Source organism: Rhineura floridana, chromosome 6 (genome assembly GCF_030035675.1).
Source record: "Rhineura floridana isolate rRhiFlo1 chromosome 6, rRhiFlo1.hap2, whole genome shotgun sequence".
NCBI lineage: Eukaryota > Metazoa > Chordata > Lepidosauria > Squamata > Rhineuridae > Rhineura > Rhineura floridana.
This window is the reverse complement of record NC_084485.1, coordinates 3,746,728-3,868,623: the sequence shown is the minus strand read 5'-3', so window position 1 is coordinate 3,868,623 and position 121,896 is coordinate 3,746,728. Positions and strand designations below refer to the sequence as shown.

General features: G+C 44.9%; 1 protein-coding gene and 1 pseudogene across 3 annotated transcripts; both read left to right on the top strand.

The window, feature by feature from the left end:
* Nucleotides 1-19,617: 19,617 nt before the first annotated feature.
* On the top strand, nt 19,618-40,749 carry LOC133386490 (WD repeat-containing protein 64-like; annotated as a pseudogene).
* A 4,678-nt stretch (nt 40,750-45,427) lies between these two features.
* On the top strand, nt 45,428-72,024 carry LOC133386526 (WD repeat-containing protein on Y chromosome-like). 3 transcript variants are annotated; one of them, XM_061630187.1, is made up of 12 exons: nt 45,428-45,521; nt 46,154-46,224; nt 49,409-49,616; nt 51,272-51,499; nt 52,614-52,745; nt 55,023-55,244; nt 56,877-57,035; nt 62,366-62,534; nt 63,442-63,574; nt 66,040-66,244; nt 70,678-70,776; nt 71,735-72,024. In XM_061630187.1, the coding sequence occupies exons 3-12, from the start codon at nt 49,482-49,484 to the stop codon at nt 71,951-71,953; spliced, it is 1,701 nt and encodes a 566-aa protein (XP_061486171.1). In that variant the 5' UTR covers nt 45,428-45,521; nt 46,154-46,224; nt 49,409-49,481; the 3' UTR covers nt 71,954-72,024. The 3 variants fall into 3 exon arrangements, with proteins under 3 accessions (XP_061486171.1, XP_061486173.1, XP_061486172.1); XM_061630188.1 differs by lacking the exon at nt 45,428-45,521 and adding an exon at nt 45,900-45,958; XM_061630189.1 differs by lacking the exon at nt 70,678-70,776.
* The last annotated feature ends 49,872 nt before the right edge of the window (nt 72,025-121,896 follow it).

The following is a 121,896-nucleotide window of genomic DNA, read 5'->3' as shown; positions in this document are numbered from 1 at the left end:
GGCCCGGATGGCATCCACCCGAGAGTTCTCAAAGAACTCAAAGGTGAAATTGCTGATCTGCTAACTAAAATATGTAACTTGTCCCTCGGGTCCTCCTCCGTGCCTGAGGACTGGAAAGTGGCAAATGTAACGCCAATCTTCAAAAAGGGATCCAGAGGGGATCCCGGAAATTACAGGCCAGTTAGCTTAACTTCTGTCCCTGGAAAACTGGTAGAAAGTATTATTAAAGCTAGATTAACTAAGCACATAGAAGAACAAGCCTTGCTGAAGCAGAGCCAGCATGGCTTCTGCAAGGGAAAGTCCTGTCTCAGTAACCTATTAGAATTCTTTGAGAGTATCAACAAGCATATAGATAGAGGTGATCCAGTGGACATAGTGTACTTAGACTTTCAAAAAGCGTTTGACAAGGTACCTCACCAAAGGCTTCTGAGGAAGCTTAGCAGTCATGGAATAAGAGGAGAGGTCCTCTTGTGGATAAGGAATTGGTTAAGAAGGAGAAAGCAGAGAGTAGGAATAAATGGACAGTTCTCCCAATGGAGGGCTGTAGAAAGTGGAGTCCCTCAGGGATCGGTATTGGGACCTGTACTTTTCAACTTGTTCATTAATGACCTAGAATTAGGAGTGAGCAGTGAAGTGGCCAAGTTTGCTGATGACACTAAATTGTTCAGGGTTGTTAAAACAAAAAGGGATTGCGAAGAGCTCCAAAAAGACCTCTCCAAACTGAGTGAATGGGCGGAAAAATGGCAAATGCAATTCAATATAAACAAGTGTAAAATTATGCATATTGGAGCAAAAAATCTTAATTTCACATATACGCTCATGGGGTCTGAACTGGCGGTGACCGACCAGGAGAGAGACCTCGGGGTTGTAGTGGACAGCACGATGAAAATGTCGACCCAGTGTGCGGCAGCTGTGAAAAAGGCAAATTCCATGCTAGGGATAATTAGGAAAGGGATTGAAAATAAAACAGCCGATATCATAATGCCATTGTATAAATCTATGGTGCGGCCGCATTTGGAATACTGTGTGCAGTTCTGGTCGCCTCAGCTCAAAAAGGATATTATAGAGTTGGAAAAGGTTCAGAAGAGGGCAACCAGAATGATCAAGGGGATGGAGCAACTCCCTTACGAGGAAAGGTTGCAGCATTTGGGGCTTTTTAGTTTAGAGAAAAGGCGGGTCAGAGGAGACATGATAGAAGTGTATAAAATTATGCATGGCATTGAGAGGGTGGATAGAGAAAGGTTCTTCTCCCTCTCTCATAATACTAGAACTCGTGGACATTCAAAGAAGCTGAATGTTGGAAGATTCAGGACAGACAAAAGGAAGTACTTCTTTACTCAGCGCATTGTTAAACTATGGAATTTGCTCCCACAAGATGCAGTAATGGCCACCAGCTTGGATGGCTTTAAAAGAAGATTAGACAGGACTTCCGGGAAGGGTGACTTAGCCTGTGCCTGCTTTTGAGACGGGCTCCTGCCTCAAAAGAAGCTTATTCAGATATATCAGTCAGATTTTTTCTTTTTTTGACTGATTAAACTTCTCCCGGGTAGGGAGAAACGAAGAGATTAACCTCAAAGCCTATTTTTGTTGGGACGACCAGATCTCATTAATTTATGGGACGAGGTCCAGCCGACGAAGGTGGGACGGATTTTTAACAACAAGCTCTATCTGGAAAAGCGAACGTTCATCTTATCTTCTAAGAGAGAACGCACTAACAGGCAAGCACCCTTCTTTCTATATTTTTCTTTTACTTGACTTAAATTGTTGCTGTTTAAAAGAGATTTGCCAGATTGATCGGTTTTTGACATCTCACTGGGGAGCCATAACTTCTCTCTGCTACTCACTAATTAATAGCTTATCTCTGTTTTTGTTGCAAAAAGCTGTCCTGGATTTGCATTCTAAAGATATACACTGAAGAGGGATTTCTATTCCAGATTTTTATTTTGAAGAATATTATATTGCCTGAGACTACTCTCTTTTTGGTCTATTTTATTTTGACGAATCTGTTTTCTGACGACCGCCATTAATTGTTTCGATCCTGGGAACTGCATTTTGTTTACTTAAACATGGAGAGATAAGGCTGTCTGCTCTGTTTATACTGTGATGTCACCAAGTTTGGAGTATTAACCCAATTGTTGCTGAAATAAGAAGTGGTTTTCCTATATTTTTCTTTTAAAATGGCAATTAAGAAAGTGGCTGAGAAGCTGGAAATAACTATGTTTCAGAAAATAATGGATGAGATTGAGATAACGAAACAAAACCTGCGACAGGGTTGTAAGGAGCTGAAAATTGAATTGAGTAAAATGAAGCAGGAGATTAAAGATATAGGGGTCCCTGTGAGAGAGGTGACCCTGGAAGGGGTCCCTGTGAGAGAGGAGACCCCGGAGATTGGAACAAACGTGGAACAGGAAAAAGATTTGGAGTCTATGGACTTTAGAAACAAAATTTATTGTTTGGAGACACAGGAGATTAAAGACATAGGGGTTCTTGTGAGAGAGGAGACCCTGGAGACTGGAACAGGGGTCCCTGTGAGAGAGGAGACCCTGGAGACTGGAACAGGGGTCCCTGTGAGAGAGGAGATCCCGGAGATTGGAACAAACGTGGAACAGGAACAAGACTTGGAGTCTATGGACTTTAGAAATAAAATCTATTGTTTGGAACTCAATGTTATCTCTGAAGAAATTAATGAAGATTCTAGAGATAAAGTTATCAATGGCATGGATAATCTTCTGGACTGGAATGATGTGATGGAGCCCAATATAGAGAAAATCTATGGAATTAACTGCAGCCATGTGACAATGGAAAAACTTTCAAGAGATGACCCAGTGTATTTTGAAAAAAAGAACAGAGATATGATTTTACAGCAGTATTTCAGCAACCTATTCAGAATGGATGGCAAGAAAATATTTGGGATAGAGGTAATTCCCATCAGACTCTTACTATATGACTATGGCTTTGACAGCAAGATTATTATGGAATACTGATAATGGAAGATTGGATACTGAAATTACTGGACTTAACAAGACTACTGAAGATGGAAGATGGAAAATGGAACTAATAGGGATAATAGAACAATGGCTACTGAAATTACTGAACTTAACAGATTCTGATGTGATGGATTAATTGAAATGTTTATTTTGACTATGGTTATGACAATAAGATTATCATAATTAGTAATGAGATGGATTAATCGATATGCTTATCTGGAAAAAAAATTGATAGATATATTTCTTAAAGAATTGAAACCTCTCTTTGACTTTTTGTGGAAAGAATAAAGTAATGTTTATGAGATTTGATGATTAAGTAAGATAACTACTGGAGGAAAGTGATTTTATAATATGACTTAAGAGACAGGATTGTTATATATTATAGACTTATAACTGATTTGATCTTTGACAAATGGGAAGTCAATATTTTACTCTTTATTTTTTCTTTTTGTTTTTTTTTTTCTTTTTTTCTTTTTGTTTAACTATTTTTGATTTTGTTTTTTGTCTTTGAATGTCTTATGATTTTGTCTTGTATGTTTTATGAAAATCTGAATAAAAATTATTGAAAAAAAAAAAAAAAAAAAAGAAGATTAGACAAATTCATGGAGGACAGGGCTATCAATGGCTACTAGCCGTGATGGCTGTGCTGTGCCACCCTAGTCAGAGGCAGCATGCTTCTGAAAACCAGTTGCCGGAAGCCTCAGGAGGGGAGAGTGTTCTTGCACTCGGGTCCTGCTTGCAGGCTTCCCCCAGGCACCTGGTTGGCCACTGTGAGAACAGGATGCTGGACTAGATGGGCCACTGGCCTGATCCAGCAGGCTCTTCTTATGTTCTTATGTTCTTATGTAATTATTTCTGTCTTTGCCCTAATTAGAGTCTATGGCTTGCCTAGATTGGTAACTTAGCAGATGCTGGGCTGGCTGAAAGAGATCTAAGGTGAGACTGTAGGTCAGGGGTAAGGACTCTCCTGATGTCACTGGACTCCCATCAGCCCCAGTTAGCATGGCCAAGGTCAGGGATGACGGGAGGCGAAATCCAACGTCACCTGGATGGCTGCAGCCCCCCCATTCCTGTTTTAGGCTGTCACTAGACTGAGGTCAGGTTCAGGTTCTGCTTGGTCCAGTCTCAATGTGTCTGCATTGGTCACCTGGCAGTCTGACCAAGTTTTAGCCTGAACTTTCAAGGAGCCGTCCAATGTGCGAAAGCTGTTCCTTTTTATATATGGGGGATGGCCCAGAGTGAGGGTGGTAGGACTTAAACTGTTTGATACAGGGTAGAGCAGTGATGCATGCCCAATGTTGCATCCAAACTTCAGAAAGTGGGGTGAGGTGGAAGTTGGGCTAGGGATAAAAAATGGAAAGCTTAGTCAGGGGAGTTTTAAGTTCAAGTTTGTTAAGGTTTGGGAGGAGGGGGGAAGGAGTGAGTGAGAGGGTGGTGGTGTAAAACTTTTAATTGATTTGGATACAGTGTTGGAAAAGGGAACGGCGCCACTCATGTAAATATGATTAGCACAATGAGAGTTAACTGTGCTAACTGGGCGGAAGTAACGAGTGGGGTACCACAGGGCTCGGTCCTGGGCCCAGGGCTCTTTAGCATTTTTATTAACGACTTGGATGAGGAGGTACAGAGCATGCTTATCAAATTTGCAGATGATACAAAATTGCGGGGCACAGCTAATACTGTGGAAGACAGAAAGAAAATTCAAAGGGACCTTGATAGGCTGGAGCATTGGGCTGAAAACAACAGAATGAAATTCAACAGGGATAAATGCAAAGTTCTACACTTAGGAAAAAGAAACCAAATGCACAGTTATAAGATGGGGGATACTTGGCTCAGCAGTACGACATGTGAGAAGGATCTTGGAATTGTCGTTGATCACAAGCTGAATATGAGTCAACAGTGTGATGTGGCTGCAAAAAAGGCAAATGCTATTTTAGGCTGCTTTAACAGAAGTATAGTTTCCAAATCACGTGAAGTACTATTTTCCCTCTATTCAGCACTGGTTAGGCTCATCTTGAATACTGCGTTCAGTTCTGGTCTCTGCAATTCAAGAAGGATGCAGACAAACTGGTTCAGAGGAGGGCAACAAGGATGATCAGGGGACTGGAAACAAAGCCCTATGAGGAGAGACTGAAAGAACTGGGCATGTTTAGCCTGGAGGAGAGAAGACTGAGGAGAGAGATGATAGCACTCTTCAAGTACATGAAAGGTTGTCACATAGAGGGGGGCCAGGATCTCTTCTCGATCATCCCAGAGTGCAGGACACGGACTAATGGGCTCAAGTTGCAGGAAGCCAGATTTTGACTGGACATCAGGAAAAACTTCCTAACTGTTAGAGCCATACGACAATGGAAGCAATGACCTAGAGAGGTAGTGGGCTCTCCAACACTGGAGGCATTCAAGAGGCAGCTGGACAGCCATCTGTCGGGAATGCTTTGATTTGGATTCCTGCATTGAGCGGGGGGTTGGACTTGATGGCCTTAAAGGCCCCTTCCAACTCTACTATTCTATGATTCTATAATAAACAATGGACACATAAATACGTAGCGAAGAGGGCTAGCAAGGCCGGAAGAGTGGCATTGCACTTTCATGACAGTCTGGACTTTGCAACACACAAACATTTTCTTGACAAACAGGGAAGATTTATTTTTCTAGAGGGAGTACTGGAGGGGAAACTGCCATAATGTTTGCAATGTTCTATGCACCGAACAAGGGACAACCAGTTCCGTCACAAGCTTCTTAGGAAGCTGTGTAAATTCACAGACGCCCTTGTAATTCTGGGTGGGGATGCCAACTTAAACATGCAGAGGATAGCCTCAAATTATCTGGATTCCGGGCTGCCGAAAAGACAGGGAGGGGTCAGGCAGTGAGGAGGGGAGTGAGGTTTTGCAAAGGAGTCGGGAGTTAAAGCATTTCTTGCTCAGAGTATTTACTGATTTTATTTTCTGCCCTACAATAGGGCACTCTGGGCGGCACACAATAAAATCACAAAAACATTAAAACAGATAAAAATACATAAAATACAATTAAGAAATTACTCCTTACTCCTCCTTACTGGAGAAGTTGACACACAGTCTGAGCCTGGGGGTGGGGGAAGGCTCATTTGAGGTAGACCAGTGGCCATTTATTGTTGTTGTTGTTTATTTCTACCCCGCCTTTTGGCCAAAAGGCCCTCAAGGCAGCTTACAAAAAAACACAAATATAAAAATACATCAATATAAAAATACATCCAGAAAAACAATACAATTTACAATTTACAATATTATTTATTTATTTAATTAATTTGTATCCCGCCCTTCCTCCCAGCAGGAGCCCAGGGCAGCAAACAAAACACTAAGGCCTTCTCGGTGGTGGCCCCTAGGCTTTGGAATTCCCTCCCTAGGGAGATAAGAATGACCTCTTCCCTGCAGTCCTTTCGCCGACAGTTAAAAACTTTCTTATTTCAGCAAGCCTTTGATTCCAAAGACGGCCAAGGATAGGCCCAAAAGGATGTTATATTGTTCTTGCCAGTTTATTTTTTAATTATTCTGATTTTATGGTTATGTTTTTTAATTATTAGAAACAGTTTAATGCTATTTTAAACTAGAGTTCATTTTTAAATTATATTTGTTTATACGTATTCATTTATGTATTATATGCTTTTATTTTTGATAGGTTTTTAATTGTATGTGTCTTTTATCTGGAAGCCGCCGTGAGTTCCAATTTGGAAAAACAGCGGGGTATAAATAAAGTTAATAAATAATAAATAAAATAAATAAAACACTTTAAAACATCATAAAAACAAATCCTAAAATACATTAAGGCAAAACAGCGTTAAAAACATTTAAAAAACTTTTTAAAAAGTGTTAAAACATTATTAAAAAACATATTAAGCAATTCTGACACAGACACAGACTGGGATAGGTCTCAATTTAAAAGGCCTGTTGAAAAAGAAAAGTCTTCAAAAGGCGCCGAAAAGATAGCAGAGATGGTGCCTGCCTAATATTTAAGGGGAGGGAATTCCACAGGGCAGGTGCTGCCACACTAAAGGTCCGTTTCCTATATTGTGCAGAACGAACCTCCTGATAAGATGGTAATGCGTAAATAAATAAATGTGGATGAGAAGAAGGATGGGCACAGGCGAAGTCCAAACGAACGGATCTTGAGGGGAAAGACCTGGAGGAGAGATCCGTTCTCCATGACGACTGAGATGATGGATTAGCAACACCATGCTACTCAGAGTGGATTTTAGTCCAACAATTTATATTGTTTTTGATGGCAGATGACAGAGGTGGTCAAGTGCCATCTCCTTTTGAGCCTTTATGGTTAACCTGTAATGTCCTCTCCGGTTGTTTGAGTCATCAGCACAAAGGTTTTGTGTTGGTGCATGAAGTCTCCGGGGAACAGAAGGGGGGTTGGGGTTAAAGGGGGGACTGAGGGAGGGACTGAGTTTGGGGATTGTGGTCACTTTCTGGTGGTGCTGCTCTACACAATGGCAAAAATGAAACATTAACAATATATAAAAGGCTTGTTGAAAAAGGAAGCTCTTCAGTGGGTACCAAAGGGCACCTGTCCGACAAATAACAGGAGGGGGTTCCAAAGGTAGGTGTCACCTGTGACACTAAAGGCCCAGTTCCTACATTGTATGGAACAGACCATGATGAGATGGTGTCTGCAAGAGGCTCTCTCTCTTGCAGCGTGCAGCGATTGGTTGGGTATACAGGAACGAGAGAGAGTATCTTTTAGGTGTCCTGGTCCTGAGTCTACACCAGTACTAGCACCTGTGAACTTATCCTGGTAGCTTTGGCAGCTGGTGCAACACATTGCTGCTCTTCTGTAAGAAGTGTGCCACAGTCCCCCTCCCACCAGTTGCCTTAACAGGAGGAGCTTTAGCTCAACGTGGGAGGGAGAGGGCATCTTTATGAGCAGAAAGTGTGAGTTCAGCTGCAGGCAGCTCCAGTTAGTAGAACTGGGCAGTTGCTGCTGGCAGCTCCATGTCAGTGAGGCAGAGAAATCCGCTCTGGGTTTTAGTTCAAACTTTCAAGGAGCTGTCCAAGGTGCTGGGGAAAAGTTCTGCATGAAAGATCTTGCCGAAGGAACAGCTGCCGGTCAGAGAGGAGCTTCTTGGATCTCAGATCACCTGACTCAGCCAGGATAAAGCGCCCTTCTATGTACCAGAAAGCACATGTGTGTGCTATCTCTTGTCTCCAGCCTTCACAGCAAAAATGGCTCCTCTGGAAACTTCCTGGCTGTACACCTTCAGATTCTGACAGTAGACCAAGAGGAGGCAACCTACTGCAAAACAGAGCCTGCAAAATCTTTTTACATCACTGGTTTTTTAACATGTGTCGTTGGACTCAAACCACCATCCATCCCAGCGGGCATAGCCCACAGCTGAGGATGCTGAGACTTGGAGTCCAACAGCATCTGGAGGCCACCATCTTGGCTACCCCATTTTCCATTATTTACTGCATGTATAACTTTCTTCCGTCATGGAATTTAAAGGCGGCATATCGGGCGGGGGGTTCCCCAGGCAGGCCCTGACCAGCTTAGCCTCAGCAAGGTTGTTGTATCATAAGTGTTCAGCTAGCCTTTGCCAACCTGCTGTGCACCAGATGTTTTGGACTGCAACTCTGTGCTGGCTGGGACTGACAGGTAGCAGAGTCCAAAGCATCTGGAAAGGCACTAGGGTAAGTCGGACTACGCCTATGTCCTGTGCATCAAGCAAGTTCCAGATGACATGGGGATGTACTGCGTAGTTATCTGGTTATGATTTATTTTACACATTTTACACTATTGCCTGAGGCCATCAAAGTGGTGTACAACAGGATTAAATTAGGATAAATTACCAATACAAATTCTAAAAACAATGAAACCGTTTCCACAAACTCTAGAAACAGTTAAAACCATTCCTACAGATGTCCCATTAGTTAACACCCCCCCCCCCCGAGCAGGGCGAAGGACTGCACTTAGGTGGTGGAGTAATTTGGCATATGATGCTGCGCTTTTATCCTGAGTCAAGCCACTGGAGCCTGGTATTATTTACTACTCTGATTGGCTGCAACTCACCAGAGTTTCAGGTGAGGGGGCTTTTTCTTTCCTGTCACCTGCTTGATCCGTTTAACTGGTGATGCCACTGATTGTGCCTGAGTTTTTTGCATCCAGAGCGTGTACTTGACAGAGCCCGACATAGTTCTTCCTGGGAATTAGGGTTGCAAATTCAGAGATTGACTCCTTGGCAGGGCCTGTGGATCTGGGCCATGGTATGGAAGCTCAAGGGTGGAGCAGGTGGATCTCAGGGGCGGGGCCTGAGGGGGGAGGCGGAACCTGCAGTTTACCGGCTTTTCAGATCCTGGTTGTATGACAGAAAACAGTTTTTACTGGCCAGAGCAGCAAATAATGGTTCTGGTGGCGATCCTACACACTCTTGGGTGGTAGTGAATGCCTCTAGGAAACCAGGTCCAGAGTCTTTACTGGGTGCCCAGCTCCATACCATCTTCCAGTATTTTCGGTTTTGTATGGAGTGTGGCTCACATCCTCAAGGTCTAAAGCTACACAAAAAGGTGCCACCTCTTGCTCCATTCAACACCAGCTATGCACAATTGCTTTATTTTTACGCATCTGATTCTCCCTTCAGTTTGCTTTTACTGGCTTTCTCCTTTCCTCCTCCTCCTGTGGACCAATGTTGAGCTTCTAGGCCTTGCTTTTAGAGGTTGCCATCTGTCTCCGCTGTCCACACTGCTTCAGGAGGATCCAGCCCTTCTATCACCTGTCCGCTTTCTGGCCTCCTGTGATTAGGTTTCCAACTTTATTTCTCAGTCGCTGCTCCTGTGCCTTTAATGGCAGTTTGATCAGCAGGTGTTAACAGGCAACTATGCTTATCTCTCATATTTATTTGTGTATAGTGGGATAATAAACACTGTGAAAAGCACCACTTTCTGATTTCTGCAGATCACACTGCTGTTAAGGGCAGAGGAGGAGGCCAAGCTAGTTCTTTATCGGGTCATTTGGCAACCTTTGCCCTGATGTTTCTCTGCCTGCGACGGCCTCTTCTAAGATGTTGATCTTCTCTCTGTCTGTCTGTCTGTCTCCTTTTTAGCCACAGAGCAGACCCAAGACAAAGAGGACATAGATCTGCAGTACAACTAAATACTGGCTTTAAACCCATTTAGCGGTCATGGCTTCCTCCAAATAATCCTGGGAATTGTAGTCTAAAGAGAGAAATGAGACTTCTCTCTGCTTCTCTTAGTTGTTCTTTTTCATCTGCCACTTAACACCGTAGCCTCTGAGCAGTGTCCGGTACAGGAAGATAACAGAAGACGCATGAAAATTAACCATAAAATCAGAGAGTGACAGCTTCCCTGGCTTTCCTGGAGAGAGGGGAAGGATGGCCACACCAGGGACTAGGGTAGCCAGGCTCAGGGCCTGAGAATGATTCTGTATCTTTAAGAGAAGAGAAAATTCAGCCAAGTGCAGGTTTTCTTGCAACATTTTAATGGGAAAAACCACAAAGTGGAATTCTCCCTCTCCCCTGCACAACTTTTAAAGCTATGGAAGACCTCTTGGTTGCCAGGCCCAGCGTCCAAGAGGTCTTCTTTATGTTTAAAAGATGCTCTACCTTTGAGCTATATCTCTCTTTTTACATGCACATTCGTGAAGTGTTCCAAGAGGATTAGACACATTCATGGAGGATAAGGCTGTTTGTGGCTACTAGCCATTATAGCTATGTTCTAACTCCACTTGTCAGACGCAGTGCGCCTCCAAATCCTGGATGCTGGGAATCGCAAGGGGAAGAGTGCCGTAGTGCTTAGGTCCTGCTAGTGAGTTTGATAGGGGCATTTGGTTGGCCACTGTGGGCGCTATTCAACTTGCATGTCCTGTCTGCAGCTCAAGGATTATCACTAGCACCACAGCACTTTCCCCCCTGTCCTCCTCAAATCTGAGGGGAGATATGATAGCACTCTTCAAGTACATGAAAGGTTGTCGCACAGAAGAGGGCCGGGATCTCTTCTCGATCATCCCAGAGTGCAGGACACAGAATGATGGGCTCAAGTTGCAGGAAGCCAGATTTCGACTGAGCATCAGGAAAAACTTCCTAACTGTTAGAGCCATACGACAATGGAACCAGTTACCTAGAGAGGTAGTGGGCTCTCCGACACTGGAGGCATTCAAGAGGCAGCTGGACAGCCATCTGTCGGGAATGCTTTGATTTGGATTCCTGCATTGAGCAGGGGGTTGGACTTGATGGCCTTATAGACCCCTTCCAACTCTATGATTCTCTGATTTCTCCAGAGGCTTCGGGGAACTCCTAGAACAGATTTAGGTGGCAGGAGGAGATGGAGGGACGGAGAGTCCGCTTGTGCTCGTGGCAATCCTTGCACTGCTACGATGTTTGCTTTTAGCACTGTGTTAGATCCATCCCTGTGAGTCCAGGATGCAGGACTGGGTGGGTCTTTGGCTTGCTCCAGTGGCATGGCTCTTTTTACCATGTTCGGTTCTTATGTTTCAGGGGAGGCATTGAATCTGAGGGAGACCTTCAGCAGCAGCAGCAGCAGCAGCAGCAGCAACTGCCACCCCGGGTAAGTAAGGGTTGGAAAGACATATCGTTGCAGCACGCAGATAGGATTGCGCTGCACAGTGTGTATAAATAGCTGTGAACAGAGTAAGAGGGTCAGGTGGCAATGATTCTGGGTTAACGCAGACTTAAATGGGCTTCATTGTGAATACAGGATATTAGTGCAGAGAGTTTTGTGTGAGAATGGCAAGGGAATATGAGTTGCTGGGGAGGAATAAGGCTTCTTAACCACTTTTAATTTTTCCCTGTAAAAGGCTATAAATACTCCATTTTATTGTGCCAGTTTTGTAGGCCCTTGGTATTTCTTCAGTTCCATAACTCCTGAGGTTAATCACACAGGGGCAGTGAGGGAGAAAAGGGCAAGAGGTGTTTTTTTTGTAAATCTGCTAGAAAATCGACTGTGTCCTATCAGTGTTGTTATGGCTGTGCAAAGTGAAAACTACCTTTTCTCTAGGCTGTCACATCACTAATACCCACACCCCTATTTCTTTAATAGGCATGGCTGACTTAATGAGCATTGATGGCCTTTGTTAGCTGGTGGCTACTAGCTATTAAACCCACTTACCTGGGTGGGGATTGGAGAGATACAGTTTAGCAGTTTGAACATAGCAGGCAAAGAAGACAGGCCCCTGAAGGTGAAGAGAGTTCACAGTCGGGGTGTGTGTGTGAGCATGATTTTTTGTTGCATTGCAACTGAAATGACAGGCGTACATATTAGTGAATTGAACATGGGCTCAGCTGAGTCATGCTCCTCCCTTGATGTTTCAAAATATTTTTAAGTACCATATGAACACATGCTTATCCATTTTCCTTGCCTTATCAATTAAAATAATGAAACTTTTACAAAGTTTAAAATTGCTCCAGAGACTGGGCTGAGATTTCTTGGCAACATCACAGTCGGTACCATGAACAGTTCCTCCCCTCTGCAAATGTGCAGAACCCTCCCCCCCCCCCAGCCTGCGAGCTTGATCCTGGAGAGGAATGAAAAATAAAATGAAATGGACTGCCTTCAAGTTGATCCTGAATTATGGGGACCCTATGAAAAGGGTTTTTCATGGTGAGCGGTATTCAGAGGGGGTTCCCCATTGCCTCCCTCTGAGGCTAGTCCTCCCCAGCTGGCTAGGGCCTGCTCAGCTTGCCACAGCTGCACAAGCCAGCCCCTTCCTTGTCCACAACTGCCAGCTGGGGGGCAACTGGGCTCCGTGGGACTCTGCAGCTTGCCCACGGCTGCACAGGTGGCAGGGCATGTAACCTCTGAGCCACTCACTGGGGGGGGGTGATCTTTAGCTGGCCCTTGACACCCAGGAGACACGAGCGGGGATTTGAACTCACAGACTCTGGACTCCCAGCCAGGCTCTCCTCCCTAGGGGTGTTTAAAGGGTGCAGGGCAGAGCTGCTTCCAACTCATTCTACATAGGCCACAAATGTCTTCTCACTGAGGTCTGCAGGGGTGTGGGTACGAGTCATGCTGCTGCTTGCAGGGAACTGGCATTGCTTGGATGAGAAACCTCAGGCCCAGGCTAGCTTCTCTATCCGGCCCTCAGGACTCTTCCCCCATGCCACACCCTTTACTATCCCTGCTTCACTCTTTCCTTGAGTGCTTTTGCCTGGCTGCAATGTGTCCTTGACCTGTGAGAATGTCTCTCACTTGCCTTGATGGAGGTGTGTCTGCAGAAACCTCTGAATTGTTCATGGCTTTAATCTAGCCTACTGTGCAAAAGCAAGAACCACACCTCTTGCTCCGCCCACATTTTGCCTCTGGCCACGCCCACCACCTGTGGGTGTGCCCTGCAAGGCTGCCCAAATGTTCCGTGATGCTTGTCCTAAAATGACACTGTGCCCCTCCCTCTCCCCCCCCCCCAGCCCAACCTTCCTGGGCTTCTGAGCAAGACAGGTCAAGTGTGCTCTTCGCACAAGCAACTCATGAAGATCGCAGAGCTGTACGACGAGGTTCGCTCCAAGCAAGTGGAGGACCAGATCAACTATGACCACTTACGGAAACTGGAGCGCATGTTCCGGGAAGCGGACATCGACGGGGGAGGAGGTGAGGGGTTGATTCGGTGGTCTGTTTCTGTTCTGCTTGCAGCTACTGCATATAGCAGGAGGCTGGCACCATTCATGGCCTCCATCTTGCCAGTTTGGGGACGTCGTGAACTGGTAGACAGTCATGCGGGAGGAGTGGGAGGTCCTGTCTATGAGGAAGATGTCTTCTACTGAGTCAGTATTGGTCCCTCTAGCTCAGCACTGTTGACACTGGCAGGCAGCAGCTGTCCAGAGTTTCAGGCAGGGGTCTTTTCCCTGGGAAGCAAACTATGGCACCTTCTGCATACAATGCAGATGCTCTACCGCCCTGGGTGCATTCCCTCATGATCCTTGTTCTGTGCCTTCAGGGTTAGAGGAATCCGTTGCGCCTGGGCCCCCCCTTTTTCTTGCTACTTTCTGCCTTTCAGGGTTGGATATGGAAGAGTTCCGGAAGGCGATGAAGAAGATCATGGGGAATATTTCTGACGAAGATATTGATGTCATCTTCATGAAGGTGGACACCAACTGTGATGGCTCCGTGGACTGGGTAATTTTGTGTTTCACAATAAAAAGACATCCCTGTCTGTGGTAAGCAGATAATTTGGATGATAATCAGTTCCGTAGGGTATTATTTGCACTCTTTAAGGCCTGCTAGAGAGGCTTCACTCCTTATTTGCATGAAGTAAAATGGCCTTCACCAACTTGGTGCCTTCCAGAGGTTTCCATCAGCTCCAGCCAGCATGGGCTTTATAGTCCAAAACATTGGGTCACAAGGTTGACGAAGGCTGACGTAAAATCTACTATATCCCCATCCCCCCCAGAGCAAGGCCTTCTCTGTAGTGGCACCACAACTTTGGGATCAGCTTCTCAAGGGAGGCCCCACCAAGCTGCCTACCCCAATATTGATGGTATAGGTGTTATAGCAGTATGACATTGGAACCAATGACCTAGGGAAGTGGTGGGCTGTCCAACACTGGAGGCATTCAAGAGAAGCTGGACAGCCACCTGTCAGGGATGCTTTGGGCCCATCCATACCTAACTGCAAAATTCGCGTTTTCCAATGAGGACACAAAACTATAACATTGCAGATTGTATGCGGTTGTATGGATGGGCCCTTTAACTTGGATTCCTGCATTGAGCATGGGGTTGGACTCGATGGCCTTATAGGCCCCTTCCAACTCTGCTATGATTCTATGACCCAGATTTCCCCCAAGCAAAAAAACTGTTTATGTCCCCGTACCTTTTAATTGGGTTTAATTCTTCTGCTGCTGTCTCCTTTTCTTAAATTAATACTTTACTTTTACTGTTTGAGCTATTTAACTTTATTGATGCTAAATCGCATGACATTGCCTTGACCAGCGAATACCTTCAGCTGGTGTGTTTTCTCCCTTCCTCCACTTGAAGCTGATAGCCATGCTTCAGTCAGGGGGCTCTCTACTCCACCCTTTATAAAGAAAGCAGAAAAATAGACTGACAGTGCAATCCTTTGCAAGTTTTCTTGGAAGTTAGTCCCACAAAGCTCAATGGATCGTACTCCCTCATAAGCATGCTTAGGATGGCAGCCTGGATTCTGCATCCAGCTCATCCACATTCTGTGACATGAACACTTGAATTACCACAGCCTGTATAAACTATGTAGATTGAGCCAATTTGCTTGCATTTATCCAGCACTGTTTTAAAAAGCTGTTTTGCATAATTTATTTTGGTTTTTGTTAGTCAAGGGCGAAGCAAGGAGTTACACAGGACACTGATATTCAACCCGCCCTTAGAAATCCCACTTGGCCACTGTCTTGCTTCTGACTCTTCATGCTGTAAAGCGTATCTTTTCTAACTCTAAGTGCTAGAAACTTGATGTATTTTTAAATGATAGTTCAGATTCTCAGGACACTGAATGACATGCCCAATAGCACATCCTCGGCTTTTTCTGTGCTCCTTCAGGATTTGATGCACAGGCCTGTCTATAATTTGTAACAGAAGGTCATGGCAGAGAAAATAATGTTCTACAACAGCCTTCACCCATCTGGTGCCATCCAGATGTTTTGGACTACAACTCCCACTCCCAGTGGAAGTTGCAGTCCAAACTGTCTGGTGGGCATCACGATGGTGAAGGCTCTTCTAAAATGTTTGGAGCCTGGTTCCACTTGGGTCTGCAACCTTCTACCCCACCTAGCCGTTTTGTCTATAACTGCTCCTCCCTCTCCTGCCTTTGTTGACTCGCCTGTGTTGCATTATAGATTGTAAGCCCTTTGGGGCAGAGACCCATTATCTCGTGTTTTATTTTCAGTTGTACAAATTCATATACTTCTTGATCATTTTAAAAAAAAGACCAACAACAGTGATAAGCAACAAGAAATATCTCCTACGCTATACTTGCCTGAGAATGTCATCACACAGCAGTTCATTTCGCCGCTGACAAGTGGTGCTGAGAACTACAGTGTGACAACAGACTTCTAATAGCTGCTGGGACAGCAGAGGGAGACTGAGATGGAAGCAGACAGGCATTAAAGGGAGTGGGTGGGTGGCTTTGGTGAGTGGTGAAGGAAGGGGGTGGCTGGCTTTGGTAGCCTGTGAAGAGAGGGGTGAGTGGTGAGAAAGGTTGGAGAGTGTGTGTGGGTAGGTGGGGTTGGAGAGTGAAGCGAGCAGGGGTGCAGCCCCTAGCAACTCCATAAAGTATGAAAACCAGAATAAAAATTTGCAGAACAATAAAATAGTTGGCTGGGCCACATATCAGGGCTCAGGACTATCCTTTGAAAAGCACCATGCAGACAGTTGGAGTAAGAATAGCAACCATAGTTTCTCTGCCCCTCGCTGATTGCAGGAGGAGTATCTGAATTACATGCTGCGCGAATACAGAGGGAAGGACGACATGCTGAAGAACAAGATGCTTCCAGAGTTCCAGACGACCATGAAGCCTGTCTCAGTGTAAGGGTCTCTAGTCTCAGTGTAAGGGTCTCTAGTCCCTGTGCTGCAAGCGGGAGGGAAGGGGTTAAGGCCAGGTTGCTGCGGTGTTCTCGTTACATGCACTTGGTTGGCAATACTCCAAAATCCACAGTGGTGGTTGTTTATTGGTGTCCTGGCTCCCGCCCAAAACATGACAGCAGGTGCACCTACGTATAAGTAAGAAAGCAATGCTTTATTATTAGAGCAGATTAATGGTACAGACTTAAGAGGGCACCGTCCAGGAGCTCGGACAAGGTGATGGGTTAGCAGGAGTAACTCCAGTCTAGGCACAAAGGCCGGGGTTCACAAGTCCAAGATCAGTAACAAGAATTCCAAGGCTGCTTGGGAGCTGCGATGTTGTCCCAACAAGTCCCCCTGCCTACCTGCCAAGTGTTTAAGCGGATGTAGAGACAGCTCAGTTACTTGTGAGAATCCTTCTCCCTGAAGGAATTCCTGGCCTGAAGACACGCGTTCCTCCTGTAGGGAGCGACTCTCCTCCCTTCTCTTGACGCGCCGTGTCTCCCTGGGAGACATTGCCGGGTGTGCCCCTCATCTGAACTCTCCTGCTCTCTGGGTCTCTGAGCCCCCTTCACCCTCCACAGACCGGGAAGAGGCAGCACCTGGGCCTCCCATCTTGTTAGGTCTGGTTACATCTGGGGCAGTGTGTGCGTGCGTGTGTGTGTGTGAGGCTTCGTCAAGGGGGCTCTGCTGCATAGTCTCTCCGCCACCCATCCTCCAAGTCCTCCTCCTCAGGGGCTCCCTTTCCTGGTATGAATCAGAAGACTCAGAGGGAAATGTAGCAATTGGGTTTCAGGTGCATCTTTGGCATATGGTGGAGACTATGCAGTAAGGATACCAGAGGTACCACTGTGAGGATGGAATCCCACAATTTAAGGGCTGCCATGGAGAATTCCTGGGCTGTGAGCCCTCAAATTTCCAAGGCTGGTGGGACTACCAAGAGAGTCCCCTCTGCCAGTCTTAACACCTGAGAGGATCTGTAGGGATGGAGGCGGTCTGTCAGATGCTTGGAGCCTAAGTTGTTTAGGGCTTTATACATAATGTGAGCACCTTGAATTGGGCCCAGAAACAAACTGCCTGCCAGCTGGGCAATATGTTTATAGGGACCAACCAAAATGTCACAAAAATGTGCCAAGCTTTCGAGTTCTGCAGAACTCTTCATCAGGCAAGTTGTTGTTGTCATCAACATTTATTAACTGCCCTTCAGTCTGAGGTCCCAAGGTGGGTTACAACAGTTTTAAAGAAGTTCATTAAAAATAATTAAAAACAACTCAAAATCCCAAAATAGGGTGAGTCCTAAAAATATACGTCTCAGGTGTCAAAGGCCAAGGTAAAGAGGTGCACCTTCAGCATTCGGCTAAAACAAGTTTCCAGATGCACCTTGGTGGGGAGGGAGTTCCACAATGTAGGGGCCACTATAGAGAAGGCCCTCTCCCGGGCCACCACCAGGAATGAGTCAGGTGGGGGTTGGGTAGGAAGAAAAATCAGAAAACAAACAGGAGTCTGGATGTTGTAATCCTCCTGAGGTCAGCTTGTAGGCTCAGCTCCAAGACGGAGACTGCTGGCTGAGTAAGCCCCTCCGGGCTGCTACAGATACCAAGTTCCATGCTTGGGATTCTGGGATTGGGAACCAATGGCCGATTCCCATTTCTGAGAAAAACAAGGGTCCAAGACCTTAAATGAAAGGAGAGCAAAAGTTAAGAGAAATGTGGCAGTCTTCAATTTCTTGACAAAGCTTCCCAAACAAGCTTCAGACAGACATTGCCATCCCTTGTCTCCAGGAGCCTCTTGCTGATGCTTACGGGATTTTGCTCTCCACCCTCCAGGGGATTAAAAAAACATATTAAAACCCTGCTGTTGATTACTCAGCAAAAGGCGGTTCTGGGTTTCTTGTGCAAGTCTCCCTGTCACCTCTTACACCCTGTCTTAAGCCTGTCAATAAATGCAGACTCTGTGCAGTCAACAGCAATCCAGCATTAGTATTTTGTCTCCCTGCTGGCTGCTTTGCTTAACATTCAAAAGGAAAAAAAAAAAGGGGGGGGGAACCCAAGATGCTTGAAAAAATGTTTATTGCAACAAAAGCCCAACGCGTTTTGGCCACTCAGTAATTTGGTCTTCGTCAAGGGCTGTGAACAAAATCATAAGAACACACAACATTAATGTACACAAATTTCATACAGCATAAAACCATATATACATAATTAATCTATAAAAATTTGTTTTACTTACATGAACTGGTCTAAAACATTCTTTTCTAGCAAATCTGCTCAAAATGATAAATGACCACGAAGAAGAATTCACTGAGCATGCTCATATGTATACACAACCCCAGGTGCCTAAATGCAGGTGTAACAGAATTCAGCTGAGGAAAAAGAATGTGAAAGGGGTTATGTGAGATTCACAGGAGAGGAAGGAATTCTGATCCCTCTTTGAGACCACTAGGGGTCAGCGTTCTTAGTTCCAAAATCCAAGCTACTTTGCTCCTTAATAAAACATGGCTTTTGTCCACACTTATTTTTTCTAAAACCCCAAATTTAAAGTCAGCAAAGGAATGATGACATCTTGTAAAATGCTCCGCCAAGGGAGCCCCAGATCTCTTGTTTTTGATGTCGCTAATATGTTCCCCTATAAGTTTCTTGACATTTCTTGCTGTTTGGCGTATGTAAAATTTATAGCAACTGCACTGAATTGCATAAATTACATTGGCAGCGTTACACATGGAACATTGATTCAAAGTGTATTTTTTTATTACTGACGGTTAACAAACTCCGTCATCTTACACTTAAACCTACAGTAGGCACAATGTCCATAGGGATGATGACTCTTAGGTGCATTGTGCCCAGTACGGAGTTAAAATTCAGGTGACTGTTGTCCCTAAATTCACTTCTGATCAAAATATCCCTCAAGTTCTTAGTTCTTTTAAAGGAAATCATAGGTTTCTGATGACAACCAGGAATATGACGTATAACATGCCAATGCCTTTTAATGCTACTTTGTAATCTATTAGTAACATGACTAAAGGTCAAACTGGCAATTTAAATGATCAGAAGCCTGATCAGAGCAGATTTTGATGATCAGAGCAGATTTTGAGGGTGTATGAGGTGAGGAGAGAAGGGGGAGTCTCATGTGAGCGGAACAACATGTGCATGATGTTAGATAGAACCCAATGTGTCCAGCCAGCACATGTTGTGATTCAGGCTGCAGGAACTGTTGACTCCTCTTCCCTCCCTGGGAGAGCTTTCCCAGGCTCCATGGGGCTGAGGTCAGGCTTGCCATTTGGGCATAGTTATCTGACTGAAATCTTCAGGAAGGATTTTGTCACGGCACTAGCAAAATGTTCCTGTTTAAGTTGCTCAGTCTTGGAGCTACTGCTTTGAATGCAGAAGGCCTCTGGTCCAGTCCCCCATCATCTCCAGGTAAGGCTGGGAATGTCCTCTCTCTAAGACCCTGGGGAGCTTCTCCCGTCATTGTGTAGGCATAACTGAGCTAGACGGACCAGTGGTCTGACTCGGTATAAGTCCACCTTGCTCTGCTCTGAAGTGAAGTACATGCTGCTGTAGCCATTTCCTCTCTTGCTCCTTCTCCTTTTGCTCCAGGGCTCACGCTGAGGAAATTGTCAAGATCCAGTTTTTCCCAAACCAGAGCAGGGGGATTGTGGAAAAGAGGGAGAAACCAAGGAAAGGGGGCAGCCGGTCCCCCGGCCGATTCCTCACTGTGAGCAGGGATGGGATCTTACAGTACTGGAGCGACACCTTCAAAAAGCTTCGGACTGTTTACGTAGGTGGCCCGATCAGTGCAGGATGGTGGTGTGATGTGGAGGCCTCTTTTCCTCTTGGGTCTTTACAGGAAAGGGGCTCTGAAGGTTCACATCTCCCCATTGTTTACATGATATACAGCCATTGTTAATGCCAGTCTTCCTTCATCCAATTTTGCTCCAAGGTGGGGCTGTTTAAAGGGGAGAGCAAATTGAATCGGATGGTGACATATAGTCCCTCTCAGGACTTCTCCAGGGAATCTACTTATTGAGCATTCACCCTGATTTGCTGTCACAAAGCTTACATAGAGGTTAGATTATGTCTGGTATTTATTGAGCATTGATTCTGATTTGTTTGCACGGAGGTTATCTGATTTACTTCCAGGGTGTATACATGTCTTCTTGTTAGTCATTCATTCATTCACCACTCATTGAATGCATTTTCCCATCACTTTCTAAAATGAAAGAAGTCCCCTTGCTATGCTAGGATGACAGAATGCTTTAATCCACTTTAAATCCACTGACTAACCTAAACTACTGGTATGCGTTTGACTCACTCCCACAAACTACTGACAGTCTGGAGGCACCCTTATTCCAAGAATATAGTGCAGGATGTGTAGATTATTGGGCGCTTCCAGAATGTTGCTGTTTTTGTGGGGGATTTAGTCACCTACCAGCAGATTTAGGTTGCAAAATTACAGTTGATTTGGAGCTTTTATGCAGCAAACCCCTGCTCCCTGACCCCAGCTAGATTCTTTGTGATAAGGAAAGAGAAAACGCACTGGAAAATGTGGCTTGACATTTGATATGATGCAAGGTCATCTTCCTGAAAACAAATCAGAATGAATATTCAGTAATTAGTCAACACCATCTAATCTCCCTACAAACAAATCAAGATGAATGTTCAATAAGCAGGTGAACTGGAAGAGACTATAGTCTACGTTCTAGTCGTTTCTTGAGGAGTGCTCCAAGTCCTAGCCTGACTTGACCTCAATTCAGGGTCTTGAATACATCTTGAAATTTTAGAAAATGTGTACAGATTTGCTTCATGGTTCTGCCTTCCAACAGAAATTCCTATGCAGATGCCTTGGACACCCCACCCTTTGGCCCCTGAGAGTCCCCCTCAGCTCTGGAGGGGGAAGTTTGAAATGGGAACTTGAGCGTGAAACTGCAACAATGGACTGAAGCTCTGGGTAGAAACATGCTTACTGTTCTGCCAGTTCCAGTGTGTCTCCACTTCCCTTTTCTGAAAATGGGGGTACATGACGCTAGTCAAACCCTGCCCCTTTTCCCTGTAAAACCTGGTGGGAGCAGTTCAAGTGAAGTTTTTTTTTTTTAATTCAGCTTCAAAGAAATTTCACCACTGATCAGCCGATCAACCCATTTCCCCTCCAGGGAAATGGAAACGGAAACACTTTGCTGTGGTTGACTAGTGTGTTTACAGCCTGACAAACTGGGTTTTGGTCTGAACAAATCCTAGGAATGGCCACTCCAGGAAGAAATTCTTCCTCTTTGTTTAGTTAGTTATGGACACTGTGGATCTTCCTATGCTTGTACACCACCAATGGCTACTCACCAGAAGTGGGTCACTCTTTCTAGGGCTGGCTCTTGGATGGATTCTATATTCATTTGTGTTAGTTGTAATACTGCTATTTCTTGCATTGCTTGTCCTGTTGGCCTCATTTTGTAAAACATACTTGCTTTTTATGGGGGGGGTGTTCTTATTTTTCTACTTAAGGTATACGACAGACCTCCCTATCTACATGAGCACTTCATGTATCAGTGATGTGGGCTCTGGCCTATGACTTCTTCTGCCATGATATATTTCTTGTTCAGGTGCCACAAGACTCCCTCACTTTTCTGGCACCTGAGTGTTTTTTTTTCACCTGCAAATTTTTCAAGCTTTCCTCTGCATCCACTAGGGCTGCTGGTTAAGTTCTGGTGTGATATGGTCAGAATTTTCAATCCCAGTTAGCAATCTAGCAGCTGAATTTTGAGCTCACTGCAGGTTCTGCACCATCTTTAATGTATAAACAAATGGAAATGGACTGCCTTCAAGTTGATTCTGACTTATGGCGACCCTATGAATAGGGTGTTCATGGTGAGCGATATTCAGAAGGGGTTTACCATCGCCTCCCTCTGAGGCTGAGAGTCAGTGACTGGCCCAAGGTCACCCAGTGTGCTTCATGGCTGTGCGGGGATTCAAACCCTGGTCTCTCAGGTCATAGTCCAACACGATACCAAAGCATGGTAACTGAGACTCGCTTTGCTAGCTCTGTAGCCCTGACTGAACTGCACTGCCCAAAGATTATTAAACCCAGGGAATGTAGATCTTCTCGCTCACTTTCTTCTCTTTCTCTTCAACCCCCTTCACTGTAGTTGGACCAGACCAAGCGACGTCATAGTTTGAAACTCTGGGTGATTGACATGACATGTCTGCCAAATGTCAACTTATTAGCAATTGCAACTACTGACCAGGATATTGGTAAGCATGGAAGGCAAATATGAAAGGGAACTTTTCCTGTTCTAGTGCATTTCCAACTTCTCCAAGTAAAGTGCATGCCTCTCTCTGTAAGGCTATGGTCCTTCCCCTCAAAATATCCTTCATGTGGGCAGTGAGTTCTAGAAGTTAATTCTGTCTTGTGTCCAGAGGCACTAATTTTTTGTGTGTGTTCTCCTGTGGAATTCCCTCCCCTTGAATATTAGACAGGTACCATCTCTGTTATCTTTTCGGCACCTTTTGAGACTTTCCTCTTTCAACAAGCCTTTTGAGACCTATCCCAGTCTGTGTCTGTGTTAGAATTGCTTTTAATATGTTTTCTTTAATAATATGTTTTTAACCTTTTTTTTTTAAAGATGCTTTTAAAGCTTTTTTAAAAAATGTTTTTAACGTTGTTTTGTTTTAATGTATTTTAAGGTCTTTTTATGATGTTTTAAAGTGTTTTTAGTGCTTTTGTTTGCCGCCCTGGGCTCCTGCTGGGAGGAAGGGCGGGATATAAATCAAATAATAAATAAATAAACAAATAAACCTACTTCCTATCAATTTCACTGGTAGACTCCAAGTTGTAGGGTGATGGCAGAGGGAGAAAATGGTTGATTGTTGCATCCAGGGGTGTGTGAATAGAGACTCCAGAAATCAAACTCTGATGGAACTTCCGTTATCTCTTTAAAGCGCTTTTGCTGAGGTGTTTTCATTATTTTATTGTCTATGGCTATTTAAATTTCGTTATAGTTTTGTAATTGTCAGAGTGAATTATGTAATTTCTAAAATGTTGTAAGCTGCCTTGAGCATGGTTTAACTGTGGAAAGATGGCATACAAATAGATGCTGCTGCTGCTGCTGGCAGAGCAATGCTTCTCGGTGGGATCAGTTCACACATGCAAGCTGGGAGATCATGATGCACATGCAACCCTTGAAGAAAGTATTTCATCTTTCCTCTTTTCACCCAGAGTTCTTTGATATCGGTGGCAATAAATGTGACCAGCTCTTTACCCTTGTTGACTTGGATGGATGTGCCACAGCCATGGATTACTGGTAGGTCAACTGAAGCCGCTGGGGATGGACTGTGCATTTCCCTTCCCCTCCTCCTCCTCCTCCTCCTCTCTCTGTTGTCTCCACAGACACACGCTTGACCAACCCAGGTCCCAGCCAACAGACCAAAACCCCCTATCCCAACTACACAACTCCACTTCACAATCAAAATTGCCACTGGTGCAGACAGTGGCGGGGTTTTTTGGGGGAAAAAAAGAGGTGCTGGTACTCATATCTTGATAAAAGTACCGTGGGTGCCAGGACAAAATGGCTGGCACGGGCAGTAGAAAAAGAGGTGCTGGAACTCCATACCAATGAGTACTGTCACAAAAAAGCCCTGGTTACTGATAGACTCCCTCCTAGGTGAGAGATGTATTTATTTATTTATTACTTTAATTTATATGCCACTTTCCATATAAATATGCTCAAAGTGGCTTACAATAACGCAAAAATGCAAATGCAACACAAAAATGCAAATGACGACATGCATAGCAATCAATTCAAAAACGTAACAACTGTTTCAAATCATTTCAAAACATAACAATCCAACAATAACTCCAATTGATTACCTCAACATTATCACATTTAAAGTCGTCATAAAACATCATAAAACAAGAGATTGGAGCAACTGGGGGAAGAGAGGCAATGTGAGTTAACTTTGCTCCTGAGCGAGAGGTGGACTGCCAAGGAGCATCTGTGGCGAGAGCATGAATGCAGCTCATGAGCACATGCCCAGCGTGATGAATTGGTGTTTGGCGATTTTGCTATTTTGTGTTGATGTATTGTATTTATCATTATCTTTGTTTTGTATGTTGCTCACACTTTGGGAGCCTTTGGGCCAAAAAGCAGTATATGAACTAAACCATTAAAAAATCCTACATCATCATCATTAATAACAACAACAACATTTCTTTCCTGCCTTTTATATTATTACATTTATATCCAGAAGGAGTCCAGGGCAGCACTTCCCTCACAGCCAGTCAGTTTGTCCCACAATTTTACTTCCTTTAGCATTCTTACACCCAGTCACTTGAGAGCCTGCTGTGCAGATTCAGATTTTAAAACCGGCATGAAACCAAGCAGTTAATAAAAGGAAGCTGCCAAGCGCTCTAACGCTTGAAGTATCTCAAAGGTCAGATGTGGCGTTTCTATGTTGCTGGGTCTCTGGACCTATGGCCACCAGAACTAGCAGCAAAGGTGCCTGCTTTCTCGACTTCAAAGGACGTCTCTACCTCCCCCCACTCGCTCCCTCCTAGGAACACAGGAATGTGCCTTATTCCGAGACACACCATCATCAGTCCATCTAGTTCAGGATTTCCTATACTGACTGGCAGCAGCTTTCCAGGGTTTTAGGCTGCAATCCAATGCACACTTACTTGGGAGTAAGTCCCACTGAACCCAGTGGAACTTACTTCTTAGTAGACATTATTATTATTATTAATTATTATTATTTATACCCCACCATTTTTCCAAAACTGGAACTCATGGCGGCTTCCAGATAAAAATACATATGATTAAAAACATACAAAGTCTACATTAAAATAAGATTAAACTATTTCCAATATTAAAACCATACACACATATAGCTAAAAGAGTTCAAACTAGTTTAAAAATGATATAGTAGACATTAGCAATGCAGCACCCTTCACGCCCTATCCTTAGCCTTCAATTCCAAAGGCTTGTTGGAATAGGAAGGTCTTTGCTTGTCTGCGGAAGGACTGTAAGGAGGGGGTCATTCTTACCTCCCTAGGAAGGGAATTCCAAAGCCTGGGGGCAGCCACCAAGAAGGCCCTCTCATGCGTCCCCACTAGTCATAATTGAGAAGATGTGGGTATTGAGAGAAGGGCCTCTCCTGAGGATCCCAGACATGTATTGGATTGCAGCCTTAGGCAGGGATCTTTTTAGGCCTACCTGGAGATGGCTTTCAGGGGTGGAGACTGGGTCAAAGCTCCACCAGTGCGCCCACAGCCTTTTGCCGCATCTTTGGCCATCCTCCTGTGTCTGGCATATCCTTTAGTTTAATCCTGAGTGAAGATGAAATAGCGGAAGATTGGGACAAGCTATTCAGGTTTAAAAAGATATAACTGCTACTGGAGAAGAATTTTGGAAGCAGGATTTTAACTCTTTGAGGAGTCCAGTTGTTGAATAGTCTCCCTGGAACAGTCGAAAGGATGAAAAAAGCTCACTGCATCTATGGTAAAATTTAATATCCTTTTGGAAAGACATATTGAATTATTTTTGTTCTGGCCCTTAAGATGTGGGTCCAATGGGCTCAGAAGGGTCCCCCAACTTCCACCCCATGTATGGTTTTGCATCTCCCTCTTGATTTTGATGTTCATAACACTAACAATTGCTTTGGGCATGGATAGGTTTTGCTCATGCTGTGGGTTGTGACTTGCTGGCTCCCTTATTTGGGACCTGGAGGGCGAATCTTTTCCCCCCTTCTCTCCATTCAGATCAGATGGGCTTCAAACTGTTCAGTGTTTACTTGGAATGGAGCTTGACTCATTTGCTTGAGTGATTGCTGTCTGCTAGTAGCAGGTTCTTCACCAACCCGGTGCACTCCAGAGGCTTTGGACTATGACTCCAATCTATCTTGGAAGGCAATCTTACTCGGCCACGAGTGATCGCGAATGAATGAATGAAAGTCCACCATCCCATTTCCTACATTGGCCATCTACTCTCTCACAAGCAGGGCATAAAGCCAATGACCTCCCATTGTCACTCCTTGGCAACTGGCATTCAGAGGTAGACTGCTCTTGAATAGGGAGGTTCCATACCAGCCACTGTGACTGACAGCCATCAGTAGGTCTCGGATGGATGATCCTGCAGAGTGGCCAGGGGAAGTTTTAATCGATGACCGTTTGGGGTTTAATGCAGTGATCTACCACTTGCAGCAAAGAAGCAGGGAATTACAATTTGTTGTAAACTGCCCAGAGAGCTTTGGCTGCGGGGCGGTATATAAATGCAATAAATAATAATCCTCTGTCCAAGGCTGGCCTGCTTCCCAGCTAGGCTAAGTCCCCACCTGTTCAGCACCTGTGCCATGCCTACAGGGTCTGGTTTTCCTCTCTTTCCTTTTCCTACCTGAACCAGGACAGATGGATATAAAGGGGTGTTCTGTGTTGGAGACGTGAAAGGGAACATCCTGATCTTCACCTCGACTGATATCATGATGAACGGACTCTTCAATGTCCGCAGCTACATTGGTGAGCCATGGGCCAGGTGGGTGCAGGGGGCAATGTAGGAAGTGGGCCTGGTGGAGGGAAGCTGCCGTCTCTAGGGCTGGATCCCCATTAAAAGGATGCAAGCTGGCACTTTTTGTTGTTTGGTGCACCCCACTACCCTGAGCAGTGAGATGTTCCAGGGGCAGCACTTTTCTTTTAGATTTGAGAGTGGTGGAGAGTTAAGGTGTATTTATAATATGTGCTTTATTTACAAATATACAAGTGGAGCATCACAGAAGCAAACACCATAACCACTCTTACAAGGCTGCAGATCCATAATCCTAAATCTTGAGAGAGCGAGAGACCAACTTGGTTTGCACATAGTGCTAGGCATTATGTGCAAACCCTGCCCTCAGTGGCTTAACTATGGTTTGTTTACTGCCCACAAACCACCGTCTGAAGCCATAGTTTGTTGTTGACTTAATGAACCTTGGTTTGTTTTAACCATGGCTCGGCATTACATGTAAACCCCACACCCTTCCTTAACCGTGGTTTCTTTCTCCACCCCATCCCAGACATTCACTAAACTGCAAAGGCATGAGCCAAGAGCTGCTGGAAAACAAGCCAAAGTTTGGAGAAGCAAACCACGGTTTGTTTGATTGTCTGTGGGACAACTCATGGCTTGTGAAACAAACCATGGCTTAGTGTGAACTAGGCCACTCTAAACCCCAACTACTGCCTTTAGCTAACTCTCCGCTTTTTCCTTTCTTTGGTGCTCTTCTTGATTCTGTCCATTATGGATTAACTGTTCAGTTACTTAACAAGGGAGAAGAGCCAATACATTGCATTTTGGAGAAGTTGGATTCTGCTTATAGTTTCCCTTGATCTTGCCTTCACAGGTGGCTTGGCGAGGGTCCCTGTGCAAATCCTCATAAAAGGAAAGACGGAACCATACAAGAATTTCTTCGTGTCTGTGAGTTTTTCCATCAGACTGTCAGGTCCAGGATTAGGATTAATTCTGCTTTGAATTATTATTGATTTATTTAAATAGGTTTCTATCCTACCCTTCCTCAGAAAATGAGCATAGGGTGGTTTACATGAAAAATAAACACAAATATAAATGGGCAGCCTTTCCCAACCTTTAGGTCCCCAGATGTTGCTGAACTACAACTCCCATCAGCCCCAGCCAGCATGGCTAATGGTCAGGAATGATGGGGGTTGGAGTCCACCAACATCTGGGGACCCAAAGGTTGGGAAAGGCTGGTATACAGTAAAAATAATAATAAAAACAATTCAGAACTAACAATAAACTAGAATAAGATTAGACAAAACATGAATTTGCTGTTCTTCACTCAAGCTCCCTACAAAAGCTTGGGTGAACAGGTACAAAATCTGTCCAGTGTTGGCACCTGCCACACGTCAGGGGGGCTGAAAGCCTGTCATGTTTTCTGCTAGTGTGCAGGAGATGTTTGGGTTCAGGGTTAATCTGACCTGGGGGGTTGGGATGTTGGAGAATTTGGAGGGAAGCAGAAATGGGAATGGATCTTGCCAGTGTCTGCTACCCATTCCATGTCTGGAACAGAAAGCAATCCAGCAGATTCCATTGATATTTGCTGCCGTTTCTGCTTTCATTCGGCAAACAATACATAATTGATTACGTTTCTTCCCTTCTCCCGCTCCCATTTGCATTGCACATTCTTTGCTTTGAAATGAATGGGGTGGAATAATGTAATGGCAACACAACTTACGTAATGTACATAATTAATTATGCTGCCCTGGGCTCCTGCTGGGCGGAAGGGTGGGGTATCAACGAAATAATAAATAAATATGTGATGTAATTTATGTAACAGTGGGTAGCAGGATGAATAATGTAGTTTTGGGTGGAAGATGAACTGTGGTGGAACGGAAACAGTGCTGCATTATTATTTATTTATTTATTTCATTTGTATCCTGCCCTTCCTCCCAGCAGGAGCCCAGGGCGTCATGAATGCAGGGCCAAATGGAAAAGAATGCCTTCTTCCATCCCTCCCTGGGGGCCATTAGCTGTGCCAGGCACCTGCTTCTAGTCTGGCCACCATAATCTCAGCTGCCAGATTGTGAAAGATCCTGCACGGTTATGGAAATGGAGGACCAGAAAGAAGGTTTTGTTTAGTGTTCTCTCTCATTCAGACTCCCAGTCCCAGTTTTAAAAGATTGACATTTACCTAAATCTTGAGGGTTTTTTTGTGATTCAAGCCAAAATGAATATACCCTGTGCAAGTTCATCAGAACAATAAATGATTAAGATTGGAGATGGATTGATAATCATCTTCCAGGGAGTTTGAAAGTGGAATCTTTGCTCATGTTTTGCATGTTCATCCTGGTTTTGCATCTTCTGGAATTGCTTCAAAACTAGACCTGCCAAACCAATTTGACAAGATGTGACAGTAGAATGGAGGCGGGGACCTTTTTGGCCCCAACCCACAGACCAACTTTGACAGGTGGGCAGAGTAACCCACCTGTCAATCCCACAATATCATTCTGATATCACATGACTGACAGGTGGATTGTCCCACCCACCTGTCAAAATCCTGGGGTGTTGCCAGCCCTACGCTTTGCAACCTCCCCCCTCCCATGCTGCTCCTTTCCATTTCTGATGTTGGAGGTGGAAAGGACTCATGCAAGAGGGGCGACTCCAGAGAGCAGCGCTGGGAGGCGGATGTGGTGTTTGTTGAACGGAAATAGTGTCCCTATCCTTGAGCAAGGTGCGCTCCTGCCACCCATCAGCCTAGGCTTTGCTCCAGCAAAGGAACAATCAGAAGCCCACTTCAAGCTCATGTATGACACTGGGTGTAGCGCAGGTGGGTGTGGCTTCCCCAAAATGGCCTCGTGGGCCAAATGGGGAAGGCCCCACCCCTATTTAAGAGCAAAAGAGTGTGTGCGAACTGTGGAAAGCAAAGCAGGAGTAAACGGGGTGAGTATGCATTTATTTCAGTTGCCGTAAGAAAAACAACTTTTCTCCTTCCTTTTGGGGGAAATTGAGTAGCTCCTGGTCAGGCGAGGTGTGTAATTCTCTTTTTGGACTTCCAGGAGTTGGCAAGCAGGTGGACTGAGCACCTCTATTAGTTAACAGCTCTCTGGTCCTTTGCAAAGTTTCTCCTTCCTCCTTTCTCCTCCTCTTCAGGCTTTGCACGGAGACTGGTGCCAACAGATCATGTACATCCCCCAGCTCAATCTGGTCGCCTCCTGTACACCAGCCGATAAGTCTGCCATGGCACTGACGTCGCTTCCGCTGCATAACATTGGTAAAACCCAGTAAGAGAGGCCTTTTTTCTCTCGGCTCTGTAAATAAGCTCACGGTGGGATGCAAGGGTAATGACTGTCCCCACTGGAAGAGTGGTGGAGGATGGGTTGGAGAGCCATAAAGTGTGGTAATGATCCATCAGGAATATGTGACTGAAGCTGTGAATGCACAAGTGTTTGCAAGGAACCTTTCAAACGGGAAGCCTGAGTCTCAGAAAGGCTTCTGAGAAAACGATTGCCTGCATGGAGGGAAGGTTTTTCTTAAGGGATTTGGGGAAGACATTGAGAAGTGTGCCTCCATCCCTAGGATGTGCAAATAGCTGTGGACAAAAATGAACCTGTGGCCACAGGTCCCTCCCTGCTTGCTCTGTACAATTGTTCTAGTGTCACGTAAGAAGAGCTGCCATGGATCGTCAGTGGTCCACCTAGTTCAGCATCCCGGTTATCTTTGTCAGAGAGCTGATGCCCATCAGGGCATGTTCCACTAGAGAAGGTGAACCAACGGGTCTGACTTTGCGCAAAAGCCCTGAAGTATGCTCTGCCTTGATTGCTGAGGTCTTCTGATGCAGCATTTTTGGTGGCCCCCAAAGCTTGGAGGTTTGGCTGGCCTTGCCTTTACTTTCTTTATTTTGGCAGGCCCTGCCCCGTGGAACTCCTTGCCAACAGAGGTTTAACCGGAGTCGTCCCTGCTCATTTTTAAGACATCTTCTAAAAGCTGTATTATTCAGACACGCCTTTTAAACCTGAGATTCTTTGCCAGTCAGCTGTTACTGACGTGTTTGTATTACTGTGCATTTAGGTTGCATACCGCCTTTTGATATTTTCTATGAAAGTGCAGTTTATAAATATTTAAATAAATAAACATTTAAAAGTATGTTTTCTAGTGGCAGGAGCTGCGCTGCAGGGACTCTGAATGGCGCCCTTCGTTCTCTGCACCACCCAAGACATTTCTTGTCTGTTTTCTTATTTTCCCTGCTTTGAATGGCCCTTTTGTTCCCATTAAGCGTTTCTTTGTCTTTAATCTTCTGTTCCCTCCGTTTCTGTATTCTGTACCCTTCCTAGGTGGTGGTTGTTATTATTATTATTATTATTGTTTGATTTGTATCCTGCCCTTCCTCCCAGCAGGAGCCCAGGGCGGCAAACGGAAACGCTAAAAACACTTTAAAACATCATAAAAACAGACCTTAAAATACATTAAAACAAAACAACATTAAAAACATTAAAGAAAAGCTTTAAAAAATCTTTTAAAAAACGGTTAAAAACATATTATTAAAAAAACCACATTAACAAGCAATTCTAACACCGACACAGACTGGGATAGGTCTCAACTTAAAAGGCTTCTTCTGGGCAGCTATGCATTGGCCCCTCCCGTGAGCCAAAGGGGAGGTGCAGGGAAACATCTTGGCAGGGGGCCAAGCCCAGGCATTTTGCCCCCCCCCCCAGCCAATCTGATGTGGCTTGCAGAGATGCCTGCAGGGAGGCCTGGGGCATGGTGTCGATTGCCATTTGTCCCCCCTCCCCATCTCATCACATGCTGCAGTTATCTCTTCTTTTCTGTTCTGCCAGCCAGTCTTGTCTCACTTATTCAGTCCTGCCATCAGTGCTGCTTGCTCAAGGCCTTAGGCTAACTTAAGTGCCTGTTAGGGATGGAGGAGGAATTTGGTTTGGTTTGCATTTGTCAAATTTGTCAAACTCACACTTTCTGAAACAACATGATAACTGCAGCACAGCCATCCTTCGAAATTCACACTTATCTGAATTTTGTGATGCAGTACTCCAACCGAACAATGTATACGAAACTACATATATTAGGGGGAAATATGCATGAAAATGAATATATTAGTGAAAACAAAATATAAGAATGCGTTAAATTAGGATAAATTGCTTGTAAAAATACATACTTTACTCAAAACTGTATACAAAAGTGTGTTGAGTAGGAGACGTTTGCTCTGAAGAATTTTCATGAGAATTTTTAAAAAACAAAATTCACAAATTGCTGCAGAACCAAATTTAAGATTGGGAAAATGAGAAACAGAAAGAACCGAAATTGACAAATCTTTCCGTCCCACAACCAAGAGCTGCATCCTCTTTGAGGCGCAGGTTCTAAGCTGCTTCCCTGGAACTTCTATATACATGTTTCCCAAGTGTGGACAATCCAGGTGTAGGAATAATAATAATAATAATAATAATAATAATAATAATAATAATGTTTAATTTGTCTGTCGCCTATCTGGCAATTAGCCACTCTAGGCGACGTACATTAAAATGAGATAAAATGCAACAATACAACGATATCAAATGCAGTCATATTAATAACAGTAGTTAAAGATACTGGACAGTCATCAATACATATAAAAGCACTTATATTAGCAGCAGATGATAGATGGTAAAATCATAAAGAAGCAGTTCCTCTGGGGCAGATGTGATTGGGCTGGGCACCTTTTCCAAAAGCATCCTTTTTGTACACCGCCCAGAGAGCCTTCGGGCTTAGGGCGGTATATAAATTAAAATAAATAAATAAATAAATAAAGCCACAACATTTCTTCTCAGCCTGGGACCAAAGCAGAGAAGAAGACCCATGCTGTGACCCTTTCTCCTTCACCTTCAGTGCTTTCAAAAATGGTTTGGAGCCTGTGTGCTTTACCAGAGGCTTCCCTTAGACCTGGCTTTGGAGGAAGCTCAGTTTCTTCTCCCCTATGATTCCAGCCAAGGAAGTGAAATTGACAACGCTGTTTTTTAAAAAAATTATCGCCTTTGTCTTGGCAGACCACACCAAAAGCTTAATACTCAAGTCAAAGCCCAGGCAACTGTGCATCAACTCAGCAAGGAGAACAATTAAGGGGCTTCTTCAGGTTTTAATTTGAGAATGGAGGCAGGCTGACTTCAGAGGTGGAGATCCAAATAACCTGGGATTTAGCAGTTGCTGGAAACTGCAGGAGGGGATTGTGCTGTTGTGCTCAGGTCCTGCTTTGGGGCTTCTCATAAGAGGCACTGGTTGGCCACTGTGAGAACGGGATGCTGGACTGTATGGGCCACTAGGCTGATCCAGTGGGCTCTTCTTATGCCTTTATGTAATCTGGGTCATTTCATTTCATCTTTTGATAGCAGAAGCGAAATTAAAAAAAGAAGAGAGAGGATGAAAATGAATATATGCTTCCCCCATCTTTAAAAGATCTGTGTGAATAACTACCTTCTTTGTCTTTCTCTCCACCCTGCAAAATTAGAAAAAGGTTGCCTCTACCTCCGTCCTCCTACTCCCAGATTTAGTGAACTATGATTTAGTGAACTCTGCTAGGGAGCTTGGTGCTGCAAAGTAGTAGTCATCATCATCATTGGCGATCACTCGTGGCCGAGTAAGATTGCTTTCCAGGGCTCTGGACCATAAAGTCCCTGGTTTGTATCTTACATTGTCCATGTGCTCCACTCGGTCGCCTCAAGCAAGGTCTGTCTCAGAGCCCTCCCCAGTTTGCAGTAGGGGGATAATGACACTGATCTGCTACTTTACAGGGTTGTTGTAAGGGTTACAACAAGATATCATATATGAAATGCAGCCAGCAAGTGCCAAGGATGATTACTGCCAAGAGCTCAAGGTTGCAGTTCAGGGGACTGGCCAGCAGATGGTGGCATTGTGCTTCTTTTTGCTTTCAATGTGGGGTGGTGCGAGATGGAAAGCCGTCAAGGACAGCAAAGTCACCGCGGCTTGGGCTTCCTTAGGCAAGAGCCTATTTATTTTGTCAGATGTGCGATGGTGTTTGGTGAGTGAGCAACTCATAACCTGCAGTCTTTTTGCAGAAATTTGGGTCAAGTACTGTGTTTCTGACCCTTCTGAATCCTAGCCCGATATTTGTGCCACCTGCTCTGCAGTCCACCATACCATTGCGGGATGATTTTCCTGCCCGTTTCTCCAGAAAGCCAGCAATGTATTTATTTTTGTTTAAAAAACAATCACCATGGCCGATATACTTCACTGAGACTTCCTTTCTCCTGCTTCTCCCAGATCAGCTCTGATTGTCCTCAAGAAAGGCATCCTTTGCTTCGACTTCTCCTCCGAAATGAACATTCTTGGTATGTTTCTAGAAATGGCTCCTTAAACCTGCCTCATTCTGGCGTCAATATGTCCTTTTGGGAAAAGGCGGCTGGCTGGGGGCACCTCCAGATATTCTTAGTTGGCACCAATTAGCTGGATTCATTTGAGCCTCATTTATTCTAACCTGTTTTGGCACTGAAGTGGCCTTGGTAGCCCTGGTGGAGGGCCAAGAAGAAAGGCCAGGGGGAGTGTGACCCTGCTCATTCTCCTGGCCTTTTCGGTATCTGTCATGGACCCTGTGGAAGACTATGGGCAGACAGAGGAGGAGGAGGGAGACTGGGATCCAGGAGAGGGGCCCAGTGGTCTGCAAGGGGGAGGGGGTAGAACTGAGGCAGACTTCAGCAGTTTGCCTAGTGACAGCCCCACCCGTGAGGCACAGGCTATGGTAGATGGGACTGAGCCTGAGGGAAGCCCTCCAATCACCCTGCCTTCGGACTCTGTCGTGCCCCCAGAGCTGCCTCCCGCCCTGCCTACGGTGCTGCAGGAGTCACAGATATGGGAGGAGGCGGAGCCTAGGGAGGAACTAGCAGATACATTGCCATTTGCACAGGCGTGAACAGACTGAGCCCGCTGTCCAGCCCATCCGTAGGAGGGCCAGTTTGCTAGCCCAGTCCCAATCTGGGAAACAGTTCCCGCCCAAGTAGTGTGCCCGCCCTGAGATTACTTAAGGGGTCCCAGGGAGAGTGTCCAACTGTTGTGACAGTGTCTACGCTTGAGTAGCCATGCCTAGCCATGCTGTGCAGAGACCTAGAGACCTGTGTAATCTGCAACCTGATCTATGTACTATTCTAGAGTTACGTTTCACAATAAAAATAATGGAGAAAAGCACGTCAGGGACCCCAACTCTGATTCCGAGGGGTTGAGCCGGGACAATGTTCCTCTGGAGTTGCTGGAGGTGTGGATTGGGGGCATCCATGGTTCTGCTCTTACCTGGATTGCAGTGTCTGGGAGGCGGCTTTGGAGGACCATTGCTCTGTTGTCTGAGGTTGAGACCTCCTACCTGCATGATAGCTTTTCTCTTGAAGATGGGAAGCGTTTTCAGCTTCCTAGGCCTAGTTACAGCCACCTTCTCAGATGGGATGACTCAATAAATGAAGAACATTACTTTTTATTATAAAATATATTCTTTCTTGTATATTAATAAAACAAGATGGATGAAAAGGTCAAAAATCCATGTAACTATAATAGACTAATTCTTCTCAATATAGCTCATTTTCTTTCTCTGTTAAAATCCCAACATCTGGCTTGCACGCAAGCAGCTTCCAAGGAAAAGCAAATTGTGAGAAAGGTCTTCCAGCTGAGTTCCTTCAGGTCTTGTTGGACTAGTATGGCTGCACTGCTGCTTGTGTTGGTTTAGCCGGATTCAAGGGGGTCATTCCTCTCTTAAGGTCTGTCGCACCTTCCCGTGCCAGGTTATGCTAGCTGCAGAGCTTGGAAAAGTTACTTTTTTTAAACTACAACTCGCATCAGCCCCAGCCAGCATGGCCACTGGATTGGGCTGATGGGAGTTATAGTTCAAAAAAGTAACTTTTCCAGGCTCTGGCTAGCTGGCAGTACTTAACGGGAGTCTGGGTTCAGTAGCAGACTGGACAGGGTGGGGGCATTTTCCATCAATCAGTCAAGAAATCTACCCTGCAGATTAAAAGCTGCTACAGAAATGAAAAATAAAAAAGGGAGCAGTTCTGCTGTTGTTTTGAGATGTGTTCTGTCCCTCTCTCTTTTATCTTTTTGCCAGTGACGGGGGGATATGAGCCGCTGATCCGCATCTGGAACCCCTATGTCACCACCAGTCCCATCACCCACATGAAAGGCCACACCACTGCCGTCACCCACATCATGATCAATGGGCAGAGGAACACCATTATCAGCATTTCCAAAGACAAAGTAGGGTTCTGGGGTGGGGAAAGGACGGACGAGGCAGGCAGGCAGGGCTGCTGTGGGACCACAGCTAGGAAAAGTTACTTTTTTGAACTATAACTCCCATCAGCCCCATCCAGTGGCCGTGCTGGCTGGGGCTGATGGGAGTTGTAGTTCAAAAAAGTGACTTTTCCAAGCTCTGCGCCCCACACCCAGCTGGTCAGACGGCCCTGCATCCACCTGGAAGTGGGGGGGATCCTTGTCCTCCAGGGAAGTGGGAGAGTGGGGGTTGGAGGTCAAGTGGCTGTTGTTGTTAAGATTTGGTTAAGCTGGAGATCCTCTTAACTAGCTCCAGAGCAGAGTGGATTTTTGCCGTGGCACAATTTGGGCCATGTGATAGCACAGTCACTTTATCGCTGTTCTTCTCTGTTTCTTTTTACAGTAAGCTGCTTTGGAAAATTAATTTGACAAGCAGGATGTAAATAACTTAAATAAACAGATGAGATTGAGCACTCAGTGAATAGCCAACATCATCTCCACTCCTTGCAAACAAATCGAGATGAATGTTCAGTAGACAGATCATCTGGAAGCACACCAACATTAGGGATGAGACAACAAGGGCAGTCAGAAACGGAGCTTTCGCTCCCCTGGACAGATCACAGGGAGGAACAGGCAGCCTGTTCCAATTCCAACCAGTTTTGAGGTCCAGCTGAGCCCTTTTATCCCTCCTGGGCTTGATCAGCCCTCACAAGCTCTGCCCCTTTTCCTGAGTTGCAGAGAGCCTTAAAAGTGCCATTCTAGAGCCATCATCTGTCCATCATCCCTCTGTTGGTTTCCAGCTGGGACGTGGCTGACACTGGGAAGCAGCAGGCAGCGAGGAAAAAGAAGAGACTGGTGTGGAAGGGGGCTGGCCCCTCTGAGGAATCTTGCTCAGCAGTCTCTGGGCTCCTGGCCTCGGCATCCCTACCTCGAGGGGCTCCTGGGCGTTTGCAGCTCTGGAATTGGAGCTTGGGATGACTGCCTATGCAGGCCCATCTGTGGTCCTTCCCGTCCTGTGCCAGGTTCCTGGCTGGAGTCAGGGCAGGTGTTGGCTTCGGAGTTTAAGCAAGCTCTTGAGCCTGATGGCTTACATCTGCAGAGCTTTCCATTTTGGGTCCCATCGATGCTCCAGCCAGTGGAGACTGGTGGCTTCAATGTCAATAGGGCAGAGAATCTGCTCTGGGTTTTGGTACGAACTCTCAACTAAACCCCAGAGCAGATTCACTGCCCTATTGACATCTCCACTGGCTCCAACTCTTTCAAGCTCTTGGCTTCCTCTTTTGCCTGTTTCAGAACATCCGTGTCTGGGATCTCCTGGATCACTTCTGCCTGCAGTCGATCCACGGCAGAAACGTCCCTCTGGGCAACTGTCCCATCTCGGCTACCTACTACCACTGCCCTAGCAATTTTGTCATTTGCGCCACTTACACGGTGAGGAAACTGTGGGAGATGATTGTGGGATGAGAAAGCAAGGAATAGCTCCTCTGTTGGCTCAGCTTCACAGGGCAACAAACTGTCTTTGGTCTTCCTGTCTGTGGAGACGCTTCCCTTTGCCGTAAGCTGTACGTGAGGATCTGCATGGCTCATGGTGGCCTGGGGCTCATGGCCAACTGTTCAGCATTTCCACTGCCTCAGCTGAATGATATGAAAAAGGAGAAACAGAGCCAGGTGACATCAGCCTACCAATGATGCAACACACTGTGGATCTGGAACAAACCACCATGAACACATGTGAAAGTCTGACCCTCAAATGCACATTTGCATTCTGCTGAGAGGCTGACATAAGGACTGATCTAGGGGTGGATTTCTGTAGGTTTCTAGTGTGATTAAATTTGATGCACCAAAGCTTCGTTAATTGTTATAAGGAAACAATCCTAATCTATGCTGCAAAGTTATCATTGGTTTTGTACTAGTTTAACTGTCGTGGCTTCCCCCAAAGTATCACGGGGACAGTAGTTTGATGGGCAATGCTGAGAATTTTCTGTTAGATGTCCCCCTTCTCATTTGTCTCTGGGAGAGGGAGTGACTGCTAAACCAGAATGTGGTGATGACAGAATGAACCAAAATCTAAGAAAAATGGCATTGCATCACATCTTTTGTAAATTGTGACATAAGCATAATTTTGAATTTGGGTGGAAGGTACAGACCCCAGTTCCTGGAACACCCATGTTGCTTGCAGTAGGTATAGCTGAGGAAGTGGCGGGGCGGGCTCTTGTTGGCACTGAATGGCGAAAGGTTCTCTGTCGGCAATTTGTCCAGAATCCTGGCGAAAGCTGCTTTGAGAAATGCTCACCTGTGGCCTCCTGTGCTTTTCCATCTCATTTTGCTACAGCTGGGCTTGTTCTTTGGGGCAGATTTTTCCGAAGCAGATGCCAAGGCCCAGGAGCAGCCAGTGTGCTCTGCACTGTACAACAAGAACTTCAAGCAGGTGAGCACCGGTGAGGGAAGAAGAATGTTGAGGCTGAGAGAAAGCAACTGTGGTGGCCGTGAAGGTCCCCCATCTGATGCCCTGGAGAGCTGATGGCTCTCTGAGTCAGACAATGCTGAGCTAGATGGACCAATGGTGTGTGTTAGGGAAGGCCTATGGCTCAGTGGTAGAGCATTTTGCCTTGCATGCAGAAGTCCACAGAGGTTCAATCCTTGGCATCTCTTGAGAGGGCTGGGAAAAAACCCTGCCTGAAACCCTGGAGAGGCGTTACTAATCAGTGTAGACAATATGGTTTGACTTGGTATAAAGGCAGCTTCCTGTGTCCAGAGCACCAGCCGACTATGTCCTTCTCTAGGTTACTCCACTCCATTCCTCACTGACCCACCCTGTTTTCTATTACCAGCTGACGCTCAACATTCCATGGCTACTGAGCATGCTCAGTCCTCATTGGACTCTCTTTTTCGGGTGTGCTTGAGGGGGTTTGAATTCACAGCTTCATCCCTGAAAGATGGGGAGTTGGGCTTTGGAATCATTATAGGGGGGTTGTGCTCCAAGCCTGAGAGATCAAGGGTAGAGACCCACTTACCATCTGCCGGTTCCAATGATTTCTACCTCTCTTTTCTGAAAATGGGGGCACACGACTCTTGTAAAACCCCATCCCTTATTACTGTGAAACCTGCTGGGCTTAGCTCCAGTGTTGTTGTTTTTAAAATTCGCCTTTAAACAGATTTCGCAACTGAGCAGGTTCATAACCTTGGGTGCTCCTGGATCCATCTTTGACGCTCGAGGCCCAGGTGACCTCAGTGGCTAGGAGTGCCTTTTACCAGCTTCGGCTGGTGAGACAGCTGCGGCTGTTTCTGGACCGGGATAGCCTGACCACTCTTGTCCACGCACTGGTAACCTCCAGGCTGGATTACTGTAATGCGCTCTATGTGGAGCTGCCCTTGAGGTTGGTCCGGAAGCTACAGTGCAACTGCTCACTGGGGCATGGTATCACCAACGCACTACTGCTGAAAGAATTGAACTGGCTGCCCATTAGCCACCAGGCCAAGTTCAAGGTTGTGGTTTTGGTGTACAAAGCCCTATGCAGCTTGGGACCAGGATACTTGAAAGGTCCTCTTTCCCTTTATATATCCAGTCGATCCCTGGTGAGGGCCTCCTGCAGATACCACCTTAACAAGAGGTCCGTTCCGCACAAAATAGGAATCGGGCCTTTAGTGTTGTGGTATCGACCCTGTGGAATTCCCTCCCCTTAAATATTAGACAGGCGCCATCTCCGTTACCTTTTTGGTGCCCACTGAAAACCTTCCTCTTTCAACAAGCCTTTTAAGTAGAGACCTTATCCCAGTCTGTGTCTGTGTTGAAATTGCTTTTTAAGATGTTTTTGAAGATTCTTTTAAATAGATGTTTTTGAAGATGTTTTGTTTTTAAAGATGTTATGTTTTTAGGATGTGTTATATATGTTTTTAGTGTTTTTTCCTTCTGTTTTGCCCCCCTGGGCTCCTTCTGGGAGGAGGGGTGGGATATAAATGTAATAAATAAATTAACAAATAAACACATTGCTTTGTAAACATGCTAAGATGCTCAGGGAGCAGATTGAACTGCTTAGGTTGTATCCAACCTAGTGCCGTCAGGCTCCCATCCGTGCAAGGATTATTGCTACTGCAATGGGACTTTCCCCTGCTCCCCCTGCATGCCCCCTAAATCTGTTCTAGGGCTTCCCCCAACCCTCCAGAGCAGATTTGGGGAGGGTGGGGGGGAGGAGAGGGGTTAAGTCCCATGATGCTAGTGGTAATCCTTGCACTGACAGGATGAGTGAGTTGAATACTGCCCCTTGAATTAATTTCCCCGGGTCCTTTGTCCTGCAGGCGGTGAGTGGCTGTTACAGTGGGCTCATCAGTGTTTGGGATATCATGACTGGGCTGAAGATCATGGAGTTTGGCACCTCACCAGGGCAAACGGTGGAAATCACAGCAATGACGTTTGATACACCAGAGAGGCGACTGATCACAGCCCTGAAAAATGGGACCATCAAACTGTGGAACTTCAACAATGGTGCCTGCCTCATAGAGCTACCATTTGATGACAAGTCTGAGGTCAGCCCTGGGTGGAAGGAAGGGAGGGATTGTGGGATCTTATTTTTCCTGCTTCAGAAGGGTGCAGGAGTTTGTTGCTTAAGTATAACTTAAGAACCTAAGTTTCTCCTCCTTCAAAGGGGTACAGGAATTTGTTGCTTAAGTATAACTTATAAGACAACAACTGGGAGCTTTGGGAATCTGCAGGAAGGGGAAATATGCCGGGGAAATTGGGACACCTTGGCACAAATCTGTTGAATTTATATATTGGTGCCCATTCTAAGCAATTTTAAGTGCTACTAATTGCTGGTTTTAAAAAGATAAGATTAGAAATTGCCCCACAATTTTGGGCAAGTTCTGAACGGGCAAACTGGAGAACATTCTCATCACAAAGCTTGTTTCTTAAAGCTGCCAGCTTGCAAGTAGTGTTTGCTTGCAAGTAGACCCAATGCTTTGGCCTGCTGAGTCAACATTTGCTCTACTTGTCTGTAAGCACTCCTCCAGGCTGCCATGTCAAGCCAGCCTCCTGGGGATCTGTGTACTAGAACATGCAGGGGTGCTTCCGTTTGGGGGGCACAAATGGCTTGTGAAGGTCTGATTCGTCTGTATGTGCAAGTTAGCCAAATGCTTCCATTTTTTTAAAGTCATGGATATTCATTGCTGTCTCACTACTTGCCATCCATGTCATTAGACAGCAACGCATGATGGGATGTATTCAGGCTGTGGGTTCTGTTTTGTCCATCTCCACTGCTTTGTTCTCTTCTCAGCATGCTCACAGGTATTGTTGTACCTCTCTGTGCACACCTTTGTTCCACTTTCTTCTTTCTTCTTCTTCTCTTTCTATTTTTAAATCCCCCAGGAAGCCTCAGGAGGGGAGAGTGTCCTTGCACTCGGGTCCTGCTCGCGGGCTTCCCCCAGGCACCTGGTTGGCCAGTGTGAGAACAGGATGCTGGACTAGATGGGCCACTGGCCTGATCCAGCAGGCTCTTCTTACGTTCTTATGTTCTTATGTACAGTTCTGGTCGCCTCATCTCAAAAAGGATATTATAGAGTGGAAAAGGTTCAGAAGAGGGCAACCAGAATGATCAAGGGGATGGAGCGACTCCCTTACGAGGAAAGGTTGCAGCATTTGGGGCTTTTTAGTTTAGAGAAAAGGCGGGTCAGAGGAGACATGATAGAAGTGTATACAATTATGCATGGCATTGAGAAAGTGGATAGAGAAAAGTTCTTCTCCCTCTCTCATAATACTAGAACTCGTGGACATTCAAAGAAGCTGAATGTTGGAAGATTCAGGACAGACAAAAGGAAGCACTTCTTTACTCAGCGCATAGTTAAACTATGGAATTTGCTCCCACAAGATGCAGTAATGGCCACCAGCTTGGATGGCTTTAAAAGAAGATTAGACAAATTCATGGAGGACAGGGCTATCAATGGCTACTAGCCATGATGGCTGTGCTCTGCCACCCTAGTCAGAGGCAGCATGCTTCTGAAAACCAGTTGCCGGAAGCCTCAGGAGGGGCGAGTGTTCTTGCACTCGGGTCCTGCTTGCGGACTTCCCCCAGGCACCTGCTTGGCCACTGTGAGAACAGGATGCTGGACTAGATGGGCCACTGGCCTGATCCAGCAGGCTCTTCTTATGTTCTTATGTACAGTTCTGGTCGCCTCATCTCAAAAAGGATATGATAGAGTTGGAAAAGGTTCAGAAGAGGGCAACCAGAATGATCAAGGGGATGGAGCGACTCCCTTACGAGGAAAGGTTGCAGCATTTGGGGCTTTTTAGTTTAGAGAAAAGGCGGGTCAGAGGAGACATGATAGAAGTGTATAAAATTATGCATGGCATTGAGAAAGTGGATAGAGAAAAGTTCTTCTCCCTCTCTCATAATACTAGAACTCGTGGACATTCAAAGAAGCTGAATGTTGGAAGATTCAGGACAGACAAAAGGAAGCACTTCTTTACTCAGCGCATAGTTAAACTATGGAATTTGCTCCCACAAGATGCAGTAATGGCCACCAGCTTGGATGGCTTTAAAAGAAGATTAGACAAATTCATGGAGGACAGGGCTATCAATGGCTACTAGCCATGATGGCTGTGCTCTGCCACCCTAGTCAGAGGCAGCATGCTTCTGAAAACCAGTTGCCGGAAGCCTCAGGAGGGGCGAGTGTTCTTGCACTCGGGTCCTGCTTGCGGACTTCCCCCAGGCACCTGGTTGGCCACTGTGAGAACAGGATGCTGGACTAGATGGGCCACTGGCCTGATCCAGCAGGCTCTTCTTATGTTCTTATGTACAGTTCTGGTTGCCTCATCTCAAAAAGGATATGATAGAGTTGGAAAAGGTTCAGAAGAGGGCAACCAGAATGATCAAGGGGATGGAGCGACTCCCTTACGAGGAAAGGTTGCAGCATTTGGGGCTTTTTAGTTTAGAGAAAAGGCGGGTCAGAGGAGACATGATAGAAGTGTATAAAATTATGCATGGCATTGAGAAAGTGGATAGAGAAAAGTTCTTCTCCCTCTCTCATAATACTAGAACTCGTGGACATTCAAAGAAGCTGAATGTTGGAAGATTCAGGACAGACAAAAGGAAGCACTTCTTTACTCAGCGCATAGTTAAACTATGGAATTTGCTCCCACAAGATGCAGTAACGGCCACCAGCTTGGATGGCTTTAAAAGAAGATTAGACAAATTCATGGAGGACAGGGCTATCAATGGCTACTAGCCATGATGGCTGTGCTCTGCCACCCTAGTCAGAGGCAGCATGCTTCTGAAAACCAGTTGCCGGAAGCCTCAGGAGGGGCGAGTGTTCTTGCACTCGGGTCCTGCTTGCGGGCTTCCCCCAGGCACCTGGTTGGCCACTGTGAGAACAGGATGCTGGACTAGATGGGCCACTGGCCTGATCCAGCAGGCTCTTCTTATGTTCTTATGTTCTTATGCACAAAAGGAAACTTAGTTGTCATATTCCACACAGAGCAGAATAGGACGCGCATGTGTGTGGATTTTGTATGAGTTTATTTGAATCTTTGTTTCTTTACATTTTTAATAAGCAGGTCTTGTGCAAGAGGGATGCTTACCTGACTTGTATAAACTTGCACAAGTCTGATAAAGAGATCTTGTGTAAAACCACAGGTTCATTTTAAGCTCAATGTACATACTGTGATGAGTCTCTGAGGCAATCCCTCCTCTATACATTTTTGGATGTGCCTTCAGTGGGAGACAATCAGTGGGAATATTTATTTATTTAAAATATTTCTGTCGCGCCCTTCTACCCTGTAACAGGGACTCATGGCGGCTTACAAAAATAAAATCAAACACGTACATAATAAAATTGTAAACAGTAAAATCACAAAAACTTTAAAATAAATAAAAATACATAAAATACAATTAAAACACATAAAATACTATACACACACACACACACACACATATGCTTATATCTAGGGGGTAGTACTAAAGGGAGTACAAAGGTAAAATTTAACGTAGAAGGCATAAAATAAGCGCACTTGTCTTATTTGGGCTGCTGGAAGCGAAGTGGCTAGGTTCTGCAATGGAAGTAGGGGTGTGCAGCGACACCTGATAACTGCCTCCCCGCAAAGAAATGCCAAGGGGCTTCCACACCAGCAGTGACTGGATGCATAAGAGTTTATTTTCTACTTAGCAGATTTTCCGCATAGAAATTCAGATTAAAAAAAAAAAAGGTGTGAGCTGCTGTTTTGATGCTAAAAATGTGGTGGGACACTGCTCAAAACATGCATGCAAGAGCAGCACTGAATCCACAGTAAACTCCTACCTGGAAGCTGCCTTGTATAAATGGGTCATTACATAAAACCAGATGATGGTTTTGAGAGAGACTTGTGCAGCCTTCCCCAGCTGGTGCCCTCCAGATGTTTTGGGCTGTAACGGCTTTGCTGGCTGGGGCTGATGTGAGTTGTAGTCTGAAATATCTGAAGGCTTTTAATATTCTGGAACAGGAATTTGCAGCACTAGGAAAGATTACTTGGATCCTATAGGTAAGATAAGGGATACTAAAGATGAATAGATTTGAACAAGAATGGAATTTCTTTCAGAATTTTTGGAACAGCAGACATGAATCAGCTGAGTTGGGTAGGAATCCCATTGAAGACATCATTAAGATGGTTATCAATTATGCTTATTTTTAGTGGAATCCTGTCCTTGTTTTGGGGTTTTTCATTTGTATTGATATGTTATTGTTAGTATGTACTTTACTTGTTTGTTAGTTCTTTGGACAAGAGTGGCTGCTTATTTCCTTACTCTGCGGATTCAATTTATGTTGTACAAAGCATGATTATGATGATTAAAAACATCTGAAGGGCGCCAGGTTGAGGAAGATTGTACTAGCTTTAAGTCATGATGCTTGTCTTTGATATTTATCCTACCTGTCCCTTGCTGGCAAACAGTAGAGTAGTAGCAGATTCAGAAGGGCAGGGTCCCTTCCTGATAGTCACACCACACCCCTTCACTCGCTTGCTTGCTCTCCGTCGTCATCTCCACACTCCTCAGTCCTTCCCGCACACGCCTTCTCGCACAACAACAGACATCCCTAGGAGCCAATCAACATGAAAGGGACGAGTGTTTGCTATGGAGAAGAGCCTTCTCTGTGGCTAACTCACCTCCGTTCACTCTGATTGGCTCCAATCAGCAGGAAAGGATAAGGAAGCATGCTAGAAGACTCTTCTCCGTGGCTAACACCCATCAGCTCCAGCCTGCTTTCATGCTGATTTGTTCGTAGGACATAGGGACCTAGATGGGACCCTGCTCCCCAAAAAGTAAGGGTTCTAAGACACTCCCCCCTCCCCAAGACCCAGGGCAGGAGCTGCTCTGTCCTCCTGGCCTGGATATCGTCACCAACTCTGCTCCTGGATCTTACTTATTGGGGGGGGGTAGCTTCTGATGGAGGTGTGGGGATGGGGAAGGAATGCTCTTTATCAACAGCAAGACATCCAGAACTGCCACTGACCCCAGCAAGGAGTTTCTGCTCTTAACTGCGTCATGATACCGCCTCGTTCTACTACTGGGAGGGCTGCAGTGGGCCGTTCCTGCGCTGCCTTGCGCACCTCCCCTGGCCGACTTTACGCTTCAGTTATTCATTTCTTTTCTACACTGCCTTGGCAGAAGGGAGGTATATAAATGCAATTAAGGAATCATACATCAACACCACGTGTAGGGGCACGACGTCAACTACCCTGTGGTGTCAGGGTTACCGGTAAGCAATAGAAGTGGTTGTGTCACGAAGCTGGCTTTGAGTATTTGCAAACCAGCCCATAGCAAATGAGGATATTTCTGATGCTTATAACAACACAGAGCCCACAGAGAGGCTGTGTGTGTGTAACTTAATCATCCACATCAACAGCTTCCTGTTCTTTCCTTCCCCACCTTTCCATTTGTGTCTTTCCAACAGATTGGCTGCGTCTTGTACCTGAACCATAAGATTTTTGTGGCAGGGTGGAGCAAGAGAGTGACGTGGTATCTGTAAGTAGAAAGCAAATGCTGGTGGTGGACATCTGGGCAGAGTGGGGTGTGTGTGTGTGTTTCAGCCCTTCGCCTTACAATCCACTCCCCACTTCGTGGCCAGGCCTTTGCCAGGCACCTAAAGACTTGGGGCACAGGGCCACAATGCAAGTTCGTATAAAATTAACATATGCTGATTTTATATCGATATATACTAATTTAGGTCCTGGAGCGAATTAAGGCGGTGTATAGCTGGGATTAGGGATGGAAAGATCTGTCTGTTTTGGTCTCTCAGGTTCTCATTTTTCCAATGTTAAATTCAGTTCTCTACATTTCTACAGCGAACTGCGATTTTTTAAAAAATTCTCATAAAAATTCTCCACCATTTTAGTGTGAATTTCTGCAAATAAACACATTTTTGTCAGCAGTTTTGACAAAAAGTACACATTTTTGCAAGCCGTTTCTCATCATTTCATGCCTTTTTGCATGTTATTTTCACTCACATATTCATTTTTATGCACACTTTCCCCTCATAGATGCATTTTTGTAAATGTGGTTTAGTTGGCAAACTGCATCCCAAAATTCAAGTAAGTGCGAATTTCGAAGGACGGCTGTGTTTCAGTTCTCATATTGTTTCAGACAGTGCGAATTTGATCAATTCTGCTTGAAATGTGAACTGAATTGAAATTCTCACCTATCCCTAGCTGAGATCTCACCAGTGCTGTGCTTTGCAGCCCTGTAAGTGAAATGATTACAAAGAATAAACAAATAAAAAATGGAAGAAGAAGAGGCAGGAAATCCAGGGTGTAGCCAGAAGAAAAAGAAATGAAAGATCTGGGACTCAGACCCCCCAACCCCCTGAACAATATCCCTGATTCAAGGTGTTAAAACAGCCTAAATTTTAGCGGAGACTCTCATAGCTCAGTGGTGACATCTGTGGTTTGCATGTAGGAAGTTCCAGGTCCAGTGCTTGGTGTCTCCACTTCTAAGGGCTGGAAAAATACCTCTGTGTGGCTAAGATCCTGGAGAGCTGCTGCTAGACTAAGTAGACAATACTGGATTCGAGAGACCATGAGGTGGCCTCTGTGGATGTCCGGCAGAAGTCATTTGCAGCCTGAAGGAGGAGAGGAAAGAGAAGGGAATCCTAACCCTTACTGTTGCAGTCTAGGTACATAAGAAGGGTAAACTGGGAAGCTCTCTAGCCTAGAGGATCCACATGTTCCGCCGTGAGTTTTTCTCCACTCCTTTTCTGCACCAGTCACATTACACTGTGGGCCAAAGTCACCCGACGGGCAGTTCCATGGATCTCCTGGCTATTTTGAAAGTATAAAAGTAGCTGTGGGAAGTTGAAGCTGGAAGCAAGAGAGCAGAGAGGTTGGGGGCAGGGATGGAGGGGAAAAAGTCAATTAAAGGTGAATCTGCCTAATACACACTTTCTGAAACAATATGCAAACTGAAATACAGCCAGTTTCTGAAATTTGCATTTCAAACTTTTTTGCAATATAGTTCTATAACCAATGTATACAAAAATGCACATGGTAGGGTGAAGGGTGCAACAAATGCACGCATTAGTTGCTTATTTTGCCTTCTTTTTGTGTCTTCTGCTCCAGGTATATGAAGGGGGAGGGCTGCCTGAGGCAGTGACTCAGCACACGCCTCAGTGTCGCGCCAAGTGCTACGCTAAGTGCGCACTTAGCGTCGCACTTGGCGTCGTCTTGTGGTGTCTTGGAGAAAGAGGACAATGGAAGAAATGTTTGTAGTCCTACTGGTTACAGAAGATGGTGGTTAGGTGGGGAGAAGCACAACGGGACAGTACAGAACTTTGTTTGAGACATATTTTATAACTGTTAGATTTATTTTACAATTGTTATTCTCTCTTTTTTTTGTTCTGCTTTTGATGAGCTGTATATTGTTTGAGATTTATTGTTTGGTTTATGTTTTATAATGTGATGTATGATTTTCGTCTATTTTTGTCTAGATATTTTTATACTTGTTATATTTTGTTTTTAAGATATTTATTTATTTATTTATTTATTTATTTTATTTATTTTAGCCGAAGCTCTCTGGGCGGTTTACAGTAAATAAAAACATTAAAACAAATATAATTTAAAACAGATCTTATAAAAACAATTTAAAACACAATTTAAAAGATACGTATATTGCTAGCAATTTATTGTTCAGTTATGTTTATTTAAAATGTGATATATTCGTTTTGTTTTACTATCAACTGTATCAAATGTAACAGTATATTGCTTTTATGTTGTAAACCACCCAGAGAGCTTCAACTATGGGGCGGTATAAAAGCATAATAAATAAATAAAATAATATGCAAAAATGCATTTTATTAAGGAAAATTGCTTTGGAAAAAATATGCATATTAGGCAGAGTTGCATAGAAAAATGTGTATATTAGGAGAAAGTTGCATCAAAATGCTGATGAATTTTCGTGAGGACTTAAGTCCCCCCCCAACTGATGTGGAGAACTGAATTTAAGAATAGAAACCACCATTTGCCAACTTGGCACCCTGCAGATGTTTTGGACTACAATTTTCGTGAGCACACTGTGTTGGCAGGGGCGAAGGGGAGCTGTAGTCCAAAATATCTGCAGGGTGCCAGGTTGCTGAAGGTTGTTCCAAACCTTTATCCATCCTTTATTTGGGGGGGGCAAAGTAGATGCAACATGGGGAATCCATGACTGAATGTCTGCCTGCCTGCCTGCCTCTCTCTCTCTCTCTCTCACACACACACACACACACACACACAAACAGACACAGCAGTTGCGGGGAAGGAGGGGGTAGGGCAAGGGTGTTAATTCTCTGATGAACCCCCCCCCTCTCCAAAGAGAGAAGAAAAGACAGGTGCAAGTATGTTTTCTTCTCTGTAGGAACAGGTCCACACCATGTACCTAGAGCACATCCAGGGCACATTTGAAGGACAGGACTTTCTCCCAAGGAATCATGGGAATTGTAGTCAAGGGTGCTGGGAATTTGCAGCTCTGTGAAGGGAAAACTACAGTTCCCAGAATTCTTTGGGGAAAGCCATGTGCTTTCAATGTATAGCTTGGATAGGCTGGGAAAATGGCATGCAAGGAAAGGCAAATGGTTCTTACTGTTTGCTCCTGTGATAACAGTTAGCCACTTAGGCATGTGGGGCTGATTTAAGATCGTAACAACCAGATCTTAACAACCAGATCTTTCCTTCACCAGAGACACTAAAGAACAGCAGAAAGTGATTGAGTGCAAGCATTGGAAGTCCTACCACTCTGCTGACATTTTGTGCATGGACAATCACAACAGTAAGCTCTTGGTGACAGCGTCTTGCAACGGAGACATCGTCCTTTGGAATGTCAACTCTGGGCAGGCGTTCTGCCGGTTCAATGCATCTGAGAGCCCCCTGGGGCTTGCTCCTAAAAGGGTACGCTTGAAGTTGCTCGCCACAAGGGATCTCTTTTGTAGTTGCCATTTCCCCTGGGGCTAGCCCTTCCACTCCTCCAGAAAGCAGTTGCCCTTCTGTCTAGCACTGCCTGTGCTGTGCAGTTAGGTAGAATAGTAGTTTTCTGTGTTGACTGACTGCTTGTATTTTCAACAAATGCCAGTTGAAACATAAAAATTACTCTGTCAGCTACCCTTTCTATATCAGACCTCTTTTCCTCTGGTCTCCATTCTTGCTCCTCAGCTCCCTCACCTCTGTCCAGCACTCGGTTCACCTCTTCTATTTCTCTGATCTCACAATCTTGCCTCCTTCAGTCTCTACACTGGCTTCCTGTCAGATTTAGGATCCCACACAGGCTCCTGGCCCTTCAAGGCCCTCCATGGCCTTCTCTTCCCCTGTTCTCTCTCTGCATTTATAAGCAACTCTGTCCCTGACGTCCATTCTTCCAACTCCACCCCCCCACCATCTGGTCTCTTGTTCCCGAAATGTATTAATTATTGTTTTATTTTTATTCATTAAATTATATCTTGCCAAAATAACTCCTCCCTTTCTTCCTTGCTGCCCCCTGTGCCCCTCTCTGTTTTCACCTTTTTTATTTTACTTCTGCTTCCTCCAAATCCCTCCTCAAGCTCACCTTTTCCTGGCAGCCTTTGGCATCCGTAATCCCTTAATTCCCATACCTTACTCTGTCTAAACCTTAAGGGTGTGCATTGACCACAAGATTCAGTTTGGACCCTGACTGGGTACTTTGGGAATCAGCCTGCATCAATCCAGAGTGCTTCATAGGTTGGCTGATTTGCCTGGAGGGTCAGCAAAACTCCGCTTTGCCCCTCCCATCTCTATTGGGAAGCAGACAAACAAAAACAGCTATAGTTTCTTCCCCTTTTGACAGAAGTAGATTAACTTTGCAGGCATAGTAGACCCTCCTGAGTGGATGAAGCCTACCAAATTACAAGCAAATAGGCTTTTAAAAAAATACGCTGGGCATCTTTCAAATTGATTTGAGGGGAAGAACTATTCACTTTCTGGGTCAGACAGCTTAACCTGTCAGATACAGCAGAGCCCTCCCTCTGTCCTCTTCCATTCCCCTTTTGTGCTCCCTTCCCTCATCACCCCACCCTGGCATTTTCCTTCCATGGTAAATTTAGAAGCATTTAGTGTTGCTTTTGGCAGACGCTTGTCTAGAGCTTTTTTTAAAAAAAATCAGTATTGCTGAGGTGCTCCAGTTTGACTCATACTGCCTTGTGCATGTCCTGCTTCACCTCTGAGAAGTCCCAGATCCCTCTGAGGCACCTGGCTTGGACATTTGGCACTTTGGCATTTGTTTGAATTAAGTACAAGTAACTGCAATTAACACTTCCTCTGTTCTCCCCCCAGTTTCCATTTCTTTCCCTTCCTCTGTTGTCTCTTTAGGGCCGGGCTCTTCTACTCTTCTACTTCAACAAAGAATCCTGTACAGGGATGGTGCTATATAATGAGGCCTGATATATTACCTCTCATGAACTCTAATATACTTTGGATCAATGAATGAGCATGTTCAGCCCCAAAATGAACGTACACTAGTTTGGGGTAAGGGGGCTGGGGTGAGTGATGGTTTGGCTTCTGCCAAAGTAAAAATGGCTTTCCTTTTTAACCAGGAGTTCTCTGTGGGTGAGGGTCCCATCCTGCACAGTGGTCCAAAGAAGACAGGCTGCTCCCATCGTCAGACTTTAAAGAAGTGCTGGGCATGCTCAAGAACAGCTGCCCCCTTAAGGCCTGCCCTCCCTTCCCGACCCAGCAGTGCAAACAACCCTCCAGCCATGTTTTCTGTGCACCACAGGCGTCCAGCATCTGCTGTTTCCGGAAGCCGCATCATGTGGCCCCAGGTATGGCTTGGGGAAGATCCTTGGGACTGAGGCCAAAAGGGAGTGGAAGCCCCTCCTGTGCATTCTGCAGTTGACCATTTCTGAAATGCACAGACTTGGAGAGGCCAATTCATGTGCCTGAAGAGCATATGGTGCGCTGCTTATTTCCTGTCGAGTTTTATCGTTTTCACCAGCCCATTGCAGGCAGGTTTGTGGTGCAGCAAAGTACTAGAGTTTCAGGACCGGGATAGCCTGACCACTGTTGTCCATGCTCTGGCAACTTCCAGGCTGCATTACTGTAATGCGCTCTATGGGGGGCTGCCCTTGAGGCTGGTCCAGAAGCTGCAGCTGGTGCAAAATGCGGCAGCAAAACTGCTCCCTGGGGCAGGGTATCACCAACATGAAAGACTATCTTATTCCTTCTATACCCAGTTGATCACTGCGCTCTGCAGGTGAGGGCCTCCTGCAGATACCAGGAGATCCGTTCCGCACCACATAGGAAATGAACCTTTGGTGTGGCGGCACCTACTCTGTGGAATTCCCTCCCCTTAGATATTAGGCAGACGATGTCTCTGTTATCTTTTCGGCACCTATTGAAGACCTTCCTCTTTCAACAAGCCTTTTAAGTAGAGACCTATATTGCTTTTTAAGATGTTCTTAAACCTTTTTTAAAAATGGCTTTAATCTTAGAAGATGTTTTGAATGCTTTTTTTTAAAGCAATGTTTTTAAAGATGTTTTGTTTTAGTGTGTTTTAAGATTTGCTTTTATTATTTTTAAAGTGTTTTTAGTGCTTTTGTTTGCTGCCCTGGGCTCCTGCTGGGAGGAAGGGCGGGATATAAATCAAATAATAAATAAATAAATAAAATGAATAAAAATGGGCAAGATTTCTCAGAAGGACTACTGGGTCGGGCTGCTGCTTGTTGGGTCAACTGAGGGCAGCGTGACCTACTAGTCACTGCATCCACTGTTGGAGGCACTATGCTTCCAAATACCAGTTGCTGGAAATCACAGGAGGGAAAAGTGCTCTTGTGCTTAAACCCTGCTTGTGGGCTTCCCCCAGGCATCTGGCTGACCACTGTGAGAACCGGATGCTGGACTAGATGGGCCACTGGCATGTTTCTTGTGACTTTGCAGGCAGCCTGGAGCCCTGAAGAAAGTAACAAGAGCGGTAACATTCTCCTCTCCCACCACAGTGCTGCTGAGATTAGGAAAGATGTCCCAACCTGGCAAGAGGAAGTCAGCGCCTCCCAGGTTGCCATAGAGAAGGTTAGTGATCCTGGTTTCTCTGCAACGGGCACAGTAGCTCAGACTTAGAGTTAGGACTAGAGGACCCTTGCACAAATCAGACTCTTGGTGGAATGAGGCTACAATTGCAAAATTGCTTTCCATTTCTTTTTTGAAAAATAGCTGAAAACATTGAAAAAGAATGGATGCTATGTGCAAGGCAATGACGTGACATTGCAACCAATCATTAAAGCATTTTATATATAATGAAGAAGGAGCCAAGCGGGCGGGGAGGTTATCAAGATTCCAAAGAAACATAGCTACCCCCACCATATTGATTTATTTTGTTCAACCTATTTTTATCCTACCCTTTAACAAAATTATTTTTCCAGGTGACTTACAAATTTAAAAGAAACCAAGCGCCACAAAGTTCCAAAGTAAAATCTATAAAATCTATAAATTCCATAAAACCACTACCATCTAGGTGGTTGAAAGAAAATGGACCAATAAAATGCAAATAGGGCTCCTGTTGTCCAATCCAGAATTCCTGCTCCCCTCTGTAGCCTCTGTAGATTTAGGGGGCACATGGAGGGCTGGCGGGGATTGCCAAAAATTGCCTCTCTTACTTCCAGAAAGAATCCATTAGCAGAGGGTGGACACTGCTGGATTCTACTCCTTGTGTCCTCAAGCTTCAAATTGTTAAATGAAAATCTAACCTATTCTCTACATTTCTTAAAAGAGATTGTTTTACATCAAAGAAGAAAATCCATTTATATAGAAATCCCCATCTACAATCTCTGGTAGCCTTTGCCAACCTGGACTGCTTCTCCTCCTGTCAGCTGCAGACAGCAAGCCCAATGGCCAGGGGTGATGGGAATTGCAGACCAGAGCATCTGGGGGCACCAGGTTGGGGAAGACGGGCAAAACAACCAACTGGCAAAACATCTGAAGGCTTGAACTAAGGTTTGGCATTGGAGAACAAACAACATAAATTTTCAAGATCTACACCTGCTTAATATTAGTGGGGAAAAGGTTACAAAGACTTTTATATCTAAATCCTTCTAATGCTTAGTTAATTCACTCATAAATATTTCCTTGTTTAATCTGCTTCTCAGATTCAACACTGCAAGCCTCTTCTGCATTTTTTTCTTCTTCAGCCATCTCACTTTATTCTAACAGCATTCATTTCTGCTGGGCACTTCTTTGGTCAAAGAAATCCATTTTGCAATCACCATGGAATCTATTACAGTAGGGCCATGCTTTGTGGCTCTCCACTTTGCAGCGTTCCACCGATACAGCAGTTGTCAATTGCAGAAAGGCCCTGCTCCTATGGCGCTTGTTCAGGTTTTACGGCATTTTTTGGGCATCGGGCGCTATTTTTGTCAATGTTAGTCAATGCGTTCCGCTTTGTGGCGGATTTTGCTTTGCGGTGGCGGTCCGGAACAGAACCTGCCGTATGAGCGGGGCCCTGCAGTACATTCTCAGCCCTTTAGAAAAATAGTATCATAGTCCGTCACTTTGCCCAGTTATCCACTATGTCATGCGTGTGTGGACCTTTGGCCCTCCAGACATTGCTGAATTATAACTCTTGTCACCTCTGGCCATTGGCTGTACTTGCTGGGGCTGATGGGAGTTGTAGTTCAAGCAACGTCTGGAGGGCCAAAGCTTCTCCATGCCTGCACTAAATGCTTCTTCTTACTCTGAATCAGAGCTTGGAAAAGTTACTTTTTTGAACTACAACTCCCATCAGCCCCAGCCAGCATGGCTCTGAATGCATTTATAATTGGGTTTTGCTCATTAAAGTTTGAGACTCAAGAACAAAGCAGGAAAGCTTTGTTTGAACAATGACGACAGAAGTACAGTTGTCAAATTGGAAACAATTGGAAATGTTGCATGATGGTGATGCAGTGTGGGTGGTCGTCACATGGGAAAGTTGCTCTTCATGTTGATTACTCCTTCTATTGACTCCAAAAGTGGTGTGAAAATTCTACCTGGTGCAGGGTGCAATCCACACATAATGGTTCTCGCTCATTGTAGCCACTGTGTGGCGCTGTATTACCATGCAGAAGTTTTATAGTGGCTTCCGTGGGGTATTGGCCAAGGAAATGGGCTTGCTCCTGAGAGCAGGTACCTAGCCCAGAGGAAGCCAACAGGGTGTTCTCCAAATGGTCTGGACTACAACTCCCATCAGCCACACCCAGCATGGCCAGTGGCCAGGGTTGGTGGGAGTTGTAGTCCACACCATCTGGAAGGCACACATTGGCTACCCATTCTAAAAAGTCTCTTGGGGTGTTGCCCCAATTGCCTTGGCCTTTCTAGGTCCTCTTTCTGAATGCTCGTGAGAGAGAGCCTAACACAGCCATTTTGCTGACCAGCTGTTCGGATGGGTATATCTATGCTTGGGCAGTCGGCACCAATGGTGGGATGATGGGCAAATTTCAAGGAGCCCATGGGAATGCCCGGGACACAGTGGTTAGTGCCATGTCCACAGATGACAAGAACCTGGTCCTCTTTACCGGAGATTCCTTGGGCTACATTAAGGTCAGTATTCCCATTTCTCTTTTGATTAGTTACCAGGAAGTTGTGGTTTGCTGAAGCCCTCAATGCATGAATAGGAGGGTACGGTTGCCAGCCCTTGCTTTTCCTGGTGCTGGCTTGGCTGACCCCTAAGGCTGACTGAATAGACCTGGAATGGATAACCAATATCCTTTTGAAACCTTACCCTTCCATTTTGGGGCTGGAGATAGACTGTTATTGATTAATTCCATGAGGACTAGTCTGTCTGTCATCCTCTTTCCCTTTCCTCCCCCCCCCAAAAAAGACCACTGAAAAGAAGTGTGGTACTTAGGGTTAGGGACAGAAGAATCTGTCAGTTTGGGTCCTCTCACTTTCTCATTTTTCCAATCTTAAATTCAGTTCTCCACATTTGTGAATTTTTAAAAAAAATCTTTATAAATATTGTTCCACATTTCAATGCAAGTTTCTCCTAATAAACACATTTTTGTGCAGTGTTGACTAATGTACACATTTTTGCAAGCATTTTTTCTAATATAGTGCATTTATGTATGTTTTGAATAATATATTCATTTTTATGCACACACTCTCCTAATATGTGCCTTTTTGTAAACATTGGTTGAAGAACTGTATTGCAAAATTCAGGTAAGTGCAAATTTCAGTTCTCAAGTTTCAGAAAATGTGAATTTGATAGATTTGCCTTTAAATGCAAATTGAATTGAATTTCTCCTCCATCCCTACTGAAGACTCAGACAGATCACTAACAAGACTTTTAGGCTCCCCATTGTGGCATCTGGCTGGCCACCGTGAAAACCTCTCTCTGTTCTAGGGGTGGGTGGATCTGTGAGTGAACAAAGGCCCACTGTAGACCTCTGAATGTTAATGGGATTGTTTTACTGTGCATTTTAATCATTGTGTATTTTAATAATGTTGTGTAATTGTAATTTTCTAAACCATTTAGGAGCTTTATTTAGCGGCATGTAAAATATGTTTTAACTTTTAAATAACTGCTGAAAACCTTTCTGTTCTGCCAAGCTTATGCAGGCAGTTAAGATTTGTTTTTATTGTATTTTTAATGTTTTTATTGCATGGTGTTTTTTGTTTTTAACTTGCTGTAAACTGCTTTGATGTTTTTAACGAAATAGTGGTATACAAATATATTTATAAAAATAAATTTGTCCTAGACACCTAACCCCCCCACTACCACTTTATTGAGCATTTATCTTGCACAAAGCTTACATAGAGAGTATTTATGTATTTATTTAATTCCATTTATATCCCACCCTTCCTACTGAAGGGGCCCAGGGTGGCAAACACATCAATGACAAAACAATAATTTATTTCTGTTATATCCTGTCTTTATTGAGCATTTGTTCTGATCTGATTGCGAGTTGTTTACATGCCTTCGTTCGTGCATTCTGCACTTTTCAATGAATCTTCCCATCATTTTCCAAACTGCAAAACGTCCTGTTTCTTCTTTAATTTGGACTGGTTGTGCTTGGGTGACAGAGCCCTAGTAATCCACTTTAGTTGTGCAAACCTAAAGTTCTGGCACGTGCTTGAATCCCTTGGGAAAATGCTGACAGTCTGGAGGCAACCCGAATGTGGAAGGATCCCAAGGCAGATTCCTCCAGCCACTGTTCCACCTGCTTTCTCTAGATCTGGGACATCATGCATTACTGCACACCAGCAGAGGAAGAAGATCCCGAACCAGAAATGAGTGACGAGTTGCCTCCTGAGCCGAATGCTTTTCGGGGCTTAATTCCTGACTACTGTAGATTTCCTTCAAAAGTCCAGAGCTCTGAAGAAACCAAGCAGGTAGGAAGCCTGACTTGGCATCCCTTTTCCAGAGAGGTACCAAACTATATCATCTATGGAAGATGAGAGAGCCAGTGTGGCCTAGTGGTTAGAGTGTTGGACTATGACCTGGGAGACCAGGGCTTGAATCGCCATGTAGCCATGAAGCTCACTGGGTGACCTTGGGCCAGTCACTGCCACTCAGCCTCAGAGGAAAGCAATGGTAAATTACTGCTGAATACTGCTTACCATGAAAACCCTATTCAGAGGGGCGCCATAAGTCAGAGTCGACTTGAAGGCAGTCCATTTCCATTTCCAATGCATATAGTGTGCTGGTATCTTGGCACATGTGGGTAAACCATTCGTGTGGCATCTTGGCAGCCGCTTGGGACTAATAATAGTTGGCACTTGTTCACATTGATGTCTGAATTTGTGGTGGAGAAACCCCTTGGGACAACCTTCTGGGGGGAGTGGTGGGCAGAGATGAAGCATGTACCAGTAGTGTGTGTGACCAGAGGCAAAAAATGGGCAGGGCAATAGATGCAACTCTCACTTTCTGCAAAAACAAGACCAGGAGCAGACTGCGGTAGATATCATGAACTAGTAATATCAAAAATCAGAGTTAAGCTAAAGAAGAACAACTTTTTTATTTTTTTTATTTTAAAATATTTCTATCCCTCCCTTCTACCCTGTAATAGGGCACTCAGGGTGGCTTACAAAAATAAAATCAAACACGTACATAATAAAATTGTAAACAGTAAAATCACAAAAACATTAAAATAAATTAAAATACATAAAATACAATTAAAATACATAAAACATAAAATGCAATTATATATATATGTATGTATAAAGCAATTATAATGCCAAAATACAATCTAAATAACATCCCAGAAGAATATAAAGATCAAATGAGGAACAGTTTGTGGCTTTAAACTTAGTTGACAGAGAACCAGAAGACCTATGGAGTGAAATCAGAGACATTATAAGGGAACAATGCAAAAAGAGAGTACCTCTAATTAAAAAGAGAGAAAGACCTCAATGGATGACTGAAGAAACTCTTAAAATGGTTAAAGAGAGAAAGAAAGCAGCTTCTTTGACACCCTCAAACCTCTCACCACATTAAGGTGTGCATCCTAGAGGAGGCTTGTCACTTGTTGTTGTTATGTGCCTCCAAGTCGACTACGACTTATGGCGACCCTGTGAATCGGTGACCTCCAAGAGCATCTGTCATGAACCACCCTGTTCAGATCTTGTAAGTTCAGGTCTGTGGCTTCCTTGATGGAATCAATCCATCTCTTCTTTGGCCTTCCTCTTTCTCTACTCCCTGCTGTTTTTTCCAGCATTATTGTCTTTTCTAGTGAATCATGACTTCTCATTACGTGTCCAAAGTATGATAACCTCAGTTTCATCATTTTAGCTTCTAGTGATGGGTCTGATTTAATTTGTTCTAACACCCAATTATTTGTCTTTTTCACAGTCCATGGTATGCGCAAAGTTCTTCTCTAACACCACATTTCAAATGCGTTGATTTTTCTCTTATTAGCTTTTTTCACTGTCCAACTTTCACATCCATACATAGAGATCGGAAATACCATGGTCTGAATGATCCTGACTTTGGTGTTCAGTGATACATCTTTACATTTGAGGACCTTTTCTAGTTCTCTCACAGCTGCCCTCCCCAGTCCTAGCCTTCTTCTGATTTCTTGACTATTGTCTCCATTTTGGTTAATGATTGTGCCAAGATATTGATAATCCTTGACAAGTTCAATGTCCTCGTTATCAACTTTAAAGTTACATAAATCTTCTGTTGTCATTACTTTAGTCTTTTTGACGTTCAGCTGTAGTCCTGCTTTTGTTCTTTCTTCGTTAACTTTCATCAGCATTCGTTTCAAATCATTACTAGTTTCTGCTAGTAGTATGGTATCGTCTGCATATCTTAAATTATTGATATTTCTCCCTCCAATTTTCACACCTCCTTCTTCTTGGTCCAAGCCTGCTTTCCGTATGATATGTTCTGCGTACAGATTAAATAAATAGGGTGATAAAATACACCCCTGTCTTACACTCTTTCCGATAGGGAACCAATAGGTTTCTCCATATTCTGTCCTTACAGTAGACTCTTGTCCAGAGTATAGGTTGCGCATCAGGACAATCAGATGCTGTGGCACCCCCATTTCTTTTAAAGCATTCCATAGTTTTTCATGATCTACACAGTCAAAGGCTTTGCTGTAATCTATAAAGCACAGGGTGATTTTCTTCTGAAATTCCTTGCTCCGTTCCATTATCCAATGTATGTTTGCAATATGATCTCTGGTACCTCTTCCCTTTCTAAATCCAGCTTGGACGTCTGGTATTTCTCGCTCCATATATGGCAAGAGCCTTTGTTGTGGAATCTTGAACATTACTTTACTTGCATGGGATATTAAAGCAATAGTTCGATAATTACTGCATTCCCTGGGATCCCTTTTCTTTGGAATTGGGATGTATTTGGAATGCTTCCAGTCTGTGGGCCATTGTTTAGTTTTCCATATTTCTTGACAGATTTTAGTCAAAATTTGGACTGATTCAGTCTCAGTAGCTTGTAGCAACTCTATTGGTATGCCATCTATGCCTGGTGATTTGTTTCTTCCAAGTATTTTAAGAGCAGCTTTCACCTCACATTCTAAAATTCCTGGTTCTTCATATGGTTCCTCCATGAATGAATCTGTCATCCTGGCATCTCTTTTACAGAGTTCTTCAGTGTATTGCTTCCTTTTATTTCATCTTGGTCATTCAATGTGTTCCCCTGTTGATTATTCAACATCCCTACTCTTCATTTAAATTTCCCTTTCATTTCTCTAATCTTTTGGAATAGGGCTCTTGTTCTACCCTTTTTGGTGTCCTCTTCTATTTCTATACAGTAACTATTGTAATAGTTCTCTTTGTCCCTATGTACTAGTCGCTGTATTGTTACATTTAGGGTTCTGACTGTATTTCTATCTCCTTTTGCTTTTGCTTTCCTTCTCTCTTTAACCATTTGAAGAGTGTCTTCAGTCATCCATTGGGGTCTTTCTCTCTTTTTAACTAGAGGTATTGTCTTTTTACATTCTTCTCTGATAACGTCTCTGACTTCATTCCATAGTTCTTCTGGTTCTCTGTCAACTAAGTTTAAAGCCTCAAACCTGTTCCTTATTTGGTCTTTATATGCTTCTGGATGTTATTTAAATTGTATTTTGGCATTATGATTGCTTTGTTGGTCTTCTTTAGTTTTACTCTGATTTTCGATACGACCAGTTCATGATCTGTACCACAGTCTGCTCCTGGTCTTATATTTGCAGAAAGTATGGAACCTTCTACCAATTATATAATCAATTTGATTCCTATATTGACCATTTGGTGATGTCCACATGTATAGTCGTCTTTTCGGTTGTTCAAAAAATGTGCCCTTCTCCTGAAAGGCTTCAAAGGGTCCTTCCTCTGCTCCCAGAAGCACCACACCCCTTACAATCCCTCTAAAATGGAACTGTTCTCTGTGAGTTCTCTGAACTAACATTTGCAGGAAGGGATTCTGAGGAACTAAGACAAATAGTGGTAACGAGAGAGGAAGTTCTAAGGTTAATGGACAATATAAAAACTGACAAATCACCGGGCCCGGATGGCATCCACCCGAGAGTTCTCAAAGAACTCAACGGTGAAATTGCTGATCTGCTAACTAAAATATGTAACTTGTCCCTCGGGTCCTCCTCCGTGCCTGAGGACTGGAAAGTGGCAAATGTAACACCAATCTTCAAAAAGGGATCCAGAGGGGATCCCGGAAATTACAGGCCGGTTAGCTTAACTTCTGTCCCTGGAAAACTGGTAGAAAGTATTATTAAAGCTAGATTAACTAAGCACATAGAAGAACAAGCCTTGCTGAAGCAGAGCCAGCATGGCTTCTGCAAGGGAAAGTCCTGTCTCAGTAACCTATTAGAATTCTTTGAGAGTGTCAACAAGCATATAGATAGAGGTGATCCAGTGGACATAGTGTACTTAGACTTTCAAAAAGCGTTTGACAAGGTACCTCACCAAAGGCTTCTGAGGAAGCTTAGCAGTCATGGAATAAGAGGAGAGGTCCTCTTGTGGATAAGGAATTGGTTAAGAAGCAGAAAGCAGAGAGTAGGAATAAACGGACAGTTCTCCCAATGGAGGGCTGTAGAAAGTGGAGTCCCTCAAGGATCGGTATTGGGACCTGTACTTTTCAACTTGTTCATTAATGACCTAGAATTAGGAGTGAGCAGTGAAGTGGCCAAGTTTGCTGACGACACTAAATTGTTCAGGGTTGTTAAAACAAAAAGGGATTGCGAAGAGCTCCACAAAGACCTCTCCAAACTGAGTGAATGGGCGGAAAAATGGCAAATGCAATTCAATATAAACAAGTGTAAAATTATGCATATTGGAGCAAAAAATCTTAATTTCACATATACGCTCATGGGGTCTGAACTGGTGGTGACCGACCAGGAGAGAGACCTCGGGGTTGTAGTGGACAGCACGATGAAAATGTCGACCCAGTGTGCGGCAGCTGTGAAAAAGGCAAATTCCATGCTAGCGATAATTAGGAAAGGTATTGAAAATAAAACAGCCGATATCATAATGCCATTGTATAAATCTATGGTGCGGCCGCATTTGGAATACTGTGTACAGTTCTGGTCGCCTCATCTCAAAAAGGATATTATAGAGTGGAAAAGGTTCAGAAGAGGGCAACCAGAATGATCAAGGGGATGGAGCGACTCCCTTACGAGGAAAGGTTGTAGCATTTGGGGCTTTTTAGTTTAGAGAAAAGGCGGGTCAGAGGAGACATGATAGAAGTGTATAAAATTATGCATGGCATTGAGAAAGTGGATAGAGAAAAGTTCTTCTCCCTCTCTCATAATACTAGAACTCGTGGACATTCAAAGAAGCTGAATGTTGGAAGATTCAGGACAGACAAAAGGAAGTACTTCTTTACTCAGCGCATAGTTAAACTATGGAATTTGCTCCCACAAGATGCAGTAATGGCCACCAGCTTGGATGGCTTTAAAAGAAGATTAGACAAATTCATGGAGGACAGGGCTATCAATGGCTACTAGCCGTGATGGCTGTGCTGTGCCACCCTAGTCAGAGGCAGCATGCTTCTGAAAACCAGTTGCCGGAAGCCTCAGGAGGGGAGAGTGTTCTTGCACTCGGGTCCTGCTTGCGGGCTTCCCCCAGGCACCTGGTCGGCCACTGTGAGAACAGGATGCTGGACTAGATGGGCCACTGGCCTGATCCAGCAGGCTCTTCTTATGTTCTTATGAGTGACAGGGTGCCCCTTCCAACATCCAGCAGCATTGATGGCTTTGTCTTTGTGGCAGGAATATCACGGCTGGGTGACCTCTTTGATTCCTCCCGACTGCCTGAACTCTTGGAAGGGGCACCTGAGGAATGTGGTCAGCATCAAATACATAGAAAGATTCAGAGCAATTCTCACTTCCAGCCATGATGGTGCAATCAAGCTCTGGTTGCTGTCGGGCAGGCACATTGGTAAGGCCTTTTCTTTTGAATCTCTAGTTGTTGGTAAACAAAGAAGAGGATGGTCTTGGGGATAGGTAGTCAGGATGACAAACACTCCTTAGCTTCGCATTGGGTGGTGGAGGGAAAATAGCATGCTTAGATCTCCAAACCTTTTGCCACGTTGACATGCCCATGGAGCCGGGGTGGGGAGCCTCTTCTAGCCCGAATGCTACATTTCATAGAATCATAGACTCATAGAGTTGGAAGGGGCCTTGTAGGCCATCGAGTCCAACCCCCTGCTCGCAGCAGGAAATCCACAGCTAGAGCATCTCCCGCAGATAGCTGTCCAGCCTCTGCTTGAAGACATCCAGCGAAGGGGATCCCACCACCTCCCTAGGCAGTCGGTTCCATTGGCGAACTGCCCTTACTGTCAAGAAGTTCCTTCTAATGTCCAATCTGAATCTACGCTCCTGCAACTTAAAACCATTAGACCGAGTCTAATGGTTTTAAGTTTCCTTCTAGGGGGCCACGTGCCAGTCGTGGGTGAGGCCAGAGCAAAAAGTGGGCACAGCAATTAATATGGGTTTTACCTTTGTATGGTAAGCTAGTTTTTATCCACATGCCGCTCTCTGTCTTCCATCCGGGCAACCAAGTGGCGTTATCAGAGTTCCAAGACACACCCAGCCAAGCAGAAGCAGTTGGGTTGCCAAGCAGGCCCTATGAGGGGTAGTGTAGGGAGAGTTCCATGGGCCATGTAGAGGGGGGGCCTGGAACGCCCAGTGTTCTGCTTTGGCTTGTGGTAGCAATTTGGCTAAAGTGGGGCTGCTGATGTTATTAAGAAGCTGCAGTACAGAGAGGTTTTGGCTGGCAACAGCAAAGCAGCAGGCCCCCTGCCCCTCCACCTCTCACCCACATCTGCTCCTGGCTTTCCTCACAGGGACATTTGGGCAGTCAGTGTGGAAGCTGGGAATACAGCACCTGACAGCAGCGGAGGTGCCAGAGGACATCCGCCGTGTGGGCTCCCTGCATACCCTGAGGGTCCTGAATGAAGGCCGGAGACCCCACTGGGAGTGAGTAAACGGAAGAGGCTCACAAGCATCTTTCAGATCTGTCCCCCTGTGATCTGGAGGCATTCAATGGAGGCAGGATCAAGCCCTTGCAGTTCTGGAAATGTGTGGGGCAGGACCCCTGGGCGGGCTTTGGTGCAGGTGAGTAATGATGATCTCACCACAGAATGCACGTTTGTGGCCCTGCAACCCAGGGCTAGCTGTTGTCCTTCTGTCTCTCCCCATAACGGTTACTAGGAGAAACAAGGGCTGGGGCATGCTCCCTGCCCCCTTGCAAGGAACAGCCCATAATGTGGATCAGGAGTAGGGAAGTGCATGATGGAGTGAACATAAAAAAAAAAAGCCTGGCTCCTGGATCAGGGCAAAGGGGTCCATCTAGTCCAGGATCCTGCTTTGCATAGTGGCCCGTTAGATGTCTCTGGGAAGCCCGTAAGCAGGACATGAAGGCCTTCCCCAGTTCGTGATCGCCAGCGGCTGGTACTCCGAGGCACACTCTTTCCCTTTGAAAGACATCTAGGTCATTGGCCAACCCATCTTGCGGTGGTGGACAAGGGCTGTATCTCAGCAGCAGCATAATTTTGCATTCAGAAGGTAGTCGGCATCTCCACAGAGAGAATCCCGTACAGAGCCACTGCCCGTCAGCGTGAGCAGTGCTGAGCTTGCTTATTTATTAATTATTTGATTTATATCCCTCCCTTCCTCCCAGCAGGAGCTTGATGTGCCAGTGGTCTGACTTGGTATAGGGCATCTTCCTAGGCTTCTATATTCCAGTGGCCTTTATAAATGAATGTCCGCTGGGTGAAAAAGTACCTCCATTATGCTTCCCGTGTGGTGTCACGTCACGCATTCGCCGAACTAAGCAGAGAAGCCGAAGACAGGCACAGCCCAGAGCTGCTGTTTCCGTGGCAGCCCCAGGTCCAGCATAGCAACCATCTCTGGCCCCGTTTCCCAATGGATATTTGCTGATGCTAGTGATGGAAAGATCTGTCAAATCTGGTTCTCTCAGTTTCTAATTTTTCCAGTCGTGAATTGAGTTCTCCACATTTCTGCAGCAATTTGCAGATTTTTTTTAAAAAAAATCCTTGTGAAAATCCTCCAGTATTTTAGTGCGTATTTCTCCTAATAAACACTTTTTGTAGCTGTTTTAACTAATGTACACATTTTTGCAAGCCATCCCTAGTCATATAATGTAATTTAGCATGTTATTTTTACTCATGTATTCATTTATTTCCCCTTACATATGCATTTTTGTAAACATTGGTTTGTGAACTGCATTGCAGAATTTGAAGTAAGTGTGACTGTCAAAGTATGGTTGCTTTTCGATTCTCATATTGTTTTGGAAAGTGCGAATACAACAGATTCCACATGAAATGCGAACTGAATTGAAATTCTCACCCACCCCCTAGCTGGTGCCCAACCTTGCGCATGTAGAAGCAGATTGCTTGCTGCTCTTCGCATATTAGGAATGTTTGTTTACCATGTTTAATCAGTCCTCCAATTATCTTTTCCCAAATCTCCAAGGGAGATGCCAGGAAAAGGTTGCTTGTGTGCATGTGCGTGTGTTGCGTGCAACACCCATACAAATCCTTAATTGCAACCAGAGCTTGGAAAAGTCACTTTTTTGAACTTCAGCTCCCATCAGCCCAGTCCAGTGGCCATGCTGGCTGAGGCTGATGGGAGTTGTAGTTCAAAAAAGTAACTTATCCAAGCTCTGCTTGAAGCTGCCATAGCTTTTGCCACAAAGAAATCTGGAAATTGTGGTTGGCTATGTTAAGCCAGAGGGAGGCAATGGGGAACCCCCTCTGAATACTGCTTACCATGAACACCCTATTCGTAGGGTCGCCATAAGTCAGAATCGACTTGAAGGCAGTCCATGTCCATTTTTCATGTTAAGCCAATTTCACATGTAACATGCATTTCAGCCTCTCTCTCAACTGTCTGTCTCTCCTGGATACACAGTTACATACAGCTTAAAGATGCTTGCATCAGGTGTTTCCTGAGCCTTCTGCAAGGCATGTGCAGAGCCTGGAAAAGTTACTTTTTTGAACTACAACTCCCATCAGCCCAATCCAGTGGCCATGCTGGCTGGGGCTGATGGGAGTTGTAGTTTTAAAAAAGTAACTTTTCCAAGCTCTGGGCATGTGCTGTTCCACTGAGGAGAATAGGAAACTGCCTTTATACCAAGTCAAACCTTCGGTTCATCTAGCTCAGTACTGTCTACTTTCGCAGTGGCTTTCTTGGGTTTCAGGCAGGGACTTTTCCCAGCCTTACTTCGATTGAGCCTGGGAGCTTCTGCGTGCATCGGTGGGATGCTGTGCCACTGAGCTGCGGCCCTCCTTGTAACCCAGGTGTAGTTTTGGCATTGAGAGTTCCTAACCTGCCCCCTCACGCCCGTCCCTTGGCTACAATTCTGCTTATGTGTCCCTGGGCTGCCCTTCATCCATCCCTTCGCCTCCTCTCGCCTCCAGGAGCACCCGTAACATCGTCGAGACGCTGAGCCAGCAGAAGAGGCAGCAGTGCTTGCTGATGGATTTCCTGCACGTGAAGTCATCCCTCGCAGGCGGTGCTGCCAGCAAGATGCACGAGATGATCCAGAAAGAAACGCGGATCGCCCAATACACGGATGACCAAATTGAGGCCTCTTTTCAGAAGTGGGAAGAATCGGGAAAGCAGGTGAAGATCTCTTGAGTCTCTGTTGCGGGTAGCCGGGTGAGATTATCTCTTATCTAAAAGATAATTGGAGCAGCTAACAAAACTTCAAAATATCAATCAATGCAATCTCATTTAAAGCAACAAAAGAGAGCCAGTCAATCATAAAATGGTAGAGTTGGAAGGGGCCTACAAGGCCATCCAGCCCATCCCCCTGCTCAATGCAGGAATCCAAATCAAAGCATTCCCGACAGATGGCTGTCCAGCTCCCTCTCGAAGGCCTCCAGTGTTGGACAGCCCACTACCTAGGTCATTGGTTCCATCGTCGTATGGCTCTAACAGTTAGGAAGTCTTTCCTTATGCAGCACTGCAGTTGAATCTTGCATGTAATGGAGCTGGGGGGAGGGCTGCTTCCATTCATAAAGTGATTAGTGTGGCATTCCAGTTATTTGTTTGCTCACACTTCCTGTTGCTTGCATACTGCACGTGTCCACTAGGGTTGGGATCTGCATGCTGGCCCCAATCTGCTAGCACTCCGTCAAACTGGAATGCAGTTCCTGACTTGTCATTTATTTCCACTGCCTTCAATCCTCATCCTGTTCAAAACGTCAGGGTTTTACAGGGTTAATACTGTTGCACATCTCCCCAATCTCTGAGCGGTGAGATTTCAGGGGTCCCTGCGCTCCTCCAGGGTTTGGTTTCTTTTAGGAAGAAGGTCAGTGGAGACTGCGGTGTCTTTATGAAATATGTTTTATTTATTTACACACATTCCAACCTGAGCTTAGGATGGAGGGGTTCAAGGCATCAGCAGTCCAATATCCAGTTTTCCATCAGTGTTACAGGAGGCACCCCAAATGCCATGGTGCAGAGAGCCAGTCTCTCTGCCTGCCTCGAATTCCCAGCAATTCGTGGACACAACTAAAAACACAAGCCTCTCCTAGCAGCTGGGGGGGGGGGAGAGGGCTCTCCTGAAGAGTTTCAATGACAAAAGGGTCTTCCTGGGCCATTCACCAGTTGCTGGGCAACTGATAGGCCCATTAGCAACCTGGCCACGCTATTAGCTTAACAAAAGAAATTCATCTGGCCAGCAGAGCCAGCCCCAAGGCACAGGATTCCAATTCAGAGACTGGAAGGGGACTCACAGGGTTCATCTATTCCAGCCCCAAACTCACAATAATACCGTAGAGATGGACAGGGAAGCATAGAGCAGTTCTCATGAGACGCTCTACAGTTCCTCCATTTATCTCTAGTCTATTAACCCTTTAAATGCCTACTGCCTCCAATCCTTACTGGGCTGACCTTCTGCCAGCTCCAGCGGCCAGGGAGCAAGCCTCAGACAGCTTGCTCTCTCTCTCTCTCTCTCTCTCTCTCTCTCTCTTCTTTAAAAAAAGGTTCAAAAGTGGGCTGGAGAGAAGAGAGAGGCCATTCAGAGAGGACCCAGCATGAGCTTGCTGACCCTCTCCACAGACTCCATAGATGAGAGCAAGGAAAGCAGGGTTGTCCGCGGAGGGGGATCCGCCTCTCCAGCCCAGGCTGTAGCCTCTTTAGCCCTTTCTGGTGCCACGGAAGTGCCCAGGGGTACGGCTTGGGAGACCATGTGCTGCTGCAGGAGAGCCAGTGCTAAGAGGGGAACAGGAGGAAAAGGAAAGCCGGGGGTCCCAACCCTCCATTCTCCCTGAGGCCCTTCTCGTTCATGCAATGGCACGAAAACTTAAAAAAATTGGCGGATTTTCCGTGGGAACTGCAGGAGTCGGTACGCAATGAGAGTGACCATGTGGACTCTTGAAAAAATCGGTATCAAGTCTGATTTTTTTTAAAAAAATCTGTCCCCATTCCTAGTGTCCACACAACAAATGACGGTTCTACATGCAAATGATCCACATGTAGAATCCAGCTGGATGGCTGGACGGACTTCCATGTAGGAATTCCATCTTCCACAGAGCAGCCCTACTAAAAGTAGTGATGGAAAGATCTGTCAGTTTTGGATCTCTTGTGTCTCATTTTTCCAATCTTGAATTCAGTTCTGCAGCAATTTGGTTTTTTAAAAAAATCCTCATGGAAGTTCTTCAGCATTTTAGTGTGACTTTCTCTTACTAAACACAATTTTGTATCCAATTTTGACTAATGTACACAGTTTTGCAAGCAATTTCTTCTAATATAATGATTTTATATGTTATTTTCACTAACATATTCATTTTTACGCATATTTTCCCTAATATATGCATTTTGTAAACCTTGTTTGGTTGCATCACAAAATTTGGATAAGTGTGAATTTCAAAGGATGGCTGTGTTTCAGTTAAAATGTAAGAACATGAGAACATAAGAAAAGCTTGCTGGATCAGGCCAGTGGCCCATCATCCAACATCCTGTTCTCACAGTGGCCAAGCAGGTGCCCTAATAGGAAACCCACAAGCAAGCTCAGCAGCAATGCTCCCCTCCTGTGAATATCAGAAGCAAACGTCCTGCAACAGGGGAGGCAGGACATAGTCATCACGACTAGAAGCCATTGGAAACCTTATCCTCCATGAATTTGTCCAATCAACTTTTAAAGACGTTCAGGTTGTTGGCCATCACTGTCTCCCATAATTTAACTATGCGCTATGATTCTCATATTGTTTTGGAAAGTGCGAATTTGAGAAATTCAGCTTTAAATGTGAACCGAATAGACTTTCTACCAGGGCTGTGGAGTCGGTACGCCAAACCTTCGACTCCGACTCCTCTAACTTTCTACTGTCCGACCGACTCCTTCATAAATGGCAAATGTGTATTAACTAGTAATAACAAATTTACTGTAGTAAAATGGTAGCACAAGGCATTTCATCACCACCACGTGAATCATCAGGCTAGATTGACAGAACGTAAAATATATTTATTTGATTAAAATTTCTGAACATGAAAACTTTCCTAAATTCCTAAGAAAGTTTTTATTTTGAAGCTGGAGTCGGAGTCAGTACATTTCTACCACCTCCGACTCCACCCAGAATTGCTTCCGACTCTGACTCCACAGCCCTGCTTTCTACCCCATCCCTTTTGAGCTGGGCTGGTGCTTCTTGGGTGACCCTGAGGGCTTCCACGTGAAGCAGGCCTCTGTTACTCACTTTTTATGGGGGATACACATGACAGCATCATCTAATCCTTGCCCCCCTGTATTGTCCTTGTGGTTCTTCCATCTTTTCTCAGACTGCAGAAAGTCTGACTTTTTTTCTAGAGGAATGGCTGAGTAGTGAACCCTTTACTGCTGCTTTTCCATTTTTTTTCAAAGGGAGGAGCTTTGATATTGGCAGTGACGTATTAGGAAAATGCATCTCCCACTGCTCAGCGCGCACATGCGTCATAACCTTTGTGATAAGCACCATTTCATGACCCCACTTTTTACATGGATCTTTTAATTAGTGCTAAAACTGTTCCCCGATCGTAATTTTTTGTTTTGCAAAAATGAAAGAGGCATAGTGCTATAAAGCCATAATGCTATATAGTTTTAAATCTTTTTTTAATAACCTTTCCGATCAGTGCCATTGACTGTATTGGTGGTGAAAATCAATGGAGTGGGGAAAAGATCAACCTATAATGGTAGCATTATGGTGTCATATCCATTGATGTGGATGTACACCTAGAAAAAGCACAAGATTCCCAGTGGTATGGAAAGTCAGTTGCAAGGCAAGAGCACTGATTGGGCAGTGCTAGAAGCCATCTGTCTGGAAGCCGCCACAGTTTCCTTGAAATAAAGCTATCTCCTCGGTCTGTTTGAATGGAAGGAAAGATGGAACTGGGCAAGCCTTCCTTGAGAGAGTGTTTCTGAGTCTCTCAGTTCTGTGACAAAAAATGCCTTTCCCCATCATGTACACCCACTACCCCTCTGGCAGCTTGGGAAATGCAGAGCAGCGTTTTGGAAGGTTCACATGGGAATAGCGAAAACATCTGTTTGTGTAGTTGTTGCTTCAATGTAAACTGCACTTCATAGAGTAACGCAATACTGGTTGGCGGGGCAGAGGTGCTTATCGGACCTCCCACTACCAGCATTGCTGTGATATACTGGCAGTGAGGTCAGCACACTGTCCTGGTAAGCTGCGGTGATGCTGGAGAGGGGAGGTCAGGTAAGTTCCCCAGTGAGCGCCGACTGCTGCTAGAGTGATGTAAGCGAAAGGCAGGTGCTTCCAATCTAAATTCAACTTGTGGTTGGGAAGATGAGGAAGAGGCCAAGGGGGTAACAAGGGGGTGAAAGCGGCTGTGCCTGAGGCTTTGGGGGGGCAGAGTGGGGTTTGAGAAGGGATTCAAAAGAAAGATTCCAGGTATCACACAGGTGTTCTGGGGAGCTGTGGCAGGCATGAGGGGCAGGAGAGAGAGTGAGGAAGGAAGGAGTCGCATAGGGCATAAGGGGACATTAAGATAGCTCAGGGGACGAAAGGTAGAGCCAGGGTAGTGAGCGGTCTCTCTGGCTTAAATCCCTCTGAGTGCAGAAGAGCGACATCCTGGGCCATGCCTACAAGCAGAAGGGACAGCGCTCCATGTTGAAGCTGCTCCCGGAAGTAAAGGCCTGTGTGGCCAACAAGGACCAGGTAAGTGAGCGGTGAGAGCTGCGGAAGAAGACGGAAAGGGTGGCTTCCTTCTGGCAGCAGCAGTTTACTCCTGTCACAACCTCAGGAGTAACTACAACTCCCATCAGCCTCAGCCAGCATGGCCACTGGACTGGGCTGAAGGGAGTTGTAGTTCAAACAAGTAACTTTTCCAAGCTCTGGGAGTAAATAGCTTTGCTTCTGCACCATGGCTGGCCTGCAAGGCGAAGAACTTTATGGTGGATAACTGAAATTTAGTTCTGAACCGCAAGAAATTAATGTTGTATAACTATGCAAAACCAAGAGGTCGGCTTACCCAAACAGAGCGGAAACTCCACCTTCTTAATATCCTGAAGGAACTTCTCCCGGGCATGTTTTCTATATGTGACTTAGTCCGGGTAGAATATCTCTATTTTACAGAGCTTGGAAAAGTTACTTTTTTGAACTACAACTCCCATCAGCCCAATCCAGTGGCCATGCTGGCTGGGGCTGATGGGAGTTGTAGTTCAAAAAAGTGACTTTTCCAAGCTCTGCTATTTTAACGGTTCCAATGCCAGGGCCTTGATCACTTTTAGGGACTGGGTCCTGGCTAACGCCCTACTAGCACGGCGTGATGCCCTTTATGAGCATGACATACTTGTCACAAGAGTCTTTGAGAACACAGCACCCCCTAGGGAGCTGATTACCGTCCCCCGAATCTGAGCAGGCAGTGGTATGCTGGAGAAAACGCAGAGGCTAATGAAACAAATCGAACCCGGCCCGTGTAAAAAAATTCCTTCCCCACATAATGAGTGGAAGAATACCGCTCACAAGAAGATTCAGGATGGCACGGATGTAATTAAAAGGTATTCGCCCAGCAACGAGGCAACTAAATGTAAAAAAAACCACATCCAGGCGGTTAGAGATCCGCGCGGAATGCTTTGGCCTCCTGAGTGAGGCTTCGTTTGTGTGCTTCTTGCAGCCCCGGATCTACCATTGCATCCAGTACACAGATCTCCACCCGATGATCCACCCTCATGTCCCCGACATCCTGGCAGAGTCCCAGCAGATGCAGGCAGTGGCAGAGCAGCGGACGGCCAAGAAGAAGTTCCGGCGGTGGTCGGCCCTCACGGGCTTTGTCGTGAAGCCCACCCTGAGGAGCTACATGTTGCGCAAGCAGGGTCTGTATGCCAAGGACTGAGCTGGCAGGGAGAGCAAGTCCTTCAGGCAAGAGGCAGAGGTTATCTAATCAAAAGGGGCCTGCTGCGGGAGACTGAGAGCAATTTGAAAGCCGCTCAGTCTTTCCTGCCCCTGGGTCTGATTTCCATGTTCCAGCCACTGTGTCTGATGCTGGAAAATAAATATAATGTTGAAAAAGTATGGCTGGGATTTGTTTGTCCAGGTCCTAGGGGGGAGTGGGAAGCTTTTCACAATGGAGGGCTCTAGAGCATGTGCCAGATGTGCTCCTCCTCGATCACAAGGGGCACTGCCCACTTCTGAGAGCATGTCTCAGAACATACGTTATACTTCCCTACAGAGGCACATTGCAGGTGAAGATCCATAGTGATGGGTGAGACTTTTTTTGGGAGAGAAACGCTTGTCTCTCATTAACAATCCTATAGTTGATACTGTAAAAGTTACTTTAAAAGTTACTTTATGTAAGGTTCTTAGCATATATAGAGCGAGAAATGCCAGACATCCAAGCTGGATTTAGAAAGGGAACAGGCACCAGAGATCATATTGCAAACATACATTGGATAATGGAACGAAGCAAGGAATTTCAGAAGAAAATCACCCTGTGCTTTATAGATTACAGCAAAGCCTTTGATTGTGTAGATCATGAAAAACTAGGGAATGCTTTAAAAGAAATGGGGGTGCCACAGCATCTGATTGTCCTGATGCGCAACCTATACTCTGGACAAGAGGCAACTGTAAGGATAGAATATGGAGAAACTGATTGGTTCCCCATCGGAAAGGGTGTGAGACAGGGGTGTATTTTATCACCCTATTTGTTTAATCTATATGTAGAACATATCATACGGAAGGCGGGATTGGACCAAGATAAAGGAGATGTGAAAATTGGAGGGAGAAATATCAGTAATTTAAGATATGCAGATGACACCATACTACTAGCAGACACCAGTAATGATTTGAAACGAATGCTGTTGAAAGTTAAAGAGGAAAACACAAAAGCAGGATTACAGCTGAACATCAAGAAGATGAAAGTAATGACAACAGAAGATTTATGTAACTTTAAAGTTAACAACGAGGACATTGAACTTGTCAAGGATTATCAATACTTTGGCACAGTCATTAACCAAAATGGAGACAATAGTCAAGAAATCAGAAGGCGGCTAGGACTGGGGAGGGCAGCTGTGAGAGAACTAGAAAAGGTCCTCAAATGTAAAGATGTATCACTGAACACTAAAGTCAGGATCATTCAGACCATGAACGGTATTCCTGATCTCTATGTATGGATGTGAAAGTTGGACAGTGAAAAAAGCGAATATGAGAAAAATCAACTCATTTGAAATGTGGTGTTGGAGGAGAGCTTTGCGGATACCATGGGCTGCGAAAAAGACAAATAATTGGGTGTTGGAACAAATTAAGCCAGAACTATCACTAGAAGCTAAAATGATGCAACTGAGGTTATCATACTTTGGACACATAAGGAGAAGACCTGATTCCCTAGAAAAGGCAATAATGCTGGGAAAGTCAGAAGGAAGTAGAAAAAGAGGAAGGCCAAACGAGATGGATTGATTCCATAAAGGAAGCCACAGACCTAAACTGCAAGATCTGAACAGGGTGGTTCATGACAGATGCTCTTGGAGGTCGATACCCATCAATCTTTTGAGGACCATTTGAACACTGTTTGAAAACCACTGGCCTAGGGCATCCTTTGCCAACCTAGGCTGATGGGAGTTGTAGTCCAGCAACATCTGCAGGGCACCAGGTTGGCAAAGGCTATCCTTGGGTAAATACTACCAGCCAGGAGGTTTAAAATCTTCAGAAGAGCCCTGCTGGATGAGACCAAAGGCTTCTCTAGTCCAGCATCCTGTTTGCCAAAGTGGCCAGCCTGATGCCTCCATGAAACTCACATGCAGGAGACGAAAGTAACGGTGCTCCTTCAGTAGATGTCCCTGTCATCCAGAAGTAGACTGCCTCTAAATGTGGAGGCTCTATTTAGCTATTATTACATATTTTATTCTTCCCATCTTCCAAAGTGCTCACGGTGGTTTGTGTAGCTGTTCCCTTTTTTCTCCTTTGCCCTGTGAGATAGATTAGATGGATTGTAGAGACTAGTCTGTGCTGTCTGGGCGCTGATGGGAGTGGAAAACATACGGAGGGCACTGTGAGGCGTCCTTCCCTGGCTCTCCCTGTCAGGTTCCTACCTGCTCTTGGTTACTGCCTGTCATTAGGCACCACCAGGGACTCCACCAGTCCGGACCGCTCTCTCTTATGGTTTCTCTCCCCGCTCTAGCACAGATCTCAACGGATCCCCCTGCTAGGCAGCACCACCAGTCACGTCTTATAACCAGTATTCCCAGAGACTCTGCCTGAGTCTCCCTCAATCTGGTTACCTCTGTGACTGAGTGCTAAAGCTGTCTCCAATCCCTTTGATTTACTCAGACTGCTTATAATTCTGGTTTGCTCTGAATACTTGTGGTGTTATACTTCCCTTCCCCGCTGCCACCATATTATCCTTCAGCCTTGGTATTTACCTCACCCTCCCTTCTGGTCTGTGAAACCCCAGCCAAGGATCAGGCCTTTGGTAAACCAAATTAAGTATTTATTACAGATAACAAAGCTAACAAGATTAACAAGATTTCTTCTTAAGGCACATAAGCATATGGTTTTACTCAATACTAATCCGAACTCCACCTCCCTCCTGGCAAACAACTCTCTAAACCCCACCAAGCAACCCACTCAGTTCTCTTCTCCCCCCAGATTCCACTCTCACTCTTCCTTTTATACCTTCAGCCATTTTAAACATTCAGCCAATCATCCAGCATTCTACTGCCCAGTCACTCCTCCTTCCTCTTTCATTCCACTTACCATGTATCTCCTATACAAACAACATTTACCCTATTTACACTAATAGAGGAACATCACAGGCACCAACAGAGATGTGAAGGCCCAGAAAAGAAACAACAACAGAAAAATTGGAAAAAAATCTAGCTTTTCCCTGAAAAAATTGAAGAAAAAAACCCTGAGGAAAACATCCTCCCTCCAAATTTTTCTGTCCCTTCCCCCAGGCCTTCACAAATCTAGTCATCAAGCTGGAGAAGGCTGGTCATCCTGTGAGATCCAAAATGCGTAATGCAATCTCTTTTGCTGGATTGGCGTTGATTGATTGGCAGAGAAAGCGGTAAACTTTTGAGAGCCACAGAACTCTTCACTGGGCAGACCACTAGCTCAGTCCTCCTTGGCTTTTACGTATGGATACAATTTTACATAGTGGTGAATTATTAAAGGAAGATGCGGGAAGGGAATCACGTTTGCGATGACACAGCAACCAAGAATAAGCAAGTTAACAGAGACTTGGATCTGAGAGAGTTCTTCTGGGTGTTTGGCCCAAACATTGTTTGTGGAGTGTGTATGGTGGGGAGAAATCCCAGATCCATATTCACATTTCAGACATCTATAGAGTTCAATGGGGGTATGGAGTGTGTGTATGTGTGTGTGTGGAGCTGGAAGCATGCTGCATGTGAGCACCCCTTGCCAAAATGAGCTTTTGGAGTGGGTTGAGAGGCCCAAAGCGGCTTGTGCATGGCATGTTGGATCAAACCTAAAGTCCGTCTCATCTGTTTCCTACAGCAACAGACAGAAGGCCAAAGCAGGCATTTATTTTGTGGGAGTGACTTTAAAACAAAAAAACATAAAGAGCTATGAGGGGGCTTCAGGTATGATCAAAGCAGGGGTGGGTAGCTGAGCTAAATTTGATAAACAAATAATAAAGAAATTGCCCTCTGCAAAGTTGCTGTTAGCCCTGGAGGGCATAATGGAGGTACCTGTCTTTTCTTGGCAGCAAAGCAAATACCAATTTTGTGGGGGTGCTTAGATTGGGTAAATGGCATGGTCAGAAAGGGTTAACACTTGCCCCTCAGCATATGCCTGCTTTGACCAAAACGAGAGCCCCATTTAACTCAGATTCCTGCATTGAGCAGGGGGTTGGACTTGATGGCCTTATAGGCCCCTTCCAGCTCTACTCTTCTACAATTCTATGCTTCAAACTATTTCAACAAAAGAAAGGAAGAAAACATTTGGCGGATGCGATCGCAGGTCTTCTGCGTCACAGGTGCTTGGACGCTGAGATTTGGCCCTGCGCTATGATCAGCCAAGCATGCAGCATTGTAATGGAATGAATGGCGCTGGGCTGGATTCGATTAGTGACTCAGTGAAGTGACGCTGTTCCCTCCTCTGCATGGCGCATGCTGGCTTTTCATTAGGCACAACTGTCCCTCTCCAGAAAGATGGCCCTTTGATGTCTTGAGCTTAGGAATGTGCTGGAAAAAGCCACCTGGCTGACATCATCTCAGCCGCTGGGATGTCCTGAGCCTGATTCTGGGTCAGCTAGTAACAAAGCACGTCATTTACTCTGTTGTGGAACGCCTGTTTGCCAGTGCTCTGGTGTGTGGCTGGCTGTCCCTAAGGTGATGGGGGAGGGACGATGGGGGAGGTCGCCCTCCCAGAGGAAGGGGAAAGAAGCTGACATTTTGCAAAGGAGAAACAAAAGAAATCTTTTTTTTTTGGTAGTTCACATGATCCGGGAGACCCAGGTGCGAATTCTTCCTCTGCAGTGAACCTTTATCAGGTGGGAGGCTGCCCAGGCATAACTGAGGACCAGGTTTCTGTACCCTTTTATAGTGCAGGCAAAGGAATTTGGGCAGGTACCAGTGCTGCAGCCAGGGTGATGTGAGAGAAGCTGCTACTCTGAAATTCTGTCCACCTAGTGAAGGCAGAGGATCCTTTTTCTCATTTTCTACCCGCCCCTTCCTGCTGGGAGGCCTTGCCCGAATCACTACCTCTGTGCCTTTATGGAAGGGATCGTTGCGGCTAGGGTTGAGGGAGCAATTCAATTCAGTTCTCATTTCAAGCCGAAATCCATCAAATTTGAATTTACCGAAACAATATGAGAAATGAAACACAAGCCATCCTTCAGAGTTCACATTTATTTGAATTTTGTGGCACAGTTTGCCAACCAAACAATGTTTTTCTAAAAATGCATATATTCGGGGCAGGTGTGCATAGAAATGGATACACAAGTGAACATAACATACCAAAACTGTGATGAGAAATGGCTTGCACAAATGTGTACATGAGGCAAAACTGCCTACAAAAAATATTAGGAGAAATTCACACTAAAGTGCTGGAGAATTTTCATGAGATTAAATTGCAAATTGTTGCAGAAATGTGGAGAGCTGAATTTAAAATTGGAAAAATGAGCACTGAAATTGACAGATCTTTGCATCCCTATGTGTGACTTGAAAAAAAAGTTAAAGAAGCGTTTAGTGTGCTACATTTTTAGTCCCCAAACATTGGCTTTTTTTAAACAAAAGTACAAAAAACACAGGAACTTACCTTCTACCACTGAGTCAGACCGCTGGTCCAATATTGCCACCCTGAAGGCAGCAGGAAAGGATGGCCAGGACTGAAAAGCTAGGAACCCTAGGGCAATCTGCCTGAGAAATGAGGCTGTCCCCATTTTGCCACCATGGTGGTAGCGTGATGAAGCAAGCAAGTCCCGATCTGGCTTCTTTCAGAGGTGATGTAGGTTGGTTCTGTGAACACCTCAATGTGTGGGTTGAGAACTTGCCTGAGAACTTGCCATCAACCACCTTCCGTCTTCATAGACATCTTCATTCAGGAAGTCCTGAGTGGCTAGATCACGCACCAAGAGATGCACTTGAGCATTCACAGGATTTGTCCTGTGTGAATGCTGCAAGCCTGTGGATACATGTTATGTTAATGTTTATTTATACCCTTCTTTTCAGCCAAACGGCCCTCAAGGCAGCTTACAGAAAAAGTAAACACAAATATAAAAATACATCAACAAGGCAATACATCAATAAAGCAATAGATTGTACAAAAAAATAACTTTAAAACGTTTCTAATTTCTATCTAAAATACTGAAGCTGGATAATTTGTAGTGCAGCTCTACTTTTGCATGACAATTTATTTATTTATTAAATTTATTAGTCGCCCATCTGGCTGCCTGTCCAGCTACTCTGGGTGACGTACAAAATAAAAACATACATTAAAAGATTAAAAATCTCAACAACAATAACAAAACCTAGCCCACCCCTAAAGCCTGCCTGAAGAGCCAGGTCTTCAAGGCCCGGCAGAAGCTCATCATAGAGGGGGCATGGCGGAGATCATTTGGGAGGAAATTCCACAAAGTGGGGGGCCACAATTGAAAAAGCCATCTCCCTAGTTCTCACCAGTCTAGCTGTTTTAACCGGTGGGATAGAGAGAAGGCCTTTTGAGGCTGATCTTGTTGAGCGGCATCCCTGATGATGTTGGAGGTGCTCCTTCAGATAGACTGGGCCGAAACCGTATAGGGTTTTAAAGGTCAGAACCAACACCTTGAATTGGGCCCTGAAAACAACCGGCAACCAGTGCAACTCCTTCAGCACTGGAGTGATGTGATCTCGCCGGCAGCTGCCTTTAATCAGGTGAGCCGCCGCATTCTGTACCAGTTGCAGCTTCCGGACCGTTTTCAAGGGTAACCCCATGTAGAGTGCATTACAGTAGTCTAGGTGAGAGGAGACCAGGGCATGTACCACAGATGGGAGCAGATGGTTGGGGAGGTAGGGGCGCAGTCTCTGTATCAGATGGAGTTGATACTGCACTGCCTGGCTCAAAGCCGAGACCGGAGCCTCCATGGACAGCTGGGAGTCAAGAATGACCCCCAGGCTGCGGACCTGGTCTTTCAGGGGCAATTGTACCCCATTGAGCACCAGGTCAACATCCCCCAACCTTCCCTTGTCTCCCACAAACAGTACCTCGGTTTTGTCAGGGTTCAGCTTCAGCTTATTCCTTCCCATCCAGCCACTCACCGACTCCAGGCACTTGGACAGGGTTTCTACAGCCAACCTCAATGAAGATTTGAATGAGAGATAGAGCTGTGTGTCATCCGCATACTGGTGACACTGCAGCCCAAAACTTCTGATGATAGCCCTCAGCAGCTTTATATAGATGTTGAACAGCATCGGGGAGAGGATGGAGCCCTGTGGCACCCCACAAGTGAGAGGCCAAGGTTCTGAAACCTCATCCCCCAATGCCACTCTCTGGTACCTACCAGAGGGGAAGGAACAGAACCACTGCAATACAGTGCCCCCTATGCCTAACCTCTTCAGGCGGTCCAGAAGGATACCGTGGTCAAAACGGTATCAAAAGCCGCTGAGAGATCCAGGAGGACCAGGAAGGTGCATTCGCCCCATCCAATGCCTTCCTCATATCATCCACCAAGGCGACCAAGGCCGTTTCAGTCCCATGTCCAGGCCTGAAGCCTGATTGAAATGGATCCAGATAATCTGCTTCCTCCAAATGCACTTGCAACTGCTTCGCCAACATCCGCTCAACCGCCTTGCCTAGGAATGGCAGATTTGAGACTGGGTGAAAGTTGTTCAGATCTTGGGGATCCAAGGAGGGCTTCTTTAGAATTGGTTTTATTACTGCCTCCTTGAGAGCTGATGGCATTACTCCCTCTTCCAGGGACATATTTACCGCCATCTTGATTCCCTCACCAAGTCTGTCCTTGCAGCTCATAATGAGCCACGATGGGCAAGGGTCGAGTAAGCAAGTGGTTGGCTTTAAGGTTGAAAGCACCTTGTCCACTTCATCAGAAGGAAGAAGCTGCAACCGATCCCACACCACTAGAATTCCTAGACTGCCCTTTGGGCCCAACCTCCAGTACATGCAGTTAACAACCTTGGTCTCACAGAGAGGAGGCCTGGTGTGAACCAGGGACTTTCGGTAAATAACCGCCACTCCCCCTCCCTGACTACAGACCCTCGGCTGCTGTGCATACAAGAACCCTTCCGGACACATGGCCGCGAGGATAGGAGCCACGGCCTCATCCAGCCAGGTTTCCATAATACATGCCAGGTCCGCACCCTCATCCAGTATCATATCATGGATGAGAGATGTTTTTTGGGCAACAGACCTGGCATTGCACAGCAGCAATCGAAGGCCAGAGTATGGAGTCAAGCATCCCCCAGCTATCTTTCGGCTCTGGACAGGCCCGGAACAGGGGACAGCTATTACGCACATCTCCTTAGTTCTTCTTACCTGACATGGCCTGCCCCTAGCACTCCACCAGCATCTGCCTCCCAGCCTTGTTATATATTGGCCTCCCACCCTCCCCCCATCACTCCCCTCCGATTGACACATGCCCACAATAGGCTTAGGCTGAATTCCTAAACACACTTCCTATGGAGCAAGCCCAGTTAAACCTAGTGGAACTTTCTTCCAAGCAAGTATGCATAAAATTGCACTGTAAATCTCACAAAGTAATTTGTAAAGGCTAGGTAGTTTCATGTATTCTACAGTTCCTTAATTTCCTTAGAAAAATGGCTGAAGACCTATCACATCTCATTTTCATTGATCTGTTTTATAGAGACAAAACATATTTAAAAAGGGAAGAATCACATAGGTTCTCTTTATTTATTAAATTAAGGTACAAGGTATAAGGTGCCCCTGATAGCATGCGTCCGTACTGCGAGTGCGCATCCCTGCCATGAACCAAGTTGGCGGCAGAGGCTTCAGCCCCTTAGGGAAACTTCAGCCGCCGTCTTTGTTAAGGGCACCGCTGCATGCGCAACCGCAGAACAAGGTAGGTTAAGCAAGGGAATGGCGGAGCCCCGAAGCTCTCGCCATGCAATCCGCGGCAGCAATCCTGCTGCGAATCACGGAAGGGGAGTGCTGGGGCCTGGGGCAGGCTTGTGCCCAAGGGCCCCAGCATGTCTGGGGCTGGCCCTGTACAGATGGTCCCTATTTTCTGACATCTATCCCTTTTTTTTAACCTTTTTTGAAGGATGCCTTTTGCTAGTGTGCACATATGCATCCTAGGCTTGCCATTGATCTCTACTTTATATATACAAAAACACTGTAAGTTCAAAATTGCTATGCTAGCATTTATTTCTTAACAAGAAACTGCAGTTCTTCATTATGCATCTCTACTCCCTTCCCAGAATTCTTTCCTTTTGCGTAATCAGCTGTGACCTTTAAGCAATTCTGAAACTGGTTTAACTCTGTAGTGTCCGCATAGCCCATACTCTTGCTTACTACCATGGCTTTCCTAGTACTGAAGGAAGAAGACTGATTGCTTGCCCCTGCCCCACCCCACCACACTCTGAACATGATCTTGCCTCTGCCATCTCTAGAGCCAGCCATAATATCCTAACTATTATCTTTGTTCTCAAACATCTGAAGTTTATCATATGTGGCTCTTACGTTAAGCAAGTTTGGCCACCCCTGGCATATTGTTTTGGAAAATGTGAATTTGGTAGGGCCATCTTTAGACTGAATTGAATCTCCCCCTCCCATCTCTACTTGTGACACTTACACTGTTTGGTAATGTAACTTCAAAGTAAAGACGTGCCCTGCTGATTTTTATCTAGAACAAATGACATCAAACTGGAAACTGAAAAGAAAACATACTTTAAAGCTAATGAGTAGAAATGCATTTTGTAGTTAGGATCTGCACACCCTGCCGAACCTTGAACGACAACAATAACAAAGGTAATAGACGCTCTCATTTTCGCTCTAGCTGAAAAGCATTGAGCTGCCCTTGAGTGGCCTGTTCAGTGCTAAGGAGCTTACTCATTCTTTTGTCTGATATGGTTTGGGTTTCCTTTGCAGCAAGGTGCCTCTAGCACTATCCTAGCTATTCTTTTGGCCACGCCTTCCTAATTTTTGGATCCATTAATGTGCTTACTAGCCTATATAATGACACCTTCTTCCTGCCTGGGTGAGGGCTGCCCAAGACAGCCACCAACCATCTAGCCCAGATCAAACGGCAACTGAAGGTAAGGAGGCTTGGAGGATGGGCAATGGGAGATTAAGAGCAGTTAGTAGGAGGAGAGACTATGGGCCCCTTCAGATGTCCTTTTGATTGTGCATTCATGCCGATTTGTGCTCTTGAAGCTGTTGGGGAGGTTGCATGTGATCCCATTTTAAATTCAGTTTGCACCTGCAAGAGTTTTGGGGAGGTCACATGGCTTCCTTTCCAATCAGTGCAGATCCTGTAACTTCCTACTGAAATCCCATCAATTCTTATACTCAGTGCTTTTTTTGGGATGGTACTCACTGGTATGGAGTGTCAGCATCTCTTCTTTTGCTGCCCATGGCAGCCATTTTGTGCTGGCACCCACAACACTTTTACCAAGATATGAGTATCAGCCTCGTTTTTTTAACCAAATGTTTCAGGTTATTTTTGTCCTTCCGGACAGCAATAATGTGGCAGCATTGTGGAAGCATCTCAGACAAAACTAAACCAGAACAAATCCACCATTAATGCACTATTCTTGTGTCAAGAACATGTTGCAGAATACACCTGCAATAAAACGCTCGTCTGCAGGGATCCTTGGATCGTAGATTTGGAGGGGTCTTGTGGATCATCTAATCCAACGCCCCTCCATGCTCAGTGCAGAAAATCCAGAGTTAGAGTATCCCCAATATACAGGCTGTTTAGCCTCTGCTCATAGACATCCAGTGATGGTGACCCCACCCAGCTACCTAGTAAAAACTGGTTCCATTGTCAAATTGCTCCTAGTGTCAATGTTCAACCAAAACCTCCCCTCTTGAAACCTAAGCCTTAGTCTTGTTCTCAGAAGCTGATAAGAAGTGCTTGCCCTCTTCTGTATGTCAGCCACTCATGTATTTGAGGAGAGTTATCATGTGCCCCATCCCCACAATATTTATATTTATTTACTTGATTTATATCCTGCCCTTCTTTCTAAAAGAAGCCGAGGGTGGCGAACAAATACCCCTAAAATGCTTTTAAAAAAATTAAAAACATCTTAACAACAAAACATCTTTAACAAATGTATTAAAAACAAAACATCTTAAAATCTTTAAAAACAGTTTAAAACACAGACGCAGACTGGGATAAGGTCTCCACTTAGAAGGCTTGTTGAAAGAGGAAGGTCTTCAGTAGGCACCAAAAAAGACAGCGCCTGTCTCATATTTAAGGGGAGGGAATTCCAAAGGGAGGTGCCACAACACAAAATGTCAGCTTCCTGTGTTGTATGGAATGGACCTCCTTATGAGATGATATCTGCAGGAGGCCCTCACCTGCAGAGCACTGTGATCAACTGGGTATATATTGGGGTGAGCCAATCTTTCAGGTATCCTGGTCCCAAGCTGTATAGGGCTTTATATACCAAACTGGCACAATATGCTTTTGTTCCTTCAACTTTTCCTTATAGGACTCTCCAACACTGGAAGCATTCAAGAGGCAGCTGGTCAGGCACCTGTCGGGGATGCTTTAATTTGGATTCCTGCATTGAGCAGGGGACTGGACCTGATAGCCTTATAAGCCCCTTCCAACTCTACTATTCTATGATTATTTTCCACAGGAGTGGTTGGTGTGATGTGATGGTGCCACACTATCACATTCCTGACAGCAGCATTGCTGCTGCTTACCAGAATGGTGTGGTGGTGGGTCGTGGTGGTGGTGGAGGTGTGTCAGGGCAGTGGTGAGGCTGGGGACTGTGTGAATGTGCCAGTGGGAGCTCCAGATTGGCTCTGGTGGTGTGTCCACAGAAATCCACCCTCCCCTTGACCTGTCCTGGTAAGTGGCAGCAGTGCTGTGGTGAGAGGGGCAATGGTGTATTCCTGTTCCATCATCCCAGGTACTCCTAGCTTTCCATAATGCTGACCCTCCTCTGAACGTGATCATCACCACCACCACTTAATTTGTACGTCACCTTTCCCCCAAAAATCATGGTAAAAGTGGCTTATATCAAGATGAACAGCAATACATAATCAAGTCAAAAATTTCAAGAACAATTTCATAACACTGATAACAGAACAGCGACACAATAGCGAATGTAACAGCATTAAAAAAATCAGCATTCCAGTTCTATAAATGTAGCAACGTTTCATCTCCTGGCAGTAGCAAAAATAGCAACTAAGGATGGTTGTGTGTGTCTGTATGATATGCCTTGCTCTTTCAGGTATGTTTGAGTGTGGTATAACATGTAGTCACCCCATTGTCTGTTTGAAGAGGTTGAGGTTTCCTGCCAAATTTGTTGCTCACATTTGCAACATATTCTTTGAGGAGCTGTAGGGTCTGGCTCTTCTCTTTTAGTAAATAACTCACACAATATCTGGAATAATTGTCTACAAAAATTAATTAGTAATGTTTTCCTGCCTTGGAAGGTGTCTGAATGGGTCCACACAGGTCAGTGTGTACTAGCTCCAGTGGCGTTTTTGAGTGCCTTTCAATTTGTTTTGGAAATGGCTGGCTCTGTGTTCTTCCTTTTCATTCAGTACGTGTACCTGTCCTTCTCACTATTACATACCTTTATTGCTATGTCTTTGGTTAGATTCTTTTCTTCCAGATCAGGAATGATATTTACACCACAATGTCGAAATCATCTGAGCCATCACTCAAGACAATTTGTGCTTGCACAAAACGTTGTCATGTTTGCCTGTTCCTTTGTGTAATTTAGTTCAAAAATTCCCAGCTTTCCAAAGGCTGTAGCATATAATTGTCCATCCATGGTTATTGTGCACAGGTTATCACAAAAGTTCATGTTAAGCCCTTGTTGGTTAATGAGAATGCACGCAATAAATTTCCACCCAAATCTTGAATGTACACAACATCTCTTGTTTCTATAGTATGACTTCCAGGCTCTGTATTTATTTATTTATTTATTTATTTTATTTTATTCGATTTTTATACCGGCCAGAGCCAGAGGCTCTCAAGGCGGTGTACAGCATAAAGTAAATACAATGCAAAAATACAATAAAATGACAATAAAATGACAATAAAAACACTAAAAACATACATTTTAAGCATTTAACAGCCTGGTATATATTAACAACAGTAAAATATGTTAAAATGCCTGGGAGAATAAAAAGGTTTTAACCTGGCACCGAAAAGATAGAAGTGTAGGCGCCAGGCGCACCTCGTCGGGGAGACTGTTCCATAGTTCGGGGGCCACCACTGAAAAGGCCCTAGATCTCGTTACAACCCTCCGAGCCTCTCTGTGAGTCGGAGCTCGGAGGAGGGCCTTTGATGTTGACCGTAGTGAACGGGTAGGTTCATATCGAGAGAGGCGTTCCGCTAGGTATTGTGGTCCCGCACCGTGTAAGGCTTTATAAGTCAAAACTAGCACTTTGAATTTAGCCCGGAAACAGATAGGTAGATATTGCAGCTTACAACACCCTGTCCATGTCCGTTAATGACTACAGCCTTTCTGTCTGCTAAAAACACATTTCCATTTGGGTTCAGATTTTTGAAAAAGTTTGCATTAGATGTCATGTGAGCACTTTCACTATTATCAAGCCACAATGCAACCTCAGAATTATTTGGTGTTATTGAAAAACCTTTAACTATAAAGCTTAGATTGGCATGCTTGTTTGGAGCATCCGTTCTTTGTCTGTGTACTTGCTAGCTAGCCTGTCTCTGTTGAAAGGATGAGCTCCCATTGGCTGGACAGTTTCTTTAAAATGTCCCTTCTAGACATAAGTATAACATTCAGGTTGAGCCCCTTTTTCTGATTGGCTTTTGGGCAGCGCTCATGTCAATTTCCTTTCCCTTTGTCTTTTCTTAGCTGTGTAATTTCTGTCCGGTGGAACCTGGAGCACAGTAGCTCATATGTTTGTCGGCTTCCCTTTTAGAACTAGCCATTACCATTTTAAAATCTGGGTTCAACTTTGCATCAAACATGAGAAATAAATGGAGAATACACATTTGGTAAAGATGCCAGCACAACTGCAAAGTTCTGCTCATTGTTCAGACTGCCTCTTGCAATGCTAAGATTGCCTATCAAATCCAGCAATTTCTTCATATGATTTAAGGGGCAACCCCTTTCTCTTAACTGAGCAGAGAATAGTTCATTACAAGGCTGGATCTGATCTTGCACTCACATTTTCCCATATAGATTTTTAAAGGCCAACAACATATCTCCTGCAGTACCTTCATTTTTCACAGTCAGGCAAACGTTGATTTAACAGCGCTTTAGCCTTATGGTTCTTTGAGTTCCATCCTGCAATGTTTTCAGTTCTTTGTGTGGGCTTTCTGTCCTCACAGCCTCCAGATGTCCTTCATCATCCAGTTGCAACTCATTTCTGTACAATAAATTATGTACCAAACAACGTAATACAATATGTTGCCTTTCTATATATATTGCCCCCTACTGATTCAGGTTCCTTTTAAAGAGCATTGGTGCTTAAATTTCAACAATTAATATGTTTGCTTTCTCTTCCTGTTTCCAGGTTGCTGTGGAAGCCATCATGACCCAGATCTTCATTCTGAGTGCTCTTCTGAATGCCCTCCTCTCATTCCACGGGGCCTTGGGCATCAGTGGCTGTACAATGTATCAAGGCGGGATAGACGAATGTAAGAGAATCTGCCCCTGGTGAAGTTCCACTTAAATTCCAAACCCAGCAGTTTTTTTGATGTGCAAAAACAGATTGCTTGGCTCTCGATGTGTTGCTAAGATGCGTGGAGTCTGAGGAACTGAGACAAATTGTGATGAGAGATGAAGATCTAGGCTTAATAGGCAAAATAAAATTGCCAGATTTGGATGGCATCCACCCAAGAGTTCTCAAAGGACTCAAATGTGAAATTGCTGATCTTCTAACAAAAGTATGTAACTTGTCCCTCAGATCCACTTCCATTCTGGAGGACTGGAAAGTTACCAGTGAAAGACCAATCTTTAAAAAGGGATCCAAGGGGATCCCGGAAATTACAGGCTGGTTAGCTTAATGTCTAAAGTACTGGTAAAGATAAAATAACCAAGCATATAAAAGAACAAGCCTTGCTGAAGCAGAACCAGCATGGCTTCTGCAAGAGTAAATCCTGTCTCACTAACCTGCTAGAGTTCTTTGAGAGTGTCAACAAACACAAGAGGGGGAAAACTCCAGATGAATGCAACCAAACACTGGTAAGTGCTTATTATTGAGCCTACGCAGTGGTAGTGAAGGCGGCAAAGAAGACATACTTTGCTGCTTCCCTTGCATCCTTACTGTGTTGTCCAGAAGAGTTTTTCTGGGTAGTGCAGGGCCTTTTACAGTCTGGCCTAAAGGAGGTGATGAAACCAGTGATGGCTTGCTATGACTTGTTTGCAAAACATTTTGAGGATAAAATTGTTTGGATCTGCTGGGACCTCGACTCCACTGTTACAGCAGATGAATCTCATGAAGTGTCCAGAGCACTGTCTAGTGTTGGAGGAGTTTCAGTTGGTAAGGCTTGAGGACGTGGACAAGGTGCTTGATTTGGTTCAATCAACCACATGTGCTCTTGCCCCTTGCCCCTCATGGATGATTAAGTCTAGCAAGGAAGGGATGGCTGGCTGGGCCAGGGAGGTGATTGCCTCCTTGTGAGATGGGGTGGTCCCTGCTTGTTTAAAGGAGGCAGTCATAAGACCACTTCTTAAGAAATCCTCCCTAGATTCATAGAATCTAAAGAATTATCAGTCTGTCACTAATGTTCCCTTCTTGGCCAAGATTATTGACAGTGTGGTTGCAGGTCAGATCCAGGCTTTCTTGGATGAAGCTGATTTTCTAGATACATTTCAATCAGGGTTTAAGCCTGGTTTTGGCACAGAAACTGCCTTGGTCACCCTGTATGATAACCTTTGTTGGGAGAGAGATTAGGGAGTGTGTCCCTATTAATCCCCCTTGACTTCTCAGCAGCTTCAATATCATAGATCATGGTATTCTTCTGGAGTGGCTGTCCAAACTGGGGCTGGGCAATACTGCTTTGCAGTGGTTCCAGTCCTACTTCATCATTTTTAGTGGGTGGTGTCATGAAACCCTACCGTCAAGGCACAGGGATCATGCGTCAGACTCAGACCCCCACCCTTAGGGAAATGAGACTGGAACCAAAAGATTATTACTTCACCCTTGCCAAGGCTGTGTACGCTCACAACAACCCTGCAAGGTAGAAGGTAGGCTGCCACCACCCCTGTATACTGGTCCACTCAGAGCCAGGGGATCTCTGAGCCCAGAAAGTATATAAAACCAAGGTCCTAAGAGGCAAGAGTCACAGTTACACTCCTTGCCTGGCACCTCTGGTTTAACACTTAAAATCCAAGCCTTTAACTTCTTAACCTTCCTTGGTAGTTAATGACTGAGAATGGTCAAGGTACTGAATCCAGAACCACCCCTTCTCTCAATGAACACACCAGGTTAAATAGAAGTAGCTTTATTAAGATATATAAGTGCACATAAAATATAGCAGCAAGTAATCCTTTAAGACCATACACCCAAACAGGGGTTTAGGTACTTACAAGAGAATTCATACACACAACAAGAAAATAACAAACTAACTCACCTAACTACTTACATACAAGGTAGTTGGTTGCAGTGGCATCTCTCCTAAGAGAGATGGATGTTCAACATAAAGCAAGGGAACCAGGCATAGGTTACCTTTCCATAAGCAACCCCTGGAACCATAAGGCAGAAAGGTTTGGAATTCTGGTGCCAAGTCAGCATAGGCAGAGAACAGAGAACAAAGGCTAGGGGTCTCTAGCCCTATACTTAAAGGAAAAGCATCCTAACGGTCCAAGATTAACTGACCAATCAGGAATTAGCTGATGTAACTTTCTTCTCGATGTTTCCCACATTTTCGCGCCTTGCAGGCCCCCCTCCCAACTGTGTTTCCCAACGGTACAGGCCAAGGATGACCTTGGGTACCAGGCACTTGCTAATCAGCAAAGATAAACAGGTGCAGCTTGTTAAGGCTTCTTCTAACCGTCTTCAGCTGGGAAGTGAAACTCAGAATTGTAAATTGGCAAAGGCTTGTCTTTTCTAACTGTAAAATCTCCCAGAGTCCCCTGCTGGAGCCAAAGTATTGCTTTTAAGATTTTTAATAACTCATGAACATTACAGGTTCATGACAGGTGGTACTTGCGGACTATTGATCAGCCCCATGGAATCTTCAGTGTGGGGTTCCACAGGGTTCAATTTTACCCCCCATGCATTATTTTATACATTTCTATCATGTCTTCTCTGACCCGCCTTTTATCTAAAGAGCCCCAAATGTTGCAACCTTTGCTGATAAGGGAGTTGCTCCATCACCTAGCTCAATGGAGATGGCAACCCAGTGTGCGGCAGCTTTGAAAAAGGCAAACTCCATGCTAGGTATCATTAGGAAAGGAACTGAAAATAAAACTGCCGATATAATACAAATCTGTGGTGCGACTGCACTTGGAACACTTTGTACAGAGCTGATCACCTTACCTCAAAAAGGATATTGTAAAGGTTCAGAAAAAGGCAATCGAAATGATCAAGGTGATGGAGCAACTACCTTATCAACAAAAGTTGCAACATTTGGGGCTCTTTAGGTAAAAGGCGAGTCAGGGGAGACATGATAGAGATATATAAAATTATGCATGGCATGGAGAAAGTGGACGAAGTAAAGTTTCTCTCTCTTTCCCTCTCACAACACTAGAACTCGTGGACATTCAAAGAAGCTGAATGTTGGAAGATTCAGGACAGACAAAAGGAAGTACTTCTTTACTCAGCGCATAGTTAAACTATGGAATTTGCTTCAACAGGAGGCAGTGATGGCCACCCACTTGGACAGCTTTAAAAGGGGATCTTACAAATTCATGGAGAATAAGGCTGTCCATGACTACTACCCATGATGGCTATGTTCTGTCTCCATAGTGGGAGGTGGGATGCTTCCAAATGCCTGCTGCTGGAAAATGCAGGAGGGGAGAGTGCTCTTGCACTCAGGTCCTGCTTGAAGGCTTCCCATGGGTATCTGGCTGACCACTGTTAGAATAGAACAGGATGCTGCACTAGGTGGTCCACTGGCCTGATCCAGCGGGCTATCCTTATGTTCTTATGGCAGACCTACATGACTAATTTAAACTGGTTTCAGATCCCTCATCTGGGATGATTGCCATGGCTCCCTCTCCCAGAGAATCCTGGGACCTGTAGTTTTGCAATGGTGGAAAGAGTTCTTGGGTACACATTCCTTCCTTGTGCATCATCAGCCATGACCTTTAAGCGATTTTGAAGCTGGTTTACATTTAGTGCAGGTTTAGTTCATGTGCTCCCTTGCTACCATGGCTTTCCCAGTGCTGAAGAGAGAAGACCAATAGCTTTTCCTAGCCTTGCCCTGCCCAGCCCCATAGCACTTCTGAACAAGGCCTTGCCTCTGCCCTCTTTAGAGTCAGCCATAATATCCTGTTTCTTTTGTCCTTCCTTGCAGTATACCTTTCCACAAGGGATCGCTGGGTGCCTGCCCTGGAGAGTCCGTTAAAGCAGGTGCCTCTCTCCACTTTGCCAGGCCTTTTAAAGTGAGTATCAGGCTTCCTGCTGGGAAGCTGCACATCTAGACACTTTCAAGCTCAACTCTCATAGTTGCTTTGGGCATTGTTTGTGACTGCACAGTGACACCAGTTAATGTGGGCAGTAGGGTTGCCAGGTTCAATCTCTGAGACTGATCAGCCAAGTGCAGGTGTTCTTGCAACCCTGTAATGGGAAAAACCACAAGGTGGAATTCTCCCTCCCCCCTGCACAACTTTTAAAGATACAGGTTGCCAGGCCCAGCCTCCAAGAGGTCTTTTCTATCTTTAAAAGTTGTGCAAGGGGGAGGGAGAATTCCACCTTGTGGTTTTTCCCATTACAGGGTTGCAAGAACACCTGCACTTGGCTGACTTTCTCTTCTCCTAAAGCAGCCTTTCCCAACTAGTGGGCCACCAGGTGTTGCTGGACCACAACTCCCATCAGCCTCAGCCAGCATTGCCAATGGTCAGGAAAGATGGGAACTGTGGTCCAACAACATCTGGTGGCCCACTAGTTGGGAAAGGCTGTCCTAAAGATACAGGATCAGTCTTAGGGATTGAACCTGGCAACCCTAGTGGGCAGGTCACGATGAACAGAGTCTAATTCTACTTCCTTTAAAACTAGGGCTGTCACCCATTGTAAAGAAATCTTGATTAACTAATCACATGTGTTTTAATCAGTTAATCTCTTAATGTGTTCAAATGTGTATATGTTTACATATGGTTAAAAAAATAGTTCTGAAGCATTTCCCATTTCCCAGAGTTGTTTAACAATCAGTCTTTTCCCCTGAAGAACTCTGGGAATTGTAGCTCTGTGTGGGGAATAGGGGTCTCTTAGCAACTCTCAGCACTCTTCATAGACTACACTTCCCAGGATTCTTTGGGGGAAGCCATGCCTGTTTAAAGTGGAATACATGTATAGTGTGGATGGGGCCATAAACCCTGTATGTTCAAATGTAGCCAGGGCAGTGAAGTCCTCAAACCATTGCATGATAGATGGTGGGTGTTTACCCTTCCAGGTCCAATGCAGAAGTCTCTTAGTGACCATAAGCACTTGTAAAATTCATTTTTGTTGTCCTGCAGTGTTAATCCCCATGATACAGGGATATAGTTTAAAAGTACATGAGCATCTGTAAATATAATGGATTTCACCAATATAAAATTAGTACAGACTTAATACGGTCCTGCTTGCAGGCTTCCCATTGGGGAATCTGGTTGGCTACGGTGAGAACAGGATGCTTGCCTAGAGGGCCACTGGCCTGTTCCAGCAGGTGAATCGAATCAAATTTCTCACCCATCCCTAATGCCTACACAAGTGACCACGTAAACAGTTGTATAGTTTGGTGCAATTCCAGCTCATTCCAGGATAGTTACCCCTCACAGAGCTCCAGTTCCCAATAGCCATAACAAACAATGGCTCCCAGGATTCTTTAGGGAAGCCATGTGCTTTATATGCATGATGCAGACATGGCCTATGACTAAAGCACCGTCCCCTCAGCCTCCTTCGTGTCATTTCAAGGGCTCCTCCTACAACACCCTTCTAGCACCAGACATTGCTCCAGTAGGGACGTGCTGGCTGGGCTAATGGGAGTTGTAATCCAAAACATCTGGAGGGCACCAGATTGGTGAAGGCTGCTCCAGATGGTCTTCAGCTGCCTTCTACCACCAATGGTTTCTAGGTTACCCCATTTTAAAAGGTTGCAGCAAACACCAGTTTTCTAGAATGTTATCTTGCCAATGACAAAGAGCGACACTGAAACCTTAAATGCTGAGGTTACTGTGGAGAGCCCTCTCAAAGAAAGCAACAAAGTGATGGAGAGAGAAGGGGCAGCTTGCAATCTCCTACTTGTAACACCCTCTTTTCCATTTCAACAGCTGTCGAATTGATGTCCTTACTTTTAAAAGCTTGGGGGCAACCCTGGTTCCAGGCTTTGGCATTCACGTGCTTGCGTGTGTGAAAATCGGTATCCAGGGCACGTTGTGAGTATGATGTGTTCTGCATTGTCAGAGGATGATTGGGAGATCCTTAACTGCCAAACGTAGTAGAACCTCCTTCCCATGTGCCTGGTGAGGCAGCCCATTGATCCCTTGGCACCTCCTCCCCTCAGCAAAAGCTCTTGTTAGTCACTTGGTGGTTGCTGAACATAATGTGCAGGTCTGTCCTGGCTGGGTGGGAAAGATTATTACAGACAGTAGGTTGCTCCGTGAAGGCAGTTCTCATCCTTTTTGAGGATATTTTTCTACTGTTTGCGAGCCTAGTGCACAAGATAAATCCCTTTTTGAAGAAGTTTGGAAAGACCATCAGAGAGGTGCACTGATAAACAAAGACAGGAAAATGAACGCAATAGAAAAAGCAATGGTGAATGCCCAAAAGAGTAATTCAAACAAACAAATCCAACAGATAGTCAGTTTCATGCTGAAATCTTGTCTTATGATATGAATAAAATCATAGAATAGTGGCGTTGGAAGGGGCCTATAAGGCCATTGAGTCCAACCCCCTGCTCAGTGCAGGAATTCAAATTAAAGCATCCCTGACAGGTGATTGAGCCCATTATTCCGTGTCCTGCACTCTGGGATGATCGAGAAGGGATCCTGGCCCTCCCTGGTAGGCCACCGTTCAAGTACTTGAAAAGTGCTATCACATCTCCCCTCAGTCTTCTCTTCTCAAGACTAAATTTGGATATTCAGGGAATATCAGTGAGGGAAACCAACTGACATTAGGAAGAAGTGTCAGGTTTTGACTGTGATTCTCCCTCCACCCTCAAGAAATTCAGCAGTTTCTTAGAAAGAAGTATGGATGGCGACTTATTTATTTATTTATTACATTTATATACCACCCCATAGCCGAAGCTCTCTGGGCGGTTTACAGCAATTAAAAACAATAAAAACAAATATACAAATTTTAAAACACAAAAAACAACTTAAAAACACAATTTATTTTTTTTTAAAAACAATTTAAAAACACATGCTAAAATGCCTGGGAGAAGAGGAAAGTCTTCATGTAGAGCAAGAAAGGTGACCTCACAAGTTTTCTCATCTGGTGAGACTCAGGAGCGCAGCGGTCCATTGGGACTCGGAGATCTTGCAGCAGATGAGATTCAGGAGAGAAGACGGGAAATGAAGCCTGCAGCTCGTTCGTACTTATGCTGGCCCAGTTTGTATTCCTCAGACTGGCTGTTAGATAGATTGTCTAAAGGCCGAAGTGGATGTATCAGCCAGCAGGTCCAGTATTTAAGTATGGCATTTGTGACAAGAGCGGAAGTGCATTCTCTTCTGGGCAGTCTTTTGGGTGGGGGTGGCAGCAAGTGCCCAGGCTGGGCGTGGCTAGAGACAAAAGTGGGTAGAGTGACAAATATAAAAATTTGCCTTTGTTCAGTCCACTGGTTTCTAGCTTTCCCACACCCCTCCCTATCCACCGTTGCAGGCAAGCATGATCAGGATTCAAGGGCACATTTCCACCAAACAAAAGCACTCGAGGGTGCTAAACAGGGCTGGTGAGAGGGTGCAGCTGGAGACAGTCTTGAGGGCCATTCAGAGACCTCGAGGGCCACGTTTAGCTCCCAGGTCTGAGGTTACCCACCACCAGAGCTTGGAAAAGTTATTTTTTTGAACTACAACTCCCAGCAGCCCAATCCAGTGGCCATGCTGGCTGGGGCTGATGGGAGTAACAACAACAAGCCCACCACTGACACAGAAAGATGAGATGGGTCTCATTGTAACAGAAAAAGGGTGGATTTGGATGAGTGCTGCAGAACCCTTTCCTTGTTTGAGGTTTACCTTCTCACCGTCACTCTCTCCACCTAGGAAGCTGCCTTTTACAGAGTCAGGCCATTGGTCCATCTGGCTCAGTACTGCCTGCACTGACCGGCAGTGTCTCCCCAGGCTTTCAGGCAGGGAGTCTTTCCTTTGGAGATGCTGAGGGTCAGGCCTGGGACTTCCTGCATGCAAAGCAGTTACTCTGCCACTCAGCCATGAACCCAACGGTTCTTTAAAAACTGGTTCCCCACCCCACTTTCTAAAATGAGTTTGGGACAGTTCTGTGCTTCACTCGTGGAGCTTCTGCCTTCAGGTCCAGGTTGGCCCTGAGACGAATTGTTGTCTGCAAGGATCATGCTTGGAACAGTGGATTGAAATTAAAGTGTGTGTGTCAGACAGAGAGAGAGAGAGAGAGTTGGGTGGTTTGAGGGACAATGAGTTGGACCACCATAACCCTAACCTGGTGCCTTTCAGAGGTTTTGGACTACAGCTCCCATCAGCCCCGGCTCATCCAAATCATCTACAGGTCACCAGGTTGGCAAAAGCTGAGTGATATGAATGGGGAGGTGATGTGGGGGGAGAGAGGCTGTTGCACAGTGGCAGCATATCAGGTTTACTGACCTGAGTCCTAAGCTCAGTTGCTGATCTCTCCAGTGAATGGTTTGTCTGAGGTGGGAGGTGAGGATTGGACTTCTGGGAGCTGCAACGATCTCTTTCTAGCTGGGGTGACCAGTAGGAGGCTGTAAACACACTAGTTGTCAAATCAAAGCATTTCCATTAGCCACATCTGGAGGGGAAACAGGTTGATCTGCCGATCAGTTGCAAAATCTCTTTGAAGCTGAATTTTTAAAACACACGCTCAAGGGGCTCCCACCAGGTTTTACAGTAAAAAGGAGGGAGATTGACTAGCGTTGTGTGCCCCCATTTTCAGAAGAGAGAGATGGAGACGCACTGGAATCGCAAAACAGTGAGTCTGTCTCTACCCTACAGTAATTGGAGTTGCCATCAGATTAATTATTATTTGTGATGCTCTCTATCTTTGGGGAGAGAATGTTGAAATAGCAACTCTCCATGTTGCTGTTGTTATGTGCCTCCAAGTCGACTACGACTTATGGCGACCCTATGAATCAGTGACCTCCAAGAGCATCTGTCATGAACCACCCTGTTGAGATCTTGTAAGTTCAGGTCTGTGGCTTCCTTTATGGAATCAATCCATCTCTTCTTTGGCCTTCCTCTTTTTCTACTTGCTTCTGTTTTTCCAAGCATTATTATCTTTTCTAATGAATCATGTCTTCTCATTATGTCTCCAAAGTATGATATCCTCAGTTTCATCATTTTACCTTCTAGTGATAGTTCTGGTTTAATTAGTTCTAACACCCAGTAATTTGTCTTTTTCACAGTCCATGGTATCTGCAAAGCGCTTCTCCAACACCACGTTTCAAATGCGTTGATTTTTCTCTTATCAGCTTTTTTCACTGTCCAACTTTCACATCCATAGATAGAGATCGGAAATACCATGGTCTGAATGATCCTGACTTTAGTGTTCAGTGATACCTCTTTACATTTGAGGACCTTTTCTAGTTCTCTCACAGTTGCCCTCCCCAGTCCTAGCCTTCTTCTGATTTCTTGACTATTGTCTCCATTGTGGTTAATGATTGTGCCAAGATATTGATAATCCTTGACAAGTTCAATGTCCTCATTGTCAACTGTAAAGTTGCATAAATCTTCTGTTGTCATTACTTTAGTCTTTTTGACGTTCAGCTGTAGTCCTGCTTTTGTGGTTTCCTCTTTAACTTTCATCAGCATTCATTTCAAATCATTACTAGTTTCTGCTAGTAGTATGGTATCGTCTGCATATCTTAAATTATTGATATTTCTCCCTCCAATTTTCACACCTCCTTCTTCTTGGTCCAATCCTGCTTTCCATATGATATGTTCTGCGTACAGATTAAATAAACACCCTTTCCGATGGGGAACCAATAGGTTTCTCCATATTCTGTCCTTACAGTAGCCTCTTGTGCAGAGTATAGGTTGTGCATCAGGACAATCAGATGCTGTGGCACCCCCATTTCTTTTAAAGCATTCCATAGTTTTTCATGATCTACACAGTCAAAGGTTTTGCTGTAATCTATAAAACACAGGGTGATTTTCTTCTGAAATTCCTTGGTCCGTTCCATTATCCAGTGTGTGTTTGCGATATGATCTCTGGTGCCTCTTCCCTTTCTAAATCCAGCTTGGACGTCTGGCATTTCTCGCTCCATATATGGCAAGAGCCTTTGTTGTAGAATCTTGAGCATTACTTTACTTGCATGGGATATTAAAGCAATAGTTTGATAATTACTGCATTCCCTGGGATCCCCTTTCTTTGGAATTGGGATGTATATGGAAGGTTTCCAGTCTGTGGGCCATTGTTTAGTTTTCCATATTTCTTGACAGATTTTAGTCAAAATTTGGACTGATTCAGTCTCAGTAGCTTGTAGCAACTCTATTGGTATGCCACCTGTTCCTCGTGATTTGTTTGTTCCAAGTATTTTAAGAGCAGCTTTCACCTCACATTCTAAAATTTCTGGTTCTTCATCATAGGGTTCCTCCATGAATGAATCTGTCATCCTGGCATCTCTTTTATAGAGTTCTTCAGTGTATTGCTTCCATCTTCCTTTTATTTCATCTCAGTCAGTCAGTGTGTTCCCCTGTTGATTATTCAACATCCCTACTCTTGGTTTAAATTTCCCTTTCATTTCTCTAATCTTTTGGAACAGGGCTCTTGCTCTACCCTTTTTGTTGTCCTCTTCCATTTCTATACAGTAGCTATTGTAATAGTTCTCTTTGTCCGTACATACTAATCGTTGTATTGTTGCATTTAGGGTTCTGACCGTGTTTCTATCTCCTTTTGCTTTTGCTTTCCTTCTCTCTTTAACCATTTGAAGAGTGTCTTCAGTCATCCATTGGGGTCTTTCTCTCTTTTTAACTAGAGGTATTGTCTCTTTGCATTCTTCTCTGATAATGTCTCTGACTTCGTTCCATAGTTCTTCTGGTTCTCTGTCAACTAAGTTTAAAGCCTCAAATCTGTTCCTTATTTGATCTTTATATGCTTCTGGGATGTTATTTGAATTGTATTTTGGCATTATGATTGCTTTGTTGGTCTTCTTTAGCTTTACTCTGATTTTCGATATGACCAGTTCATGATCTGTACCGCAGTCTGCTCCTTGTCTTGTTTTTGCAGAAAGTATGGGACTTCTCCATCTTCTGCTACCAATTATATAATCAATTTGATTCCTATATTGGCCATTTGGTGATGTCCACGTGCACAGTCGTCTTTTCGGTTGTTCAAAAAATGTGTTCGCAAGAAACAAATTTTTGGCTTCACAGAATTCAATAAGTCTTTCTCCTGCTTCATTTCTGTCTCCTAGGCCCCATTTCCCCACAATTCCTAATTCTTCTCTGTTCTCTACTTTTGCATTCCAGTCCCCCATGATTATCAGCACATCTTGTTTTGGTGTGTGATCAATTTCTTCCTGCGCTTCTGCGTAAAATCTCTCCAATTCCTCTTCTTCTGCATTTGCCGTCGGAGCATAGACTTGGATGATGGTTATGTTGATAGGTTTCCCATTTAATCTCATTGATATCACTCGCTCAGACCTTGCGTTGTAGCTCCTAATTGCTCTTGCTACATCACTTCTCCCTATTAAAGCAACCCCATTTCTTCTTAATTTCTCATTTCCTGCATAAAATATTTTGTAGTTGCCAGATTGGAAATGTCCCATTGCTGTCCATTTTAGTTCGCTCACACCAAGTGTTGTAATGTTGATGCGTTCCATTTCTTGCTTGCCAATTTCTAACTTTCCCTGGTTCATGCTTCTCACATTCCATGTTCCTATTGTGTGCGTGGGACAACTCCGGACTCTCCTTTCACATCTGTGTGCATCAGCCTCTGGGCTTCCTTTTGGCTTTGACCCAGCTGCGTCATTAGTCACAGCGCTACTTGTACTTGTCGTTGTTCTTCCCCAGTAGCTCGGTGTGTGCCTTCTTACTTGGAGGTCTCATCTTCCAGCACTATCTCGTGTTGCATTTTGGACACTCTGTTCATAGGGTTTTCTTGGTAAGAGGTATTCAGAGGTGGTTTACCATTGCCTTCCTCTGAGTTTGGATGCATCTTAGTCTGGTTTCTCAGCTTTGACCTTTCCGCCTTGGGTGCCCCTGCTAGGAATCTGGCCTCTTGGTCAAGACTCCTGACAGCATTGCTCTCAGCTTCTTCAGCACACTCAAACCCCCTCACCGCGTTAAAGTGTGCATCCAAAGAGGAGCAACTCTCCATGCCTTCCTCTTTTTTCCAATTCATTTTTTTTTAAAAAATCCACTTTAAATCATTGATAGTGTGAGTGATACTTTATCGATCTACTTTCTATGTAGACTCTTCAAAAGTATATTCCCTTTCAGTGATGTCAATGAGGTGTTGATTGTAATTGACAGACAGAAAGCAGCAGGGGGAATGATGTGTGGATTGTAAGCAGCAGGAAGGAAGACTCTGACTTGATTGTCTGCCTTAATCTATCTGCAGTGCACTTAAAAAGGAATGCAAACAGATAATCACAGAGTTCAGAATAATGATAATACCAGTGGAGACTTGTGAATAAATAGTGATTATAATATTGATTATTCTCTGCAAAGTAAGATAACAAAAAACAAAAACAAAACAAAAACCGGAAGAGATAGGAAAAATGACAAGATATTGGAGGAAAAAGGAATCAGATCATTAATGACCACCACAGGGCTACTCTTAAAAACAAAATGTAAAACAGGAGAGAATTCCATCCCCACTCTACCCTAAGATGCCATTGGGGACTGAACCTGGGACCTTCTGCATGCACAGCGGATACTATACCCCTGTGCTACGGCCATTTCTCATCTGGGATGATAATGGGAATTGTATGCCAAAGCAGTGTCTGAAAGGCTGCAGGTTCCCCGTCCCTTATTTAGGACTTGCCTCTTAAAACAGTGATGGATAACAGTTGACCTTTCACTCTTTCTCTCTGGTTTACGCAGGCATTTGCTGACAGTGACTGTGAGTGTCGACATATGTGCTATAATCAAGCTGAAGGCGGGACCTTCTGGGCTGAGCACAGATGGCTGTTCTACTTCATGTGGGGAAATTACAGTGCACCCACTCTTCAGGTAGGTAAAGCAAAGCTGGTTTTCCTTACAGGGGAACAAGTGGGGCCAAGTCTCTCTCTTTTTCCCACAATACATGCCAGTTTCATCACTTGGACCTGTGGACCTTGCACTTCTGCAAGTGCTGTGCAATGTCCATTCCGCATTTGCAAGGAGTCATTTCCTATAGTGTGGCAGCACTTGTACTTTGGAACTCCCTGCCTATTGACATTAGGCAGGCACCATCCCTGTACTCTTTGAGATGCCTGCTGAAAATGTTTCTGTTTGGGTTGGCATATCCAGACGTGATTTGGCTGCATCTGTTTTTAGATTTGTTTTAAATGTATTATTGCATTTAGATGGTTTATAAATAGTTTTGAAAGGTGTCAGTACCTTGAACAGCTCCTTGAAAGTTTGGACTAAAACTGCCCCAGTGCAGCTCCTGCTGAGGAAGATTTGCAATACACTGAAGCCACCTCCGTCCAGTGGCAAGATGGAGGAGCTGTGCGTGGGCAGTTCCTGCGTCTGGATAATTGGTCAAGTGCCTGCTTTGGATGGCATCATACTCCCCCTGAAGGAGCACCTTCATAGTCTGGGGGTGTTCCTGGATCCTTCTCTGTCATTAAAGGTGACCTCAGTGGCTAGAACTGCCTTTTGCTAGCTTTGGCTGTTTCTGGATCAGGACATCCTGGCTATTGCTGACCACTTGCTGGTAACCTTACTGTCATGACTCTATGCAGGTCTGTTCCTGAAGCTGAACCAGAAGCTTCAGCTGGTGCAAAATGCTGTGGCTCGACTGCTCACTTGGGCAAAATGTTGCCATCATGTTTGTTACATCACTGTTGAAAGACTTGCACTGGCTGCCTGTTAGCTTCAGGGAGGAGGAGAGAGTGCTCTTGTGCTCAGGTCCTGCTTGTGGGCTTCCCATGGGCAACTGGTTGGCCACTGTGAGAACAGGCTGCTGGACTAGATGGGTGCCCATTGGCCTGATCCAGCAGGCTCTTCTTATGTTCTTAATGGCCTAACTTTAAGGTGCAAAGCCCTATATGGCTCAGGACCAGGATGCCTAAAGTATCATCTCACTCCCTCTATCACTGCACTTGCAGGACAGGACCTCCTGTAGATACCCTCTTATCAGGAGGCCCATTCCATACAATATTGGAAACAGGCCTATTGTGTAATGGGTAGTGCTGCCTTTCCTTTGGACCTCCCTTCCATTACATATCAGAGAGGCACATCTTTTCCGACTTTTGGGTTCCTATGGAAGACTTTCCTCTTCCAACAACCCTTTCAGACGGTTTTTAAAAATAAAATCCCCATTGTTATTTGCATTGGACCAAAACTGTATTTATATGTTTTTATTCTTGTTGTGTTTATTGTCAGACTGGTTTGGGTTGTTTTGTGGGAAGTGGTTCAGAATTTAAATAAACAACAATAATAGCTAAAGAATGAGGAGGAGGAAGCTTCCAAATAACATCTCAATTAATAACTCCATTTCTGGCTTTGTTCTCTTTTTTCTTTTTAGTCTACAGATACCGCTACTTGCAAAAGAACTGGGTGACCTCCTTAGTTCCCCGGTAGGTCTTGCAGAGCAATTTCTCTTTCCTTTGGTACCATGCCAAGGTCAGCAGAACAGGGTCAAAGCCAAAGTGGAGTCAGGGATTATTGATTTTTTTAGCTGTATGGCAGCCTTCCCCAACCTGGTGCCTTCCAGATGTTTTGGACTACAATTCCTATCAGCCCGGGCCAGATTCATCAATGGTCAGAGACTGTGGGAGCATCAGAAAGGCATCAGGTTGGGGAAGGCTAGTGTATGGGAAGAGGATTGTTTTTACAATGAAACCAGGAATTCAGCCTGTGCAGAAGTGGAACACTTGCAGTGGCTCCCCATCTGGTACAGGGCCAGGTTTAAGGTTCTTGTACTAGTGACCAAAGACCTGAACAATGGAGGCCCAGGATACCTAAAGGATTGCTTTACCCTGTATGTTCCAAGCTGACCACTGAGATCATCTGGGGAAGCACTGTTAGTTGCTGTCCATGGACAAGAAGCATTACTTATGTCAGGGAGGAGTCATGCCTTCAGTGTAGTGGGCCTGACTCTGTAGAACGTCTTCCCATTAGGAATCGGGCAGACACCGTCCATGCTGAGTTTCAGACTCCAGGCTAAAATGGTTTTATGCCAGGAGGTCTTTGCACCATGAATGTTGTTCTGATGTTTTAATCTTTGATGTTTTAATCTTTGATGTTTTAATTTATGTTTTACATTTTGTATATTGTAATGTAAGCCATTTTTGGAGCCAGATAAAACCTGGGGTCCTCTTAAAACACTTAATGAAGAAGAGGGAGGTGTACAAGAGTAAGAAGAATAGGAAAAGCCAGATATGGGGAGGAGAGGTGGAGTGGGAGGCCTGCTTGGGCTTTCAGAATAGGGCCTTCTGGATCCAGGAGCCAGGCAAATTCACCTGGGACTTACTGAATTCAGAATGTGTGCATATGCGCTGTGGTAGATGCTGATGCTGGACCTGGATTACTATTTCTATCAAAAGAAAGAAAGAGGCCTCCCTGTGATTCTGGTTTGTATATGCATCTTCACACTGATGGCCTTAAAGAAGCAGAAATTAAACACACATGCATGCACGCACGCACACGCACACCCACAGAAGCAGGGAAGTTACTGTGCCCTCACCAAAACATACCACAGTCCAGGGCCCCTCCAGACTTTTTTGTTTTGCTTTGCTTTGCAGGTATCTTCTGCAACATGTCATTGACAGAACATTTATGGTATTAAAAAGTTATGGGATTTCAGCAGAAAGCTATGGGGCATGCCGTAACTGCCTGCCCCAGTAGTGTCATCGTGAGCACAAATAAGCATGAATGCACAACACAAAGAGGTTGGCTGGAGTGGAACAACCCCCCCCCCCCAGTTTCTGACTATTGGACCTTCTCTTTTCCCTCTTCTCCTGCAGATGTGTGACACAGGGCTGAGGATTTGTAAAGAGCTGAATTACATGTTTGACTTCGACCCTCGTAAGCAGTAATAGGTTGCATTGTTTATTTATTGTATTGAAAAGGCTTTTGAACTGCTTTGATATTTAAAAATCCCAAAGCAATGCAGAAAAGAATAAAAAGCATGCAGTATAACACAAAAAATACAGTTCCACACCGTCAGAGTAACCAGTAATAAACATGATCAATATCACTACTTTGAAAATGCAGAAAACATAAAACTGCATTAGGGAAGTTGGTTCAGATTGCAGACTTGAGAGCAGCTGTTCCCCTAACAGGAATCTAGAGGATCAACAATTAGGCATAATTTCAAATAGGCCTTTGAATCTTGTCCTTGGGATCCTTCTCTTTTTCCATTTTTTAAAAAAATCAGTTTCAATAACATATACGTTTGTTTAGATTTTTTGTGTGGGTGAAAGCAGCTATTGTCTGGCATTTGCTGCCAATTGATATTAGGCAATTGTGACCTGCTAAAAACATTTTCCTTTAGGCAAGCCTATGCAGATGTGTAGTTTTATTATATACATTTTTTTAAAAAAAAATGATTATTTATATTTTGATAGGTTGAAAGTTGGACAGTGAAAAAAGCGGATAAGAGAAAAATCAGCTCATTTGAATTGTGGTGTTGGAGGAGAGCTTTGCGGATACGAACTGTGAAAAAGACAAATAATTGGGTGTTAGAACAAATTAAACCAGAACTATCACTAGAAGCTAAAATGATGAAACTGAGGTTATCATACTTTGGACACATAATGAGAAGACATGATTCACTAGAAAAGATAATAATGCTGGGAAAAACAGAAGGGAGTAGAAAAAGAGGAAGGCCAAAGAAGAGATGGATTGATTCCATAAAGGAAGCCATAGACCTGAACTTACAAGATCTGAACAGGGTGGTTCATGACAGATGCTATTGGGGGTCACTGATTCATGGGGTCACCATAAGTCGTAGTTGACTTGGAGGCACATAACAACAACAACAACAGCAACAGGTTTATTATGCCTTGCTTTTATGGCTATTTGTAATGGATATTATATACCATTTTAATGGATATTGTATTCCAGATTAGGGGCGACGTGGGTACGCATATGCTCTCTCTCAAAACGGTAGGATTAGTTCACAAAAAGGAAGAGTATACCCATTTGATATTAAGCCCCAAAGGAATCTCACAATGCCTTCTCCAGTCCAGCTAGCTTAAGAGTGAAAACATGAACAAAAGAGTGAGATGCAGGGGGAAGGGAGGCCTCTCTCAGAAGAGAGCCCCAGAGGTTCTGGCCTGCAAAAGACTGTGAGAGTGAGTTTGGTACAGTCGGGGACTGGGTTGCCTTCTGGTTTTAGTCTCTGGTTGGTTGTTTATTGTTAACTTAAATATGCATCTCATGTTTTGCGAGCAGCCCCTTTGAACAGTCTCCTTGTGCCCTGCCCTGTGCCACCACTTGGAGTGGTCCCAAATGGTCTTAGGCTTGGAGGCTGGTCGCCTTTGGCGAACAGAGCACTGCCCCACCAAGCGCAGGCAGCAGGCAGCACCTGCCTTCCTTCTGACGTGCAACCGGTCCAGGGGGTGGCACTGCCTGCCAGCTTCTGCCTCCTCCTTTCTCTCTCAGGGTTTGCCCCTTGGAGAATTCAGCAGGGAGGACAAAACTAGAGCTAGTGGGCTCTGCCTCCTGTTGGCTCTGGCTTCACCCACTCTTTGGGCTCCCCGCCTCCCGCCCTCCAAGTCCCAGTGGTCATGACCAACCAGCAGTGCTTGGGCTGCTTCTGCAGTGCTTTATGCCCAGCTTCAGAAACATCTGCTCTTTTCCCCAGAGCCGCTGCCGTTCCCTTCAGGCTGCCGGTGCATCTATCGAAGGTCCACGCCTCTCGTCACCGCCACTGCAATAGACTTGCGTTTCTCTGTGAGTGGCTTCATGTTCTGGGAGGCATTCCTGCAATAGTCTCACCTGCTTGTTGCTGCAGAGCGTCACCTTCTAGCAAGTGACTTTCCAGTTGCCTCCAGGTCATTTATTTATTATTATTTGATTGGATTTCTTAGTCACCCATCTGGCTGGACATCCAGCCCCTCTGAGCGATGTACAAGAGCAAAACATACAAAAACATCAGTCAGCTCATTTGTTCTAGCACAGCCTTACTACTGCAGTTCAGTCTTACTGAATTTACCCCTCTCGTCATCTTGCAGGCTGAGATTACCTGTGGAGGAAGTACATATCGTTTGCCACCAGATCTCAGCTACCCCGTGCCATCCCTCACCGCCTCGCAGGGATACTTTTATTTTTCTGTCACAAGAGCTTATTTAACTTTTTGCCTGGGAACTCTGCAGAGAAACAAAGCCTTTGATGTTGACAACATTGTGGTAAGTGCCGCTCATTGGGGGCCCTTTCCTAAGAGGGTCAACACCAGAGACATTTTTATTTATTATTTATTAAATTTATATCCTGCCCTTTCTCCCAGAAGGAGCCGAGGTCAGCAAACAAAAACACTACAAGCGCTTTTAAGCATCTTATAACAAAACATCTAAAAAACATCTTGAAAAAACAACTTTAAAAACATCTTAAAAGGCAATTGCAGCGGAGACGCTTGTTGAAAGAGGAAGGTTTTCAGCAGGTGCCGAAAAGACAACAGAGATTTTTGCTTTCTGTGGTGAAATATGAAGCCTGTAAAAAGACTGCTGTGCAGTTTGATCCAAATCAGCTGAAAACTTGGAATTCAGAGGTTTAGGAGATAGTTTGCTTATTTAGGTAATTAATACAGTGCTTCATGCTTCAAAGAAGCCTCTAAGTCTAAGCAGTTATCACATTATAAAAATATCACAGATAAATACAATAAAACCAGCCACAGTTTAAAACAGCACAGAACAATGAGATAAGATCCTTTTAAACATAACTTTGTGTGAGCAGAGTTCTGATCATGCCCCTGAACTTTCCCTTCCTCTTCTCCCTGTAGCCCCCACAAGCTCTTCTTTGGAGGGTCCCTCAACCCTTTGGAACAGATCTGAGGGTGCACAGGGGACTGCAAAAGGGGGGAGAGGAAGGGCGAGTCCTGTTGCATGACCAGAAGTCTGTTCTGTTGGCAGCGCAGCAGTTATTGGTTACAATATGGTGGATATTGGCTCAGCAATACGACATGCGAGAAGGACTTTGGCATTGTTGTTGATCATAAGCTGAATATGAGCCAACAGTGCAATGTGGCTGCAAAAATAGGCAAATGCTGTTTTAGGGCGCTTTAACAGAAGCATCATTTCCAAATTGTGTGAAGTGTTGGTTCCCCTTTATCCAGCACTGGTTAGGCCTTTTCTTGAGTTCTGCGTCCAGTTTGGGACACCACACTTTAAGAAGGATGCAGACAAACTGGAACAGGTTCAGAGTAGGGCAACGAGGATGATCAGGGGACTGGAAACAAAGCCCTATGAAGAGAGACTGAAAGAACTGGGCATGTTTAGCCTGAAGAAGAGAAGACTCAGGGGAGATGTGATAGCACTCTTCAAGTACATGAAAGGTTGTCACATAGAGGAGGGCTGGGATCTCTTCTCGATCGTCCCAGAGTGCAGGACACGGAATAATGGCTCAAGTTGCAAGAAGCCAGATTTCGACTGGACATCAGAAAAAAACTTCCTAACTGTTAAAGCCATACGACATATGGAACCAATGACCTAGAGAGGTAGTGGGCTCTCTGACACTGGAGGCCTTCAAGAGGCAGCTGGACAGCCATCTGTCGGGAATGCTTTGATTTGGATTCCTGCTTTGAGCAGGGGGTTGGACTTGATGGCCTTATAGGCCCCTTCCAACTCTATGATTCTATGTTCCTAAAACATCTATCACACGGGGACTGTAATGACTACTAACAGATCCAACATACAACCGAGACAGTCAGCCACTCTCACCAAGTATCTGGGCTTGTAGGTCTATAGGTAGGAACAGCACCCCTCTCACTTCTGCTGCTGTCTCCCCAACTTAAGTTCACACCCAAAGGTGGGCAAAATTACTCAGTCCCCAGTTTCTGGAACTCTCTGGTCTCACCAGGGAACAATATGTGAACCGAAACAGTGCTTCTCTGAACTTCATGATGCAATTTTCCACCCAAGGTGTACACAGACGCAAAAAATAAAATGTGCACGGAAATGCATTCATTAGTGAAAATAACTTAAACATGTATTATGTTAGGGGAAATTACTTTGCAAAAATGTGTACATTAGGCCAAATATACAAAAATGTGTATATTTGAGAAATTCACACTAAAATTAATGTTCATGAGGAGGTTTTTTTAAAAAAATAACAAACTGATGTTGAAATGTGGAGAACTGAATTTAAAACTGGAAAAATGAAACTGACAAATGGAAACTTACATATTTGCCGATCCCCAATAAATAAAGCTGAGTCTAGGACACAACCCCCCTCCCAAGCTATGTCTCTGGTTTTTGGCAGATGGAAACCTCATCCAACACCAGCCTCTCATCTCCATCCAGATCAGCAGGATTCCCCACCCGTGACACTTCTGCCTTATCTGGATTAAGCCTCAGATTAAATTTAAGAACTGTGACAGCAATCATTTTAAGCAGCGTGCTTGCCTGACTCTTTGAACAGAGGCCAGAACAGTGAGATCACAATAGAACATAATAACCAACATGTATTTTCCTTCCACAGACAGATAGGCTCACCACCGCAGTGATGGAGCGCATTCCACAGGTATGTCATTCTTCTTGGCTCTAGTATGTAGAGAGTTCTGTGGCTCTCAAGGGATGGGGTGTGTGTTTCCAAACAGCATCCGATATCTACACAAAGATTTCCTCATAGATGGGTGCAGAAAATAGCCTTTTTGTTCCCTCAAGGGTGAACCACAACCTTTTGTAGAGCTGTAGCACCATCTTGGAAACACCCTCAAAGGGTACAAGCATGAACTTTTCTCTCTCAGGGCAAGCTCTGAAAGCCAGCTATGCAAGTTTGCAGCTTTTGTTGTTGTTGTTATGTGCCTTTGTGTCGATTTTGACTTCTGGCGACCCTATGAATCAGTGACCTCCAAGAGCATCTGTCATGAACCACCCTGTTCAGATCTTGTAAGTTCAGGTCTGTGGCTTCCTTGATGGAATCAATCCATCTCTGGTTTGGTCTTCCTCTTTTTCTACTCCCTTCTGTTTTTCTCCTTTCTGTTTTTCCCAGCTTTATTGTCTTTGCTAGTGAATCATGTCTTCTCATGATGTGTCCAAAGTATGATAAGCTCAGTTTCATCATTTTAGCTTCTAGTGACAGTTCTGGTTTAATTTGTTCTAACACCCAATTATTTGTCTTTTTCACAGTCCATGGTATGTGCAAAGCTCTCCTCCAGCACCACATTTCAAACGAGTTGATTTTTCTCGTATTCGCTTTTTTCACTGTCCAACTTTCACATCCATACATAGAGATCGGGAATAGCATGGTCTGAATGATCCTACTTTAGTGTTCAGTGATACATCTTTGCATTTGAGGACCTTTTCTAGTTCTCTTACAGCTGCCCTCCCCAGTCCTAGCCTTCTTCTGATTTCTTGACTATTGTCTCCATTTTGGTTAATGCCTGTGCCAAAGTATTGATCATCCTGACCAATTCAATGTCCTCGTTGTCAATTTTAAAGTTACATAAATCTTCTGTTGTCATTACTTTAGTCTTTTGGACATTCAGCTGTAGTCCTGCTTTTGTGTTTTCCTCTTTAACTTTCATCAGCATTCGTTTCAAATCATTACTGGTTTTTGCCAAGAGTATGGTATTGTCTGCATTGATATTTCTCCCTCCAATTTTCACACCTCCTTCATCTTGGTCCAATCCTGCTTTCTGTATATGTTCTGCGTACAGATTAAACAAATAGGGTGATAAAATACACCCCTGTCTCACACCCTTTCCGATGGGGAATCAATCGGTTTCTCCATATTCTGTCCTTACAGTAGCCTCTTGTGCAGAGTATAGGTTGCGCATCAGGACAATCAGATGCTGTGGCACCCCCATTTCTTTTAAAGCATTCCATAGTTTTTCATGATCTACACAGTCAAAGGCTTTGCTGTAATCTATAAAGCACAAGGTGATTTCCTTTTGAAATAATAATAATAATAATAATTTTATTTGTGGGTCGCCTATCTGGCCAATGGCCACTCTAGGCGACGTACAATTTAACAACAATACATTACATCATAATAAAATACATCATAAAATACAATATAACAATAAAACAATAAAACAGTTCCAGTACAGAGTAGTAGGCTATTGGTCGTAAAAATGTAACCCTCCCCGTAAGTCCCAAAGGCCTGTCTAAAGAGCCAGGTCTTCAAAGCTTGGCGGAATACATTCAGGGAAGGGGCATGTCGAAGGTCATACGGGAGGGAGTTCCAGAGAGTGGGGGCCGCCACTGAAAATGCCCTCTCTCTTGTCCCCGCCAACCTAGCTGTTTTAGTTGGCAGGATTGAGAGAAGGTCCTGTGTGGCTGATCTTGTGGGGCGGCATGGTTGGTGGCGCTGGAGGCGCTCCATCAGATAAACTGGGCCGAGACCGTATAGGGATTTAAAGGTTAATACCAACACCTTGAATTGGGCCCGGAAAATAACTGGGACCCAGTGTATGTCGAACAACACTGGGGTGATGTGTTCCCGGCGGCGACAGTTTGTAAGTAGTCGAGCCGCAGCATTTTGTATAAGTTGTAATTTCCGGACCATTTTCAACGGTAACCCCACGTAGAGCACATTACAGTAATCCAACCGAGAGGTGACCAGGGCATGTACCACCAGTGGGAGCTGATGAGCAGGAAGGTAGGGCTGCAGTCTACGAATGAGGTGTAATTGATACCAAGCTGCCCGGCTCACTGCCGAAATCTGAACCTCCATGGACAGCTTGGAATCAAGAACAACCCCAAGGCTGCGGACCTGGTCCTTCAGGGGCAATTTCACCCCATCGAACACCAGGTCAACATCTCCCAGCCTTCCCTTGTCTCCCACGAGTAGCACCTCAGTCTTATTAGGATTCAACTTCAGCCTGTTCCTTCCCATCCATCCACTCACGGATTCCAAGCACTTGGACATGGTCTCCACAGCAGACTGTGGTGAAGATTTAAACGAGAGATAGAGCTGAGTGTCATCCGCATATTGGTGACACTGCAGCCCAAATCTCCTGAGGATTGTCCCCAGCGGCTTCATATAGATATTAAATAGCATGGGAGAGAGGATAGAGCCCTGTGGCACACCACAATTGAGAGGCCAAGGGTCTGAAACCTCCTCCCCCAATGCTACCTGTTGATGCCTGTCGGAAAGAAAGGAATGGAACCACCGTAATACAGTGCCTCCTATTCCCGATTCCTCCAGGCGATGTAAAAGGATACTGTGGTCGACAGTATCAAAAGCCGCTGAGAGATCGAGGAGGACAAGAAAGGTGAATTCTCCCCTATCTAATGCCCTCCTCATATCATCAACCAGAGCGACCAATGCTGTTTCAGTTCCATGTCCAGTCCTGAAACCCGATTGGTATGGATCCAAATAATCCGTTTCATCCAAGTGTGTCGACAACTGATTAGCCACCACTCGCTCAATGATCTTGCCCAGGAATGGTAGGTTCGAAATTGGGCGAAAGTTATTCAAAACTTGGGGATCCAAGGAGGACTTCTTTAAGATGGGCTTTACAATTGCCTCCTTGAGTGCTAATGGCATTACACCCTCCTCCAAGGATGCATTGACCACCGCCTTAATCCCCTCGCCCAATTTCTCTTTGCAGCTCACAAGGAGCCACGATGGGCAAGGATCAGTTAGACAGGTGGTAGGCTTCACAGTCGAGAGCACCTTGTCCACATCCTCAGAAGGAAGAGGTCGAAACCAATCCCATTTGACCAGATTGCAACTGTCCAACTCTGTTTCATTTACTGTGTCCACGGCGTACGGAATTGAGCTCCGTAAATGTTTGATTTTGTCGGCAAAGTGCTTTGCTAATTTGTCACAGGAGGCCTTAGACTGTTCCAAGGGTTCCTGAGCAACTGGACCGACCAGGCTTCGGACCACTTGGAACAACCTCCTGGGACAGCACTCTGCGGATGCAATAGAGGCAGCAAAGAACCTCTTCTTTTCTGCCTTTATTGCCACTTGGTAGGCAGTTACTGCTGCTCTAACCTGTGTCCGGACATCTTCGGAACGGGATTTCCACCACCGGCGTTCTAGTCGTCTCATCTCCTGTCTCAGATTTCGCAACCGTGGAGTATACCAAGGTGCTAACTGAGTTCTGTTCAGGGGGAGAGGACATTTCAGCGCCACGTGGTCCAGAGCCCTGGTGATCCCCTCATTCCACTCCATCACCAGGGTATCGACCGTGCGGCCTTCAGCAGGTTCCAATTCCCCAAGCGCAGTCAGGAATCCTTCTGGATCCATTAGGCGTCTGGGGCGGACCATTCTAATAGGTCCTTTTCCCCTACGGAGGGTGTGTGGTATCGAGAAGTCTATATTTACCAGATAGTGGTCTGACCATGACACAGGGGTGGAAGAAGCCACCCCCAACTTCAGAACACTTTCCTCCCCTCCCAGGACAAATATAAGGTCGAGAGCATGACCGGCTACATGGGTGGGCCCAATATTACTAAGGTGCAGTTCCCAGGAAGCCATGGTTTCCAGGAAATCCCGAGGGGCTCCTACGAGAGTGGCCTCAGCATGTACATTGAAGTCCCCGAGAATTAACAGCTCTGGGGACAACGCACCTACAGCCGAGACCATCTCTAGCACCTCGGCCAGGGAGTCTGCTGTGCAGCGGGATGGGCGGTACACAAGCAGGATCCCCAAACTGCCCTTCGGGCCCAACCTCCAGTACATGCAATCAACAAACTTAGTCCTATGAAGAGGAGGTCTGGTAAAAACTAGAGACTCCCGATAGATGACTGCCACACCCCCTCCCCGCCTTCCCACCCTCGGTTGTTGTGCATAACGGAAACCCGGCGGACACATGGCCTCAAGAATGGGAGCTGAGGCCTCATCCAGCCAGGTCTCCGTAATACATGCCAGGTCTGCTTGCCCATCCAAGATTATATCATGGATATGCGATGTTTTTTGTACTACAGACCTGGCATTACACAACAACAATCGAAGGTCGGTAGGAATCCTGCATCCCCCAGTTGTCGTCTGGTTCTGAACAGACCCGGAACATGGGATGGGTATTACACATCTATCCCGTGTTCCCCTCATCTGGCATGGTCTGCCAACAGTACCATTCCAGCGTCTGCCGCCCACTCTTTCTATAGTTTGGCCCCTCACCCTCCCTGTCACATCCCCCCCCTGACTTGCACATGCCCCTGTCCCTGTTCGCCAATCAGACAGGCCACCCACCCTAAAACAATAATGAGCCGGAGACCCGTCTCTAACACTCTGATACTGCTAAATTAAATTAAAATTAAAATTAAAAATCATTACAATTCCCCACAACCACACATCCACACATCCATACATCCCCACAGTCAAAATCAGCCCAAAATCAACACAAGTAGTCCTAGTCTTGGCAGTGGTGGCAATAATAAAGATGACAAAAATTCCTTGCTCCGTTCCATTATCCAACGTATGATCTCTGGTACCTCTTCCCTTTCTAAATCCAGCTTGGATGTCTGGCATTTCTTGCTCTGTATATGGTAAGAGCCTTTGTTGTAGAATCTTGAGCATTACTTTACTTGCATGGGATATTAAGGCAATAGTTCGATTCTCTGGGATCCCATCTATTTGGAATTGGGATATAGAACGCTTCCAGTCTATGGACCATCGTTTAGTTTCTCATATGTCTTGGCAAATTTTAGTCAGTTTGGACAGATTCAGTCTCAGTAACTTGTAGCAACTCTACTGGAATGCCATCTATTCCTGGTGATTTGTTTCTTCCAAGTATTTTAAGAGCAGCTTTCACCTCACATTCTAAAATTTCTGGTTCTTCATCATAGGGTTCCTCCATGAATGAATCTGTCATCCTGGCATCTCTTTTATAGAGTTCTTCAGTGTATTGCTTCCATCTTCCTTTTATTTCATCTTGGTCAGTCAGTGTGTTCCCCTGTTGATTATTCAACATCCCTACTCTTGGTTTAAATTTCCCTTTCATTTCTCTAATCTTTTGGAACAGGGCTCTTGTTCGACCTTTTTTGTTGTCCTCTTTTATTTCTGTACAATAATGTATTGTAATAGTTCTCTTTGTCCCTACATACTAATCGTTGTATTGTTGCATTTAGGGTTGTGACCGTGTTTCTATCTCCTTTTGCTTTTGCTTTCCTTCTCTCTTTAACCATTTGAAGAGTTTCTTCAGCATCCATTGAGGTCTTTCTCTCTTTTTAACTGGGGGTATTGTCCTTTTGCATTCTTCCCTGATAATGTCTCTGACCACTCCATAGTTCTTCTGGTTCTCTGTCAACTAAGTTTAAAGCCTCAAATCTGTTCCTTATTTGATCTTTATATTCTTCTGGGATGTTATTTAAATTTTATTTTGGCATTATGATTGCTTTGTTCTTCTTCTTTAGCTTTACTCTGGTTTTCAATATTACCAGTTCATGATCTGTACCATAGTCTGCTCCTGGTCTTGTTTTCATAGAAAATATGGAACTTCTTCATCTTCTGCTGCCAATTATATAATCAATTTGATTCCTATATTAACCATTTGGCGATGTCCACGTGTACAGACGTCTTTTCGGTTGTTCAAAAAATGTGTTCGCAAGAAACAAATCATTGGCTTCACAGAATTCGATAAGTCTTTCTCCTGCTTCATTTCTATCTCCTAAACCCCATTTCCCCACAATTCCTAGTTCTTCTCTGTTCCCTACTTTTGCATTCCAATCCCCCATGATTATCAGCACATCTTGTTTTGGTGTGTGATCAATTTCCTTCTGTACTTCTGCGTAAAATCTCTCCAATTCCTCCTCTTCTGCATTTGTCATCGGAGCATAGACTTGGATGATGGTTATGTTAATAGGTTTCCCATTTAATCTCATTGATATCACTCGCTCAGACCTTGTATTGTAGCTCCTAATTGCTTTTTGCTACATTTCCCTATTAAAGCAACCCCGTTTCTTCTTAATTTCTCATTTCCTGCATAAAATATTTTGTAGTTGCCTGACTGAAAATGTCCCATTCCTGTCCATTTTAATTCCCTCACTTCAAGGATTGTACTGTTGATATGTTCCATTTCTTGCTTGACAATTTCTAACTTTCCCTGGTTCATGCTTCTTACATTCCATGTTCCTATTGTGTGCATCGTAGAACTCCAGACTCTGGACTGTCCATTCGCATCTGTGCACATCAGCCTCTGGGCTTCCTTTTGGCTTCGACCCAGCTGTGTCATTAGTCACAGCGCTACTCGTACTTGTCCTTTGTTCTTCCCCAGTAGCTTGGTGAGTGCCTTCTGACCTGGGAGTCTCATCTTCCAGCACTATCTCATGTTGCATTTTGGATACTCTGTTCATAGGGTTTTCTTGGTAAGAGATATTCAGAGGTGGTTTACCATTGCCTTCCTCTGAGTTTGGATGCATCTTAGTCTGGTGTCTCAGCTTTGACCATTCCACCTTGGGTGCCCCTGCTAGGAGTCTATCCTCTTGGTCTAGACTCCTGACGGCATTGCTCTCAGCTTCTTCAACACTCTCAAACCCCCTCACCACATTAAAGTGTGCATCCTAGAGGGGCTTTGCAACTTAGTTCAGCTAAAACTGAGGGAGGGAGCCAATTGGTTAGTGTCCATGTCATCACCAACACATCTCTTTGGAGCAGTTTTCAGTTTTATGCATTAAAACAAATAAGGTGAAGGAATGATGTATTCATGAACAAGGAGATTTGAAGAGTGAAGGAAAAGGCTGCCAGCGGAACCTGCACTTGGATTGCTGGTCTGTCTGTCTGTCACACAAACTGAGAAGCCAGTTCACACTCCAAGTGAAGAATCCTCTGTTACAGCTCTTTAAATACTATATTGCTCTTCAGTGTAAAAGCTGCTTTTGTGCGATGTCTCAGAGCCAGGACAGAGGAGCATGAAAGATTGTACCTATCCTCTTCCTCTACAGATTATCTGTCCGAGGGGTCTTCCTCTTGTGATGAAGATTGTGTGTACAAGTATCACTGTTGAACTGCGTCCCAATAATCCCATTCTGGTTTTCACAATCCATGTGGACGTTGGATATGTCAAGTCAGGGTTTGTTTCTGTCCTTCACCTTATCGTGGTAAGCAACAGGGCTGGACAAAGTGATTTTTTCAGGATCCCCAGATTAGGGATGGAATCCTAGATTAGGGATGAAAATCTCAGGGCTCATCTACATGGTGGTTTACTGTGTGTTTAGTGCTACATCCCCTTTTAATTTGCATGGTTCACATGATGTTACCAGCAAACAGAAGCTATCATGGAGTTTCCCCTCTGTAAATCTGTACTAACCCAATCCTCTGATAATACGAAAAGGGAAGGAAAAAAAGTCTTCACTACATATCTCTAGTGCTTGCAGATATTTGCTCTGATGCTTTTATGTGGGTGTATCAATCATTCCCCTCTCCACACCCTCTCCGTCCTCCTCTCTTCTTTCATTTCCTTTCCTGTGGGTGACAAACTCTGGCTGCTCTGCTCCATTTTGCTGGCCTTTTTTATGTTGCTGCAAACAGTCACTTATTTTTCTTTCCCCCCTGACTCGTGTGCAAAAGCATAACACTGCTCAAACAAAGATTTGTATTTCAGCTGTTTTGTACCAATGAAAATACAAATAATCACACTTCCGGGATGTTTTTTTAAAATGAAACTTAGGGCTTACTTACATGGGAGCCTAACTTTGTACTAAAGACACTGCTTTTACCAGCATAATAATCAAGGTCCACACTTCTTGCTCAATGGTAGCTTCCAATTCGCTGTTTTCCATTCACACAAGTAGGATGCTGTTGTTCCTCAGCGTGCAATTGACAAGAAACAAAGAAACTGACTAGACCTCCCCTCCCCTTCTTGCAATGAAAGCATCCTGGGGAAAAGGCTGGGGGAAAAGGGGGGGATTAGATACTCTGGAAATGGAGCCCATAGCTTGTAAATAATAAACTCACTTGATTAAAATAATAATGTGCAGATAGGGATGGAGATGTTTTTTTTTTAAAGTGGCGCCCGCTGTGAGTGATTTAGACTTTAATTTTTTTTCCCCAGACATTCTCTTTCCACTCTTCCTTTCTTGTCCGGGGCTTACTTTGAAAACAGGAGAGAGTGGCGGAAGTTGCTCTTCAGCCCAGAGCATATTAAATGAATGAAGGGAGGAGGAGGGACTGGGCATGGAGAGGGGAACGATTGACATATCCACCTAAAAGCATTGGAGCAAAGCATCTGCAAGCCCTAGAGATATGAAGTGGAGATGTTTTTTCCTTCCCTTTTCGGATTATATCAGGATTGGGTTAATATGGATTTAAATGGGAAAACGGCGTAATAGCTTCTTCTTGCCTGCAATGTCATGTGAACCATGCAGATTAAAAGATGATGTGAGCAGCACCAGATACACAGTAAATTGCCATCTGGATAAGCCCTAACAGGTGGAACAAAGTGAGCATGCCCGGCTGCAAGGTAACCAGGGGGCATGGAAACGTTTAATTAGAAGCTGTGATTATTAGGAAACCGCATGGTTGATCCTTCCCCTCAGCATGGATAGAAAACACCATGTTTGCCGTTGGCATTGAGCCCTGACTCTGGACGGTACAAATAGAAAACAGAGGTAAAAACAGCATCTTTAGTAAGAAGTTATAGTCCCATGTGAAAAGCCCTCAGTGATGAGTTTATCAACATAGATTTTTTAAAAAATTCTTGGTTTGCTCCTTGGACATGACAAGAAGTGAGTTTCCCCCTCTCTGGTTCTGCTAAAAACATGCACAATTATTTCATATTTTACACATTATTATGTGGATATACACCCCAGGCTTCCTACAGTAAGCAGCACATAAACACCTAAATGCAACAATGCATATAACAGTATAAAGATACATATATTAATATAAAATTATGTTGCAGAAACATCAAGCATGGGATTGAACTCTTTTATATGTATAATATGTTCCCCCGCCCACTTTTATTTAATTATAGGCAGGACAGTCTAAACCCTGGCCGGGAAGTGATGGGCTGTGATGGAGCTATGGAACCGGCTGGGGTGGGAAGAATGTGTGGCCGGGGGGGGGGGCAGCAGACATATCACTGCGCAAGACAAGGCTACAGTGGCTGGGCACAGTAGTGGTGGGGTGACTCAGCCTCTCCTTGCCCCGGAACACCTGTCTGGGGTTTTCTGGAGGCTAATGTGAGCAGGGGTCCCACCTGTAGTACTGCTGCTCATCCAGCACGGTGTGGGCGACCTCCATGCTTTGTAGATGACGCCAGCATCACTCTGCAGGTGGAGGCTGGCAGGGTTCATAGAGTCATAGAATAATAGAGTTGGAAGGGGCCTATAAGGCCATCAAGTCAACCCCCCTGAGCAATGCAGGAATCCAAATCAAAGCATTGGGTGGACACCTCCACCCAATCCAGCCCCCCCCCCACAAGCCCAGGGCAAGGGATTTTTTGGACTGCAGTACTGTTAATTTATCTATTTTATTGTACCTTGTGTATTCTATTGTCAACTGCTTTGAGGTCTTTTAGATAGGAAGCGATCTGTGAATGGAAATAATAATAATAATAATAATAATAATAATAATAATTGCCATAATGAGGCAGTGATGGCCACCAACATGGATGGCTTTAAAAGAGGATTAGACAAATTCATGGAGGAGAAGGCTATCAGTGGCTCCTAGCCATCATGGCTGTGCTCTGTCACCATAGTCAGAGGCAGCATGCTTCTGAAAACCAGTTTCCTGGAAGCCGCAGGAGGGGAGAGTGCTCTTGCAGTGAGGTCCTGCTTATTCCCATAATGGGCAACTGGTTGGATGCTGGACTAGATGTGCCTGATCCAGCAGACTCTTCTTCTGTTCTTATGTCTACACATTTATTTATGTATTTATTACATTTATATCCTGCTCTTCCTCCCAGGAGAAACAAAACAGCTTTAAGAACATCTTGAGAATCAATTCCAGCACAGATGCAGACTGGGATGAGGTCTCTACTTAAAAGGCTTGTTGAAAGAGGAAGGTCTCCAACAGGCGCCAAAAAGATAACAGAGATGGTGCCCATCTAATATTTAAGGGGAGGGAATTCCACAGGGTAGGGTGCTACATTAAATCATATATCATGGCAATGAACAACACAAAGTTAACAATAAAATTACGTTGATAAAATAAATATGGAATATAACATAAAGCAATAGATCACCTCTCAGTGGAAATTTTAGCTTTAGTTTGCATAGACTCATTTGGGTTTTTTAAAAAAATCTGACAATGCCTGAATGGCTTGGAAGGAAGGTGACCGCTTGATGCAAGAGGTGGTCTGAAGATGCAAGCAAAGCTTGATCGGGTCAGAACTGCCAAAATCCATGTAGAAATCTGTATAAAATGGATTCTTTCCCCATCCTTATCCCAGGTAGGATTTGGCACTACTGCATGCTCCAGACTTAATTTCCTCCCTAAACTGCTCTGTGATTGACCATTGTCAATCCAACAGATCTTCATTAGCCCTGTTTGGATTTTGATGGGTCTGCTCTCAAGGCTGCCCTGGCTTGTGTCCCACTGGATATATTAAAACATTCGGGTTGTAGTGGAACACGTTGACTGCAGACCCGTTACAGTTGGTTTATCAGGTAAGATGGACAGGACCTTCAGAGATGACCTTGATGCTTTTTGTTTTCCAATTTCAGACAGGTAAATCAACCCTCCATGCTGTCATTGACTGCCCCAGAAGACTGCTGTTGCTCTCAGTGGCTTTACCAAGGTAATGTCACCAGGTCTTGATTAGGTCCCTTGGAACTATTGCTGGAGGCTCCAGTGGTCAGCCGTGATGGGAATGGGGCATAGAGGGCTGTGCGTAGGCTCACCTGATGATCCCCTGGTACTTCCTAGAATCATAGAATTATAGAACAGTAGAGTTGGGAGAACCCTATAAGGCCATCAAGACCAACCTCCTGCTCAATGCAGGAAGCATCATTGACAGGTGCCTGTCTAGCTGCCTCTTGAATGCCTCCAGTGTTGGAGAGCCCACTACCTCCCTAGGTCATTGGTTCCATTGTTGCACCACTCTAACAGTTAGGAGGTTTTTCCTGATGTTCAGCCGAAATCTGGCTTCCTGCAACTTGAGCCCATTATTCCGTGTCCTGCACTCTGGGACGATCGAGAAGAAATCCTGGCTGTCCTTTGTGTGGCTACTTTTCAAGTACTTGAAGAGTGCTATCATCTCTCCTCATGGCCAGCTCCTTCAGTCTTTCCTCATAGGACTTTGTTTCCAGTCCTCTGATCATCCTTGTTGCCCTCCACTGAACCTGTTGCAGTTTATCTGCATCTTTCTTAAAGTGCGGTGTCCAGAACTAGACACAGTACTCATGACAAGGCCTAACCAGTGCCAAATAGAGGGGAACTAGTACTTTACACCATTTGGAAACTATACTTCTGTTAATGCAGCCTGAAATAGCATTTGCCTTTTTTGCAGCCACATCACACTGTTGGCTCATACTCAGCTTGTGGCCAACAACAATTCCAAGATCCTTCTCGCATATGTGGTATTGCTCAGCCAAGTATCCCCCATCTTATAACTGTGCATTTGGTTTCTTTTTCCTAGAAGTCAATTTATATTATGTCCATAGCATTCCCACAGTCTACCAGGGAGGTTACCCAATCAAAAAGTGAGAGAAGATTAGTCTGGCAGGATTTGTTCTTGATAAATCTATGTTGGCTTCTAGTAATCACTGCATTGTACTCAGAGCCCTCCTTGGGTACGATTTTGTTGACAGCTTCCTGCATACAGCCCCCTGTACCCACCACCAGTCTTTTTTCAGTTCTTCTCTGGAGCAGCCTTAATATTGAGCAAGTATTGGAAAGTGGGGTATTTTTGATTGTTTTGCCATGGCTTGGCCTTGGGAAGGTCCCCAGATTATCGGGCACTGCAGAGGCCTGATTCACAAAGGAAGGATCTTGGAGTGCAGGCTGTAAATGGAAGAGGGGAGAGGCCACAGCAAGTCTCTGCACAAAGGTCTGGGGCTTGAGAAGGATGGGTGGGTTTGCCTTGTGCCACTATGTCTTATTTCTGTCTTCCTAGTGACCTCCAAATTACAGCTTCTTGCCAGGGGAAGCCCTGCACAGTTCAAGTAAGTATCCGGTGACTAAACTGGGGTGGGGGGCTCTTGGGTGCCTTAGGTGGTGCTAACTCTACTCAGTCCTGTTTCCCCCATGGGTTTTTTGGAGCAAGACAAAAATGCTTCAGATGCTCTTGGTGGACGTTTCCAGGAGTTTTGCCCTGGGCTATCATGTAGGGCATATTGACACCACAGATTTTAAACCAGTTCACAAATTATTCTCCCCCTTCAGGGAATCATGGGGACTGTGGTTCTGGGGCAGGGATCTTTGGCAGGGACAAACTACAATTCCCATGATTCCTTGGGGGAAGCCATGAGAGAGTTGAACAAGTATGAATGGACGTAAGTGGCCATGTGTAGAATATGTCCCCTGAAGTTTGGAGGTCTTTGGCTGGATGGTGCTCCACCTCCCCTATCGTCTGTCTTGGGGACTTCATCCCTCTTACATTATTAGCTCTAGCTGAAGCCCCCAACTCTTCCTTTCTCTCTGTGCCATTCAGAGCTTTTGATATCTGCTACATTCTAGTGAGGTGCTGCCCATCTACCCCTGCCTTTCCCCCAGTCACCTTGTAATAGCTTTGAAAAGGGACCCAAAAGGGTGTCTAGTCTGCCCTTCTTGCCCAAAAGCACCTGGCCCCACTGCTCACCCCTCAGCTTCAGGGGTTCATGCGTGCCTCTCTAGACTCCTTTCTTGACGTGTGGAGGGTTTTCCTTTTGCAGAGCCAGGTGCTGGAGGAACTATGTAATCTGAGCTTACGTTGGAGGGACTTGTTAAATGGTAAGTATTGTTTAAGGGCATGTTTTGCTCAGACAGCTGGTGAGACAGCACTGTCTAGATTCCCACTGGCTCCTGTACCCTGTGTGAGAACAGAGGTATGGCTCATTCTGGAGCCACATGTAAGGTGCCCAGAGTCTCACACTGGGGACTCTGGCACTGGGACCCAGACCCCTTGCCCTCTGTGCCATCATGGTAGCTTGGCAGGCAGGGAAGCTGCTGCTCTCCAGCGCCACCACTGTGATGGCCAGAGGCTGGTACTGCAGCTACCATATTGGCACAGATCAGCTGGGTCAAGTGGTAGACAATGCTGTTACTACGAGTGCTACTACAACTGCTGCTACTAGCCGTTTACCAGCAGGTCCCAGGGCGGGTTACAAGAAATTAAAAGCTAGTATTAAAAAACATCTAAAACATACTAACTACAGTTACAGAATAGAGTGGGTTTCTGAAAGCACATATCTCAGGTTTGAAAGGCCAGGGTAGAAACCTGCATCTTCAGCATTCGCTGAAAAATGTATAGTGAAGATGGCAGACACACCTCTGTGAGGAGGATATTCCACAACTTAGGGGCCACCACAGAGAATGCCCTCTCCCAGACCAGTCACTCCCTGAGCTTCTGAAGGTGGAAGAACTACCACATTTTGCTCAACACCTGGGAGGGTCTGTAGGGAAGGACGTGGTCTTTCAGATGCTGGGAGCCTAAGTCATTTAGGGGTATAAAGACTAGCTTGAGCACCTTAGATTGAGCCCGGAAATGAACTGGCAACCAATGCAGCTGTTTTAGAACAGGGGCTATATGTGATCTAAATGGAACCCCACCCAGTAATCTGGCCATTGCATTTTGGAGCAGTTGAAGCTTCTGAGTTGTCTTCAAGGATAGCCCCACGGAGATCACATTGCAACCATCCAACCTGGAAGTTACCAGGGCATGGAGTACTGTGGCCAAGTCATCTCTGCCCAAATGGGCCCTTAGCTTGTGAACCATCAAGTCCACCTGGGCCTCGTGTGACAATGTTGGACTGAGGTGTACTCCCAAGCTACAAACCTGCTCCTTCCATGGGAGTGCAACCCCATCTCCCGGACTTGAGAACCTGGAACACATAACCTCTGTCTTTTCAAGATTCACTTTCAGTTTATTGGCTCACATCCAGTCCATCACTTCCTCCAGACACCTGTTTAGCATCTCAACCATCTCTCCTGATTCAGATGGAACAGAGGGATAGAGTTGGGTGTCGTTCGCATATTGATGACACTTCACTCTAAAACCCGAGAGGACCACTCCCAGCAGCTTCATATAGATGTAAAATAGCTTGGAGGACAAGATGGAACCCCAGCACTCCACAGGACAACTCCCATAGAGCCGAACAGTTGCCTCCCATAACTGGAGGAAGCAGCCCTGGAGGTATTCAAGTACAGTGCCCTAACCCCCTTCTCCCTGAGTTTCTCCAGAAGGATACCACCAAAAGCCACTGAGAGGGCAAGAAGAATGAGCATCTGATCATGTAAAGCTGCTGAGGCTGGCTACCTGCCCCCTAGCTCTTCTCCAAACTCTGCCTGCCAGCCAACATTCTTAGCCAATCGGACAACTGGGCTGGGGAGCCAATCAAGGTCTGGGACCCATGCTCTGCAAACTGGCAGAGACTAGTAGGCAGATCAGAATACTTGAGAGGCAGGTCACCTGAGAGCTCTGCCGAGCTGCTAATAGCAGTGTCACCCACCACGTGGCTCTCGTGTGTGGCTAGAACAGGAGAAGCCAACATTGTTGCGACTCCATTTCCCATCAGCCCCAGGCATGGCCAATGGTCACAAGTGATGGGAGCTGCAGTCCAGAGCT

Bases quoted from the DNA above. Each gene is read 5' to 3' on its own strand.
- LOC133386526 (XM_061630187.1), top strand. From the start codon at position 49,482: ATGGACAATCACAACAGTAAGCTCTTGGTGACAGCGTCTTGCAACGGA. The intron at 63,575-66,039 runs GTGAGTAAACGG...TCTCGCCTCCAG, and splicing joins GGCCGGAGACCCCACTGGGA to GAGCACCCGTAACATCGTCG. The intron at 70,777-71,734 runs GTAAGTGAGCGG...TGCTTCTTGCAG, and splicing joins GTGTGGCCAACAAGGACCAG to CCCCGGATCTACCATTGCAT.